At 37.8% G+C, this 144,179-nt stretch overlaps 2 protein-coding genes across 2 annotated transcripts in view; one reads left to right on the top strand and one right to left on the bottom strand.

The window, feature by feature from the left end:
- gabra6b (gamma-aminobutyric acid type A receptor subunit alpha6b) overlaps positions 1-7,954 on the bottom strand; it is a 54,654-nt gene extending 46,700 nt beyond the window's left edge. Inside the window, exons 1-7 of the mRNA XM_036142872.1 lie at positions 7,757-7,954; positions 7,494-7,612; positions 7,102-7,169; positions 5,060-5,280; positions 2,479-2,561; positions 756-899; positions 285-437 (exon numbers count right to left, since the gene is read on the bottom strand). Of these exons, the coding sequence (XP_035998765.1) occupies positions 285-437; positions 756-899; positions 2,479-2,561; positions 5,060-5,280; positions 7,102-7,169; positions 7,494-7,612; positions 7,757-7,815 (847 nt within the window). The 5' untranslated portion in view covers positions 7,816-7,954. The remainder of the gene's footprint in view (positions 1-284; positions 438-755; positions 900-2,478; positions 2,562-5,059; positions 5,281-7,101; positions 7,170-7,493; positions 7,613-7,756) is intronic.
- Positions 7,955-29,090: 21,136 nt separating this feature from the next.
- On the top strand, positions 29,091-91,067 carry LOC105918103 (gamma-aminobutyric acid receptor subunit beta-2). Its single transcript, XM_036142871.1, has 10 exons — positions 29,091-29,546; positions 29,695-29,792; positions 30,427-30,494; positions 63,071-63,291; positions 73,840-73,922; positions 83,624-83,761; positions 85,696-85,848; positions 87,755-87,999; positions 89,745-89,885; positions 90,220-91,067. Exons 1-10 carry the CDS (start codon positions 29,464-29,466, stop codon positions 90,565-90,567), a joined length of 1,578 nt encoding a protein of 525 aa, XP_035998764.1. The 5' UTR covers positions 29,091-29,463; the 3' UTR covers positions 90,568-91,067.
- The last annotated feature ends 53,112 nt before the right edge of the window (positions 91,068-144,179 follow it).

Genomic DNA, 144,179 nt, shown 5'->3' with positions numbered 1-144,179 from the left:
TAAAGTGACCTCAGTGACCTTACAATAGAAGCTAACAAAGAATTAGAATGGGGGATAACATATTGAAAGTGAACAGCCTGTATTATTTGAAAAAAACATTTGGCATTTTTTTTTTTTTGGCAAGCAACACAATATTGTTGTATTTTTCACAGAGCTTGGTTCTAAGGAAAAAAATGTATGACCTTTGTTTTATTCTTGCTTATCTATTTTTACTTTGAAATTAGGCTTGTAAAGTAATTTTCTAAATTAGATAGAATGAGAAAATGGATTTAAAGGCACATTACCAAATACAGTTCTGGCTGGAACTGATTCCTTATTTATCCAGAAGGAAACTTGTGCCAGGATGACAGTCATTATGCAGGGAATGTAGGTCTGAATCAGGAAGAAGCCCATTTTTCTTTGAAGATGGAAGTGGACAGTCATTATGGCATATTCACCTGCAAGACGAAACATTAAAGACGTTTAAATAAAATAAGCATCAGACTTGCTTAATCCATGAGCAGTGCATCTTTTTACAACGTTTTATTGTGTATTGTTTCTGAACAAATAAATCTTAAATGCAAGACAAAAATGCAGAACCGTATAAGGTTACTTACTAAAATGCTTTTTTAAGGGAACATAATTCTCATATTTGTAAAGCCTTTCTTTTTGTACATTAAATAAAAAACGGCCAGTAAAGCACAGCTCTTGTCAATTGTGATCAGAACACTTTCTGATCTATTAAGTGATAGAGTTTAAAAGACAAACTTGATGACCTGTGTTAGACTTCAGCCTCTCGCTTGATACTGTCTGGCCAATAAGGTCATATTGCAACAAGCTGGAAGATTCCTGTGGCACTTCAACAGAAGACAGAGGTCCTTTCTTCCACGTGTACACAATCTCACTGATGGGGTAAGCATCTATAAAGAAGATATATGAGAACTTTATTAACATGTTGTTCCTTCAGAAATGTAGAAAAGCAGTCTATGAATAAATGTTGATCATTAAAAAAGAAAGGATGAAGGAACTCAAAACTTTCACTATGAACCCTAACATTAAAACTTAAAGCTATGTACATTGCTTTGCAGGAAATGTACTCCTTGCATTTTTGTTTTGTATTTTGCCATGTTACAACCACACATTTCAATGTACTTTGTTTGCATTTTATGTGTAGAACAGCACAAATTAGTGCGTAGTTAAAGATAAAACATAATTTTCTAAAGTTTCTAAATTTCAGAGATTTTGTAAACAAGAGTCTGAAAGTTTGGCGAGAAAGAGTATTCAGTTCTCTATTGTGATATCCCTAAATAATATTCAGTGCAACCAAATACCTTCAAAGTCTCCTGAATAAGAGTACCCCTATGTATAATGTAATCTTTTTATAAACAGAGCAGTTCTGTGAAGGTTTTAAAGATTAATCAGGTAACATTTGTGAACAACCAGCATCATAGATGCACAGAAACACAGCAGATAGGTAAGTCATAAAGTGAGGAGAGAAGTTTAAAACAGGGCTAGGTTCTAAAAAAAAAATCTCAATCGTTGAAGTATCATCTGAAAATGTAAATAGTATTGCAGACCTGCAAACCCATAAGACATAGTGTTCCACCTAAACTGACTGGCAAAACAAACACTCAGAGAAATAGCCAAGAGGTCCTCAGTATCTCTGGAGGAGCTACAACTCAGGTGGGAGCATCAACTGGCAGGAAACAAATTGTGTATTAGGAAAGACTGGCAAGCTGAAAACCAGTGCTAAAAGAATTCCTTAGAAGTCACGACTTGCAACTTGCCATGTAGGGGACTTTTTTGTCAACATGCAGAATATTACATTTGATGGTGAACTAACATTGTAAGCCACCCAGAACACAAGAATGCTGGAAGTAGCAGCATAATGTGGAGGGAGGCTTTCCATAAGCAGGAAAACTGTCATAGTGAATTGCAAGATGAGTGGAGCAAATTACAGGGAAAAACGTTTAAAAGCTGAGTTTGACACTGGGATAAATTGAGAATTGTATATATATCTATAGATATCTATATATCTATAGATATATATTCTAATCCGAGAGACGGCTCTAATCGCAACAAAGGGGGATTCTGCAAAGTGACTCAAGGATATTGAACACAAATATGTCACAATTTTTCAAACGTTTATTCATAAAAGAGTTGAAAACAAAACTATACATCTTTCAATTTACTTCAAAATTGTGCACTACTGTTTGTAAATTCCCCCCAAATTACACTGAAGTTTGTAGTTGTGACAAAATGCAAAAAGTTCAGGGGACATTAATACCTTTGCAAAGCGTTGTAAATAAGCTGACAAATAAATAACTCAGCATGCTGAATGGGAAACATATTTCTTAGAGTTCCCACATTTGACATTTCAAACTGCAGTCTTTGAAGACTTCTTGTCAGATGGTCAGTTACTATGTGACAGTGTGATCATTCGAGTGACACCATCTGTCGTACCACAGAGGCTTAATAAAAAAAAAAAGCAACACTCACAGCTCCCAAATTTGAGTGGGCAGGCATGGCCATCCATTGGGAAGTTCATGAGACGCATTGGGCACTCTGCATTTATAGTTAATCTGTTAGAATAAAGAAATATGAAATCAATTTTACATTTAAACTGACACTAACTTAGCAATGGCTGCTGCTTTAAGCTGGATTTTCCAACATGGCACTCTTCTATATATTGATTAATACACTGAAACAAAGCACACAGCTATTGGGGATGTGGGAAAATGTTAAAAGACCTGCATCTCTGAATCACATTGCATAATAGATAGAAGCATTTTATAAGCAAAGAGAAATTATCAAACCGAATTCAGTCAATAAATGTGGAGTAATGTTATCCAGTGACATGATGTATACAAAATTAAAATAGCACAGTATTTCTGGTCTAGGATGACCTTATGTGGCATTATTACCCTTGATAAAGTCTCCATAAGACTTTTTTTTAAGAGCCGTAGGAAAGATTTTGTCATACACCATAGTTCCACACCTAACCTGGCTGAACTTAGCATCTCAGTTGTAGCTTCCCAATTTTATTTCAAAATCTTACAAATGTTTACTCGTCAAAACTAGACTGAAATATTTTACACTGTGACCAGATAATTTAAAGTGCAATTAGTAATGTCTTTGATCTTTGACTCCCAAAATCAGAGAGATTATTTTTCTGAAAGCGAATATGAAGTTGTAAATATCATATCATATCATCTAAAGTGCAATGTAACTGATTTTAACTGTTCAAAATCTAAAAACGTATGACTTTTTTTAAACAAACATGTATTGGGTGATTATTTACTGAGCTGTGACCTAATAAACACAATTTGTGATCTCTGAAGTTATTATTTTGGGGAAAAAAAATAAATTGCACACTTATCCGTGGTACTAAGATGATCTTAGATCCTGTCCTTGAAAGCTGCAGTAGCTACTTACTTAGATTACTCAAACTTTTAATTATTCACACACATTGTGATTTGCTTTGTGATTTTCTTCTGTACTTGTGACATGAACAAAAACTATTAGATTATTTTTTCTCATGAAAACTGTTAAAATCAACCATTTTCTCCTTCTCGTGCATCATCTTGAGCTAAATGCTCTGTTACTCCCTAAACAGCAGATAATAACATCTATATCCTCTGTAAAGAGAAGCACTACCTATTGATTTCAATGTGTAGGAGTCAAGGCCTTTTGTTTCTATCATCTCTTCAGATGTCAGCACTGGTACATTATCTGGTGGTAATTGACCACCAGATAATGTAGTATCATCACTTAAGATTTTAAAACAACAAAATAAACCAAAAAAACATTTTACCTCTTAAGCTCCAACTTCCGTGCAATAGCTTGTTTGGTGACACTTTAATAGCTTATAAAGAAACAGCAAGGCGCTCCTATTTTAGACAAAACACCACCACTGTCACTATAAAAAGTATTGCTCTTTGCTTCCTAACAGCAACATCTGAGTAGTATTTTGAATTTCCTGAAAATAAAATCGTTCAATCACATTTATCATATATATATATATATATATATATATATATATATATATATATATATATATATATATATATATATATATATATATATATTGTTTAAAGTAGACTGACAAGGAAAGGGAACAAATATAATATAATGTTCCTAAAATATCGATGAATGCTGCATAGCTGAATTTTTAATGCATTTGTTTCATAAAATTGTTCTAGTTTACCAAGTGTGCAACAGAGACAAGCATACAGTGCTTCTAAGTAGGTCAAAACTTAGAGAAAATAGTTTAAGCATAAAGATGGAAACAAAACAACTGATGAACAAATGATTTAATAATGCAACCCTTATTGAGAAATGATGTAACTGAAAGTTAATGCACCTCAATAAAGTGCATGTGCTACAAAATTCTTGTGCCTTGCTGAAACTAAAAGGAATCGACATGTAATACCATAGCTACTGTTAATGCACTTTCTGATGCATAAAATGTACTGCTTGGTATTGGTACCAGAGTTTGTTTCCAGACAAATGTCTACCAAAGATGTTATATACAAATTAACTTAAGGAAATGAATTAAGACATTTTAAGAACTAATTTTGACATGAGAATCACTGAATATTTTAGTTTATTTTAATTGTCTTTTGAATGACCTGTACCACTCTGGTCATGTACATAATCTGTACTCATATGGCTCTGAAACATGTCTCATGGTTTATTGAAAGGATTATTAAAGCTTATAAAATGTATCTTAGCATTTAAGTCAAGTTGAGCCACACAGATAATCTGGTTATTTTTTTTTTTAAATCTGTTTCTTTTCTTTTCTTTTCATACTCTCAGTGAGTATAGTGGGGTTGTTTTAATTGTTGTTTTTCCATGCCACACATTTACTTTTGGAACAAAGCTTGAAGTCATGTTTGTTTGAATTGCTTTCAAGGACTGTTTTGAGTATCAGATGGCACATGTCTAATTTTCTGGCACTCTACACCTCTTTTTAATGTTTGTGCATATTCTTGGACGCCTATTCAGTTCAATAGCTTTCCAAGTCTGTGCTCTATTCCGGCTTTGGCTGGGTTTTAATTTTGCCGTCCAGTGCCGTTACCTCATGGTGTAGAGGATGGTTCCGTTTTGCATGATGCGGAACAGCTTGTTTGGAGTGGTCATGTTGTGAGAAATTGACCTCTTGCCATTCCGGAAAAATGTGTCGGGGGTCCAGATTTTGCTGACCATAAGGTTGTTTAGCCGCAGGATCTCGATTGGGCCTTCGAATTTGAGCCGCTCATCAATCCATGTCTGACGAAAGAACACGTCCATGGTGTACTCCTGGAAAGGGGTTCAAGCATGTGTTATTACAGCCTTTACTATCACTAAATTCATGCATATTGCTGATGCTATTTCCACCGTCCACTATCTTGAGTTGTTATTATATGGTACCCCAGAGAGAAAGACAGATGGGGTTGTGAGACATGTTTTTGATGAAAGCAGCTTGATACTATCCAACAGTGCCGCAAATTATTTTTCCACTGACATGAATTTGTTTGAGGGTTGAGGTCTACCGGTATTCTTGAGATGTTGTTTAAACATAATTTTTAAATTTAGAAAGTACTTTTATTGACCACCTTGATATATGTCCCTTTCTAGTACTCGATTTGACACTTTTGGCCTTCAGAACTGTCTGAATTTTTCTTGGCATTGATTTAACTTGAGATATGAACCCTTCCTCAAAGATTTTGATATGATTTAAATGATTCTGCAGATTTGTCGAATGCACATTTACTCTGTGCATCCCAAAGTAGCTTTATCAACTTGCGATCTGGTGAATATGAAACCCATTTGAGTATGGTGAACTCATTGTCTTGTTCAATAAACTAGTTTGAGATGATGTGAACTATGCAACCGAGTCAATTATCGCACTGGAAGTAGCATTCAGAACTTGGATAGACTGAAAAGATGGACATGGTCTACTTAAAAAATGCTCTTTGGAACTGAGGAATGCAAACAATATAATATCTCACGCAATATCACTCCACCAAAAAACACCAGTCTGAACCGCTGATACAGGGCTAGATTCATTATTTCATGATTCTTCTAACCCAACAACCTAAATGTCATATTGCTTGTATTAGCCTGTGCAAATTGCAGCCTAATTTTTTTCTTCTAAGCTGACAGATGTCGCAGCTGTGGTCTGCTGCTGTTGTAGTCCATCTGCTTCAAGGTTTAAGATGTGCTATTATTTGTGTTCCCTATCTATCATCTTGAACTAGGCTGCCCATTCTCTTCTGTCTTCTGACATTAACAAGACATTTATGTCCACTAGATGAGAGCTACTGCGTTTTCTTCTCTTTTACGAACCATTTTCTGCACACCTGAGGGATGGCTGTGCCTGAAAATCAAAGCAGAACGGGTGTTTCTGAAATACTCAGACCAAGCCGTTTGCTATCACCTCCATGTCACTTTCAAAGTCACCTAAATCCCCATTGTTTCATATTTGGATGCCTGGATTGAACTTCAGCAAGTTGTTTTCAGATGTCTAAACTTGAGTCACCGTCATTTGATTGACTGATTTGTTAATTCTGTTTAAACAGCATTGAAAATATGTATTTAATAATGCGGCAAGAAAGCTTTCAACCTTGATGAAAAAAGAGATTTGATTAATACAATAAATGTTATCCATTAAGTCAAAAGAAAAGTTTTCAATGTCTGACATGACATATATTCAAAAGAATGATCGTGTTGAGCATTAAAGCGCTGCTGACATGCTTCACAACACAAATGCCTCTAGCATCTTCCAGGCTATAGATGCCATCACCTACTATGGAAAGCTACAGAGTAGAGCATAAAAGACATACATCAGTCAGCCTATCCCATGGCAGGAGTAGCCAGCCTATCATGTCCCAACATCAGCCACATTGCTCTCTCTCTGGAGGGAGGGAGATGAGGGTGAGTTGGGGGGGGGGGGGGGGGGTTGTCAACCAGATTAAAATCCTAAGCTGTACTAATGACATCCTGCCCAAATGCCTGAATAATGAAGGCTGAGAGAGCCATGAGTTAAGACATATATGCTTAGATTTACTAGAAAAAGCTATATATCGTTGCTACATACAGCAAGTGAAAAGTAGTTAGTATTTTATCAAGTTTACATACCATCTCTACGTCTGAAACAGGTCCAAAGCTGGTGACAAAGATGTCAGTTTTGACCTCTGTGACAGGACCTACAGCAGAAGTATAAATTGTTGTTCTGACTTTGGATCAAACTAGTTAATGTTCTTCAGTATCTAAAAATGTTACAGTCAAACCTGTATTTAATGTACATAAATAACACTTTCAAAAAAAAAAATACAGAATGTCAAAAAGCAAACAAAAACAACAATAATAGAGTTGGAATCTAGGAAAGATCTATCAGCTGTGTCAGCACTAAGTACAAAATGAAGCGCCCATGCACTGAAGTAGAACTTTATTTTCTGAGCAAAACAAAAATCCCAGAACTGATAACTGTAAGCTGATGATATGGAAGTCAATAACATAAATCTGTATACCTCCAAATCCAGGTCGCAGCCTGTTGTCATAACCATCCAGTAATCTATCCAATATACGCGTGATATTATCCAAATAGATATTGGTATCACTGTGCTGGGTCTCGCAAACTCTACTCGCACTGAAAGTAGATGAACAGACACAGAATATTCCATTAGCTATTAAATCGTTTCAAGACTGTAGAGTCTCCATATGCACAAAATGACTGCGCTCCCGTGCGTAAAGAAGTCAGCCAACAATGCAGAGAAAGAGTTGTCACACTTACCAAAACAGAAATAAGCTCGTCAAAACGAAAGCCATGCCTCGCAAATATCCGATCGACATGTTGCATTATTTTAGAAGCATGATTGTTTGAGGGTTTGGTTCCTTTCCTTTTATTTGAAATAAGTGCGAGGAGATCGCGCTAGTCCCGCACGACTTGACTTCCCCCTCTAGTGCGGTTGCGCCCGCCTCATCCTGAATTGCTCAGCTGGAAAAGCCTAAAGAGTTTTCAAGAGAGTAAAGAGGAGGGGGGAGGGAGGGGGGGGGGGGGGGGAAGGGTGGTGCGGGATAATATTAGCGTTATTTTTATGAGATACGGAGGTCTTCTTTGTTAATGGAATAGGAATCGGGAGTGAGTGCGCTTGAAGCAAATGATGGTTATTATGCTGTTTTGATTAAGAAGGTTGGAAAGAACGGAGCGCGGTGAAGAAATTGAGAGAAGGGAGGGCAATGTGAAGGAGAGCGCACACAGATACAGTAGCAACAATTTCAACAGACAGCAGACCTTTTGCATAACAGTATAATTTCTCTACGCACTACTGATCCCTCTCAGCTTTTGTACGTGTTCCATTTACATGAGAGAGGAACCAAAGACAAAGAAAGGGAAAAAAAATAAAATTTAGAAAAGTATGATTCACATGGTGGTAGAGTGGAGTGCGTGGTAGGTAGTGCACTATGAAACTCCATGGACCAGGAGGGGACAGAGCACCCAGCCAAACTACCTCTAAGTAGATTTTGTTTTTTGCTTGTTCGTTTTGTCACCAAATCACAGCTGCATGAATTTCAATGTGTATTCTGCTTCTCTGTGACGTCAGGCGTTCACTAATGATCTGTATTGTGGATCTGTATTGTCAGTTCAGGCTCCAGAGCCGCTCCGTGGCTGTGTGGGGCCCAGAGCTAAATTTGATTTGGTGGCTTTAAAACTACCATCAGCCATCATATCCAGCGGCAGTTCTTGCATGAATGTAATACATAAACACACTTCCCCGTTCAGCGTTGTTCTACAGAACAAGTTTTGTTTTTCAAGAAATCAAAAAAAATGGAGAACTAAAAACATTATACGTTTACTTCCACCTCATTTGCATCAATGTTTTCTTACAGTGTTTATATGCTGAAATAATGGGAGCACTCCCCCCATTGACTGGAGATGTAATTAAGCAAAATATTTTTGTGTGAGGAACAACCGTATAGCTAGTTTGGCAGCAATGTTGCTTGAATCACATTTGCTGTTGTGTATATACAATATATATATATATATATATATATATATATATATATATATATATATATATATATATTCCAGACATAAATCTAATTGAGAGTGTGCGTTAGGTTTTGAAAATTTTATGCAGTATATATATATAAAACCGCTTGTTTTGGGTCCCCCCCTCCACCCCTGTTGTTCACTTAGTTCGGTAAGCCTGTGTGAAATATATCCTGTACTAAACTGATGGTACAGGAATGGCACCCTACGTGGTTTTCTTCTGTAGCAAATCTGGTTTTAAAGGTCTTATTTATCTTATATGCATGCAAAGATGATGTTCCAGTATAGCTTTACTTTAACAAGTGATTATTTAGGTTGCTGTTCCCTTTCCATCATCAGCCAGACTACCAATTCTTCTATGACCTCTTACATCAACAACACTTTTGTTCTTTGTAAACTAGAGAGATGGTTGTGAGTAAAGATCCCTGTGGATCAGCTTTCCCTAAAATAACAAGACCAGCATGTGTGCCACCAATAACCGTGCCATGTTCAAAGTCACTTAAATCTCCCTCCTTCTATATTCCAATGCCTTGCTTAAACGTAAGCAAATTGTAATTTTTTCCAATACAATAAAACTTTAAAGCTAGTCAACAGCAAGTCAAAATAATCACATCTAGTCAAGTTAAAGACAAGATTTTCAGAATGTGTCTCTTTGATGTAACACTTGGCGTGATAAGGTCCATTTTCATGGTGTTGGTCAGAAATTTGACAGCAGCATTTTGGATGAGCTGCAGATGCCGGATTGATTTTTGATGATAAAGGCACCATTACAATAACAGAACAGAAATAGAAGCAATACAGTTTGTTCTGCCTCAGTAGGAAAATCCAGGTGTACCAGCAGAAAAGTGAAAGGCAAATGGAAGCATGCCGATACATACAAGGGCGATTTAAAAAAAACAAAAAAACAAGAGAAAGGAAAAAGGAAAATGCACAACTTAAACTGTCAGACTTTGTTCCATTGTACCAGATTTTAGTTATCAGATAATTCACTTCTGCAATCCCTCACTGTGAGTTAACAACCAATTAAACATGTATACCTGACTGTTAGAACTTGCTGTTAAAACAGTTTTTCTAAAGGTTGAAAAAAATAAGTACGGTGTTGGAGTGATATTTAATGCTCCTCCACGAATAATGAGGAAGAAGATTAATCACGACACCTTCCGTAAGCAAAACTGGAACCTAGAGAGGAATATCGCAGCTTTCCTGAAATAGAGAAAAAGGAAGCATCAAATGTTCTCTGTACAATGTCAGCAAGCTTCTGTAGTTTTATGTCTTGAATGATCAATGACCTAGAATACATTCTGTCTTTTAGCTATGCATTACTTTTTTATTATAAGGGATATCATAGTCATACTATCAATAATTCATAAAAGGGAGAAAAATATAGGATTTTACTCTGGCAGAATGAAAACATGAGGACTGATTGCGCAACGTAATCCCTCAACTCCCCCCTTCTTTTCTCCTTAAAGCACAACTTACATAATGATCTCAAAATATTACTTATATTGTATGCAAAAAAAACAGCAGATCAATTCTGATATGACAGATTAACTATTAGCGTAACTTATCGAATGATCATCCCTGGTGCATCTGGTTTGGTAAATTCAATTCAGAGAGGTGTCTGTTTCCAGTTTAGACAATGTTGTGAAGTTCATACTGTACTTGTAGATGACACATGTTGTGAGTTGGTGCCACATAAACAAATCAAATTCAATTGGATTCATGTCTTCAAAGACATCATTGGCGGTTTATGAATTTCAGTCAGCTGGTTGATAGTGTCCTCTGACCTTGGTGCCGTGATCATCTTGATCTCATTGAGTCATCTGTCCCAGTGCAGTGTGCTGACCACGACAGGCTTCTGGCCTCTTTTTTTTTTTTTTTTTGCCACAAAATGGGATTATGGATGATCCTTGTGCTTTGAGAAAAACTCATTTGGCCCGTTGCTCATGGATTGAATATGTTTAGCGTGTTTTTGAAATGATTTTGATATTGCAGCCAACTGAAGGTTAACATGCATTGTGTAAACAAACAAACACACACAGTGTTGCATGATTCGCGTCATAATCCTGTTATCCATTGCCATAGCTGATCGCTTTATGTTAAATAGACTCACCCATAACAATACATGTTAATTTAGGAATTTAATGGACTTTACACACCAGTGGACTGAATATGGCTATATGAGAGACTAGAACAATATCTTTGCTCTCACATGTAATATACAGTATCTTACATGTGGTTGTGTGTGTGTGTGTGTGTGTGTGTGTGTGTGTGTGTGTGTGTGTGTGTGTGTGTGTATGGGTATGTGTTCAGCCTCTTTTGATCTTGTACTCCAAAATAAAATCCAATGCAATTCCAATTTGAAGTCCCATAACAGGCAAATATAATCCATTGTAATTTTATCTCAGTGTAAATGCAGCTATTCTATGAAGGCCTTACTATTATTATTAATTTTTTATTGAGCACTAGTTAAAAAAAACATAATCAAAAACAAGAAACTCTACTCACAGGTCAAGGGTAAAGCTGTGAAGACGTTTAATATATTCCACAGAGTTTTGTTCAGTCCATCAAAATAAAATCTAAGGCTTTGGCACATCTGCTAACCTACTTCGACTTGGCAGTCCACCTGACAGGCCAGACAGGGGGAGCAATAATTGGTTTAGTTGCAGAGATCTACGCTTATGGTGGGGGAATCTGTTGACGGGACGAATATTAGTCTTGCACTTCATAAATCAGGGCTCTAATCAAGAGTCTGAAGAGGGAAGCCATTGCTGAATGATAGCCGTATGAAATCCAGTTCAGCATCAGCAACATGTAGGGAACCGAGTGAACATGTGGGAGAAAGTGATTTAGTCAGATAATGAAAATTTATATTTATATAACGCTGCATATTTTTCTACACACAATATCTCTGCATCGAGACAGTGGTTGCACCATCATGTGGGGATGTTGTTCTCAAACAGCGACAGGGAAGCTGGTTAGAGTTGATGGAAAGATGGATGGACCAAAATACATGAAGAATTGCAAGAAATAAAAGTATGTTCAGAGGTTGCAAACGACAATGAAGGAGGTTCACCTCCCAGTACAACAAAAACCCTAAACCATAAGAGCTACAATGGAATGGCTAAGTTTAAAGCAGGGGTGTCCAGACAGAAGCCCGAGTGGCATTTGTGGTGCACAGAATTGCTTTGCACCCCTGACTGCAATTCTTCTTGATGAAAACAAGCCTATGACAGTTGACCCCACAATTCTTAGAATTAATTTCCCTTTCCTTTTAATTAGGTGAAAGTCTGAGATCCATTTTATATTTCAAAACTGGTTGCTCACATGCAAAAGAGGACCATCACCCTACCAGTTGATTTGATTGTCACCGTTAAACCTGTTGATCCACTATGCAAAGGTGTTGCTTAATAGGCTGAGTTTACCTAAAACACTTCAATGTTAAGAGGTCTCTTGGAGAAGAGACAAAATGTTCTCAACAAAGAAGTACCTGTCCAGACGAGCAACTCAACTTTGTTTGATTTTTCCACCTGGATTATTGAGTTGCATGAGAGCATGTGGAAAAAAGATTGAACAGTGTTGGTTTTAAACATGTTCATGTGTTAGTTTGGTGTAGTCAAAGTCCAGAGCTAAATCTAATTGAGAGTCTGCGTTAGGTTTGAACATTTTACGCAGTTGTTTTAATGGGCAAAGCTGGTAGAAATGTAACCTAAAACATGTTGGTGTAATTGCAGCAAAAGATGGTTTAAAAGCATGCATTGCATGCTTTGCGATTCTTCAGAGTAAAATAATTTGGAAACAATAAATATTTCCAAGATATTTTTAACTGACATGAAGATCATTGGTTCAAATCCAATCCTAGGGTCTTTTCGCATCGAGTGTGCATGTTCTCCCTGCGCATGCATGGGTTCTCTCCTGGTACTCCGGACTCCCACAGACCAAAAACATTTTACTGTTAGATGCTCTCTCTGAATTGCCCTTAGGTATGAGGTTGTGTATCCCTGTGATGGACTGATGTCCTGGTGTACCCCGCCTCTCGCTCCATGACTGCTGGAGGTAGGCACCTGTTGTCCCTGCATGGATAAGCAGGTATAGACAATGGATGGATAGATGTATAATTCCCTCTCTATTTCAAAATTATGCACTTTGTGTTGATCTACCACATAAAATCGCAATAAAATAAATTGAAGTTTGTTGTTGTAACGTCACAAAATATAGAAAAACTTCAAAGTGCATGACTATTCTGCAAGTCACTATAGTGTGATTATTTGGGTTGACTGGTTTGTTAAGTGGCTGACTTATGGAATCGTTCAGAGACTAGTAAGTGTTTCCTCTGTGGTAATCTAAAGTACACACAACCACGAGAATCCAATTCCTTCCTTCCTGACTGAGTCAATGGCAATCTGGACACTCCATCCTAGAGCATGCTCTGTCAGACATCAAACCTCCACAGTAAGTGGTACAAGGAGTGGAGAAGTAAACGTTTTGACTGGCTACATTGGGAGCCGTGTAAGTGCAGGTTGCTAGACATTAAGTCTAGATCCTAAAAGCTAGTAGCAGTAACACTGAGCCCCAGTTTTATTGATTATCCTGCTACAGCGAACACATTCATGACATTTCACTGTTACTTCCGTTTGGTGCAGTTCAGACTTCCATTGTAAATGGTCATTACGTTTTTAAAGACCACGTCCAGTGAATCATAATACATAATGGGAGGTCATTACCTCTAGTAGACAATATTTCTACCAAATATAAAATGCCTTGACTATTTGTTGGACTGGAGCTTTGAACAGACTCAAGAAAAGCCCAGTGATTATCGTGGATTGCAATTATCTATGCCCCATTCCATGAGAACAATGCACGTCATCTGCCAGGGATGGGGGAAGCAACTCAATTATGTCATCTTAAGAAGTGCAATTACTTGGAAGATAAGGAAACATACTTCGAAATGTTCCGGGTTTGGGGAAAGATAAAAAAAAAAAACATAACAGCAGGAGTTTGTTAATGAGTTCATTCCACAATAAAACAGTTTTAATTAAATAAGTTATGATATGCCTTCTGTGTTTGATTCTCCTTAACACACAAAGCAAGACTGCAAGGCTGCAGAGCTTGCAGATGAACGCAAGAAAGTTTTCAAAACCTGCTGACCTTTTCAAGTTAACAAACTCGGAAATGGCAGAAAACTAAATGTTCTGTTAAGCAGATTGCAAAAGTAGTCGCAAAAGGACAGAAAAATGAAAATGAAGAAAGAGAAAAACGAGAAGCGCATGCCTTGCTCAAGCTGTAATGTTTATTTTTGCACCACTCTGTTGGACGGCTTTAATGTCACGTGTCCTTAAATTAGTGCAAAGTAAATACACAAACACAGCACATAGTCACTGCTGACCTAATATCCATTTTTCATATTGCATACTTAATTCCTGGTTATTACTAAAAAAGAAGAGCATTGTCTAAACTCAATTCTGGCCACACCACAATGCTTCTATAAATACATGATTTCTCCCACATGAGATGGACCCACTGTACTTTATGAGCCTCACCATGTGGTATCTATGGCAACCACTTGAGTGGAAGAAACTCGGCATGCGTAGAGCAATTTGAGTTTGACTCTGCGTTTCAAGACTATTAAGAACCGAATGTGTTCACAACATTGAGAAAGGGAACAAATTTTCCCGTCATAGCCTCTGAAATACTTGAACCCAGTGTCACCATAGATATAGTTAAAATCAAGCTAAAACTTTAGAATGAGTTTCAATCATTGTGTAATATAAACCTGCAACAGTAATTCTGAAATCATTTTGAGAGTTGGTGAGTCAGATGTTAGCATTTAAAAAAATAAACTGTGCATGGGGTTGTGGTTAGGAGACCATTCTCTTGTCTGTGCAATTTGTAGTGCAAGAGATAATGCAAGTAATTTAAATAACTGCCTAGGAACCTTATGAAAGTAGTTGTTGGAAAACTTTGAGACTCGGTCTCCTCATTCAAACATCAACAACACAGTACACAGACAGGCAGTACTGCAGAATCCCTCCTCACTACAAATGAAATGCTGCACCACCACCTGCATCTGACATCAGGAACATTTTTACACTGCTGTTCCTATGGAGACCATGCCATACCATAATAGAAAAATGCTTTGATTTTTAGAAAACAGTTGACCTCTCACCAAAATGCAAACACATGGTTTGTAATAAAATGCTTTTGACAGCTGCCAACTGCCTGCAGAGAAATGGATGAGAACATGTTTGAAACACATATATTTAAATAACTTCTTGAATTCATGAAAACACAAACATGTTCAGAGTAGGTATTTTGGACCGATTGTAAATAAATTGTAATGCTGAACTTCATTATCGTAAAAGAATATAAGAAAAATCCTGGCAAAAAAAAAAGGTATTTCCATCATGTTGGTCTCCTTAATAATTCAATTCAGTTCAGTTCAACATCTCTTTACACAAAAAACAGGTCAAATTCATATAAGTGCAATAACAACAGATTTAAAATAAAATTACAAATCTGTGATACTTGTATTCCAGACATGATGCAAATTTGTGTAAAGTTATTTAAAGGGGTTGTGATATTGCTGTGCAAACTATTTCATGTAGTTGACATTGCTGCAAATGTAAATTCTCCAAAGAATTTCAGAACATAACGTCACTTTTTGGAGGGGGTTATTTCGGGCAGGTCAGACTTTTCTCCTCAGTAAAAGGGTTAGATACAGTAATGAAATGTGGCTCTACGTAGTTGACTAATTTGTGAAACTGGTCAAACACGTCCCCGACACACCTTCGCTTCCTCCATCCACGGCTCTCTTCTCGGCGCAACACTCCATCACAAATCCATAATATGGTATTATAACTAGATGAAGTGTTTGTGTTGCAGGATGTCGGACAGGCGTGGCCCAGCTGACCATAGGCTTTAACCTGGCAACGCGATTCATCATCCACACAGTGGGACCGAAGTCCACGGTCCACAGCAGCAGTGAGGCCGAGGCAGCCGCAGTTGCAACGGAGAGCTCACTGCTCTGCTGCTTCAAACAGTGCTCATACATTTATCCAAAGACACAGCATTTGGAAATGAAATCAACTTATGGGCAATGACAGCATTGTGGTCGCCACCTCCAGTGTTGGCACAGAATTTCTGTTTCAAAATCAGTTTGAAAATGTTTAGGAAAAAGCTTCCGTAGTGTACTGAACATATGAACTTAACAGTCTCACATTGGACCGTGTGGAAGTTAGCTTTAGTTCAGATACTAACTACTCAGCGAGGACACACTCGGACAGCTCTCCTTTTTGATAGCCATTCTCTGCCCAAGTGGAGCAGTCATACATGCTAGTGCGACTCGTCATTAAATTAGCCGACTGACGTATCTGGGGTAAGGTGGGGCGTTAGCATGATGTTGTGCTTTACACTGGAGAATATGAATTACGTAGAAAAATTGAATTTGTTGTCATGGCCCAGTTTAGGAATCCTAGCTGAATGCATCAAGTCATCTTCTTTCCAGCATTCCCTCCTCCCGCTGTGGTGGCAATGGAAATTAAATTAAATTTTTTATATATATATTTATAGATTTTTCACGGCTCTAGTGGCTCGCTTTTATTGACAGTGGACTGACAGGAAGAGGGTGGAAGAGGGGGAGAGACAAGGCGAAAAGGACAACAGGTCGGATTCGACCCCGGGTCGTCTGCGTCAAGAACTAAAGACCTCCAAACATGGGGCGCGCTACCCACTACGCCACGAACGCACCCCATGCAAATGTTTTTTAAACACTTTTTTACTCAGTCTGTATGGCTTTGGAAACACGCCTTTGGAGAAACTATTACACTGCATTTTTTTGAAGTAATGAAATACTTATATACAGAAAAATTCTATTGCTTGAATAAATATAATTTTAAAATAAAGTAGTTTGGGATGCCACATAAGGTTTTGAAACAACACTGAAATCAGTCAATGTAATGTAACTTAATGTAACTTAATGCATGCAATCTATTGAAGTAAAAGAAATGAGATGTTACAGTAAAAGGCAATAATTATATGGGCAGGAGCCCATATAATTATCATAAACTTTATGACTTTATGATAAATTATCATAAAGTGTTTATGATATATATATATATATATATATATATATATATATATATATATATATATATATATATCATAAACACTTTATGATAATTTATCATAAAGTCATAAAGTTTATGATAATTATATGTAATTATATATATATATATATATATATATATATATATATATATATATATATATATATATATATATATATATATATATATATATATATATGTATGTATGTATGTATATATATGTATGTATATATATATATATATGTATATGTATGTATGTATGTATGTATGTATATATATATATATATATATATATATATAAACCACTCATAAACACTGCCTGGCTATTCACAGACGAAAGGACATACAAACAAGCAACAGAGAAAGTTCATTCAGTATGGAACTAACAGGTGTACTCATGGCACACCCGCACACCATGCCACCCTGGGTAGTTAGCTGTATTGTACGTATCAAATCCAGATAATAGCAAAGACAATTATTAACTATATAAAATAAGTAAGTTAAGTCTAACAGCAATTTTGTGTTTCAAGTGCTCGAGTCAGAATACTGTCTAGCACTTAGTTCTACTTCTGATGTTACAGAATCATTTTGTCTCTAAATATGTTCTTGCTGCCTAAAACAGATCCTGAACAAGATAAGTGGAAAAGATAGAATCGTACTTATCTCACTATCTTCTGCATTTGCCTGGTTGCAGCGGTAAAATCTGGGTTTGGTGTGAAGACATAATTGAACCAAACCTTTTGGTCTCCCAAGTAAAAAAAAAAAAAAGAAAAGTTGTAACAGAGAAACAAAGGATTGAACCTGGATTTTGTTTTCTATGGCAGCTGAAGAAGTTAAAAGGTACAGTCCCAGTGACCATCTAACAAAATCTAGGCGTGAAAAGCTAGTGGCAGTGCAGAAATGATGACATTAAGAATGATTGCTTTCCTGCCTAAAAATTCTTCAACCAGTGATAATAAAGTGCTGACATTTTGAAACATTGCAGTGCATTTGAATTGCTTCTTTTAGCCCATATTTAAATAGAACATTAGTATCCAGTCTCTATGGTTACCCTTCTGGAAAAAAATATGTCAACTTAAAGTCAGGGAGCCTGCATAGGTAGTATTTGGCAATTTCCACAGAACTGTATTTTCACACTGATGTGATCTGATTTAGCGGCTGTTTATGGATAGTAGTATTTCTTCATTTGAACTTATTTTACTTGATGACACAAACTTTACATGCATAAATACAGTCTGATTGTCAGGTGATTCTTTTCGTACTGCCAACATAGCATCCAATATACATGGAAATGTCTCCAGTGTTTGTGGAATTGTAATCCCTTATAATCTTTGAATGTCAGCTTCACTGCATCATGGGAGCTCTTGATCTTTGTAATCTGCAGGTGGCTCGGAGGAACAGCAAGACCAGAGGCCAACCACTGCGTTGTCATCGTGTGTCACAGTCTAATCACCGCTTTTGATGCCAAGACACTGAAATAGAGTTTTTTGGCAGGAGTCGTCCAATAATCCTCCTTTTCCTTTCCCTTTTCTATCAGTCCCTCCATCCAACTGTGGCTAAAGCTGACACTCAACCTGGACTCGAGTCAGCAGTTCTGGCAAGGCTGACCAACGTCTGTCAGGGGCAGGAGGAAAAACAGAGAGAGGGAGATGAAAAGGAACACATTTGGCCAGCTATCTACGGTTTTGGTGTTGGTCAGATGGGTAAGGACACTGCAACCTTGAAAGGGAAGCAGGTGGCGCCTCCTCTGGTAGTGGTGAGGTAATGAGGCATAAAGAAGGCAGTTGATGGAACTTGTATGTTTATCCACAAATAAGGGGTCAAAACCACTGCCATGAAAAGTGGTGTGGGATTGATGGAATTAATGCTTGGTGGCAGCTCTCTAATTGTTCCAGAGTTTGTTTTGCTAATTCAAAAGATATCTGAAGTGCAGTTCAGTACCTTAGTGAGATTGGATTGTGATAAATAGGGTTTTAGCAATATATATGATATAGCGATTAGATACAGCATCTTTATGATAAATTAAGATAAATATTACATTTACGTCTATGTCGAAATGTCATATATTAAATATAGGGTTAAAGGGAGGGTATTTGAGTGAACATTGAAGGGAAAAATCATTGATCTAAATTCTAGATCAATCAAGGACTCATTGATCTAAGTCCTTTTTGCAACACTGGTGTGGTTTATTTAGATATTAAACTGTCCCACAAGACACATGAGACTTTATTATACGTGTTTACATAAGTATGTTTCCTATCATTTTCTTAGTGGCAGCATTAAATTCTAAAACTTTTAGAATCTTAAATCATCCATCCAACCATTGTCTTCCGCTGTCCTCGATGGGGTTGCAGGAGTAACAGGTCTAGGAAGAAAGCCCAGACAGTATCCTCCCTGGAAAGAAATTTGTTTGTGTATGCAATTTTTTGTGAACTAACTCAAATTGTGAATTAACAGTTTGTCTAATGGATCATGCCCCTTTTGCTATCCCTGCAGCTTGGAATATTGAAATGAATTTGTACTGGGAAATTTAAAAAGTTTTTTTTTTTTTCAAGACAAAGATCAAAGAGATAGCTATAAATATCTGGTCTTTATTGCATATGCATAGGAAAATGTTTAACATTTAGTGAATGTTTTTGTTACTTGATCAAAGTTTCTAAAAAATATTGTCCAGTTACAACTAATACTGATGACCTATGGTGAAGGGGTGGAACTAAAGGAGACATTTCTTCACATCCCTTTCTTGATTTGTAAAGTAAGCAAGGTTGGTGGTATTTATTGTGTGTTTTTTTTTTGTTTTGTTTTGTTTTTGCTTTATTTGCTGTGATTTATTCTATGAATGTTTTTTTTTTTTACTTTCATTTTACATTGTTACCATTATCAAAATAGCAACCAATTTTGGTTACGTGTTCTAAATAAAATGAAGCTGATTGAAAACTACATCCAACTCAAAGTAACACAAATCCAAACACACCAAGGCGTGCGCATGGTGTCTCCTTCTTTAATATTGCCATAAAACCTGAAGATCTAAAATTAATATTTTAAATGAAGTCTTATTAATGGGTGACCTGGTGCTAATTTGGATTCAGTACCATCATTGTCCCAAACTGGAAGAAAGGTGTGAACAAGTGTCCTACAGAAAACACAAAACACACCAAAAGATGTGACAGAATGACTTGATGACTCAGTTTGCAAAATCCTATCCATACCCCAGAAAGTACTTATTTAATAACCAAAGACTTGGATCAGTGCATTTTAGCTAAATATTTATAAAACACGGGGGTTTGTCGTTTAAAACAAAATCAATATTTGATTTCTTTTTTTAACAAAAGGACACATACAATACATCTGTAAAGCTGTGCAAAAACATCATTGATGATTGCCCGGCAGGAGAACTGTAGCATGACAAAGTCAGTGAAAGCAAGCAAAAAGGAGATACTGCAGGTTAGGAGAGATAAAAATATTCACACACCTGGCTCCAATGATTTTTGTTTTGCTAAAGAACTATCATTAGTCCTCTTTTCCCTGACAAGTTTCAAAAAAGATGCTTGTCCTTTCTGTGTCACTCCTGCAGACACAACCAAGTGTTGTAAAGACTTACATAACTGAAGTAACATAAAAAGGGGTTTATACTTTTGACTAGATGTTTGCTCACAATAGCTCTTTCAAATCTGTCATATTAGCCAGAAACACCATCTGCTGCTTGTGCAACATTCCTACATTCTTGCACATCTGCAGACAAGGAAGGACCAGCAGCAGCAGAAAGTGAGGTGTGTCAACTGTGGCACAGACTCAGACAGGAAAACATGATACACAGGTCTCATGTCTGCTGTTGACCAGTGTGTCCTTATCACTGCTACCCTGACTTTATTGAATGAATATAAGGTCATTTTCAACAAATTTAAATTTGATTGAATGGATGGATGGATGGATGTTTTTTTATCCCTGTAACTCAATGCACAAATTGAAAGGCGTTGTATAGATCAGTTATTTATTGACTGATGTTTTCAAGCCTTTATACATGTTATTTATGCTTTTCCACTTACAATCAATGAAAAAGATAAAAAAAATTATTTTTAAAGATTAGAATATAACAATAACAAAACATGTTTAATTCAGAAATGTAGGCTTAATAAAAAGTATGTTTAATACTTGCTTAAAGGTTGTTATTATTGATAACGATATTTTTAATCAGTCAAACAAGCACTTTAATCAGGGGGAAACAGACTGTGGCTAGATTTGGCCCGAGATTTGGTATGATTTTGTTTAATTAATAAAGGATAAGGGAAGATGGATGAGGGGAGGATGGAGCGGGAGATCGACAGGCGGATTGGTGCAGCGTCTGCTGTGAAGCGGGCGCTGTACCGATCCGTTGTGGTGAAGAGAGAGCTGAGCCAAAAGGCGAAGCTCTCGATTTACCGGTCGATCTACGTTCCTACCCTCATCTATGGTCACGAGCTTTGGGTCGTGACCGAAAGAACGAGATCCCGGATACAAGCGGCTGAAATGAGTTTTCTCCGTAGTGTGTCTGGGCTCTCCCTTAGAGATAGGGTAAGGAGCTCAGTCATCCGGGGAGGACTCAGAGTAGAGCCGCTGCTCCTCCACGTCGAGAGGAGCCAGTTGAGGTGGCTCGGGCATCTGGTCAGGATGCCTCCTGGACGCCTCCCTGGTGAGGTGTTCCGGGCACGTCCCACCGGGAGGAGGCCCAGGGGAAGACCCAGGACACGCTGGAGGGACTATGTCTCCCGGCTGGCCTGGGAACGCCTTGGGATTCCTCCTGAGGAGCTGGCCCAAGTGGCCGGGGAGAGGGACGTCTGGGCCTCCCTACTGAAGCTGCTACCCCCGCGACCCGACCCCGGATAAGCGGAAGAAGACGGACGGACGGACGGACGGAAGATGGATGAATGGATGGAGGGATTATACAACAATAAAACCTCCTATTGTTTAGAATATTTTTAAATAAGACTTTGCAGACAATTTGAACAAGAAAAGTTTCAAGCTGTTTCAGCTGTTTTGATGTTTAGACAATCCAGGGTACAACATGTACTTGAATGCACCGTACAAGTGATGCTGCAGTAAAATCCCCTCTGGTCGGAGGGACTCATCACAACAGTACCAGTGTGTAATCACATCTCATATGCCGTTCAGTGTTTTGGACTGGTTGAACACTGCGGGCAGGTGGCATTGGACATTAGGGGATTTTAATTTTTTTATATAGCACCAGTGGTGTTTACTTTCAGCTTGACTTTGTTTCAGTAAATTCAGTTAATTGCTGACTGCATAATGTACCTGAATGCTGCTGAAAATTGCATACGCTGAAAGTTTTGGTTCGGCCCACCCCTCTTTCTCCAATGAGAAAGTTTAATAGCAGCGTTTATTGATAGCAGGTTGATTTATATAGCTTTCTAAACTTGTGCAACCATTACTCACTTAATTCCACACATAAGCACTCTGCATGTGCCAAGGTGTAAAATGACTCTTTATTTGTTTAGTACACGTGGATATCATTATAACCTTGCCTGCAAGAGGAATTCTCATGGTATTTGTGCATTCACAAACAGACTAGAATCCATCTTGTTCTGCTCCGGCCTTAACCGTTTGTGTCCAACCTAAAAACGTTTCGGGCCAATCACATTGCAATATTGCGGTTTAAGGTGGGACAAACTGGTGCGAGGAAATCAAGAGCTGCTGAGCTCACAGCTGAACCAACATAAACATGGCAACGCAGGAGGACGCACACATAGCTGCTGCTATCACATCTGTTTCATAAGAGTCCACAATTTCATTGTTGAAAGAAGAACAACAAGAACTACCTTGACTCGCTTACCTTCTTATAATTTCTCATAACGCCTGCTGCTTTTAATTTGATGCCGTGTTTGGCTAAAACCAATCTTTGGTAGGCGGGCACTAGGTGTCGCTTTGCCCAATCAGCTCAAAGAGTTCTGCTGAAAGTCCCTCCTTTCCCCAAACGGATTCAAGTGGAGCATGCCCAAATTAATAATTTGCATAATGCAGTGTTACACATTACCAATCTGGCTGTCCAGGTTAGATACCGAACCGACAGAGTTGTACCAGATATTTTTGGTATGAATACATATACCGTTGCATCCACTAGTAAAAGTTAAATTTCCCGTTGTCAATAATTTGGATAGGAATTAATATGATAAGATAAAAATGTTTATAGTTAACTGTCCATTTTTCCCCTCCAAGAAAATGCCAGTTGCTGTTTATCCTTTCCATCAGTGTGAGTGATGCAAGGTGACTGTGCTTTTACTGAACAAACCTCATATGTCCCAGAAGTTGAACTGAACAACAATTTATTTTCTTAATTTTGCCCCCTTAGGAATAATCTGTTATAGGCCCAGTGTGTAAGATTTTCACACTGGCACACCATCTAGAGGTGCACTAAATGAAATACAAATGACTTTGCCGTGATAGATACCACGGAATCCCCGGAGTATAACACGTGTGAGAATGTTAACACGTCCTCTGCGTATTAGGTACTGCTAATAGCTGATAGCTATGATCATTGTGTAAAATGCTTTTTAGCACTGTTGTCAAGTCCTCTAATATTTTTTTCAAAAGTTGCTTGTGAATTCCTTGAGTCGCGTTTTTTTTGCCCTCGTTTCTGAACGGGCAGTTGCTTATTTGGGGTCTAAAATAAACAACTATAGACACCAGTAAAGAGTCCCGGCCAGTCTTGCTGCTGTACTACAGACAATAAATGGGCTGGCAGATATCTCTCTGCATACTGTACATATATACATACCATTTGTTTCTCTCCCTCCCAGGGAGAAAGAGGTGAAAAAAGTACCCGCTTCTGCCAGTAGTAGAGAGTAGTTGCTGGACTACACTACACTGTTTCTAACATAACGGCAAAAATAAACTTCACTGGTTATATTAAATTAACTTACCTGTCCAGCAGAAAGCCTGCGACCTCCGCATTACTTTTGAGTCTGCACTCTCTCAGAATTATCTCCACTCCACCTGGTAATATGACCTATCCGATATAGACTGTTTTTATCTTTTCTTGTTTTTTTTTCTTCCCTCTCACTGGGCAAAGAGTATGGGTGGGACCTCCATTTCAACAGAAAACAGCAAATAGAATGATCTACGGTTGTCTTTGCTTGCTTTCTACTCCTCCTCCTCCAACAGCACGTCTTCATGTAGAAGACAGATAGGGAAAACGCATAAGGCTGACAGTTTGTCCCCTTTTGGCTTGTGAAACCAGAAATAGCAAACCAACAAGGCATCTCTCAGTGGGTGCACCGGCACCTATGTATTTATAAACTACTAGCTTCAAGTAATGAGAACGCATTCATTTTTGATGTGATGTCATTAGACTTTGCCAAAATATGTATTTCTAAAAGCAATTTCTAAAAGCCAAATTACGGTAGTTACACACTGTCCCTTTAATGTTTTACAATGAGTTAAGAAGTTTCTGATAGGATTCCCCTGTGATATATTTGTTCTTGTAATTAGACCACACGTTGCTGAAAATAAAGGTTTCCAATATATTGTACTTTAAGATGTGCATTTTTTGGGGTGTATCTTATTTTTGGTTAAAGATACCCACTGTCAGTGAACCTTGCAATCAAGGTGTATCCCAAAAAGAAACCAATCAGAATTTCATTGTGTAAACGAAGTGGAAATTATGTATTTTTTTTCACACACACCACAAATTCAGATATTATATAAAACTGAACATAATCACAAGGTAGTACCAACTGAAAGCAAGAATATCAGAGCCTAAAGCCATTCCCTCACACATTCACTTTACTTTTTAGAGCCGGAGGCTGTATCCACCTTATTAATGTAGTGTTCGGTCAGTTGCTTTGAATTTTTTTATTTTTTTTAAATCCAGCTATGTCTGGCAGCTAGCTAATGGAATGCAGGACTGTCAATAAGAAAGCTCTCCTGCTGAGTTAGAGAGTTTTAATCAGTAGTGTCAATGCTGTAATTACACTATACATAAAAGAGAAATACACTGAGATGTTTTAATTATAGGCAAGAAAAAAGACAGTCGCCATTACTAGCAGACAAATTCTGTTTGATTACATGGTGTTTATATATATATATATATATATATATATATATATATATATATATATATATATATATATATATATATATATATATATATAAACGATAGGTACAATTAAGAAGAAATAGGTAGAACATGGATTTTATCTAGGCCATGTGCTATGGCTTGCTGCCAGTCTATTTGCACAGACCTGGATGGATATCAGACTGCCAATCCATGGGTGGTGCTACCTGCTGAGAACAGACCAGGTGCAAGCTCCACAGTAAGACAGCATGGAGTAAAGGTTTATCAAGCACTGTATAGCAATTCACCTTCTTTTCTTACTGCTGTCCTTCTCCAACAATATATCAATAAGTAATACGTAATAAGTAATGTGTATTTGCAAGTTGTAGGCTTGCCTATACATAAGTGATATGGTATGGCTGTAACATATATTAAATAAATTATCCAGCTAACCAAACCCATCATTCAGAGAGCTATACAGAGGGTAGCATTAGTACAGCCATTTGACAGTCAGCTTGCATTTGTTGCTAAATTCTGTATTAAAACATTTAATTTAAACAAGACATACTTTGAATACAGATGGGGGTTTTCTTTTGTGAACAACTACATGTGAAGTTGGTAGTTTGGGTCAAACTAGTGGCAGCAGAAAGAAAGGTGTGTGAAATGCCACAGACTCGGATGATAAAATATGACACAAAAGCACTTTTTGCCATCTAATGATGTGTCCTTGCCACTGTTACCCTGGCTTGTCTAATGTATATACAGCCATTACATACATCTCATTTGAAGGCAAAATTTACCTTTCAGCAGGTAAATATTAAAAACATTTAACTTTTAATGGCATGCCTATCGAAACACCTGAACAATTATTATCTGATTTCATCATGACAAAAAAAAGGTCTGAAAATGTTCATATCCATCCATTTTCCATCACGCTTTTACCTTGTGGGGTCGCGAGGGGTGCTGGTGCCTATCTCCAGCATTCGGTGGGTGAGAGGTGGGGTACAACCTGGACAGGTCGCCAGTCTGTCGCAGGGCAATTTCCATATTAGTATAATAACACAAAAAGCAACAAAACATTATTCAGACATCTGTCTTTAAAGTATAGAGTCCGGAAATGTAAGAAATGCCCAAGTCCCTTTTTGAATGTCCGCACAAGACCGTGCTGTTCTGATATGCAGAAAAATCACGTGAAAAAAATCTCCAAAATACACTCTGGTTTTATGTCTTTCTACAGAGGCCTTCCTCTTCTTCTCATAAATTTGTATGCGGTTTGCTTCTTGTGACTCTCATTTTAAAAGTATATGGTGAGAGCAGCTTAGCTACATTGAACTTTTAATGGGATACATAAACACTAGAAGTGTGCATGTGCAGCCAGCAAGAGGAAACTAACAAGGAGCGTGGCACATTGGTGTTACGTGAGCACGTCAGCATGATTGGCATGTGAGACAACCAATGGGTAAGGAGATACCCCTGGAATTTAAGGGACAGAGAGGTGTGTGTGTGGGCAGGACCAATCCTCTGACCAATCCCTGCCATTCAGTCCAATTGACAGGGATTGGTCAGAGATTTTACAGTCCTGCAGCTCTCACAGAGATCTAATTTGAGATCTAATCCCTCCTTTTTCTGAATACATAATTGTCGGGATGGAAGGACCATTTCACTTAGTATAACAAAAAAGTGTTTCTGAACAGGATTACCAACCATAGGTTTAAAGCAGCTATAAGTAAGGCAATGGGAAATTATTTTTCCCAGAGGGGAATTATTAATGTATGGGATTATAACATTATTTCTAATTTTGATTAAGTAAGATATTTACTATAAAATCAACCTAAATCATTGTAATTTCTCACCCAGGATGGAGGTAACATTCCCTATAAACAATGTCAATATTACTTATAGCTCCTTTAAGGTACTGCCTTCTCAATATATGTGCCCATAAGTTCAATACTGATTCAATTTACTGATGCAAACAGCAAAAACGAGATTATTTTCTCTGGGATTGGGGAAATCCATTTTTAATTCAAATCCACATAAAAAGAGACCCTTGGACTGGCAGAAATGCATGGTGTTTTATTACCAGGCTTCAGAGTAATATTCAAAAAGATGACCCTTTGAGTGATGCTCCTTTGATACTCCATAGCAAAACACTTTGTTTCTTCTGTTCTATCTTACCAGATCATGAAGTTTAAATAAGTCGTAATGACATTTATTGTTACACTATTTACATCCTTAGAACATTTACGCAGTCAGTCATCTCACAAAATATAAAGTTCAATATATTTGATTAGGGTTTTATGTGACAAATAAACACAAATCATCATTGTGAAGTGGTAGTGTAAGATGCAAGATTTAAAACCTTCTTAAAAAATAAAATAAAGATGTGTTAAAGATTGCCATCCATTTAGTCCAAACGTTTTGTATTTGTCTGTTATGACATCAGAGTTGTCTTTGTGCATACGGTGTCCCCATGGATTATAATAAATCAAATATTTCCAATGGTTTTCTTTTAATAATGGCTTTTTTCCCTTGTCACTCTTCCATCAAGGCTTACTATTAAGTTGTTTTTAGATGTAGCATTAACCTTTGTAGCTACATTGACGACATACAGCTCTTTATTTCCATGTTTCATGATGACCCGAGACACATTTATGCACCTTTTAACTGTATTTTTAGATATTAAGCCATGGAGTACTCCTTCAGCTGAATAGTTACAGATTTTGGTACTGGCACAGACATTCAAAGAAAGAAACTCAACAGTCCAACTTCAAACCAAAATGTACCTTTTTTTTCTCCTTAACATCAAATATTTGTGTTCTGGAGAATCACGCATGATCAAAAGAAAATATGTTGAGCTTTCTGGTTACACATGACAAAGTGTTCTGAACACAATGTTCACCTTTATAGTTTTATGAAAATAAATCGCACATATATTAATTTATGCACAGCAGATAGATTAAGACGTTAATTTATTTATCCTTTTAACTCGGTATTTAGCAATTACATGTTTTAAATGGAGTGCCCCCTTTAGGTCAAAATAAGTTCAGAATGTGCCTTGATCATATCGGAGGGAAAAATAGTAATAACAAATGTGTTGACTCCATATTTATGAGATGAAGACATCAGCAGACTAGAGATAAATAAAGTCATTAATTATTTACAGTATAAAACACCCTGCAGATTATGGTTCGCTCTTTGACTTTATAATGCGCGCTCTCCTCCAACTTCCACCTCTGATGATACCATATCCATGACGATTTGCGTCCAAGTTCACACAGCGGAGCTCATCCTGCTTACCAGTGCATGGAGCCAGCCAGCGAGGAGCGCGCATGGCTGTGGAAAAAAAAAACAAAAAACACCCGACTATGCAGGAGCCTGCTCATGCTCTGTTCAACCCCTAGGCGCTGCATGGACACTGCGCATCCCAGAGTATTAAGGCGTTTCATCTACCCAAATGAGTTGAGATCGATGCGTGGTGCGCAAATGTTGTTACAAAGAATCATTCAGTAGCAAGACCCGTAAGTTCTCTCCGTCTCCATCTCAAGGAATTCAAGAGGCACGGTTAAGTGTGTTGGGGAGCGAGGTGGTCGGTGACTGTATTTAAAACCATGAACAAACTGGAATGAGCTTAGGGTATTCTGTACGTTTGTGTCAATGCCCTTTTTTTTTTTCATTGTATATAAACATATTTTATTCCCAAAAAAATATTGTAAAAAAAAAATAAAAATAAACAACGGGTATAATTATACAAAGATTTGTGAATAAGTTAAAATTAAAGATTGGCTATTCGTTTCCTCTTCAATAAAAGCTCATTCCTTTAGGATTCGTTGTCCAAAGTTCGGTCGGGAGTCGGGACACCCCCACCCGCAGAGAGCGGCTGTGGTGGAGCAGCAGGGTTAAATGACTCTCGGTGTCAGTTGCGAGTGGGTTGGACGTCGGGTCTGGAAACAGCGAATGAAAAGAGACAATCCCACCCACATTTATTCACTTTACTCCTAAACTTTTCCCCCCTTTTTTTTGGGGGGGGGATAAACACTTTAAACAGGACTTAACAAAATTGGGGAGCCCCCCCTTGTCCTCGTGGGTAACACGGAGTCATGATTCTCCTTTAAATTCATCCTTGTCTGGATCTGCCACTGGCATCAACAGCAGCACCGCTGCTGCTGCTTCTTGATGTTGTGATCGGGAATACGCATGCGCCCGGTATTGGAAAATACTGCACTGGCGAGAACAACTTAGACCTCGGCAAGTCTTCACTAAAATAAACCCCCCAAAAAAACACATTTTATTTTGGAATGGCAGCCCTAAGAGTGAGAGGGACGAGGACGACGTGTGGCTGGTTGATCTTCTTCATGGCAGCTGTTATGCGCTCTCAAAGGTAAGTGAACGGGAGGATGCTCCACTCATTTTACTAAGTGTGACCGTCTCTCAAGCGGGATGCAAAATACTTGGCATGTATTGCACAGCGGTTCTCCGTCTCTGAAGCTCTGCTCTCCGCTTTCTCTTTCTTTTCGCCCCCCCCATAGTGGCAGTGTCAATGACCCCAGCAATATGCCTTTGGTCAAAGAAACGGTGGACAGACTGTTGAAAGGTTATGATATACGACTGAGGCCAGATTTCGGAGGTAAAATAGGTCCTGTGATCTTTTTTTTTTTTTTTTGTCTCTCCAGTTTGAGCGTTGTCAGGCGGTAATAGTCCTGCGTTATTGGTACAACTTGGTTTGCAATTTCCGAAAGCTGGGTCAGTAATCCAGGACTTTTGCAGCCGAAAGATTTATTGACAGTTTACATGATCCAGATTGATAAAATAAGTAGAGACATCCTGGCGCAGTGCTGTGGTAAATGAGTAATGTGGCTCAAGTATGAAAAATCGCTACAAAGAATTACATTTCAATTAAAAAAAGTAAAAAAAAAAAAGTATCAATCTTGTTTATTTCGTTTCAATGTCTTCTAATTTGGCCAATCAGCGCGGAAGAAATATTTAGAGGAGTAATGTTTTGATGTGGAGGAGACACTTTCCCTGCGGGTCAGCTCATATAATCCTAACACTGAAGTGAGCGCTGTGAACTCATCAGCCGCCTGACAGCAGCTAAATTTACAACTGTTAATCTGTGTCCCCATTACATACCCATTTGAAACTGTTTCTATTGATGCCAATCCACTAGAAAATCGTTTATTTGATTTCCTTTTGGTGGCATCTGACATACTGTTTTTTTTTTTCTTTTTCTTCTCTGACCCTTATTTTGGTTTTGATCTCAGGTCCTCCAGTTGGAGTGGGAATGAATATAGACATAGCCAGCATAGACATGGTATCAGAAGTCAATATGGTAAGTAGGCCACCAGCCTGTTTAGTTTCAAGAAACTGGTGCCCATTTTGCTGTAATCACCCACTGAGGGAGACACCCTCCCAAATACGCATTGGGGAACCCCCTCCCTCCCCTTTATGGGGAATTTATGTGGCACTGATCTTAGTTGAGCACATAACGTGCTGCATTGTGGGTGGTTTCATTACTTATTATTTTTTTAATGGTCCTTTAGAATTCATTGATAAAGCAGATGTTTTACTTTATGCTTTGCTCCTTAAAATTGTGAACCAGAGAGTTTCATGTTCCTTTATAAAATCAGTATTTGCAAATAATGCTTTGCCCATATTTAGTTATGTCTGAAGGAAAAAAAAGTCTTGGTCAAGACGTCTCCAATTCTAGTTTATATCTTAATGTCGGTTGTTTGTCATAATTGTTCCTCAAGAAGCGGCTATAGTGGATGAACATGGCTGTTAGGTTTGTGAGCATCGGAGATTAAGTTTCATACAAGTGCGCCTCTCAGTGTTGAGATTGTAGAACTGCACTTAATTTCCTTTTCTGACAAAGGGAAGGCTGCATTTTATCATGGTGGAAGGTCACTCTTGACACTTATGATTCAGCTGACAAAGTGAGCAAAATTGATTTTTATGGTAATATCCATGCTGATTTACTAGGTCCACTGTCATCTGAGTTTTTTTTAATTATTTTCTTTTTGCATCATCTGATAAAATGCATGCTTTTGTGAAGGATTATTTTGGGCAGCAGCACCCAGAATCTGTGTCTTACGTTTCTTTCATAGTTTTGTAGAATTTTGATTACAGAAAAGCTAAAGTCTGTGATGTTATGACTATTCACCTGTATTTACACAGACGACAGTCTTGGCAAAAAATTTACCCTGACAAATATACACATACATACACATTGCAGCTCTTCAGTAACCTCCGTCAATTCATACAGCCCTGAAGTAACTAAAATAAGTATCTGAATTGTTTTGGTTAATTAGTGCAAATGTATGATGTAATATCTGTGAGGTGTAGATTCAGTGGTTAGAGTAGTCATCTTGCAATCAAAAAAGTATGGGTTCAATTCCAGCTTCCTCCTGTCCTGTGTCGATGTGCCCCTGGGCAGGACACTTAACCCCATGTTGCCAACTCATCTGTGTAACAGTGTCTGAATGTGCGCACAATTGGGTCAATGTGGCTTTAGTGTAAAGTGCTTTGAGGGGTCATTATGACTAGAATAGCGCTATATAAATTCAGTCAATTTACCATTTAGATTGTAACATTAGTCATGTTATATAAATACAGCTCACAAGATTTGAATATCATCAAAATAAATTGTCACAAATTTCAAACATTATAACTCATATAGATCCATCATACAGAGTGAAATATTTGAAGCCTTTACTCTTGGTAATTTTAACGATTATGGCTCACACACAATGAAAAACCAAAATTCATTGTCTGAGAAAATAAAAACATTACTAATGCTCAATAAAACATACATTTTAAACAGAGATGTCAGGCTTCTGAAAACCATGTTAATTTCTATGCACTCAAAACTTGGTTGGGGCTCCTTTTTCATCAATAATTTCATTAATGTTGCGTGGCATAGAGACAAACAGCTAGGGGTTCTGAGGTGTAAAGGAAGCCCAGGTTGCTATGATAGCAGCCTTCGGGTCATCTGCATAGTTGGATCAGGTGTCTCTCATCTTCCTTTTGACAATACCCTTAGATTCTCTATGGGGTTTATGTAAGTCCAGTTTGCTGGCCAATTAAGCACAGTAACACTATGGTCCTTGAAACAGCTTTTGGTACCTTTGGTAGTATGGCCAAGGAACAAGTCCTGCTGGAAAATGAAATCAGCACAAATAAATGAAATCTCCATAAAGTTTGTCAGTTGAATGAAGCATGAGGTGCTGTAAAATTTCCTTGTAGATGGCTGTGTGGTGTGTGGACACAAGACACACAGGGGACCAAAAGCATCAGATGGCTTGCTTTCCAGAATTTAAATTGCATTTAGATTTTTGATGCATTATTGCCAATATACTAATAAAATTTAGAATGTGGTATATAACGTTTTGTAAATTAGCGGAATCTAAGTACATTAATTCTCAACTGTACTTGAAGGGTAACTCACCCTTATCATAGCCACATCTAATATATGAACTAAAGTGCCTAAAGGAGTGGTTGCCCGGCAGACTAGACAATGTGTATGGGGTGAGGGCTGGGCATGGTCTAGGCTACTAGAACAATGTAAATAAATGCTAAATAAACTAGGTGAATGCTAAGTTAATAAATTGCTAACCTGAAAAATTGATAGAAAGATCCCAAAGCTCACTATTCCAATTCCAACTTGCAATCCAAAAGACATTTAATTGGTTATTGTGCAGTTATTTACTGAAAACTATTTACATTTGAGAGTGTTTGCAAGTCCATCCATCCATCCATCCATCCATCCATCCATCCATCAATCCATCCATGGTGTTTTTAAACGCTAAAGTATCATGCCTCCTAGCACTTCCCCTATCTGCAGAAACATTTGGCACAAACATTTGACAAGACTAATAGTGTTTTGTTCGGAGGATAAACAATATGCAACTTAAGGAGAATGAGGACTCAAGTTAAGCACTTTCCTTTCTTCTATGCCCTTTTTAACTGCAGCAACTTTAAGATACGCAAAACAATTATTTAAGATTCCTTTAAACCCCCATTTCCTTTCTCACATTAGCAACTTTAAGAAAACCACAGAAACTATGGCTACGTTTGTGTTTAATGGTCGCTTGCTCCTGAACAAGTTAGGGCTGAAGTTTTCTATACACACACACACAAGTCCACAGAAAAAAGTCCAACTCTGCTAACATACAAAGCGAGTGCCGTGCAGCCTCTTTGATCATCCCATTCCTTTGAGAGGTTTGGCTCGCTCAACACCCTCTAATGTGAAAGGGGAGTCATTACCACCTGACCCATCGCAGCCTCGTAAAAAAGAAAAGGCCACGTGTGTGAGTGTAATGGTCTCATCCTCTTTGATCTGCTCTCCCCGCTAATATAAATGTAACCACTTTTCAGAATAGCAGCTGGTGTAGAAGCACTTTCCTTTCTTCTATTTCCTGTACCCCATCTGGCTCTCTATCTGGCACTTATTTTGGTGCATGGGTAGAACCGCCCCATGTTCTGTCTTTTAGTGAAAAGATAGGGAACTGAGTTGAGGGTAATGGAAAGATGTCACAGAGGGATGCTTCCAACAGTGTCCTTTTTGTCATTATGGCAGAGCAGGACATCGGTGCTTTGTTCTGTGTTAATGATGCAGCGGGTTATTTCTTGCCTATACACTCTGTTGGAGATTTCACATTCGAAGCAGACACAAAATGAGACAAAATGTTTGATCCTAAAACCATCTATTTTTATTCAGTTTTTACCATTGTCACAGGGAAGAAAAAGAACAACAGGTCTCTTGTTTACTACAGATGAGTCATCAACCTAAGCGTGCAGGCCTTCAAGCAATCTAAGAATGCAAGTCCAGCCGATGCTGGTTAATCTCTCGTTTTTTGTCGAAACAAGAATAGATCTTCAAATGCACTATCCACACTCAAACCTTCATTACTGGGTTTATTAAAACACCTGAAATATATTTTCTGCACTCAGATTAAATTTAAAGTGTTGCAGAATAAAATGCTTAGATGCAAAGACTAGGTGGCAAAGGAAAACTTTAGATGTTTGGTGGCTTACAAAATATCCATCACCCTTGAATTTTTCACATTCTGTTACTAATTTTGTTTTGGACTTGGGTCAGGGCTTTGACTCGGCTGTTTTCACACATTGATTTGTTTATCCCTAAACTATGCTATGATTTAGGTTCTAATGCTGGAAGTTAAACCTTCATTCTACTCAAGATTTTTGAGGCTTGTAACATATTGCCCCATATTTAGCTCAGTCCATCTTACCCTTTAATTTTGAGCTTCCCTGTCCCTGCTACAAGTAAAGAATTCCAAATGAGTGATGCTCTGCCACTAGGTTTCATCATCAAGAAGCTGTGTTTTCAAGGTGATATGCAGCGGTAGTTTACATATATTTCTGTGCAGTTTTCTGTGCAGTTGTCTGAAGTGCTCTGTGTTTTTTATGCCGTTTTATTAAAAATGATCTTAAACATTTTTGATAAAGAATTAAAATAAAAAAAATATCTCAAACAAACCTGTGCTATATATATATATATATATATATATATATATATATATATATATATATATATATATATATATATATATATATATATATATATATATTGTTGCACTGAATTTAGCCTTTGATTAAAGGGGGCACAATACCCTTTTGCTATCTCATTGTGTGTATATATATATATATATATATATATATATATATATATATATATATATATATATATATATACACAAATATATTGTCTTTTACCTACATAGTTATGCAGTACTTTGTGTTTTTATTACATATATCTAACTAAATATGTCAAAGTTTATTGTTGTAAAGCAGCAACATAGGAAAAAGTTTAAGAGATATGAATACTTCTGCAAGGTTCTGTTGCTTTACAGACTCATGCATTGTGTAGACAAGTGAGGCCAAAATGTCATTTAGGCCTGGAGCCTGACTTGAAATAAGGAGGCTGATGCTAGTGTTTCTTGTGTGTCCGTGAAAGGTCAGTGCTTCCAGAGTATCGCAGCAGACATCCCAGTCCCGCAAGGGTGAAAATGGATAGGGTGTGATTGTGTAGGAACCATGGATCAACATTTTCACCCCTGAGTGTGTGACATAAACAGAAAGAGAAACAGTGAAAGACATGAGAAGGAGCATTAATATTATCAAGTTACAACGTGGAGAAACGCTGTGCTGTTAATGTTGGAGGGAAGGTCATGTACCTAGTGGTGCTGAGGGTTCATTGTGCATGACTCAGAGGTGGACACACAAATAGTTTTACACACACATGACATCCCGATGTCACATAAGATGTTTAGGCCTAGCACTTTGGCTACTAAAGCCTTCAATTTTTTCTCTTTTGAACAAAAGGAGTGGAGAATAAGAGAGCATGTTGTACCATTGCTAGATTTCTCTCTCTTTTATATCTCCAAGCAATTCCCTTCAGTGATCCTCTGCTGCCTTTCTACTCCCAATATTTGCTTTTGGTTGAGCTCCTGAACACTTGAATCATAAGCCAGCAGCTTTTACATCATCCCCATCCTCGCCCAAAAGGCAGAAATACTATTATTGATGCACATAAAGGTTGAGAGGAGCTTATTGATTGTTGGAAGAAGGCTATGAAATTCTTCCCCAACTACCCTCCACCCACCCAACACACACATTTCTCTATCTCAACATGTCTGCTTTAAATGCATAAACACGACACTGCAAAATAAACTTACCGTTTACATTATATAGATGTGATACATTACGATGTACTTTGCAATATTAAAGGGAGGGAAGTTGGATGAAGTACTTATGTTATATTGCGTTATACATCATCCAGGCCTAGGAGCCATTAAACACTATCGTTTCTGTATTAGTAGTTGTGCCTAACTCTGTTTCACAGTCACTTTTAATATTCTGCAGGTTATTTGGGCAGATCTTCTAATTGCTTAGCTGCTGACATCAGCAAAAAAGCCATCTTAAGGCTATAGGATTCTGGAGGATTTTTTAATGCAGGCTTTTAGCAACCAGTATGTCATGACATGTGGCTAGAAAAATCTCACTTTACTTAGCTGATGGTTCTATGATTGATGCTGGTGATATAGTGATTGTAATAAATCATGTTTTGCTACAAAATATATTTTTTGATTCTTGTATTTTTATAGCTGACACAAGAAATACCGTAAATAAAATGTATCTATACTTTTTGAAGTACTTTTTATATAATTTAGTTCTATCATGGTTCCTTTAAAACCATGGTAGAACATGATGGTATTAACATATTTTTTAAAGTGGTTAAAAATATTCTTCAGAAGTAGAAATTTAAAACTTGTAGTTGCATTTGTATTCAGTTCCTTTTAGTCTGATATCCCAAAACCAAACATCTTTAGAAGTCACCTGATCAGTAAATAGAGTCAATCGTGCTTGTCATTTAATCTCTGTTCAAATTAGAGCTGCACAAGATACTGAATCTGAATCATCATTGTAATGTACTGTTAAAATTATTCATATCTCTGGTAGATATAGGTTTAAAATGTTATTTTAATGCTATCAGTATGTTTCCTCCGACTGGAAAAAAAAATATTAACATTTAGCATTTATTAGATTTTTCTGTTGATTCTTAAGATGGGTATAAGTAATTGCCATACCATTCTTTCTTAAATAAAGTCTGAATAAAGATAACTAAATGTTTTTTTTTTTTCAGATTAGGTATTGATTGCATACAATTGTCAGTTATCCGGGTCATCGCAACAGCAAACAGGCTTAAATCGGATGCCTTTAGCTCGGTTCTTTCTGAGATTCTGAAATTGTATTATACTTTGAGAGATGGCTGTCTTGTTTCATCAGAAAGATACTTCCTGATTTAAAATAATTTAAAATCTATATCTATCAGGTGTATGAAAAGTTTGGGCTTAACAGTAACTGTGTGCAATGTTGCAAAGGAATCTTGGATGTGATTGTTAAGCTTTCATATTTCAAGTGTCATGCGTTCAAACTCTGCATGGCAGTAATATATTTGGTAAGATGGATAGATCATTGTAACACTGATGTCCCCAACAAATACAGAATTGAGTCCCCTGGATGCAAAAGCCCACAGCATGATAAGGTTTTCATATTAAAAAGAAAGAGAATATTGGAGATGGTGTGCTATAATTGAAATAGATATCATTACCGGAATATTCAACAATATTATCCCAATTTCATGCTCTCTTAATATCTTGCTGTAAAAATACAATGCTTCTGTGAAAGCCTCAGCGGTCTCTTAGGGCCCTGTCCCCATGAAAATGATATTAGGTGTATCCACAAAGGTATTTTGTCTCTTAGGCTGTACGTCCATCTGGATGCATCGCATCCACATTGATACATTATAGTGACAACATCATGCTGTGGTGCTGCTTTTGTTTGGGCAGAAGGACTATTTTTTAAATATCAAAAGATTTGTCTATCATTTTTTCTTCCACGTCACAAGTTTGCTCTATTTGTGTCTATCTCTTAAATTACCAAATGAAATACAGTGACATTTGTGATTATAGAGTGTGTAAATGTAAAAGAAGTTGATATCTTTGCACGCTGCTGTACCAAGAAAAGAGCAGATAAAACAAACCTACATTAAAAACTCCCCCCTACAGGTTTATGGTCCATCAGGTAGGCACTGGGCATGGTGAGTGCACTATATCATTCTCTAGTTTCCTAGGTTTACCTGCTCTGGAACAGAGATAATGTGGGTTTATCTGGACACTTTAGTCAGAGAGTCTAATTTTCAATGTATCTAGAATATTAAATACTTTCTTAATGGAATGAAATAATCTCTAGAATTACTTATATGATTTGCAGTCACAACATATAATCTTTTTCATAACTAATACATATTTTTCTCCTGGTTTCACTAACCTCTAACCAAATGTTGTTCATAGGATAGACATTACCGAATAACATTTTGAGTTTTTAAAAAGTTTTTTTTTTGTGTGTGTATGTGCGTGTGTGTGTGTGTGTGTGTTTGAAACATCTGACATAGAGTAGCAACCTTTTCCACATTAACATGCTGTGTCTTTTAAAAAGGTTGTTTCAGGCATACGGGCTCCAGTAAGGCTTAAATAAGATGATGGAGAAAACCTATTTATAATGTTAGAACATTTCCAATAGAGAGCTCTTAACACCTTTTTCTGGCAGTGAAAAGTAATTAAGGGTTCGAGAAACAGTAGACAGGGCAACATTTTTGCAAATCCTGAAAAAGATAAGGGGACATGGGATTACATATTTAGAAGAGTGTCACTTAAACCCAAACTGTAGAAAGACAAACTGCGAATTAATTTATGTAATTAAAAGCCTGACATCAGAGAGAACCATCAACAATGGAAAATGACACTTCACAATTGTGTGTTCTCAATTAAAATTTGCCTTCAGCTTTAATTGCATCTTCTTTTCTTTTGTTTTTTTTTCTTTTCTTTTAGTTATGCTTACATTTAATTTTCTTGTTCTTAATCTTAAAAAAACATCTCCTCAATCTCAGTCCTGATTTTCTTTTTCATATCCAGCTGTTGTCATTCAAATATAATCAAAGTACTGCAACTAATGTATTTTAGAGGAGTCAAGCATCTTTTTTGCATTTGTAGTTACACAGAACATTTGTTGAACCAATAATTCTTAGAAAAATCTGATGATCTCTAATTTATAAATGTATTTCCTGCATGTAAACTTACTCAAAAACAATTTGAAAAACATATATTATTTTACTTGTTTTTTTATACAATATGAATTAAATTGTTCACCTAAAAATATATTTCAAACTATATCAGTCTAAATCAGATGATCCACATCATAATTTTAAGATCACCTGAAAGCAAGTCTGTATAAGAATACTTTTGACAACAAATGCATAAAAAGTACTCAATACAAGTATACAATGAATGCATGTTACTGTATTGTGGGGAAAACAGTAAATGACTGAATACAACTAATTTTAGTTTAGTAAAATTTTATTTAATTGTTCTGTAATTTAAACTTCCCTCTTGCAAAAAAGAAAGCCCAGCCTAATTGGTTTGCAACTAAGTTTAGCATCCACCTGATAAATACCACCCCCAAAGAAAAAGAAAATCAAAATTCTAAATTATTGAAGACTCTCTATAAATTACAAACTAAAAAAAAGGGCATACATGTGCTGAGGTAAGAGGGATATTGTAGGGATGAGGGAGAAAAAGATGAATAGTGGGAGCAGAGGGTTGAATCGACCCACACTCAAACTTGCATTATTGATGTTTGAAGGTTTCAATACCCATGCTGCTCTGCAGAGTTTAAGTAATCCATTTGGATCACATTCTGGGGACACTCTAATATAATAAAAAGAACACATATTCAACCAATTTCCTTTGTTAATGAAAGAATAGATATATTTTATAAATGTTTTCATAAAGGAAGGGACAGTAACCATACATGAGGCAATTAATGTCATGTAAATCGTGATCACAAGCTGTTTGCATTGCATTGCATTTTAAATATGATCTGGCTAATTCAAAGCAGAAGGCAAAAAAATAGTTATGTCTAATCCATCGCAGAAGGAGCAGAATAAACATAGAAGACAAAGAGGCGTTCATTTACAGAAAAATAAATAAATAAATAAAAATATAAATAAAAAATCAGGGCTCTTTTTTGTTTTTATAAGTGTGCATCACTGGATTATTGTGAAGACATGCCTCATTGCACTCCTCAGTCATTTAAAACACCATGTTACGTTATCTGAATATTAATGTGATTAAGGCTGCTAAATTGACAATCTACAAAGATGTTATGAAACCTTCTGTTTCAGGCCGTGAGTTTTAGTAATTTTACTGAGTGTTAATGAAAGCATCACAGTCAATTCTTGCTCTTCATGATGGAAAGCTACTGGTTTGCATTTTTTTGACAAAGTTCATATGAGAAAGCTTTAACTACAGAGGTTTCAAGAAATCAAATCAGCTCATGTATTGGAGTTCTGACCTTATCACACAGAAAATGCACAAATACAGTTGGTATTCTTGTTAGAACATGATTTCAAAAGAAAGAAAAAAAGTCCTGTAAAACACAATAAGCTTTAATGCTTTAATGACTTACCATAAAATAACAATGGTCTTTGGCCAAGAAGTTGTCAGATAAGGAAAGGTGGAGGTGGAGAGCATTTTAAGAACAGAAGCAGCTCCAGTTTGACTCAGAGCTATCTTTTCTCCTTCGGACTGGTGAGAAACAGCATGAAGTCAAATGCTGTTTTTTGTTGGTGTTGCATTCTTGATAGACTTGTGTTGCTATGTTGATTTGATTCAATGTAATGCTACAATTCTGGCATGTGGGTTAAATGTTGGAGTTTGATCAGCAGTGGGCCAGGCATTAGTGTTGTGAGGCGAGTAGTGGGTAGCCCACCGTGATCCTCACATACATTCAGGGCTTTCTTTTTTTTTTGACAGGATAATGTAAATTGAAGCTGGTCTGGTGCCTTGATTGTGGATGTAGAGACAGGTGTGGCTTACCACGCATCTTGTTTTGGTCTACAGACAGAGCTCAATAGCCACCTGGTGGTGAAATTTAGCTTATTGCTCCTTTAAAGCCCCAGTGGTGCGCCGAATGAATTACAAACAACCTCTCTGCGGAGTGTCATAATTGTGGCAATGTAAGCAAGTATGTCCTCCATGTATTTGGTATCAAGCTACTGCTAATCGCTGCCATCAGAGTGTGAAATGGTTTTTGGCACTGTTGCCAAGTCCGCTTACTATAAGTGAGTTTGCGCTTGTTTTTTTTTTCTAAAGTCGCTTGTAAATTCAGTTTTAAGCTTGTTTCTGAATGTGCAGTTGCTTATTTGGGCCCTAAAATAAGCAACTATAAAAACAAGTTATAAATAGACCCGCTCCTGCCCTATGGACATGGTGAACTAGCTGATATCACTCATCATTCACATACTCCCTTAGAGAGAGAGGAAGACAAATAAACTAGCCATCTCTGCTGGGAGGACAGAGTAGTTGCTGGACTACACTGCCCTATATCTAAAATAACGGCAAAATAAACTTAAATTACCAGTCCAGCAGACAACCAGCAACTTTCTCATATGTTATAAATCCCCTCTCTCTTCAAGAATAGTCTCCACTCCACCTGATAATAATTGCTGTGCCATTGTAGACTTGTTTTCTCTGGGTTATTACTTCTCTAATTTTTCTTGGTTACTTTCCCTTCCCTCTCACTGGGCAAAGAGTATGAATGGTCCTCCATTTCAACAGCAAACGGCAAATAGAATGATCTATGATTGTTTTTGCTTGTTTTCTACTCCTCCACCAACAGCACGTCTTTATATAGAAGACAGAGGGAAAATTCATATGGCTAACAAGGTTTGTCCCCTTTTTGGCGACTGAAATCAGAAATACCGGCGCAACATGGTAACTCCCAGTGGGTGCACAGCCACGTATGCATTTATAAACTACTAATTCTAAGCTATGTTAGCACTTTCATTTTTGATGTGATGTTACTGTTAATATGTATTTATAAAAGCAATACTTAGTTCTTACCAATCAAAAGCCAAATGTGTTACACCTCCCTTTAAACATTTTTACTAGTCCGGGTCCTAATAAATATTTAGTTTGTGTGGCTCTAAAACAGCCTGTCTTTTGATAATGGTTGGTAGAGCATGGGGAATTGAGAGCATATTGACACTTCACTGTGCACTTCGAATGGAGAATATTTTCACAGCTGTCTCATGTCTTATGTCCCTTGGTTCCATTTCTCCTATATTCCTTTTTATCACCATGGTTTCAGTCTTATCTCTGTATTTTCTTTGCTTGTTTGATCATGACACAGTGCTCGGGCCCTGCTGTAGGGGGATTAGACAGAGTTACCAATCAAAGTGGGTTAATCGGCTAGAGTACCATTTCAGGAGTCATTTCTCAGCTTACTGGCCACACTGCTCCATTTATGCGCGTGCTTCTGTTGTCTTTTACACATGTTTCAGGTTTTCAGTAAAGAGTGTGTTGTAGCATTACGCAGTGTTTTATGTTATTTAATCTGTAATAACTAACTATCTGTCTGTTAAGTATTGTCTATTGAATATCAACCCAAACAGCTGATATCAGGACAATAGTTGAAAGGGTGATTTGAGCACTGGCATTCTTTTAACAGCAAACTCTGTACACATATAGAATAAACAACTTCTCTGCAAGTTCATGAATGTGTTCACAGAAACAAATGAACATACAGGGAACACCACTATAGAATGCTGTTTATCCGAATTAAGACCATTTCAATCAATAAATCCTTTCTACCATGCTAGTGAAACTTAACTGAACTACTAAGCAAAACTAAGATAAACAAAAACTAAAGAACTATGTACTCACAAAAGAAACAAGAAGACAAATAAAATGGTTGAAAACCATTGTCAGAATGATTCAGTGAATCTTGGTTCACTGCCGATCCAAGTTAGAGAACCAAAGTTTATCTTAAAGAATATGGAATGAGGTTAAATGAGCTTTACTTTTGGCTCTGTCTGGGGGCCTGGGACCACAACCCGACCTACTCGGTCCATGCTCCGGTCCAACCCCCCACTCCCCCCCCACACACACACACACACCATGGTGGTGGTATGTTTCCAAAAAAATTTCGAGATTGAGAAGTTCAGGGATTTAAACCAGTCAAATGATGGTTTATTGGGGATCATTGAGAATAAATAATTAATTGTAGTTAAAACCATCATTTCAGCTTGAGGGGTGATCCTAAATATACACAATACACCATTAAATCGTCATCTTCCCCATTAATGATGCACTAACGCTCGTAGCACTATCGAACGATGGCAGCGTGAAAACGAAAACAAATATTATGTAAGTTATCCGGAAGTTAATAGCCCTATGCTAGCGGACATTGGGCACTAATTTTAAAAAAGACTTTTAAGCTCTTGTCTTAATGAACGGATTGGACAACACAAACATTAATATACCATTGATGTATAGAGCCCCTATGGAAATAAAGTTTGTTATAACCATAAGAACTCACTCAAAAGATAGTGGGAGCTATGCCTGTTAGCCCTGGGTCCTTTTACCTTGGCCAAAGCTTAAAACAAACAGTAAAACACATTGAAAATAAACCATTTTAACATTTGCTGACAAACTCTGCCAAACGTCAGCCTTTGCGTCTGTTCGGTTGACTTTGGGTGTCCAGTTGGAAGCAGTTGGACCAGGGTGAAGCTTGTTGTCTGGTTGTGGAGACAAGACAGCCTGGATGAAAGCAGTTAGGGTCGGCTGGTATGTGAATCACAGCCTGGGATCAAAAGGGTCCTACCTGGATCTCCGGTAGTCTGTGTTCTGCCTGTGAAAGGGGGTCGCAGCTTGGGGTCTCTCCACTCCAGCATGGTGCCGGTAGAAGTCTCACATTTCTGTAGCTTTAAACTTAATCAGATTTTTCCTCATCTTCAAACAGAATGATTGGCAGTTTGAGCCCATCTTTGCCCAATTTACATGTTGACATGTCCTTTGGTAAGACATTGATATGTTGATCATAGACAACTAAATCTGTGTTGTGAAAATCTGGTTTGAGGGGTCAACAAAGCAATAGAAAAGCATCAATATTATACCTGTTTTTTATTATTTAAAATGAAAATCTTGCTTTCAGATGTAGATGAGGCGGCATGGAAAACATAAGGTGCGATACACTAGTGTTTCATGTTTTTTTCCCTATCTGTGTTAAACAAGCAGTGACATATAGTGACTGTTAGTTACTCTTACACAGTTGGGCTTAGGCAATTATTCTTTAAACCATCACATAGTTATCTCCCACGCAAGTTCAGAGCTTAAAGCACTGACAAAATGATACCTTAGGTTTATATTTTTCCCCAACATACACCCACGTATTTTATCATCTTAAACATAATCCAACAACTTCTGAAACGTTTTTCATGCATGTACTATATGTACACTGCTGTGGCCATAAGTAACTGAGCAACTGCAAAAGGTGGGCAGATATGCCATCAATCAGCACAAATAAAAGCAAACCGCTCAGCTAAACATTTGCCCATCGTAGCAAATAAAAGGTGGGCAGCTATTCAAGTCAACTGCCAAAAACAGCACACAAATGAGTAATTATTTATTTATAAATGTGGAATTGTGCTTAGAAAACAAAGCACACAATTGATTTATCAGCACAATGACTTTTACATTAAAAGGAAGTGTTGTATACAGTTTAAATCAGCCAGTTTGTTCACTAGTAAAGTACCAGCACGCCAAAGTCAGCGCTAGTTATATACAGATTTCATGACTGATGTTTTTCTAAGTAAATACATTTCTAATGGAGCTTTCAACACAACATTTACACCCGGGCCCCGTTTCAGAAAGAATAGCCGGCCTACCCTGAGTGGAAAGCAGCTATAGTTCTACCCCACACTGTCACACTCAGCATTTTTGGTTTCAGAACAGGAGATATCAATCAGGTAACTAAACTCAGAGTTCAATCAACCCTGAGGTGAGCGCGAGCATGAGCGTGAAAGAAGCAGTAATCAATCAAACGCAGATAATCTGATTCAACATGGCAATGGCAGGAAATAAGAAGCCTCGAAGTGCGCGTTTCCCGCCAGTGGAATTAGAAATCTTTAATGACGGCATATGGAGAATATTAAACCATAATTAACAAAAAGAAACAATGCTTTTGCTTATGAAAAAAGTGAGTTAGCGGGAGAGAAGTGCTGAAAAAGTCAATGCATGAGTGGTATAAGTGTTATTTGATATAGAATTAAATCTGTATTCTCACACTATACTCATTCAATAGCCAAAAAAAGGGAGGGGGGCGTGTTGATTATGTCTAGGTGCAACCCGACAGGCATAAGAAGGACGTGACTTCAAATCAAGATGAAGTATGTAAATACAATTTAATCAGGTGAGGTCCAAGTTATTTTTATGTTTAGCATTGTTGGACAAATTCAACATATGCAATTAATGATGGTGCGGCGTGAGTTATTGAAATAACTTTTATGGTCATTCATCTTTTTGGCAATATTTGGCTTCAACCATCCTTGTTGAGGCTGATTTTGACACACAGAGAGACATAGACACGTTAAATCACAGTGCACTTATAATCAGAATCAGAATCAAGTTTAATCGCCAAGTAAAATCCGGTGCACCTTAGGATGTGAAAAATATCACATAGGCTATAGCCTATGTAGACATTTACAACTACCTCATCAACTTTCCCTCCCAACTTTCCCTATGTATACATATCACATAGGCTATAGCCTATGTGATATGTGTACTCTTTGTCTATAGAGCTCCGGGAAATGACGTCATGCAACCACCAGGCGCCATATTGACAGAATAAGCTTGTACACAAACTAAATGACTAATCAACAGTTTTTCCGTTTCACAATGTTGATTGACTCGTGTTGTGCCCCTGGATGCACAAATGACTGAGGAATGTTAAATGAAAGAGCATTTTATCACATTCCCTAAAGATCCTGTTAGGAGGGAAAAATGGATTTCTGCCATTAAATGGGCTCGGAGCGCAATGAAGAAAACCGAGCACTAGATTGTCTATTGATATGAGAAAGTTGACTGCTCTCACCATTCCTCTCGTTAATTTGTATGCTTCCTGATCCTGCCAATATGGTGGTGTAAACCAAATTGGTCACTGAGCTGGAAATCTCAAAATTTGGTACAAAATAAATTATTGCTTTCATTCTGTGTAGTTCTTTCATTAATCGTGTGGCTCTCTGACTATGGAACACCATGGAACTCTGCTATAGTGCTAGTACTAGAGTGCAACAGTAACATGTAGCATGACATACATTAGCCTCTGAAATATTTTCTGTGTTATTAAGCTGCTGTTGGCATAAAATTAAAGAGCAGCACAAATAAATTGTTCAGAACTGAGAGAGTCCCCTTGTTGTGTCAGAAGAGCAATGTGCGGGCAGAGAATAATAAGATAAATCAATGACAGCGGCAAAAAAAACAATAACGCTAGAAAATATATTAATCTAGAAATGAGATAAGATATTTAATAAGACATTTAATCGTGGTCTGATCAGCTTCTCCCAACCGATATTTCTGTGGCGTATTTGCGCTCCAGCCTCTACAGGCTCGCCCAGAAAAGGACACGCCTTTTCCAACGCTTCCTTGTGCAGATCTCAGATAAAAAATAGGAAAAACTTAGGGTTAGCCCTAACAACCCTGCTATTAAGAGGTTGTCTTTTGATTTTCCATTGCCACTGCTTGGTTCTATGGTGTTAACACGTTTGCCTTACAGCAGAAAGTTTGTGCATTCAAATCCCATGGCCTTTCACATGGGTTATCTCTGTGTAATCCCTTTTTTGTCCACACTTATGACTGCATACTTGCATGTCTGTGTGTGTGTCTCTTAATGTCATGTCTCTACCCTGCCTCTGGCCCATGTGTAGTTAGATACTGTCACCAGCCCCTCTGTGATGCTGTAACAGTTGAGCTGCTGATTATTCACTTTACATGAATTTATATTTTTTTAGGGAGGATATTTTTTGTATGTTTTTAAGCTCCGGTTTTAAACGAATAATTGAAAAACTTGCAATTATTAGACTTCAACTTAGCTATAATGGCTTCTGAGGCATTTGATATACCTCGGGGATTTGGTAATAGCAGCAAAAGGAAAAAGGTGAAAAAATATATGAACACATGTTCCAGGTAATTTGCTGTGTCAGATATATTTATGTGTGCATTTTTTTTTATTTGAATATAGCCTTTCACATTATTCCAGGAGCACTGTTGTTGCAGTCTTATAATTGGACTTGTGGATATCATAATTTGGCTCTTGTTTGGCAGCAACACAGATTTTCACAGTTGGTGTAAACCCTCTACTGTCAGAAGACTGCAGATCTAGTTTCAGCTTTAACTGAGATTGTCAAAAGTCATGCAGTTGATAATATCTGTGCTGGAGAGATGGCAGGTGTGAATTGGTTTTCACAGCAGTTTAAAATTACAGTGAGAGCTGATGATATGGCAGTGTTCAGAGGCAAAGGGCAACATTTGCTTTAGGCTCAAATCATTGCCTTTTGCACCACTCCTTTAGTATTCTATAGAAAGGCATTTTAACCTTGTACAGCATTAAAAGTTCCAAGCTGTCATTTAGAAATGTCCATTCTTTACTGTGCAAAATCAGAAAAACTAAGCACTGAATCTTTGGAACAATAGAAGAGCCGATCATTTATTTTCAATGTGCTAATAACATAAACTAGGAAAAAATTGCAGAGTTATATTGTTGATTTCAGTCCTGTATTTTTCCAATGAGATCATTTAACCATTTGAATAAGGTTTATTGCAGCAAATACGTTTTTAAACATTCATGACACCAGGCCCTAACGACTGAAACTAGCCACCCCTTAGTCCAAACTAAGAGTAGGTTTAGAAGCTATTAATTGGTGTCCCCATTTAGTCCTGCGACCGTCCAATAGCTAATGAGGACCAAGCATATCTTTCAGGTCATAGCTTTTTATGTGAATATAGTTTTCCTGCCATTACATGGTTGTTGGTTTCATCTGACATCCACATCCAATTCCACAAATGGGTTGATATTATGTTACGTACCTAAGGAGTAAGTCTGCGTATGTGTGTGTGTGTGTGTGTGTGTGTGTGAGTCCTGTGAGTCTCTGTGACTGTCAATCTGTCCAGAGTCTACCAGCTTGTCACCCAATGGCTGCTTTATATGCGTTCCCTCACTCCACATCACCAGCACTATGCCTGCATTTCCTTGCCACCCTTCAATGATATGTTGTCATGGACATGGGAAAAAACGTAGCCGCTAATACTATTTCTTGAAAATACTTAAATATTACTCAAATATTCTGATGCAAAAAAAGTGAAATACATTGAACATGCTTTCAGAGTTGTCAATCAATTTACTGATATTTTTTTTGTTCGTTAATAACTATGCTTTTGTGAGTTTGGCAGCTAGTGAAGGAATGAATCAGTCTCCACAGGCTTTTTGTTTGTCTTTCTATCTCTGTATGTCATCACCAAATACACACGCACATGCCCACACGCAAAAGTCTTGACGCCCCCGAAGGCCCCCTGCGTCTCTTATAGGTCACTCCTACTGGGAGGAGATATTGCTTCTTCAAGGGTGTTCTTGCTCAAGGGGATAGTGTATACAAGTTATCAAATCTGAAGGCACGGAACTCTGGACTTTGACAAAAACATAGAAGTTCACTCAGACACATGCATGAAATGGCAGTTGATAACAGCTTTTTGTTCTGTTTCAGGCTCTAAATACTCTATTTTTAGATGTATGTGGGTTGCATTGCATTTCCATACAGATAAAGTCTTCTGTCCTATGGAATTATTTGAATAGTTGCAAATAATTCCATAAAGGACAGAATAATGCTGTATTTGTAGGGTCACTTCAAAGGGGTTTGCTTTCTGCATAGCTGACTGCACAACTAGGAATGCTTTTTGCAGCATTAGAATTTATGAAAAGAATTAGGAAGAAAATACATACAATTACAATGCCTTATACAAATATGCATATCCCTTAAACTTTTTTTTAGGCCCAAAGCAACTCTAGAAGAGCTAAAAAGAGCAAAACTTTGACATGCAGTCAGAAAATCTACCCTTTAGAAGGGTTTTCCAGCCACACCTGCTGTTGTAAAAAAGAATGTCTAGAAATCACATTTAAAACTAATTCTGCACATCACCCTGAAGACACCATCCATCATTGTGGTCACAAATTGTAGTGGCAGTACCATGCTGTGGGTGTTGGTGTGACATATAAGATCCCAATAAAACAAATTAAATGTATGGCTTTACTGTGACAAAATGTAAAAAAAAAAAAGGTTCAAGTGCAGAATCACAATAGCCAAAAAAGACACATTTAAACACCGTGCATCAATCCATGGCTCTACTCTAAAAGACACAATTTATTTCAACAGAAACAGTGTGTGGGACAAATGTCATGTACTAAAACATACCACATTTTTTCCCCTCGTGTTTGCGGCCACTTAATCTTCTGTCTCACATGAATGACAGCTGGAATTAAAACTCCATCCGGCACTCACCTGTCTTCCAGTGAGATGAAGAAGCACCCTAATAATCTGTCTCCTGCTTTGCCGTGTAGTCCCCCGCCGCCATAAGTCCATGACCTCCCGATCTAAATTGCCACTCCCCTCAACGCATCTCCAGAGACACAAAAGCCTGCAGATGCTCCAATCAACTCTAATAAATTCTATGTAGTCAGTGTAGCTGCACAGCTGCCAACTGGCAAAGCTGTGAACTTCTGCTTTGGGAGGACTGAAGGATAGGGACAGGGGAGGGGGTTGTTTTCTAAATTTGATTCAGCTTCAGCGAGTTCTCTTGAAAGCTATGTCCAGGCTAAAGTGAATGAAAAGAGTATGGAGGGGAAAGGCGACGTGTACTGATAGATGAAGGAGATGCTGAAAAAGCATGACAGCCGCCATGTATTGTAAAGGGAGGTTAGACAAAGTACAAGTGAACAAACAAGAGTCCCTCTTGTTTTTGCTGAAATGCATTATCTTGTTTAGGACATGCCTGAGACTAAAGGAAATATCTTTGAGAGGAGAAATACAAATAGTCTACTCAGTCTAAGAGCTTCGGCCAAAGTAATGTCCTCATGGGACCCTAATGTCAAGACCTTAAAGACACACAAAAAGCAAACACATTGCATGGCTGACCAACAGTTATTGCAATGTGAAGACGTGAGAGATGTCCTGTGTTCAGATCTTGGTTTTGTCTGTGTTCAGTTTTATGGTTAGTTTGCAGGTTTTCTCCAGGTTTCCTCACACAGTTCTAAAATAAGGAGGCTATGGTAATTGGGGATTTGTACAGCTTAGTTGTGGGCGTTTTTGTGTCTGGTGCGTTTCTTCGGAAGTCTTGTGATGGCCTAGCAATCTGTGCAGAATACCCTCCAAATTTTTCCCATTGACCGTTAACAATAGGAATAAGCTTCCATAACCTTGAACAGGATTATATCGGTATATAGAAAATAAGTTAATGGATAAGAACCCAACAAAAAAAATAAATACCCATTTATAAGCTGTTCCGATAAATATCTTAAAACAGCATGAAGTCAGTCCTAATTCTGAGTAAACAGCCTGTGATTAGACTACTTTTTCAACTTAAAATAAAGTATCAGTAAGTATATTTTTTCTTTTCTTACAAAGAGTTTCTGGTAAAAAGAAAAATGTTATATTTTCCTAAGAATCATCTTTAAACCTGGCTTTAATTCAGAACAGTAGGATTGGATTCAGTATTAATTTTATCTTTAAACATTTTAATTTCAGTTCAGTTTTATTAGGGTTTATTGTGGTAATTTTTAGTTTTTTATTATGTGCTCACAATTTGAAGAAGTTTTATCTTATCTCTTTTATTTCATTGGATGCACAATTTTTATTTTTTTTTACATTTCCTAACTAATAATTGGATGTTTGTTTTCTGGTGTTTGCTATTTATTGTGCAGTTTTTTTAGAGTTTTTGTTTCACTATAAGTTTCTATTTTAATTTCCAGTGTCTCTATGTCAGTATGTTTCTTCAATTTCTTACAGTCTATAAATGTTAAATTTTTTCAACTGTTTTATTTATTTGTTTACATAGTATGTTTTATTTATGTCTGTCAGTCTTACCTTTTAACCTTTATACAAAGTGTACTTTGTTTTACATCTGTATGTGGGATTCACTTATATAAGTCATCTGCAAATAAACTTTGATATATTGATAATTGAATAAAGTAAAAGGACCAAACAAACCCCTTATATTTTGCTGAGGCTAATTTTCTACATGCAGTGCACAACCTGCTTTACATACCAAGCTGTTTACTGAACACACTGAACACATAACTTGGTTGACTATAAAACATACAAATTTGATACAATCCACCTAGTAATTGACGAGTAGCTTCTTTTGCCACAACTGTGATACGTTAATGAATTACATTCGTGGAGCCTTGTGTGCTGTATGGTGTATTTAAGGGCAACTGATCAGAATAACTGGAAGTGGTAGGGGTGGTTCAGATGGGTTTTCAGAAATTGTAAAATAAATGTGTTGTCTATACCCTAATACTACTTGTATATGTACAACGCTAAGAAGGTATTTAAGGATTGCTACTGAGATGGTTTAGTTGAACAGGTGACTTGGCATTGGAGAGATTAGATTTACTATCAGTAAAGACATTCCAAATACAGGAAGAGATGGACCAGTGGGAAACACATTCTAGATAGTGAGAGTGGTCTTTATAGGCAGGCTCCTTTTTGATTACTTTCCTGTCTGCAAATTTAGACCAACACAGACTAAATTAAATCATATAAATAATCAATATCAACAATGAGGAGGTTTATTGCAAAAGACAATATTGTGTTTCTTTACAATGGGAAAGGAAAATTGGAAAAGAGGAAAATGTATGGCAAGGGCAAAGAACAGAATAGGGTGGAGAGAAAAAAGAGAGACAAATGCACACTAGAAGGTCATTTCTAACTCTGAAAGCAGAGACTTTGAAGGGTAGAGTTGCGAGAATAAAAGCAGTTTGCATCACTGCTCCACTAAGTTTTGCAATGTCTTTCATATACCCTGAACCAAGCCTTCCTGCACCTTCTGTTTCTTCAAGCAAACTCACAATACTTCCCCTATACTCCAATAAATAACAGGCGATAAGGAGAGTGGGAGGGGGATATATAAGCACAATTTACGTTTTAGTTCACTTTTTTCTGATTCTTTGTCTTTTGTGCTTCACCATTTACGTCAGCAATCCTGCCTTTATGCAACCGTGTCCCCTAATATTTTAAACATATCCAAGAGCAACTTGTTTTGTCTCACTTTGCTTCATTATTATCTCAAAAAGCATCTTCTATTTACCTCATTTAATGACAAATACAAATATGTAAGGAACAACACATTGTCTTAGAAGTGTAATCTATGCTTTATATCACAAATCAAAGTTCGTAATTTAGCATTAGTACTCAGTACTGTTCTCAGTCCAAAACCATGGGTAAAGCTAGTGCCATGACATGTAAGAATTTAATTGAAGGATGAGAGGGGTTAACAAGGTCCAATTGGGTAGCTGAAGTAACTTTCCTCCTGTCGACTTCAAATTGGTTTTGTTCTCTTTCACTCTCATTCTCTAATTTCCCATGAGTTAATGAATACTGATTTCACCAAGCTACTGTTCTTAAAAAAAAGATGGATAGAAGATGAGCTATTAGTTTTTTTCATTATATGGAGGAAGAGATGTTAGGCAGCGCAGCAAGCTCTACTTCAACTTTCGGCACAGACTGAACTGACAAACTTTAAAAGCACTCTTGCTGGGTATTTGAGTTGTGCTGACACGTAGTCGTGTGCTGCTAAAATTCAATTACCGTGATTTGATTGCCCAAACAAAAATGATCTGAAAAGAATTTGAAATTGTGGTCTGAAGAGCTAAAATGCCAAGTTTTTATTGCATATGTTGACACATTTGCTTTTTAAAAGGAAAGCTTTTCTGCATCTCAGGTACATGAATCTGATCTTCATATCCCCACTAGCATGCAAAATTACAAAGCAAAATTGTTCTACATGCAAAAAATGATTTTCATACTGTTAACAGCTGGTTTATTTTGAGATACGTGAAAGATGCACCACATTCCATTATAATGCAGTTGTTTTGCAACCATATATCATGGTTGTTTAGGTTCAATAGACAACTTTTAACCAAACGAGCTACATCCTTTCCCTTTAGGCCATGGTCCTGACAACGACATAGAAAACCTCATAGCAACACAAAACCTCTTTGAGACATGCTGTGGATATGTAGCTGTCAAAAAAATGTTCTTCTATGTGGCGCAAAGGAAGCAGAAAGTCGGGAGCTCTGGAGAGTGTCAGACAGAAACATCTGCTTACCTTTTCTGTACACCAGGCTGTTATAGCTTTGTAGCCTTAGTAGCATTCTTTGATGACGGGCTGGCATAACACGAATGGGCTTTTTTAGAATTTTAAATAGGGTAATCAGTCATACCTGGTAATCAGTCCACCAAAGTGGGATTTCTCTAGATATTATTTCTGAATTGTGTGCATCCAAACACAACAGCAAGGAGCTCCTTCCCTACTTGTCTAAGTCTGTCACAATGCATGACGCAAATGCTACTGGTTGGCCATTCAGCATGCATGTTGCTCCAAGCCCAAAACATGATGCATCGTAAGTTAGTATGAAAGGCTCTCATATTGTGATAGACCAATACAGGCGGGCTGATGAGGCATGATGTAAGATGACCAAATGCATCCTGATGCTGCTGGAATATACACCATGTGGTTTCTTTGTGGGTAAGTTGTTTCAGTGGGGCTCCAATATGACTGAATATTTGGAATGTATTTTGCAAGATAGTTAACCATGCCAAGAGAGCAATGTAGCAATGTAACATCCATTGGGACAGGCATGTGAGCGACAGCTGGGGTCCTGGCAGGGTGAGCTTTGAGGCCTTCACTCTTAAAAATGGAACCGATATAGCTTACTTCACAGAGATGAAAATTACATTTCTGTGGATTGAGTCTAAGGTTGACCTGACATGAAGTGCTGGAACACTTCACTGGCAGAGCAGATACAAAAGGGCATTGATAAAAATCTCAAGCATCCAAACATAATGATAAAGTTGCTGCGTTGTGGTTATGTTGTCAAGACATGGATCTGGCAAATGAAAGTCTTTGCATTCAGAATTGAAAATACAGTTTCACCTGACATTGTTACAGCCATCTCTTCAACACCGCACATGGGGTGTTGAGACCTTTTAAGGGCTATGCTGAGGTGTGTTCTATTAATGCACAGTCTAATTTATTACTTGTCTTACCTCTGTGGATCAACCATGGATGAGACCAAGTCAGTAGGCTCTGTGACTTATGTTATAACACCTATGTTTTGTAAGTGTTCAAGTTTAGCTTTGACCCTTTCTTACATTGCATCAGGAATGCGATGGGCTGATCTCACCACAGGCTGAGCATTGCCGTCTAATCTCATGGAATATGTGACGTTTTCACGTTTTCCAAGATCATAAATGATCTTAGGTTCTGGTGCTGTGTGAGGATTTGTTTCCAAAGGTCTGTGTCGCATTCAATAACAATGTGATGCTCTTTGGGGCTTTCTGTTCCAGTTTGTACTCTAAATAACCAGCACAGTCCAACACAAGGCAGTTGAAACTCTAGCAGGTATTACTCACAGACTAGAAGTTTGTTGCATCTTCTGAAACCATGCAGTTCTTGCTGCATGAAAAGTGAATAAATGAACACAAGCGGGTGCATTATTGACAGTTTTCTTTGTGTGAGACACATGAGAAACTGATATACCACATAACATAATAATTCATTTGGAGCACAACTTTAAAGCAGTTTTTAAAGCTCAATAGACTTGGCATTTAACCAAATTAGCTACATCAAAACTGTAACATAACTGTGAAACTTCGGGTGATAATATAATTACACATTTAAATTTTTTTTGCACATATTGCTGATGTTCAGCAGTTATTGCTGGTATGCTCTCTATGCTTGACAGTAAATATAATGCAAATCAGTGTAATACTCTGACTATAAGGAGTTTTGATGATTATAGAAGTAGGGATGTAAGTCACCAGCTTTACCACAATACAATGTTATATTGATTTGTTTGGATGTCAATGCAATATTTACCGATATAACAAAGGCTGTTTCAATCGTTGTGATCGAGATGATTATCATCTGCCCATCCAACACTATTAACTCACAAGAAACCAAAGTACGATTTGACCATTTTATTTCTAATGAGGCAATTGAATCAAAAACAGCATTCTTCTAACTTCAAAATAATAATAATAATAATAGTGATAATAATAATAATAATTATTATTATTGTTGTTGTTGTTGTTGTTGTTGTTATTATTATTATAGATCACCTGTTCACTTTAGTCTCATACCTTGTGAATTTCAAAATAGATCTGTATCTTAAAAATTAGGATTATTGATGTAATTGGATTGTTAATCATTTAATTAATATATTGATGTGGATCGATGTATTGTTACACCCCTACATATAAGGGAATGGACAAAAGGAGATCAAATATCCAGTGGCAGCAGTTGTGTTTATAAAATAATCTGTGTTGATTTCATAGATCAGAGGAGAAGGGGCAGACTGGATCAAAATGAGAAGAACACAACAGTAGCTCATTAAAACCAGCGTTTGCAAAATATCATCCCTAAATAAGCAAGATGTCAACCGTTGAACCAGATAATTTGTAAATTAATTCAGTTTATGTAGCAGTTCTTTAGTCATACAGATTACTCAAGGCACTTTACACATTCAGCTGTTGGCACTAACCACCAGGCAAACCTTCATACGCTGATGAACAGATCGGTAGGCACCTGGAGGCTAAGTCTATTGCCCAAGGCCACTTCGACATGTGACAGGAGGAAGTTGGAATTAAACCCACAAATTTCCCATTGCAAGAAGACTACTCTATACTAGTGGTATAGTGGTTACAATTAGATTAAATTAAATTGGTTACGATAAACATTTTTCATTATAAACAATTCGAATGATAGACATATAACTCATTATTAAGAAACCTATTACCGTGGCAAGATATGTGACTAGGTATTATTACCTTTAGATAATGAATTCTGCAATAGGCTTAATGGTACATTGCGCTGTCTTCCTATGTAGCTGGGTAGCATATTGTCTTTATATCTTCTTTTCCATTTCTTTCCCGCAATCTCTTTTTACATCTCCATAGCCTATGTACTGGTGCTCATTATGACAGTTTTTATGACAGCCTCCCCAACACTTACACACCCACCCACCCACTGCAGTTGTGTTGGAGATGAAGAGTGTCCGTTTTTCCCCACAGGGAGGAAATGTGAAAGACATGGGCGCTGGATGTTCAAAGTAAAATAGCAATACTGGCACACTAGCCACACTGCAGATATAGTGTGTGTTGTATTTATTAATGAACAGCTGCCCGTGTAAAAGAAAACAGGATAAAGGTTGATCAAATGGACTGTGAACGTCTCACTTCTTGGTCATGTACTGATAGTCTGACATAAAACATTCATCGTGTGCGCGCGTGTAAGTGAGGCATTTTTGCAGATTCGCAAATGAAAGCAAACACTAAAAACAGCCGATATGTTTTAATGACTGCAAAGTAGGTAGCTTTAGAGGATGGCATGGCAACAAGCATATCTTCGCTGCACATGCTGTGGAGCACAGCATGCCGCAAAGTAGAGTGTGAGCTGTTACATAACCACCAACCTGGGACAGAAGTGCATGCAGCATGTGGCGTTAGAGATGAACTTGTGTAACCCAAATTTCAAACATCAGCTTTTCTTTAATGTGAAATAAAAACGACAGCAAAGTAGCTTATTCAGTTTTCTTTAGGCCTCCTACATAAGATGCAATGTGCCCTGTGGTTGGAGCAAACCTTTCAATGATGCATAAAGCTCCCCTCTTAGCACCTTAAATAGTTTATTTCTCAAAATGTATTTTACAAAGGCTCTCCAGTGTAAATAATTAAATAGCATCATGCTGAGTTTGAACTCTGATCTGCTCTGATCAGGATTTTCCCCCAAGACCAGTTATGGTATACCATGCGTTCGTTAACACTAATGCATCTGGATAAACTCTGCTCTCAAACTCTCAAACCTGGTTTTCAGCACCATTAGCCGAATATGGTACAAATAACAACAACAGGACAGAACCTATTTAAGTTAAACAAGGCCTTTTATCAGGAGCGCTGCTCCCATTTTCCTAACTCCCCCCAAACAACAACCCATCTTCCAATTCCCAAGGTGCTGTTGGATGTCAGAGCCGTAGCCAACGGGAATATTCAAAAATGCATGTTCAGCCTCTTTGCGGGGAAGTGAATGTGCCAGTCATGTCAAAAAGTTCCCTGAGACAGCAGGTTTTTTTTAACCTAATTTTGATGATCTGTAGAAGTCTTACTTTACTGAAGTACAGGAGCATCTAACTGCTGGCTTGAACGTTTTCAACTTGTCCTAGATTTCCAATGAAGGAATTCTTTCGTAATCCATCTAACTGCATCTATCTGTTTATAAATAGTTAACTTACTGTGAGCGTTTCAGGGCTTATGTAGGCTTGTGTGTGACAGAAAGTTTATCCTCACATGTAGTGGGAATATGTGAATTTAATAATTTCAAACATGTATGAAATTGCTGGATATCAAGAACAAATACATCTGCTTAAATGCAAAGATGTTATTAGTTTCCATCTAACTGCCCCTTACCCAAATCCCTAAACTTGCTTTATAGCCTGAATTTGAACGTTCAAAAAAAGCGATATTCTGTGGTACGTAGCAGTTTGTTCTCCGAAAGCTTTGAGGTGTAATGAGAATAGCTTAAATGCAAATCTACGCACTGAGAATTTGACAATATCCTTACTAGTTGTACTTTTAGTAAAAGATAAAGTTTCTTGCACTCTGGGTTTTAATCGTAACTTTTTTCTATGTTCATATTCTTCTCACCAATGTATGATGATCCTTACCATTGACAAAAAAACTATGCTTCTGCTTCTTCATTTCAATCTTTTGCATTAATGTTTTTAATTAATTTACCTATTTGGTGCAAAAGTAGGCAAAATACAGATACAACAGTATTTAATAGATGATACGTTTGCCTCCCAAAGCCAGTCCAATGTTATAAGAACTGACTTTTATGTGGGGGATCATATAAATTTCCATCATCCACAAGCCAACACCGTTGGTGTTTAAACACATGTATTGTGCTGGTAGGAAATGGGTCCAAAATTAACTGGTTGTCCTTACAAGTAATTACACCAGACTTGCAATACTTTAATGCTACTTGTGTACCCTAGAGAATTCTGATATATAAAAAATCCCTTTGAAGTTTATGCATTCACTGTAGCTTCTATTTTTAACAGTCAATACAGCCACAGGGACGATATGCCTGTAATCAACAATTGAATCTGTAGGGAAAATGCCTCCCAAAAGTATATAACTAACTAGATAGTCTGACCCTATGTTGTGTGTGGGCGTGAGATTCTGCACAACTGGTAGAAACAACAGAACACATTTCCTTGACAGGCTTTGTGCCCTCTTTTTGTTGTAAGATGTCTTCGTGAAACGGAAATAGCAGATATAAACCAGGTGTTCCAATGTGCAAGAAATGTGACCAAAGCACATGGAGAGGATGCAGAAAGGTCTAAAATAAATGCATTAGAATCGGACAATGTTAACATGGTGTAATGACGGTAAATATATGAAGAGTTTTCATCACTGTGCTATAACTGTGATTTTACTTTCTTTGTCTCTTCCAGCATATGCCCTCCCTACATCCACTGAAAATTGTCAGAAGCTGGCTCATGGGTTATGATGAAAACAGGAAAGGAATAAAATAATAGTTAAAATATTTCTCCTGCAAAAATGATACCCAAATTAACTCAGTATGATATATCAGCAATGTCAGTGTGAAACAGGAAAAAATTCTGTTATGAATCTTTGACAAAGCAAACAAACTGCAACCTAGCCCTGGGGGACAGCAGCAGGGAAAATTGGGCCCACCGCACCAAACCCTGATGTATATATTTATTTAAGAGCCGAGGTGAGGGCCAAGGTGTTCTCAGTTTGGCTACTGCACTCTTGCCAGTAGGATCTGTTCCAGTAACAGCTTACACACCATTACCATCAACACAACCAACAAGGTCGACGGAATGTCTCACCATCAAAGAGTGTGCAAGCTCATCTCACCTGACTGTATTTCACTGTAGTTGACTATATATATATATATATATATATATATATATATATATATATATATATATATATATATATATATATATATCAGTGTCTCCCGTAGGAATTTTGTCTTAGCAACGACATTCTCTTTACACTTACTTCTTTTATGTGTGTGTGTGTTTAGTCTAGTTCTACCATGAGCAGTTCTTAATCTCAGAAAAAAAACTCCTGCTTTGTGGTAGCAATGACTGTCACAAAATGTAGGGGATTTGTGAAAATTTGAAATGGGGCAAAACGTGCGTGTCATGATGAGCATCTGCAAAAGTGCAGCTTTTGTGAGGTGTTCCCAGCTATGTAAAGTAAACTAAACAAGGGAAGGACAGCTGCTGAAGAACTTAATGTTGGTTTTCACAGAAAGATGTCAGGATAAACAATGATCATTAGTTTGTTGTGTACGGGGCTGCAAAAGTGCAGACAACTCAGTCCTCCTTAATCTGTCCACCATCAAACGCGCAAACAATAGGGATGTGAAAACACAACCTGGAGCAGTGGAAGAAAGTGGCCAGGTCAGATGAATTACTTTTTCATGTGACTGACCACATGCCCCTAGGTAACATATGGCAGCAGGATGAACCTTGGGAAGAAGGCAAACTAGCAGAGGCTGTGTTATGCTTTGAGTAGTTTTGCTGGAAAACATTGGGTCATTCTATGATCCACCTTAGGATGTTTCTTTGAAAACTACCACTTGCCTAACAATTGTTATAGACCATGAACACCCTTTGATGGAAACTGTATTATCCTGACGGCTGTGGCCTCTTTTGACAGGATAATGCACCCCGTCTTTGAGGTGTGGCCTTTGTTTACAAATTCCCCAGATCTCAATCCAATCAGTAATCAGATGTTGATGTCTGATCTCAAAGTCCTAAAGAATCTGCTTCTTAACATTATAGTGCCAGATAGCAAAGAATACCTTTAGGAATCTAGGGGCGCTCATAGCTCAATGGGTCAGAGCTTTTTTGGCATCAAAATTGAGACCAGCAGACTAATAAGCCAGTGGTCTTGTTTTGACAGATGGGTCTAAGTATGACATGCACAAATAATACTGATCCCACTAAATTATGTGAGTATACTTTGTAGACCTTTGTATATTTGACTTAAGTACGGCAATTTATTGCAAACTAACCAAAACTGTCAAAACTAAAAAGCACAGATGGTACAAAGGGAGCTGTTGATGCTCCTCACTCCCTTAGTACATGTGCTGGTCTTATAATTAGAATGTCATGAGAAAGTAGATTTTCTTTAGTAATTTAATTCAAAAGTGAAAATTGTATATTATTTTCATTCATTACACACAATATGAAATGAAAATGAAATATTGCAAGTGTTTATTTATTTTAATATTGATGATTATAACTGGCAACTAATGAAAATCTCTAATTCAGTATCTGAGAAAATTAGAATATTACTAAAGACCAACACAAAAAAAAAAACGGATTTCCAGAAATGTTAGCCAACTATGAACGTGAAAAATAGGAGCATGTACAGCACTCAATACTTAGTTTGGGCTCCTTTTTCTTGGATTACTGCAGCAATGTGGCGTGGCATGGAGTCCATCAGTCTGTGATACTGCTCAGGTGTTATGAGAGCCCTGGTTGCTCTGATAGTGGCCTTCAGCTATTCTGCATTGTTAGGTCTGACGTATCGCATCTTCTTTTTCACAGTACTCCATAGTACTCCATAGTTTTCTATGGTGTTAAGGTCAGGCAAGTTTGCTGGCCAATTGAGAACATGGATACCATGGTCCTTAACCAAGTACTGATAGCTTTTGCACTGTGTGCAGGGGTCAAGTCTTGTTGGAAAATGAAATCTACGTCTCCATAAAGTTGGTCAGCAGCAGGGAGCATGAAGTGCTCCAAGGTCTGAGGAGCACTTCAGGTCACTTCAGTTATGCTGACCTTGGACCTCAGAAAACCCTGTGGACCGACACCAGCAGATGGCATGGCTCACCAAACCATCACTGACTGTGGAAACTAAATGGACTCTGGAAATAAATACTTGAAATATATCAGTTTGTGTGTAATGAATTATTATAATATATACGTTTCACTTTTTCAATGTCCGTCCGTCCGTCCGTCTTCTTCCGCTTATCCGGGGTCGGGTCGCGGGGGCAGCAGCTTCAGTAGGGAGGCCCAGACGTCCCTCTCCTCAGCCACTTGGGCCAGCTCCTCAGGAGGAATCCCAAGGCGTTCCCAGGCCAGCCGGGAGACATAGTCCCTCCAGCGTGTCCTGGGTCTTCCCCTGGGCCTCCTCCCGGTGGGACGTGCCCGGAACACCTCACCAGGGAGGCGTCCAGGAGGCATCCTGACCAGATGCCCGAGCCACCTCAACTGGCTCCTCTCGACGTGGAGGAGCAGCGGCTCTACTCTGAGTCCTCCCCGGATGACTGAGCTCCTCACCCTATCTCTAAGGGAGAGCCCAGACACACTACGGAGAAAACTCATTTCAGCCGCTTGTATCCGGGATCTCGTTCTTTCGGTCACGACCCAAAGCTCGTGACCATAGATGAGGGTAGGAACGTAGATCGACCGGTAAATCGAGAGCTTCGCCTTTTGGCTCAGCTCTCTCTTCACCACAACGGATCGGTACAGCGCCCGCTTCACAGCAGACGCTGCACCAATCCGCCTGTCGATCTCCCGCTCCATCTTCCCCTCATTCGTGAACAAGACCCCAAGATACTTGAACTCCTCCACTAGGGGCAGCACATTCTCCCCAACCCGGAGAAGGCACTCTACCCTTTTCCGGTTCAAGACCATGGTCTCGGATTTGGAGGCACTGATTTTCATCCCGGCCGCTTCGCACTCGGCTGCGAACCGCTCCAGTGAGAGCTGCAGATCACGCCCTGATGAAGCCAATAGGACCACGTCATCCGCGAATAGCAGAGACGCAATCCTAAGGCCACCAAAACGGATCCCCTCAACACCTTGGCTGCGCCTAGAAATTCTGTCCATAAAAGTTATGAACAGAATCGGTGACAAAGGGCAACCTTGGCGGAGTCCAACTCTCACCGGAAACGAGTCCGACTTACTGCCGGCAATGCGGACCAGACTCTGACACCGGTCGTACAGAGACCTGACAGCCCTTATTAAAGGGTCCGGTACTCCATACTCCCGGAGTACCCCCCACAGGATCCCCCGGGGGACACGGTCGAATGCCTTCTCAAGATCCACAAAGCACATGTAGACTGGTTGGGCAAACTCCCATGCCCCCTCAAGAATCCTGCTGAGGGTATAGAGCTGGTCCAGTGTTCCACGGCCAGGACGAAAACCACACTGCTCTTCCTGAATCCGAGATTCGACTATCCGACGGACCCTCCTTTCCAGAACCCCTGAATAGACCTTACCAGGGAGGCTTAAGAGTGTGATTCCCCTGTAGTTGGAACACACTCTCCGGTCCCCCTTTTTAAATAGGGGGACCACCACCCCAGTCTGCCAATCCAGGGGAACTGCCCCCGATGTCCACGCAATGTTGCAGAGCCGCGTTAACCAACACAGCCCCACAACATCCAGAGCCTTAAGGTACTCAGGGCGAATCTCATCCACCCCCGGGGCCTTGCCACCGAGGAGCTTTTTAACAACCTCGGCAACCTCAGCCCCAGAGATGGGAGAACCCGACCCAGAGTCCTCAGGCTCTTCTTCCTCAATGGAAGACGTGTTGGTGGGATTAAGGAGGTCTTCGAAGTATTCCGCCCACCGACGCACGACGTCCCGAGTCGAGGTCAGCAGCACACCACCCCCACTGTAAACAGTGTTGGTACTGCACTGCTTCCCCCTCCTGAGACGCCGGATAGTGGACCAGAATCGCTTTTTCAATGGAATTACTAAAAGAAAATCTACTTTTCATGATATTCTAATTATATAACCAGCACATATTCCTTTCTCTTCTTGTACATTCAGTCACTTTTTTCACATATTCTGTTTTAACTTCATGTTTCAGAAGGAATTCCCCATTGCCTTGTACCGGGGCCTTTTTTGCCCTGTACATTTACCACTACTTCATTTGCTTGAGCGGAACTTCATTGAATATTAAAGTCTAACCTTATCTGTGCTTAGATCTTTTCCTGAAAAAGGCTGAAGTGACAGAACATTTGTGTAAAATGCTTGCTTTCTGAAGTAACAGTTTCCTCCTTTGTTCCCTAATCTCTTTTGTCTGTCTTCTTCCCTTTGCTACCTTATATCTATCTTTTTCTGTTTCTCTGTCCTCTTTTGTCCTTCTCTGTGCACTCGCAGGACTACACATTGACAATGTACTTTCAGCAGGCCTGGCGAGACAAGCGGCTGTCCTACTCAGAGATCCCACTCAATCTGACCTTAGATAACCGGGTGGCTGACCAACTCTGGGTCCCTGACACATACTTCCTCAATGACAAGAAGTCATTTGTTCATGGTGTCACGGTGAAAAATCGAATGATTCGACTGCATCCAGATGGCACCGTATTGTATGGACTAAGGTCAGATTTTAATCTCTCAAAATAGCATTTATTACTAGATGACAAGACGTTTGCCTTCACTGCACAAAGAAAGCAACAGATAATGACAGATACTTTGAGTAGGTTAGGATAAAGTTGAAACCAAATTCATTCTTCACCTTCGATGTAGCAGTTAGTCAAAGGCTGTTGACAAAATCAGTGCACATTAGAGGCAAATTATGGAAACAAATAAAGTGTAAGGTGAAGTACTAATATTCTTATTTGCTTCATACATGCATATCACCAATTGTTTTTCTATTGGATTGTAGGTTTTGCAAATACTTTGCTCTTTAATTAAAGTAACTGGAAAAAGAAGGCATTCAATATCAAATGGAGAAAAATTACCTTCTTTGGTTTAAAATACCCCAGGGATTAGCACCTCACTGACTAGTTTGCAGGCCAATTATCTGCTCAGGTCTGGCACTAATTTTTTTTTCTTCAAATTTCACTTCAGGAAAAGCTTCTGTTTATTAATTGCCATGTTTTGTGGGTTTTAGATGGACCTAAATGCAGGCTTAAGTAAAGGCAGAAGGATTAAGTTAATAGTCTTTAATAATAAAATAGTTTTAGGATGTTGGCACAAAGGGAAAAGGACACAGGATCTGCATGGTAGAAGCAGACAGGAAAATGGAGCAATACAGTAAATTGCAGTTCACCAGAAAAAAAAGGGGTGAACAAAGAACCAGTGAGCTTATATATTGAGGGAGTCTTGGATAATGACAATGAACCAGAGGGGCTAAACAGATGAAATGTGGAGGCAAAATGAAGGCAGGGTAGCTGAGAGAGTGAGACTAATTAACAAAGAATGTTAAGATAAATCAATGACTGCGGCGAAAAACGGTAACCCTAAAAACATAATTATCCAGACATTATAAGTGGTCTGATCAGCCTCTTCTGACAGATATTTCTGTGGAGTATTTGCACTTCAGCGTCTACATGCTCCTTTAGAAAAGACACACCTTTTCCAACACTTCCTTTTGCTGATCTCAGTTTAGAAGAAGGAAACATTCTGAGTTAGCCCAAAGAACTCTACTTGGTGGCAGGGTAGTTTCATGGAGAAATTTGTTGTCATAATTTGACTCAGGGTAAAGGCTTCTGAGCTTTAAGAAGCAGAAAAGCCAGTGTGTACAGGAATTTACACCAGAAATTACTCTGATTATCTACTAACCCAGCTTTCTATTAACCTGACTCTCGGCAGATGGATGTAGTTCCGCTGAGCTCCACACATCCATCTGGACTCGCTGCCATTGGGAGGGATTGTAATACCACATAAAATGGACGAGCCATTTTATGACAGTAAGAAAAACTGTCCAGGGTGGAGTAAGGAGATGAGTTTGCAAACCTGGGAATCTTCTAACACTTTATCACAAACGTTGTTTTAAGATGATTTTAGGTGAGAAAGTACACCTCCAAACTTCATCTGTGCAGTCAGTTTATAAGAATTATGAGCCAATTTTAATTCTGCCTGTCAGCAGAAACCACTAACAGGCGAGCCTGACCTGCAGTGTTGCGGCCGCTGTGGCGGCGTCATTACTTGGGCAGATAGTCTGTGATTTCCCGATGACTGGATCATGTTCATCGCGGCTGACAAGTCTCCATAAAGGGTTTGCCAAGTTTGTGGGGGATATTTGTGCATAACAGATATCATAAGTTATAATCTTGGCTGGATGTTTTCACACTTTTGAGTTTCCAACAGTTCCAACCACGGCTTATGCATGAGCTAACCACAGGACGTGGTGTCACCGAGGGGCAGCTAACTCTACACAAAGCTAGCTGACCCAATGAACGCTTCAAACAGGATCCGCACCAAAATCCAAAGCAATGAAACGAGGCGATCGGGATTCTAACAATAACGTTCAGCATAAACCTGGCCCTGATGGCTTTCCCATTTAGAATAAGAATGATAGAGTCCACAACAATAGTCAACCATCAGTGCGGTCGCTCTCACAGTAATCAAATAAAAGAAAACACATTAAGCAGCTTATCACCTGAATTCAGTCACAGTGTGTAAAACATTCAAAGACAGTTCAGCAACTCCTTCTGGAGTAAATACATCGGCATTAAACCTTTTCAAAATAAATTCTACCCAGGCAAAGGTACTTATTTCTATATAATAAATTAATGGGGGTCCTCTTCTGGTACTGGTTCCTTGGAGGGAGAAATCTGTCAGGTAGTAACAGCTCGTTACTGCGAATCTCGCCTTCTCCGGCAGCGGGGGAGATGCATCACTCCGGGTGGTGCGGGGACAGATCTTTGTGAACTGCTCGGCCAAAAACAGAAAAGACGGCCTCGTCTGTCGACGGTAAAAGCAGGAAGAAACTCTGTGTTCTTCCTTTGGTTGTGCTCTTCCAACCTGATTAATGTCCTAGGACCTTGTCTGTCAATCCAGCGACCAAAGGAGTAAAGGTGGTTTTCGGCTTTGTCCAGCAAGGAGTCAACCACCGTTTCCAACACATGTTTCAATGTGAGGAATTTTCGGTTGAGATGAGAACTCTTTGATACAGCTAAGACTGTCTGAAGAAGATGAGCCCTGTTTGCACCGTGCTTTTTTTCATCTCAGGGGTGTGGTCTCACAGGTATCAGGAGTTTTAAACTGTGTTTTGCATGCTGTGAGCCATAGTGCGATCAGGCATTTTATGGCACAACATGATTTAGCCTTGTTTGCGGTGTGAGCAGTGAAGCTACAACGAACAGTTAACACCAAAGCCAACTGGTTACATAAAAACCAGAGTTGCACATGCACAGCCTACAAGCAAAAACTAACAAGGATAATGCGCGCACATTGCCGTTATGTGAGCATGTCACAATGATTGGCAGGTGAGGCAACCTATAGATAAGGTGATCTCCCCAGAACTAGAGGCCAAAAAGAATGGCCATCCACCAAGATAGATGTTTGTGGCAAATGCGAAAAAACTCTTTCTGAACTTTGAAAAAAAAAAACAAAGATTTACCCTGAGCAACGAGTGTCATACTCTCAAAGCTAACAAGATGACAGTCTACTTCTCATGCTCCGTTGTTCTTTTATCAATTTATTAGACAAATATGTCTAAAATGATTTAACCTAACTTGAAAATCGTACTTAAAATCACAACATGTCATAGGTGTTAATTGCTGGGGTGTGCACTGCCGCTAGTGGAAAATTTAAATTATATTGAGAAGCGGTTATAAAACACTTGACATTTTCAATTGCTCTCTCTTGTCATCTGTCTTATCTAATTTATGTACTCACACTAATTGTTTTGCAATTCTTAGCATACTATAATTGGCTTAGATATTTTTTCTGCAAAAATTTATTTTTACACTATAATGATCGACAGTATAAAAACATCTCTTTAAGTGAACTGTTTTGATTCACACTGGAAAAGAACATAACACCCTCAAACCCTCTTTTTTTGAAAACTTTACCTTCAATCAATTCTGTTTTTCAGAGGTTCAACTTTCAGCTTTCTTTCTGAAACCCCCCAGCACTGTCATTTAACGGAACATTTTGTACTGTGGTATATTTTCTCTGAGTATGAGAAAACGCTTAACCACAGCGATGTGGCATTCTTTCTTCCTCTCTTTTCGACTTTCATTAAAACTTGTTAAAGGAGATGGATGCTAGTAGCAATGACAGATTGTGCAGTTAAAGGGCATATATAATCATTTTTACAACTTTTCCTTTTCTGATGTATTCAAGCTTGTAGCTCACAATGCTTAAGTTCAGTTTAACATCTAAGAAAAAGAAGCACAAGGCAACCAAGAACACTGCCAAAAGTGAAAAATTCTGTGAGTCTGCCCCAGAGCAGCTTTGGATACAATGTAACTTACCACCATCTGCCTTTAAAGTGTGAGATAATGGGTGAGTAACTGAATGTAGTGTAAAATGCTTTTTAGTTCTTAATACTTGATAAAGTACTATATAAGTAGAGCCCATTTACCATTTTTAGCATTAATAAGACATAAAGATTTATATTGGGATTTGTAAGTGGTAAGCCTGAGAAATTTTTTTCTGAGAGGGAGTTGCTTGTAGACCTTACAGACCAGCATGCCCCCTGGGACTTCAAAGTGAACTTCACCACAGTAGTACACAACAAAATGTATTTAAGGCCTAATGTGAATTTTGCATGACTTGTCCCTTTTATTAATCTGTAATTGGTTTCTGTAATGACAGATAATATCTAAAACATTAGTAAAATAATACATTTTCATAGGTGAGAAACTTGGGCTCTCAAACAACCCCCATTGTTTGTGGTAATGGTCTGGCTGCTGATCCTACTAGATCTGTCATTGTTATGGTAACTATTGAGTTGTGTCTTCATCCTTCAGTCTTTGGCTATTTCTTCATTTGAAGCCAAGACTTGAATAAGACTAAAGTCTGGAATCAAAATAAAATCTGATCCTACCTCTTGGACTAAAATGTATTTTGAACAAAGACTGCTTTGTGTGAATGACCTTTCTAAAATAACGATCTTTGACTCCATTTATTAAGTAGTATTGTTTTGGGGGAAGGAAAAGTCCCTCCTTTTTGTGTTTAACAACAAACAACTTTACACCCATTGGACATAATCCAATTAGAAATATATTTTTTGTCCAGAAATACATTTTGCAGTTTAACTATGTTGCTCACTTTATATCCCCAAGATATGGCAATAAGGAATCAATTTTAGTGTGGCAAGCCTTCAACTATTTGTCTTCTTAATCTGGTCAAAGATGGGTGTTTAATCTTATTTATCTGTTTTTAAAGCTGATTAAAAGTGAAATTGTTCTTTTTTTCCTTTTTTTTTTCTTTACACGATTATTAGTGTTTTCCCTTTTAAAACAGGATTAAATTAGGCCTTTTTAACATAAGTCTAACCGGGGGAAAAAAGCACAAATAATTCATGTGTCAGGTCATGGCATCAAAACAGATAACTCACATTATCATCCCATCAGCTGACCCTAAGACCCATAATCACTTGGAATCAGGGTATGGATATTCCTCATGCTCTGCAGAGCTTTTAACACAAACATTCCAAATATTACTTTGGCTGTAGAAGGATTAGACCAGTTGAAGAAATCCATCACCCTTGACACTCAATACCATTTAAGTAGGATAACCAGAATTTTGCAAATCCTCAAATGGGTCATGCAATCAGTGAGTGCTCAAAAATTCAGCAAGCACACACATACACATGCACACAGGCTCTTCCCTAAAATTCCAAATTAATTTTTAAACTGAATTTATCATCAGTCAATTATATTGGACCAAACAAAATTCAGATTGCGCCAAAGGTCAGGCCCCTCTAGATGAAGATGTGGAAGTTATCAGACTGTACGGTACATGCAAAAAAATAGATAAAATATTAATGATTATGCACCCCTCTCTCTGTATATTTACCCTCCTTTTTATTCCCTTAAACACCATACTTTAATACGTGCATTCCAATATTCATATTTAACACACTGAAATAGGAAACAGAAGCTAAAATTCACAAAAAAACTGGGAAATAACAGATACCCAGAGAGTATGACATTAATTTGTGTTCACAAGCTATGGTTGTTGTAAACAGCATGAAAACAACTTGAAAATATGGATCCATCCTGCCTTCTAGCAACAGTTCACACTGCTGGTGGTATGGTGAGTTGGGGGATATTTTCTTATTTTCCTAATACCAAACAAGACCTTGCTTAAAAGTCAGAGCCTACCTGAGCATTGCTGTTAATCATTTCAATCCCTTTATGACCTACATGTACCCATTTTCAGATGGGTACTTCCAGCAGTATATAACGCACTATGTCACAAATATTCAAACATCTCAAAGTGGTTTCTTGAACGTGGCAATAAGTTTAATGTATTCCAGTAGACTCCACGTGATCTTCAACCAACAGAGCTTGTTTGAGATGGGATGGGAAATGAGATCCGAGTCACTGTCGTGGATCTGCATCAGCTGTGTGATGTCTATCTCAATATGCACCAAAATCATATCTATAAAGAATGTTTCCCACATCTTGTGGAATCTTTGCCACAAAGAATTAAGACAGTTCTGAAAGAAAACGGAGGTCCAACTTGTGTACCTAATAAAGTGGCCAGTGTGCATGCGTGCATTACAAAGCGACTAGCGTTTCTGAACATGTGATATTTTTCTTCTTTTTTTTTTCCTGAATAGACATAGTGGGTAGGGGATTACATAAAGTCACTTGCTGAGCTGAGTGTTTATCATGGCTTATGACGGCAAAGTGAGTGCACATACAGAGGCAACAGCAAGAAATATAAATTGCACAGCTTTGTTGACAATTAAGGATAAAAAATGCAATAATCAGGGATCAACTAATTAGGCATTTGCAGCAAAAATGTCAAACAGCAATATTTTCCCTGAGATCCTCCACCCTTATGTTTTCATGATAGGCTGTGGGTGGGAAGCAGCTGGCAGTGGGGGCTGACTGCGCTCTGAATGCTGTCATTACCTTAAATATCAAATGATGCATCGCTGGTAGTCAGCAAATAGTGTGTTTCTGAATGGAATCTCCATGGTAATGAAGTCTTTAGATCCCACACAGTAAATATAATCTCTGAAAAGACCATTTCAGTATATGAAAAAAGGAAAGCAATTTTGCAGACTTTTTCAAACTGCTGGATTTTCTGATTTGCTCTTTTCTTTTCTTTTGTTAATCATATAGTATAACTAAATTGTGAATGTCCAAGGACTGCATAATTAAGATGATGTCACACACTGGTAAGATGAAATGATTAACCTCATTCCTAGCATTCTATTTATCAGTGATTAAATTTGAACAGTTTTTTTTATTTAGACAGGTTATGAAATTACACATCAAATAGAGCATCCTTGAGTAATTCTAGACATACAAGTATAAACCTTGGAGGAACCACATAACAATTTACAGGATGTAAAAGAGTCCGCTGTTAAAACACGTTGCAGGGCAATTTCTGCAGCAAAAAGACACCATTGATCTTCAAGGTGTCAGAATGTTATGTCTGATTAATGAAAAATAATGATTGACTTGTCTCTAACCTTTCCATTCAATTTGACTCTAAATATTTAGTTAATGTATTGGTATAATGCAATCTTGATATAACTTTATAACATACTGTATATATAAGCAGGTTTTAGACATGCTGTATTTTTTGGACTATAAATTGGTCTGGAATAAAAGTCGCATTGGTCAAGAAATGTGTCTTAAAGAGGAAAAGAAACATATAAGTCGTACCGATCATAAGTATTGTTTATTTAGATATTTATTGCATCAAATTTAAATCTTTAAAAGTTTTAAACGGAAATGTTGTATTTGGAGCCCCGACTGTTTTGCTTCTCCACATATTTCCGCGGAAATACGTCACATTTACGCCAGGTGCACATGCGCACTCAGGTCAGTTTGCTACATTCGAAATAATTTAATCCTGACAAGCGTTTACATGCATGCTGTTTGGATTTTTAATCTGCATAAACGACCCCTGTCCTTTGGATTACAATTTAATTCCGATTGAGCTTAATCCGATCACAATATTTCGATTGACTTGTTTACATGACACATTTTTATTACGATCAGCCCTTTATTCCGATTACTTTTGTCCATATAAACGTAGCTAGTGTTGTGCATCCTGCTGCTATTAAGCATCACTGTGTGACATTAACCCTTTAAAGAAATGTAAATAAATAAACGTAAATAACAATTAGTCATAAATAAAAAAAAAATAATGTTTGTATTCTTTTTTTCTGCAAGATTGTCTTAAATGTGTTTTTTGTCTTTACTTTTTATATTATTTTTCGGGTGTTTTTTACAGCACTTTTTTATAAGATAGGCTGACAGGAAAGGGGGTTTGAGAGACTGGGTAGACATGCAGTAAAGGACCTTAGGTCTAGATGGGACCCAGGTCAGCAGCGTTGAAGACTTAAGGCCGTATATGGGTCGTGCTCTCTACTCTTGCGCCACTGGAGCACGCCGTATGGAGTATTTTCTGAAGATAAAATAATCCAATGGGATAAATGTCTGGATCACAGATCAGGCTTAGCTAATAAAAAAAACACAGCTTCTCTCTGCCTGGACAAGTGTGTGTGTGTGTGTGTGTGTGTGTGTGTGTGTGTGTGTGTGTGTGTGTGTGTGTGTGTGTGTGTGTGTGTGTGTGTGTGTGTGTGTGTGAGGGGAGACGAGACTATCTAATTAAGTTAAAGTTTAGGGCTTTATGAGCAAGTTTCTGCCTCAGCCATGGCGAGAATCACTTTCAAGTGCAGAACCACGGACCTTTGACCGCCGAGAAACAATTTGTATGGCTTGGATAATGGATATTTGCACTGTGCTGATTTGGCCAAGTGTCCTTTGAGTTAGATCTACCCGCTGTAGCAGAGCAAAGCTCCAAAGCAGGCGCCACACTGCTGGGCTCCACAGCGGCTGGCTTCTCTTTGCGAGGGAGAGGAGGCTGCCGCAGCGGAGGCTAGATAAACAAGTTTAATAGGAAAAAACAGCAACAAACTTAAACATTTTTGTTACGCTCATACTCATGATCTTCTGCTTATTTGGGACCAGGTTTCAGGGGCAGCAAAATCAGGAGAAATGCCCAGACTTCCTTTTCCCCACACACCTCCGCCAGCTCCTCTGGGGGAAGTCCAAAATGCGTCCATGTTCATGTTTTTGAGTGTATGTGTGATCTATTATTATTTTATATCAGTCCACACTCTGCCCTGAGGCAAGTTTAATTGAAATAGAAGGAATAATCTACTAATGTTGATCTTTTCTCACCATGCACTGATGAGTAAGATGGTGTTGAAATGTTGCATCTTAGAGGTTAAAGATGAGAGCAAGGTCCTTTGGCTAACCATCTGCATTGTTACTACGAGTTATACCTGCTTTAATCCCTTGAGTTTATGAGAGTTAACTGGCTTAAACTGTGATCGAACCAATAATACTGGACGTGACATATAACATCTTTAGAAAATAATATTTGATCAAATTAAATTAAATGTGCAATTTTATCTCAATGTCTAATTGATATGTCTGGAAGAAATAGACTTAGGCTACGGTCATGTACATGGAGGCATGAAAATGGAAACTGGGTTAGGGGCGAACTGATCTAGAACAATGCTACATCTACAGCTCAGGAATGAGATAAGGAATAAATGTAATGAGTGAGACATACAGGACAAAAGACCAGGCAGACACTTACCCCGTTTACACTACCCTTTCTTAACCGTGCTGAGACCAGTCCGAGCTCGGTAACTGAGATAACTTTCGAGTGTAAATGGATCGCAAACTGAACTGGACCATGCCAGACAGAACCGGGCTACTCTAAATCTAGACCAGTTCGATGGGTGGGCTCGGCACGGTTCTTCAGTGGCTCGGTTCTCAGATAACAAAGAGCGCATAAGCAGACAGAGTCATCTCCTCACAGTCAGCTGACTAGTTCTGCGGTTTCAGACATTCATAAAAATATTAGCTTCCTTACCGTGCCACACGGTTTCCAGAGATGATTCTGCTTAGCAGTGTGATGAACCTCAACGTCTGTCGTTGTTTCCTGTATCTGTAAGCCCTGATTAGACGTTCGTTTTTCCTATCCACGTCCCAAAGGTTGCCTTTTTTGCCAGACTCCCCGCAAAAAGCAATTATAACCAAGCATAACTTCCTGAATGTTACGGGCGCCGCCATTTGGTTTGCTTGAGTCTCTCCTTCAATCCTAGAGAGCAGTAGTACCGTACATCGTCACTAGGAGGTGAGAAACCGAGATAGCGTGATGTGTAAACGGTAAAAAAAAAGTCATTTATTCAGTATCACCACTGAATTAATAGTGTAGTGACAAGGGGCAACTCATAAAACTAAATGTTCTAGTAAAATCAGAATTTAAATTGACCAATAAGTTTCAATTTACAAGTAAAGATATTTTAGTTGTTCTTGAGCCATCATTTTTCATGATATAATATGACAGGCAGTTGTCAGAGTAAAAACACTATCAATGATATTTGTCGCTTACAGCTTTCCTGTAGAGTCTGATCCCCACTGTTGCTCACATCTCAGATGGGGGCAAACAGAGGACCCACAGGATTATCCTGTAAAAACTGGGACAGAGGGATCAGCTATGAACCTCTTATCCCCGGTGGAGTCCCCCACCACCATCAGCTTAGGAGCTCAGAAGCACCTATACCTATAATATTTTTTTTTAAATGTTCGCATTCATGCTGATAAATTCATGTGGATAAAGTCAAAATACAATCCTCTTGACTGAATTAGTGTGAACCTTCTGTAAACATACAAGCTAGACATCACAAATGGAATTTCAAGAAGGGAGAAACCTTGTATGAAGAACTTTTGGCCATTTGTTAAAAAATAACTCTCTAACTTCTAATTTTATGCCAGTATGCCTTGTGTGTTTTATTAATAATGTAATTAAAAACAGTTTTTTATTTTCCTTTGGTTGTAAAAAAAAAAAAAAAACAGCTACTCTGATGCTCTAACAGTTTTGTGCAGTTCACCATAAATGCAGCAAAGATTTACATGGTTGACTAGTTTAAACTGCAGTATCAACAGTTGTTTCAAATCTCTTTTTCCTGTTTTATTTTTCAGGATTACTACAACAGCTGCTTGTATGATGGACCTAAGAAGGTATCCGCTAGATGAGCAAAATTGCACACTTGAGATAGAGAGTTGTAAGTATATATTTCCTATTTTCTAAATCAGTAATATATATGCATTGAATTTAGGTACACAAGTTAGAACAGTAAAGATAAATGCAGATTTTAATCAAACCTTGTTTAACAAATTATTTGACACTGTCTTAGATTCTATTTTGGTAAGTACAGCATGATTGTTGACTTAATTCTTAATATTTCCTATTTTTGTGTGAAGGTACTATGAGGTATTTCTTTATCTCAGTTAACATATTGTGTTAGTTCAAACTAATTCTAGAAAGGATGTGCAATAGATTTTTAACTAGATTTTTGTTTCAGCAACAACAGATTAAAACCTACAGGAACAGCTGAGTCATTTGATTCAGAACTTAACCTAGATTCAGTTATTTCCCTTTAGCACTCATGAACAGGACAATAAAGAGTTTGATGAGTGGGAAGGACCTAAGAGCTACTGCTATCAGGTTCCCCGCAATTTTGCTGGGAACACACAGACTTATTTGCTGACTTGATTGCTAATGCACATGAGTGGAATACTCTAGGTACGTTTGTGTGCTGGATCATGATGCCCTCACTCATAAGTGGGCTCATCCTTTTCCTTCATAGCAAGGACACAATTACAGCTCTTCTTAGGTTGCATTTGCAAGTCAACCTTAAATCACGTTCAGTTGGCATCTGTGGAACTTTATTATTCTTTACAATTCTTGGCTAACGTTTCATCTGATCAATAGCTGGTGCTTGAAAACTGTGTATGCTACAAACTGCTTTAAAGCAGCTCATGTTTACTGCCCAACACTTTACTGCCTTAGCTGCCAAAGGTAGGCCAGCCTGAGACATGCAGAAACTAAGCTACTTTCTTAGAGCCCCATGGCCCTCATGGGACCCCAAGTGGCCTTTGATTCTGGGACAAAGTTTACATATTTATAGTCGAGTTCACTAGGAATAAACTCACTTTTAAAATCACACACTGACATTTTGCTGTGTGATCTTCTTCAAATAATTTGAAATTACAGACTCAACTTGAAACACTGGCACTGTCAGATCATGTAGATAAGTCATAGAGAAACTAGCTCCATTATGTATTTACGTTATTCCGCTATTATCACACAGCATATCAAGCGTTATATATTAATGAACAACGTAAACCTACAGAAGTGATGATAAGCACCATCTTTTTGATGTACTGTGGATCTAAGGAATTCATTGTCGGCGAAGCAAAAATATTTATAGTGGTGCAGATAGCCAGGGCAGGCTCTGGCTAAAGTTCTGAGGTGAATTTAACTCAATAAAGTCAACATTCAGCACTTATGATCAGACCAAAGGACAACTTTGCCAGCAAAGAGTGTATCTGGAACTTCAGAATGAGCTCAGCTGCATAACGATAACGTCAACATCCATGTAATATATAGAAATGACTAAAGGGTAACATAGTTAATTGTCCAAACGAGCTAGAGGGCCTGCAGCTGGGCCTGTTGTACAAAGGGAAATAGAGCACAAAGGACAGCAGGAGGTTTTTGAGGAGTTCTTGTTAAGCAAAGATCATAACACAGAAAATTCAAATCGACGTTTATCAGGAGCTGTGTATTTCAACGATAAGAAAAAAGGATATAGTTAATCACATCAGCTGGAAAGTCGGTGTGATTACATAAGTAATACTTGTTTAGGTTTTTAGATGCTTCTCTGACATTTTAGACCATTTTAGGCTAAAGACCATTAGTGTTAGTGCAGTAGATTAAGCTTCTATCCCTTTCCCTCCACTCCTTTATCAAGACCACCATCAGTACCATCAATATTGGAAGGAAGCAAATGGTCTTTGTAACATGGTTGTTCTTACTTCACTGCTATTTCATTTTTAAATCTGAACTCCCATGCTGTGTGGTGTACTCTGTGGAATGCACTTAAACTACTTGTTTGAACATACCTCATACTATGCCAGTGAGCAACAGTCCGGGCATCGACAACAAGGGTGCCCCATGGACTAATTTTGCCATCTGAGGGCTGGGAATTGGCTGCAAAAATGTTATGGTGGGTGTCAAGTGTAAAACTAACATCTGACTGCATGCCAGAGTGAAGCTTTTTCTGGCCAAACAAGATGAATTTTGTTAAACCTTTTCGCTGTTATAATGTCATGGCAGATTGTTGTATGAAAAGGCAATGTCCCCAAAAGATAAAAAATAAGAACTAAAAAGATTAAAACACACACATATACACACTTTCCACTTGTTTAATCTCAGCGGTGGAGCTTTGGGCAACACAGCAGAGCAAATTGAAAAGGAAAGCAACTATTCTGTGTGGTTTTATATGTAATACTGCCTTTATTGTGTTCAATCGCTTGTTGGAAAATTGATTTGCATGCTGCTCTCTCCAATAATTCCCACGTTCGTTTTTCTCTCACAGTTCTTATTGTTTCTGTTGTCCTACTTTGGTGCTTTTTTTCTCTCTGTAAGCCTCTCCCTTTCTACTTAAGATATGTTCAGACTCACAATTAACTGTTGGTATGCTTCAAATGGTGACCATTAAGCAATGCCTCTATTACATTGACATTTTATATATACGATACAGATATATTTGCAAAATTTGTTTGTGGTCCAATTCTTTACTAAGTTTTTTTTCTGATTGAATTCTCACTTTTCTTGTTTAAACATAAAAAGAAAAAAAAGAAAAAAAATAATGATTAATGGAGATTTACCAGCTTTTATTCACACTCTTCTGGCACAATGATAATTTATCATGTGAATGGAGAATAATATCAACATTTTAATTATGATCTTGCACTATGTTGTGCAAGAGCTCAAACAGGTGTACTTTTTTTCAATAATTCCACCTACTGATATCTGATTAGTCGATTTTAGTAAAATATTGCTCCAAAACAGCTATTTTATTATCAGAAATATATCTTAATTGCTGTTTATTTCTGTTTGAATTACAAAGTGTCTGCATTCTGTACCATTGATTCAACAATATTTAGCTGTCAATTAGAAAACAGAAACGTTTTAACAGCTTGGCACCAGGATACAGGTTTTATGTGAATTTCATTTTAAAACTGTTATACTAACTAAATGTAAACTCTAAATTCTTTTCATTGTAACACTTCACATAATGAATTTATTCCCACTACTCCCTTGTCAAAGCTTGTAATGAAAATGTACTTTTAAATTTTTTTAAAATTTTGGCTGTAATAAATACTGGATCAAATCAATTCCATTCAAGTTAGAAAAATTAATCCAGGAATAATTAATTTTTTGCTTGCTAGGCAATTTTGGCCCTTTTATTGTAACTTTGATATGGCTGGGTACGTCTTGACAACTTTCCCTTAAGCAGTGCATTTCATTTGACTCTTCTCTAATGCCCCCTTTTCACAGGCTTGGCCTAGCTCTACTTGGCTCCACCTGCTTTGCAACATTTCGATTACAGTGCTTTTTCTAACTGGGTTGGCTTTTTTGGTACCTCCTCAGGAGGTAGTACAGCTGGAGCAGAGTAGGGATGAAATTTGAAGTGACTAATTGGCCAAGGAACGTGGAAAAACAAGAAGGTTTGGGAAGAGTTAAGATGAAGAGTGGCAAATTTATATTAAGAACCATCATGAACAGAGTGGGTCAAAACAAAATATAATTTTATCATTTACAAACCATAAACCACTCATGAAGGAAACAAAAACAAAGTACATTTCAGTTTTCTCGATTACAGACAGGCACGCTGTATTTAATAATCTAAATCAGATCCATGAATTTAGGGAGGCTTTCCCTTATTTTACATGCACTAAAAGCTATTAAGATTAGTTTTTAAAGAGTGTTTGGTTCAAAAATGTGATCACGGCCCCTGATCGAACCACTGTGTGTGGGAGGAGAGAGAAGGCAGGGGAGCTGCCCACACTGCAGCTGATCTAATCCAAAGAACACTAAACTGAATCAATGCAGCGCAAACACCCAATATCCAACCTATAAAAATAATTTCATGGAGGTCAAACATCTGCGGTTTTGCCCTTTAAAGTCCTTGTCGTCGTTCTCACCATGGCTGAGTCAAAAACCTCCTCATTAAGCACTAAATTTTAACTGTGTTAGGCAAACTTTGGACCAAACAGTCCAAAATCAGAGATTGTCAATGGAAGAGCAACATATCACACATGAACATATACTGCCACTTCAGCTAAAATGTAGACAACTGCAAAAATGTAACATCTCTGTAACATTTAAATGGATTAAATGTTTTTGTTCTTACTTTTTCATCATTTCCTAATAATTCATATAAAGTTTCAACTTTGATTTGAAGCAGTTGTGTGCTTTATCAATAAATCATACCAAGAACTGGGTTGCCCTGCTGTTAATTATGAATATTACACAGAAATATGTTTTCCTACTGATTAGCTGTTTAGTTTCAATAGTTTTTCAGTGGCTGACAAACATTGCATCCCTGTGAGGTGATCTTGAAAGGCATAGAAATAAAACAGAGGGCACAACAAAGAAAGAAAAAAAAACTTGAGGACTCATTGCATGCTCTCCCATGCATACAACTGCAGGCCAACACAGCTTATTGAGTGGGGGAGGTAAAAGGACATTGCTGGTCATATCTCTCTTAGTTCCTGCAAGCTCACAATGACATTATCATTTCATAACAGCACCTCTTCCAAATAGTAGCCGTATTTTCTGCACCAGTGGTCCAAGTCATATAGATAGATTAGTTTCTTCTCTCTTTATTTATTTATTTTTGATCTGCTAGCTGCGCTCAAACTATTTGTAGAAACTGCAGATATCCTGTGGGGTGTTAATGATTTTCACACCCCGGTTATATGGCTTATTTTATTTATTTTTTCCTACCTTTAAATAATTCCTCTGTGCTCAGACACACGGTGATTAACAGTTTGCTGCATACTGCAAAATCATTTTTAATTACTACACTACGAATCACATTGGAGTCATTTAGCAGTGAATTAGGTCATCCTAGCTCATGGCAATAGATGCAAAGACAAGTTGTCAGCAGGAATAACAATAAGTGTTGTCCTTTGATAATATATAAAATTATTATCAAAGACTAGGGGTGCAATTACAGTCAGCTAATGTGATGAATTAATACATGATTTTAAATTAATAGCAACTGGATAAAGCTTTGTGAGAAAGACTTCTCTTAAGGATGTTGGGAAGTTCTAGATCATGCTTTTTTAAGCCTTACTATAGGCATGATGAATTATTGCCTTTGGGAGTATGAAGTGTGTATTTGTTATGAAATATTAGTTGTTTTCTGGTGCTATTTTTTCAACGCAGAAGAAATACCCTTGCCTTCACTGCAACGCTGCCTCTCCCCATGTGGGGTCGCCCTAGAAATACTGCAGCATAGTATCAAAAAGCAGCTGTTGCTGTGCAGATTAGGCGCTAAAAGAGCCACTTCGTCTCAACTTTGAGCAGAAATGATCTCGCTTTGCCTCACATCACCGCTCGTTGTGTGTGTCGTGTACTGGGCAGAGGCGGCACGGTCAAGTTAGGTACTTCCTGGAGGAGGCCGATAGCAGGCACTCTACGTAGACAACCATGAATCTCTCATTTTCCAAGACAGGGAGAAAAGCAGTGGTAGCTTATGAAAAAAAAAAAAGTATTTTTGGGGTGTAGATGATACCGCTCTCCAGTAGTCATTTGACAAGACATAGCGTACATCCAGCGCAGCTCGGCAGTCCAACCAAAGGCACGACATAGACACAGTACAAACAACCACACACAGACACACTCATACTACGTCAGTTGAATACATAGAATGAGATGATTATAACCGGGGAAGGCTTCAAGTTTCTTGGTTCAAATCCCACAGACGGTCATTCTGGGTCCCTGAGCAAGAACCTTAGCCCCAGATTACTCCTGCGGTGCCTCACAGTGGCAGGCCACTGCTCCATTAGGGGATTGGCTAAAAGTAGAGGGCACATTTATTTCAAATGTACAAATTTGTAATAACAAATAAAGACGATTACTGATAGCAATGGGTGATTGAGAGTAACCAATGACCATAATTGTCATGCTTTTAAACTGTGGAAGGAAGCCAGAGCATCTTGGGAGAATCCAACCTACCTTAGGGAGGACATTCAAATGTGCATGCAGAAATAGTCCAGGCCTGGATTTGCTGCAAGCCAACATTGCACCATATTATGTCACCTTGCAACCCCTGAAAAAAATCTAAAGCTTTTACAGCATAAATGGATATATTTCATAGTTACAGTACTGTTTATCACATATTACCAGCATCACCATTTTGAAAAGTATATGTATTTCACTTATTCCTTGTTCTTTGTGACTTGCTAATAAAAATAACAGCAAAAGCTTTATCTAATATGTTTTACCCTAAGGGATATCAAAGCCAATATTTTATTTTCCTCTAAAATCCTTCTTTTCCCATTAAAACAAATCAGCAGGGACATTATTTCATGAGGTTGATTTTTTTAAAAAAATGCCTGCAGTCAGATTTGGTCGCCAAGATATACTAAGGGTCTTAGTTAAATAGCTTCAGTATTGTACTATTATTTTTTTTATGTTATCATGAACAATTGCATTTATTTTGCTCTGCCAGTCATCTCCAAAAACCTTTTGTCCATATTGTATTAAACGATTTATAAGGAAATGGTGGAAACATAATTGAATTAAAAGAAGTCTTTGCACATCCTTTAAATATAGACAATTTGGAACAAGTACCACTTTAGTTAAAACAATCTAAGCCTTTCTAGTTCTAGAAAGAAGATATAAATGCTCAGATAATTACTAATTGAATAAAAAAATAGGCATCTACTTAAAGTGCATTCAAAAACATGCATGCTTATACAATGCTTAAGCCCTCAATTACTTTACTCTAAAATATTTAGTCTCTATAAATTTGATTTTTATTCAATAAATTTGATAAAATTGTTTTTATTCAATTTAGGTCAATTTACATAGACAAAATAAAATGATGTCTTCTTGTTCTACACGGTAATTATGTGAAAACTCACTGGGACTACATATTTGCTGCTTATTCACTGAACCATTTTCATTTATATATTTTTTTGTTAATTATGATGATGCAAATTCTCATGCAAATTATGATAATAATGATGATGAACATGACAGGGTTGATCATCGTCAAGGCCAACTTTTTTTTTTGAAGCGCCCTAAAAAAGCAGACACTGAACAAAGGCCTGAACATAAGGAATAAACAAACTGAATAAAAAGGAATATGAAGATAGTAACTTTATTAAAATTAGAGATACAATACAAAGCCAACCTTATTTGACAGATTTTTTTGTATTATTTGGATAGATTTTCTGAAAATCAATGCATTAGAGGAAGAAAGATACAGTGTGAATACAAGGTTGCTGAATTCATTCACTAAATCTGAGTTTGCATTAATCATTTAAGGGATTAGGGAAGAAAAGACAAAGTAGAGGTGGGTTAATGTACAGGTAAAATGGACACATTGAACGAGTTCTGGGAGACTTGTAAAATTAAAATAAAAATGAAAAGAACTGCTTTTTGACTGGTATTTTGCATTTTATTTGGTGATAAACTAATCAATGTTGGTTATACTGAATTGTTTTATTTACAACAGCTCAGTTTTTACTGTCCTCCCACACCAACCACAACCTTCTCACTCTATTGAAAAACTAAATGTTCACTTTGATTTTATAAATCCATATATCGTAAGTATCTCATCACGTACTGGTCCTAAATATGATTATGCAAAACATGGCCACGGCTGTGAATCAAATCAATGACAATATTGATGCTTTCTGTGGATGTTAAAGAATTTTTTTTTTTATAATTCCTCTTGTCACCAAAATGGAATACTAAATGTGCACAATGTAAGAGACTAACAAGATTTTAACAGTTTTGCAATGCCAAATTGCTCTATACAGAAAATTACTGTGCACAGAAAGATACATTTACAGTTTTGAGAAACTTTTTCCACATTTTTCATAAGTTTAAGAACCCTTCCCCTCCGAAATAAATAAATAAATGAAAAACAATAAAAAAACAATTCAGATAAAAATATACATGAAAAGATATTCTTATATAAACTTAATTATTTCGACTTATGTGGTCCCAACGATTCCCTGCCTTCCACTCTGAAGACTTTATTTCATTTTACTAGAAATGCAACAATCACATGTATTTTATTTTTACTTTTTGGCAGAGTCTAGGTTTCCTACTTTTATAAGGCTTTGCAGAAATTTCCCTCTAAGAAATATAATACAGAATAGTGAAATATGTGCAAAAGTTTAGATATCTGTGCACTTTCTACACTATAAGACATGTTACTTTCTTTAGTATTGATTTATTCTAGAAAATTGTATTTTAAAGCTATAGTTGATAATCCTGTCCAGAAACACTTTTTGTTATACTGGGTGAAATGGTCCTTCCATCCTGACAATAGTCAATACATAATGTATGCAGAAAGAGGGGGTTGAAAAACTAGATCTCTGTGAGATCTGCAAGAAATTTAAAACTGTAAAAAGTGTGACCAATCACTGCCATTAGGCCAAATGGCATTGATTGGACAGAGGATTGGTCCTGATCATGATCCCCTCTGTCCCTCGAGTTACGGGGTCATCATCTTATCTATTGCTTGCCCCACATGCTAATCATTCTGACGCGCTCACTTAAGGCCAATGTGCATGCTCATTCCTTGTTTGTTTCCACTTGGTAGCTCCACATGCACACTTCTGCTGTTTATGCATCCGGTTAGCTTAGCGGTTCGATTAGAGGTTACGTTAGTTTTAATGTTGCGTATACTTATATGAAGGTATGGTTCAGATGTTTGAAGTGGTGTTTCATATAATTGATTTCAGCTATCGCTTACTTATTGACAAACAACTTTTTGAGCCCTCCTAGTTTGAATAACCAGAAAGAAGGTTTTAGTTTTTTATTTGAACAGAAAACAGCTAAATTTGCTGAATTCTAACAAGGATGTCCGCCATTCTGAAATAACTTTAAGTCTAAATCTTCCACATTATTTTAAGTAGACACTACGAGTCAGTTGAGAGCAAAGCAGTCTTAGCTGTAAATGATCATGACAAAACAATTACAAAATAGAGTTTGCGTAAACTGGTAATACATTTTTGAGACTAGATCTGAATTAAGTTGGCATAAATCCACTTTGATATTGGCCCCCAATAGTTTTTGCAAACTGAGATGACTGTCTTTTACATATCTTCTGCAGCTAAGATACTGAGTTCTAGTAACTTTTACAAACATTTTTAAAACAAAGTCAAAAATAATAACAAACTATATGTATTTTAAATAGTCTTAAGCTTCTTATATTATTGATTAGCAGGTGTAGTGTGGATAGCATTGCAAAAAACAAAGTCTCCTTATAGATGTCCCAAATTAGGCAGACACTTTAACTAACAGATGGAGGTAGAAAGCTCAAGAAGTTAAAACTTAGCAACATTGCTGTACTCCATTAAGCCTTTCTCTTATCTGCTGAAAGTATCACTTTGTCTCTCTTACTCCCTCCCCTGACCTTAGTTTGACTTCATTCTGACTCACTGAATCGGAAACAGTAAACTATGTGTCTTCTTTACACGGTTGAAACATCCGTGACCCCCAATACACTGTATTGCTGTTCTCTTAACATAATTGAACATAATAGTTTCTGACCTAATTGGGCAAAGTGAGTAAGATGAAGCACGAAACAAGTAAAAGATGGACCATAATTTATGAAAACATGCACATTAATTCCCAGGGATGGTTGTCCTCTGTGCTCTCTCTCAGATGGTTACACCACTGATGACATTGAATTCTACTGGCGAGGAGGAAATAATGCTGTGACAGGGGTGGACAGGATTGAACTGCCCCAGTTCTCCATTGTGGATCATAAGCTCATCTCCAAGAACGTTGTCTTCTCGACAGGTAATTTTCACGCACCTACCTCACAATACATACCTTTACAAAAGTAAATGTGTATTTATGTGTAACGGACAACTTTTGGTATGAAAAGAAGCTTGCAGTAATCTCAGGAATTGCAAATTGTCATGCAAATGCAACATACCTCCGAATGCAGCACTATATTGGGGGACAGAAAATAATTAGTTATTTAGCAATGATTTGAAAAAGGACATGAAAAAAATTATGTAATGAAACATTCATCTTTTTTGCATTTACATATATATATATATATATGAATTTTCCTGTGCAGTTTAACATTTTTTGTACAGGACATTAGTTCCTTTGTATGTATTGTCCGGTTTGGGTACAGTGCTATTCTGTGTACATGACTATATTAATAGTAAAATAATGTAGAGAGTGACTGCAGGAGTTGTTGTGTTTGCAAAACTATAGCATTCTGAAAGCCTATAAACTGCTTAACAGCCAGTGAATGATGCAGTGTCTGTGTGTGTTTGTATATTTCCAAAATGCAAAAATATTCAACCAAGTGTCTCTCTGCAGAATATCTGCTGTTTTTTTTTTTACCCTACGACATGGCAGAGGGGAAACTCCCTTTAAACTTCAACCTTCAAGTCTCAGAAATGCGGACATCAGCACATTTAGCCTGGCATATATCCAATATGTTGAATGAGTGTCATGTTTCACTCCAAGGATAAACAATGTCACCGTCGCCCTAATGAATGAGACATATGTCACCTGAACCCCCAAGGCATTGTTTGCCCAAACGTGTCCTTTATTTCAAAAAGTTTAGTGGTGATCTCTGAGCTTCAGGTTATTAGTGACTAACATTACTATTCACAGTGGTGCAATACCTCAAGGTTTCTGTTGGACTTTTGTGTTTCACCAATGTGTTTTAATGTGTATGTTTTCATAAATACGGCCCATCTTTCCCGTGTGAAGTTCTTTAATTCCCAGAATGACTTGCTGCATTTAGGACAGGGTAAATTAAGATATTTTATGAAAAAGAATATTAAGTATTTAAAAAATAAAAGTCATTTAATTGAATTATAGTGGAAACACCTACTCAATATGCAGTATGTAACATGTCCAGATTATATCCCAAATCTTACCAATGAAAATCTAAACTGTGTCATGCATTTGAATTTAGCTTGATCATAAATGTCACAGTTAAAAAACAACAACATTGAAAGCCATGCATACTGAATTTGTTTTTTCCTTTTCACAACGATGTACTCATTTGTGTTGATGTATCACAGAGAAGCATAATACATTGAACATTTGTGGCTGTAATGTGTCAAAATGTTCAAAATAAAGTTTGAGGTTTATAAATACTTTCATAAAGCACTGTATGGCCATCCATCTACCTGTCATATTTCAGGACTCCACCAATAGTACAAAGAAAAAATATGTGCCACAATTTTTAAGCTTTTGTTGGACCACTTTTATCTGTGCTAATCCGACAGATAAGCGTATACAATACAATGTTACAATGCTGCATTCTAGCCAAAGGGGGATTGTGATTTTTGCCAAGGTTTTGTGTTACTAATCGAAGAGTCACAATACTACATCATAGCTTCTGCATCATATCCATAGTCCCTCGGTTACTGTCTGGTCTCATTGGTGGCCAGTCCATGTGGGAGGCTGATAACTGATGCTCCCTGAACCACGTTTTCACAATCTGGCCCTGACAAATTCTGGCATTGTCATCCCATATGATATGATTTTTTTTTTTTAAACAACTATTGTATGTCGCATGGTTTGTTTACGGAATAAGAAGTTGCTTGCTCCTGCAGTTAGTATGACAAACTAGTTGCAAGCTAAAACATCTGTTAATAGTCAGACAGGCACATGTGTAGATGGTGTCATGGAAATTATACAGGTTGTTCCAGTATTCAGAATTTTTTTTAACCTTTCTCCCCCTTTCTCACCTGAACCAGGCTCTTATCCACGCCTTTCCCTCAGTTTCAAGCTGAAGAGGAATATTGGATATTTCATCCTGCAGACATACATGCCCTCCATCCTCATCACCATCCTCTCATGGGTTTCCTTCTGGATCAACTATGATGCCTCTGCAGCCAGGGTGGCTCTAGGTGAGCACATACAGTGAATAGTTTATAGATTGATGAGAACAATAGTTTTAGTAAGCACAAATGTATAAAGGTAAATATTTTTCTGCAGTATCAATCATCTCAGATTCATTTTAGGGGGCTCCAATAGTCACAATTGTAGTGAATTCAAGTTTCCAAAGATTTTGAGCCATCCTCTTTTTTGTAAAATCGGCACAGGCTTGTTTACACGTTTTGGATTTATCAAAAGCTTCCCTTTTTATCAAAAAACTCCATCAAGCTAGCTTCATCCTCAATCCCCTAGTTTAGTCGGCAGGGCAATTTCACTGATTGACGACTGAGCTGCATTTAGTGATCCTGTGGGAAGGCAGGCGTAGGATGGGGAAAAAAATAAAAACAAAAGGTAATACTCTGTAATGGAGGCAGGTCAACAGTGTTGGGAAATATCTCATGCTCGTTTCCATACTGAATTTAGGAACCACTATATTCTGACCTGATGTAGGGCCCTTAAAGTGGAAATGTAAAAGCAGAATCACATGGTTGATGTGTCCAAAAATTATTTTGTTAGTGTTATGAAGACTTTGCAAAAGCTGTGGAGGGACATCATTTCAATCCTTGTTATACACAGATCAATGATGTGACAATTGTAATGGTAAAAATGTTTTGTTTTTTCTGTGACTCTTAATGGACATTGGCTTAATTATTTTTTATAAAATTGTGGCCTCTATGAAGATTTCCATGGTGTTTTAGGAGCTTCTTCTGGGAAAGTAACTTTAGCTTAAGAATTAAACTTCCAATATCATGCATAGTCCACAGTTATTAGCAGCCCTGGTAAAGATGTGTGCAAAAACTTTAGAATAACTGCTATCAAATGTTATAGTATGCTTCTATGACTTGTTTTATGTGGTTTGAAGATAGATCTGGATCCTACTTCAGACACTTTGTTCCTAAATTTGCTAAACTTCATACTGATTGCTCTTACAATAGATATAGGCAGGCTTAGGCAACTAGCTATTGTAGTGCATCCATTTCCTGACTTGTGCCTCACTTCAATGGCAAGCGCTCTTCTATTTTCTATTTTCAAGAATGGCTGCAAGAAACAGGCACCTGTATCCCACAATGCTTTTCACCAAGGAAGCAGGGAGTTATTTATTGCAAATGAAAGGTTCAATGACAAAATTAAAAAGGTCAAGTATGAATTATGAAAATTTGTCAGAAGCCAGGGATTCAACATGAATTTCTAGGGGCTTGAATCAGGAAGACACAGGTGATTTTGGTTGAAATTATTTTAGATATCTAAGTGAAATATTCTCTCATTGAAAATACATATTTGTAAATAAATCATTAGATAACAACAAATCTGATTATGCATGTGCAATTATAAAAAAGTCAGGGTTTTCACACACTCTTACCAGGGCTGACATTGTGTGCAGGGGTTGCAATAATTCTTATATCCAACCATAGTACCTGAACAATAGCATCAATGTAGATGAAAAGACACCTTAAATGAGACAAATATTCAGAGAAACCACTATATATAAAAGTTGGCATGCAAGACACCAGAAGCTTTTTACTAGTAAACAGAATTGAAGTTGACATTTAAATTTCAAATTGCTGCACCACTTCAGGATTGAGCGCTTTATCTTCTCTCTCGAATCTTATGAAAATGACTTTGGTGTGATTGATCTTGGCAGCTTTATTGAACCTGATATTTTATAGTACCTTTGGTGTCAACAGGGAACATTTAGTCAGAACAGAAAGTAACTGTACTATTGCAAGAAAAATTTTTTTTCTTGTCATTCGTCTCAGAGGTACTTTTGTGGAAAGATATTTCCATTTAATTGTGACATGCAGTTTTAAAAGTCACAAAAACGAGGGCTTTAGTGCTAGTTTATGTCCTTTATGCTATGAAATGATTCTTCTTCACCAGGTATTACCACGGTGCTCACCATGACAACTATTAACACCCACCTGAGAGAAACCCTTCCCAAAATCCCTTATGTCAAGGCCATAGACATGTACCTCATGGGCTGCTTTGTGTTTGTCTTCCTGGCACTGCTGGAGTATGCACTGGTGAACTACATCTTCTTTGGCCAGGGTCCTCAGCGTCAGAAAAAGGCTGCTGAGAAGACAGCAACCGCAAACAATGAAAAAATGAGGATGGATCCTAATAAGGTAAAACCTCACTAAGCTGCACTGGTATGTTTTGTTTATTTTGCATGTTGCAGGGTCCAGATTTCAATTCAATTCAATTAAATTCAATATTATTTATATAGTGCCAATTCATGAAACATGTCATCTCGAGGCACTTTTCAAAGTCAGAATCAGTCAGATTATACAGATTGGTCAAACATTTCCTATATAAGGGAACCAGTTGATTGCCGACAAGCAGCATTCACTCCTGAAGAAGTGTAGAGCTACAGGGAGAGTCGTCTGCATTGTCCATAGCTTTGCAGCAATCCCTCATACTGAGCAAGCATGAAGCGACAGTGGAAAGAAAAACCACCCATTAGCGGGAAGGATTTCAGCTTTATTTTTTTATTTTTTATAACAGATGTCCTCACATTTTCCTCATACACTCTGTGATACATGGTGGCATTAATGATAGAGCAAAGCATCAACAAACCCTAACGCTACCACCTCCATGCTTCACAGGTGGTATGAGGGACACTTCCTCTAATGGTGTATGCTAAATACAGCCTCTTCTGGTCAGACAATTCGAGAATATACTTATGTGTCCAAAGAACAATGTTCCAGAAGTCCTAGTACTTTTCTACACGCTCTATGCCAAATTTAAAATCACAAGAGCAATGGTTACTTTCTTGCAAAACTCCCATCAAAGTTAAAGTTGTGTAGTCTCTTTCTGATTATAGACGTATCTTTTTTTTCATCTGTGACAAGCGCTTGTTATGGGTCTTGTAATTACTTTTTTAGGGTCATTGAAGACTTCCTTGAACATCTTGTGGTCTCCCTTCAGGGAAAATTGCTTGCAGCCACATCCAGTCATGTTGGCAGTTAAATGTCATCCACTTGTAGACTGTTTTCCATACAGCTGAATTGTTTACTTGATATTCCTTGGAGACCTCTTTAAATCACTTATTCGACTCAAAAGCTTCTAGGTCATCTTTCTGAAGGCCTCAAAGCTCTTTTGATCTCATCTTGGTCTTCACCCTCTCTTTAATAGCCAGAACCATACCAAACTGTCTATGGTTTAAATTGAGCAACCTGCCGAGTTGTCGAGCTATTTCAGCCATGTCTGGGTGTCCCACTTTATGACTCATCAGAAATCGCAAACTTTTAATTGCATTTTACAAGCAGTTGTGAAAGGTATTTTATTAAGTATTTCTTCTTTGGCTGTAGTAATTTAATCTTTTGTTATTGTTATAGGTTTTAATAACCCATTTTTTTTAAACATGTTAAAAAGATTGTCCTATTTCATTCAAATTATTGTAAAAGGATTGTACCTGAATGAAATGGATTGATTTGAATTGAATTTGGACGAAATTGGCTTCTATAACTATATTTGTTTATTGAACCATTTGTAAAGGGGCTTGAAATGACATTTGTTGTAATTTATCACAATATAAATAAACTGTACAAATGTTATATATTATACTGAACTGATACTAGTCTATTATCTTAAAAAGAAGTATGCCAAGAGTCAGCCAGGTGATATTACACTGTGCTTTTTGTTGTTGTTTAGTTTAGTAAATGTAGTATTGAAGAGCATGCATAAGGCTTACATGAAATGAAGGCACCATTAAAAAGTCCATGGTCTTACGATAGTTTTCAAAATTTCTGAACAACAGAAAACTTTTGCTGCCTGTTCTTCACCATCACCCTGCATTTTGATTTTCCCATGATGAATTTATATATAAATATATATTAATAATAATTTTTTTTTTGGTACTTATGTACAGTGGCTGGTGGGAAATGTAGTTGGCAGAGATGATACTCTGTACGCAAGAATGAAGCAAAGGGACCTAGCTGGCCATGATTCAATGTGGGAGCCAATCTTTATGGACGATGCAGCTATTGGGCTTGGTGACCAAAAGAACAAGGTACGGAAAAATATCCAGTATCACATATATAGCATAAATTATATTGACTATCTTGACACTGATTGCAAAACATGGGATTACTTAAATTATGTACGAGCCTATTTTTGTACACTATATGAATTTCTGTGCATATATATATATATATATAAATATATGTGTGTGTATAGTGTAAAAAATATTTAATAACATACGATAATTATCTACTCAAAAAGCTTAGACATTGCATAGATAGATAGATAGATAGATAGATAGATAGATAGATAGATAGATAGATAGATAAGACTGTTCAGTAATATGTTTGCAGCAGAAAAACTGAACTCTTTTCCCTGTGCAGATGGATGCACATGAAAACATCCTCTTGGGAACACTGGATATCAAGAATGACATGGGTGTTACAGAGTTGGCTCTGGGTCTAAATGACCCACGCAATACCATGTTAACATATGACAGCTCAAATCTGCAATATCGCAAATCAGGGCTGGCAAGGCACAACTTTGGGCGAAATGCACTGGAGCGCCACATGACTCAAAAGAAAAGCCGACTACGGAGGCGCGCCTCACAGTTAAAAATCACTATCCCAGACTTGACTGATGTGAACTCTATTGACAAATGGTCACGGATGATCTTCCCAACTGTTTTTTCCTTCTTTAACATTATTTACTGGCTGTACTATGTCAATTAAAGACAGACAGGACATGAGTGAAAGCAAGAACAGCAAGACAAATAAGAATTTAGGGTCTGTGTTTGACTGACGTCCTATTTATGTTATGTAAAACTAGATGGAGTCGTATTCGGGACTGGGTCTATAATTTGTTGGATGACAATTATTGCTGGTTAACACTCAAAAACCTTATGAAAAAGAGATTACTTACTTATAAGGTGCCTGTTCCTGAATATTTGTTTAAACTGTTACATGCTTTCTTTTGATAGTGTATTTTGATGTTTCTAGGTTTGTCTGCCTTTTTGTTAATTATTTATTTATTTATTTAAGTTATTTCAGATTTAAAGTACATACTTTAGATCTAAACTGAGATAAAAACTATTTCAAAATTGTGTTTACTTCCACTGAGGCTGCTATAAAAGTAATGTGACTAACTTAAGGTCGACAGGGTTATCTCACAGCAATCATGACAAGAACTAAAGGCTAGCACTGATCTATCTAGCTGCATGAAATTGCTTATATATATATATATATATATATATATATATATATATATATATATATATATATATATATATATATATATATATATATATATATATATATATATATAGATTATACTTAAGATTAATAAGGTATTGTTTGATAAAAACACCATTATAGCACAATGAATTTTAAAACTTTTTTCTAGTGTAACACATTGCCAGCACTACACAATTGTATTGTGCAAACATTTTGTCAGTTTGTCTCCTGTAAAATCTTAAAGAAAGAAAACTACCATCACTTCTGTTAAGCTTACTGTATCGAAATCCTGATAGAGTGGAGAACAAAATAAGAAAAGATATCAATGAATTGTAATTGGACAAACTGATTTTAAGCGAACATGGCACTAACCCTACCCACATACAGATCTCAAAAAAGTAGGGCATTGTGAAAAATACTTTGTCTCACTCATTTTAGAATATAATACCAACTTTTCAGTAGACAGTTGCTGACACCCTCCACAAAGAGGGTAAGCCACAAAAGGTCATTGCTAAACAAGCTGGTTGTTCAGAGAATTCTGTACCCAAGCACATTCACAGAGAGTTGAGTGGAAGGGAAAGTGTGGTAGGAAAAGGTGCACCAGCAACAGGGATAACCATAGCTTTGAAGCAGCTGTTCATGTAAATATCATCTTTATATAATTTACTATATAATAACATCATGTAGCAAATTACAAATTTAACTTAGATTTTCTTATATACCTAAGAGTATGCATCACTGTCCAAAGCTAAAAGGCACTTCATTGTGCAGAATGTTAGAAAAAAAGCACACAATTTTACATTTCCTTCAGTATCAGGTAAGGGCCCCTTTTTAATAGTTATCGACTCTGAGATCTATATTTTGCTGGGATTGTAGTAGGTTTATAGACTTAATTTGCATGTAAAAACAATTTTTTATCAGAGATTTAAAAACCATCTAAAAGGGGCTAGTTTAAGTCTAAAGCAAAATAATCTGTCAGAAACAAAAATCTATACCATGCTTTGGAGTGCATGGTTAGAGAGTAATTATATATATATATATATATATATATATATATATATATATATATATATATATATATATTACTAGTCATATAGGCTTTGGCACGTTTTGGGGCTTGTCTTATGAAAAACCTAATTATCAACGCTCTTTGTTTTTGTTATCAAAACAAAAATTGGCTGAAGTGCACAGGACATACTTGGTATACTCAGTTCTCAGCTACTCAGTGTATAACTGAAGTACCATGTTCTAAGATCTAAAACATAAATTGTCAAGATAAATGGCCTGTTCAAGTCTAATTAACATACTAAGGACTTCTAAATTGTAGCTACACAACCGATATTACTCTAGAATATGGAGTGAATAGAAATATCCGATGTGAAAACCTACAGTGCATATGTCAGAATTTTGTAGTGTTTCCTTTCATCTATATATATAATTTTCAGGTTTGAAATTGAGTCCTATGTAAAAACATTCTGATAAACTAATCGAGAACGCAGCAGAATGTTCCCAAAGAATAATACATTACATCCGGAACACCACACTCAGGCATTAATGCGTTGCACAATGGTCACCCAAAAATCAAGTTGTGATGGCAAAATCTTCTGTTCAAATTTAGGTTCATAAAGTGAAGATTTAAAAAGGGATTTGTCCAGCATAAAGGACATGGTCAAAAATGTTTTCTGAGTGCAGTACCTTTACTACTTAACGTGCCAGCACTCTATAGGTGTATTCAAAAGGGCTCTGTGGTACACCCAGTGTGCCTGTTATTCACCACAGTAAAAGGCAACTTGTGACAAAAACTGTAATGTGAAACATTAGGGCGTTGTGATCATCATTTTTAGGCTGCTTTGACAGAGCAGGATGCAGGGCACTGCTTCAAAATCAGTCCTTGTGAATATGTGGTGCAACGGCGAAGCATGTCGCACTGAGGCATGAGCAGAGCAACAACACACTGCAGACCATGCCACCATGTACCTTACACCCAAGTTAAAATATTTTATCTTGTGCGTCATACTTTGTGACAGTATCTCAGCATGACAGAAGTCATGGGTACAAAATCTAAGTCTTTGTATTTGTGGAAGGATCACTGCTACTGATCACGATTACTTAAGGAATCATGAAGTTACTTCAACTGATTGTAATTTAAAAGTGCTGTGAAAGTCTCCCATAGTAGTCTACCCTAAGTCTTCAGTGAACTCTCACGGCTTGACCACTTTGTTCTTTTACTTATGATCAGTGAATGTAGGTGTGCAGGCTTCTCTTTAGCATATAGCCCCATGCTATGTTCCACCTAAAAAAAATATTACTTGTAACAATAGAATGACTGAGCCAAAGTGCAGTTTAAAGGTGTATTCCCTTCTCCCCAGCTCTGAGAATGCAGAGGTAAATGAAATGCATGCAGCTTCCAATGAAAAGGCAGCTTACGGGAAAAGCGTAAATTTACACCAGACGCGGCAAATTACGCTTCACAGCTGCACCTATCAGAAATTAGAACTTCAATCTAATTTAGGTGTCGCTTAACGTGAATATGTGGGTAAATATGTGTGTTTTACATGCATATCATGCTTATAGTGTACATTTATTGACTTATTAAGATGAAAAGCTAACCTAAGCATAGGACGCGCGTATGCAGCTTTGCTGAGCTTATATGCCACTTTATTTCTTCCTTTACTCTGATCTCCACAAATGTCAGCTCTCCCATTTCTTCAGACATCTGTGTCACCAGAATATGTTACATAAGGGTTCAGTAATTGGGAAAATCTATCTTTCTTTACACAGTAGTCACTGTAGCTCTTAAAACATTATCCCGAGGACACCATTGGTCACATCAAAATCTATCAGAGAAGTAATTTTCCTCAGAACATGTTGTTTGGCCTTAAAAGGTCACTTTAAGCTAATGGTACACATGTAGTGGTTGGAAAGCCAGTTAAAATACTTAAATGCATCTGCAGTTTAAACCTATTTCCTTTTTTTCTTTTTTTTTTGTGGCTTAGGCACAGAGAAAAATCATGTTGCTACAGCTAATTATAGGTAAATAGGTAAACATTTTCTTATCTAAATTATTATGCCCACAAACACCCACAGTTGCTTCTCTGCTCTGGCAGTTGACTCTGTTCAAGCAATTGAAGAGTGTATAGTTATGGTGTCAATGGTGATGTATCCTAATTCCTACCATTTGGGCTGTTGTGTCATGTTGAAGCAGGAATTACAACTGTTTCATAAACCAGGGGAAAATGTGTGTTCAACCAAGAATTGTTTTTTTCAGGGACGAAGGAGAAATTCATGTTACTTACATGTGTTTTCTTTCTTTTTTTTTTTTTCTTTTTTTTTTGTTTCTACATAATGCTTCGTTCTGTGATTATCATGAGAAATGTGTTGGCAGTGCCATGAGTGACCCTACATAATTATCAATGGGAAATCAGGATTTAAAAATGCAGCTTTTTCCCCACTGAAAATTGGGTTTTAAAAACTACTTAAGTGAATAAAAGGCTAAATCTAATTTATTAATATCCCCTATTTTCAAGATTTTCACATTGTATTGCTTTACAATAGGATGATATATGTCCTTTTGGTTAAAAAAAAAGTTGCCTTCCTTCCTATTAGGCTCACTTTGAACAAATAACTTTTACCAGAGTGAAGAAAGATGAGTCAATATGAAGAACAATAAATCTGATTAGGAAATTAACGTCTTCTTTAGACGCTGGCAGATATGACAAGCACCATTCTCTGTTTCTTTTTCTTATCTTATCTGCACTTCATATCAATTCATATCCCATAAATAGTAAACACATGCAAATTATTGCAATTTCTTGAAATATGCTTGAAAATGTGCTAAATCAATAAAATGGAATACTAACGTATTTATAAAATGCATGTAATTGACATGTGAAACTTTTTTGGAAAAGCTTAAAATGCATATTTCATTAGCAGTTGCGTTAAATTTACTAACCACTACCTGACCATTGACACTAAACTGCTCAATATTACCACAGGCTATCTCACTGGGGTTTACATTAATATAAAAACTTTTCTGATATGGATTTTCCTTTCATTAAAACTACACAGAATACATTTTTTTCTGTCAAAGTATATGTTTGTTTTTTTAAGAAAAAAATGCTGAAATTGATTTGTTTGTGCTATTTCCTATTGTGCCTTATCAATAAGAAGATTCATATGGGAATCATTTACATTTGAAACACAACTTGAGGGAAGTAGCATAAACAAAAAGAAAACATGTGAAAACAATAACTGGTTTATCTTCAAAATTAATCCAAATATACTTGAGTCACATGTTGAGGCAATATAAGATCAGAAAAGATAGTCTCAGAACAAAATGAAAGCAGAAGCAGATGAACAGAGTGTTCTAAAGATATGAAATAAATGACAGATGAACAAGCAACTGAATGTGATTAGCTGAGGATAACTATATTTTCTTCCATATTTCTGATTGGGGAGGATGTAAGTGTGAACTTAGTTCTATGTTCACAGGTCAGTGAACATAGGACGAACAATACAATCAGAAAGAATTACTAGATTCAAAAGAAAATATAAAAACATGTATATATCAGGAAAGAGCACAAGGCTTGATTTGGAACATATTGCTGTAAATACACAACATTTTGACAAAATGGAATTTTGATTTTGTTCTACTGCTATGTATAGCAAAAGCAGAGGTTGAGTTGAAACAATGTAAATAGTCTACTTTGGAGTCACTTCTAATACTTTGTCAAAGTACATGCCATTGTTTTTACCATATTGTAAAACTGTATTCATGAATGTGGTTATTTTACACCTTTGATTTACTGTTCACATGGTTCGCTAAAACTTGACAAACACACAGACAGACACACATAATTTGAGATTGACTCTCAGCGACATCAGAGCACAATTCATCCTTTACTAACCATAATTATTTCAACTACTACCAGTGGTATTTTTCACATGAATGGCGCCCTGGGTGGGCCCCCACTTTTGCTGCCTCTAACCAATCAAAATCTAGGAAGTCATCCACATTCTGGGGCTAGATAAAATGCAGTGGAGTACAGCACATTTCTCATTTGAGTAGCAAGCACCAAATATTTACAGACTGCACCTGCAAAAAGCAATAGAAACTTGATAAAATGCAACTAGCAGATGAGTCATATTTTTATTTAGTGCTGGTTGCCCCCACGCACCTGCCAGCCTTTCCAGTGCCACCTTGGGAAACCACCCTGATGACCCACATCACTCCCACTGGCTACTATGATTATATATAATGAAATGAATGATTGTTCCCAAGAGAGAGAGGCTTTGTGATCTTGTTTCTGATGGGGTTTATTGTTTGTTTGTTTTTTTGCTTTCTGTGCTCATAAGCCCCACATTACCCTTAATATTATATACACAGAAACCATAAACCACATAGTACTTTTGCTCCACTAAAGACTAATTCTAGCCATTGTAAGTTTTTAAGTGTCTTTTGCATACTAAATCCACCTCAGCTACAGCTATAGCTTTGAAATATCTATGTGGTGCATTTAAATGTAAGTGTGCTAGGAGTGAATGTTTTCCAGATACATTCGTTTTAAATCATAACAGTAAAATTCTACATTTTTGATATGTGTTTGTAAGTCGCACTGCTTTTTTTTTTGTTATTTCGTTTCATATATTTTTATACTTCTATATTCTATGTAAAGAAAATAATACAGTTTTCATATTTATAATATTCAGAATAATGACATTGCCCTGAGGGGCAGAAAATGTTAAGGTATTTATTAGAATTAAATCCTTTCATAAGAAATTGTACAAATTTCAAAACTACAAGGTCCCTAATAGTTTAAAATTCCCTTTTTTGTTCTGACATTTGCTTGAAGGTTTTGGAAATGCAAGGTTTACTGTAAAGAGCTATATCCTCTAGTACTTAAAGGACTGCTATTGTGAATGCCTACACAGCACATGTCGGGAATGGTGTATGTTTGCACACACTCACAGAAGAAGCCTTAGCCTCCTGCTGCCCTGGACCTCTCAACAAACCGTTTCAGCCCCTCTTCACCTTCTCAACACCCACTGCCCTGAAACTATGAGCTCTTCCCTTCTGAAGATAAGCCCTTGTAAAATACAGTTTTTGTCTTTACTATAAAAACAATGGAATTTACTACATTGTCAATAAATATTGTATACAGTTCTGAATCTGAGTGATTATTTTTTTCCATTTGCACTTTATCAAAATAAACTGCAAAGTTTATTTTGCAAAGTAAATGTTTTTATCTCCTGTAATGGGCACAGTTGTGCATGTTCACATTTATAAAAACTAGTTCTAAATTCACCTCACACATCCATACATAGTTCTTGCTTGACATATTTTTAAATCAGAATCAACTTTTAAAAAAAATATATGGATCATTATATGCTGCAGTGAGCATATTGATTACGTCATCCAATAATGGTTGCAATCTGGCATTTGTCATCTTGTTTACATGTGTTTAGCTCCCTATTCTCAATTAAACTTTATTGACATTAGGCTAAATTGCCTACTTGTGACCACATTTTACCATTGAATCGATAAACATCGATATTTAAAAGTGTTGGCAACATGTTGTTGAAGATTCTCAGTCATCCAGGTCATGATCAATCCAAAAAAGGTTAAAAAATACTGGACTTCTATTCTGAAGACCTTTCACTTTAGAACTTGGAACTCCAGACATTTTGAATTGAGAAAGCTTTCTGGATGGGAAGTGAAACGCCTTCAGAATAGAAGTCCAGTTGTTTTATTTTTGTTTAACCTTTTTTGGAAGTGTTGGCAATGGATTTCATCATTGATTAGTTGTGTCGCATGATTAAGGCGTCATGCACACTGTCGCAAAGTGGTTACGTCATCTGCAGTGCTTCGTTTTCACTGCCAGGCTCCCAGGTGACTGAAAAAGGTGCGGGAAAAATCGTCAGAACGAGTTGTACGGACCACGGAGTGAGACAGAGTCATAGCAGAGGGTGAGCCAAAGCTTCTTTCAAAAGGAAATAAAGTCAATAGTACAAATGACCGACGCAGCAAACAAAGTTCGACCGATGCCCCCTAAAGTATACGTTATAATTTGAATCACATGGTATTTTTAATATTAAATAAGTATTTCATCTCGTAGGTACTTGAGCATTTTTTTTCTAGCTACTTTAACTGCTATTGCTTTCTGTCTCAACAGGCAGAGCTCTTTAAATCTATCTATATATATGTGTGTGTGTGTGTGTGTGTATATATATATAAATATATATAAATATATATATATATATATATATTTTTTTTTTTTTTTTTAATAGGGCAAGTATTGAATAGTTATATCTGAGAGTAAGTCAAAATATTTGCACTTAACAGTAATAGAAAAAGAATAAGAAATTAACTGAACAATATTAAAAAGTTAAGGGTGCATCAAAATTATTCTAAGGTGATGATATATTTTTTGTTAATAGATGTATTTAAACAAAAAGCTTTGCTTTAATGTATCTAGGTGGATAAAAAAGGATACAGTTTTACAACATGCCTTGACCTAAAATTCAGTTTCAGAACTCATATTCTATGAGGAAAAAAAATTAAAAATAACTTAAATAACATTCAAAACTCAAATTATGTTGTATGCGATTACCAATTGAACCCTGACTTGGGCTAGTTTTATGTGTTCTGCTGACATGCTGCATTGGTATAATTCAAAGTTGCGCTGTCTTTCTCGTTCCATAATAAAGCAGCAAACGATGAGAAGCTTCATGGTGGGACATCATGCACACCACGGCAAGAGTGTCTTGACTGAGAGCATCCTTCACATGATTGTCACCAACATGAGGCCTCTGTCGATGGTTCAAGTTGAATGCTTCACTACAATGATCCGCACTTTAACCCAGGTTACACTCTCCCCTCAAAGACACACTTCGCAAAACAAATGGAGAAAAAAAATACGAAGACACTTTCAAGGAAGTAAAGACTGCAATTAACACAAATTGCAGCAAGCTTGCTCTCACTGCTGATGTATGGACAAGTATAGCCAATGAAGGCTACCTAGGGGTTACATGCCATAACATCACAAATGATTGGGAAATGCAGTCAAGCTGCCTTACCATCATGCCGCTGCAGGATAAACATACAGCATCTAACATCACGGAGTGGTGGTAGGAGATACTAGTGATGTTAGAAATTCCTCCTAGTAAAATCATTGCAATAATGCCTGACAACGGTGCTAATGTTGTGGCTGCAGCAAACATCCTGGTGGAGAAGCGTCATTGGTCTTCTCTGTGTTGTGCTGCTGGTTATACCTTGCAGCTTGTTATCAAGCATCCAAGCATTGAAAAAGCTATCGGGGCTGCAAGCTGTCTCGTTGAACATTTTAAGAAAAGCGAGCTAGCTTGTACTAAACTGAAAGAGAAACAACAAATGACCACACCTGAGCACAACCTTGTTCAAGACATAAGCACTAGATGGAGTAGTATATTTTATATAAGCCGTCTGGTTGAGAGGCAGCGGCCTGTAACAGCAACCTTGTCTGGCAGTCCTGCCACAAAAAAGGCAAAAGGTATCTTGATTTGAAACCAGAACAGTAGAGCTTGCTGGAGGAGCTTTCCTCAGCTCTCAAGCCTTTTGAATGTGCCAATGTGTTTATGAGTGGACAGTCGTGAAGGGGCTACATAAGTCCACCCAAGTTGCTGCCTTCGAGTCAGTGCCGCTCTGGGGTCTCCAACTTATTGCTGCAGAGCAGCTACAGGAGTGATGGAAAGCGGAGACTGCTTTCTCAGACACAGTAGCTAACGCAGTGATTCTTGCAGCGGCCCTTAACCCAAGGTTTAGGACACTTAAGTTTCTTTCACCTGCTGAAATCCTACAAGTCCAAACAAAACTGTAAACGGTGACACTTGCAGAGACAATGGAGATGGATGTCCAGCAGCATGACGGTTGCAGTAGCACTTCTACCGGGAGACAAGCTGCAGAACCAACGCCTCCTGCCAGCCTGCTGGATTCCCTTCTTGGTTCTGATGATGAAGATGATGCCTGGGCAAACAAAGGGGATAATGTTCAAAACAGAGTAAGAAAAGAGGTCCTCACATATTTTGAAGAAAATAATCTTGCCAAGAAAGAAAATTTGTTGTAGTGGCGGAAGGCTAACGAAGACATATATCCAATTTTGGCTAGGCTAGCCAGGTGCTACTTATTCTTTCCTGGAAGTTCAACACCCTCTGTGCGTCTTTTCTCAGCAGCAAGAGACTTAGCCAGGAGCAAGTTGACGTCCTAACCATTTTGCATTACAATGGCAAGTTCCTGAATAAAGTGAGTGAGTGAGTGAGTGCATCTCTGAGTGACTAAATCACTAAGAGTCACAGCTATTGTGAGCCTGCTACTCCACTTTCAGCTCTCCATGCCCCCCCCCCCCCCGATCCTTAGTGACTTTGGGCTGACTTCTGCAGCTGAGTGTCTCGTGCAGTATAAATAGACAGAGCCGAAACAAACTTTTTTTTCATGTTGTTTCCACCCCGGCTACAAACAAAAACTCATGGTTGTTCTCATGGAGTATATAACAAGCTTTATTGCAAAGTGTCTCTTTAATGCGGTACCGCGCACGTGACGTCACCGTCTCAAGAGCAACGCCCCTTTTGCCGCTTAGGTAGGGCATACAGGAGAGAAAGCACGGATAACCCAGCTATTACAAGCGCAACAGAACCAGCGATCTGACCGACTTTACAGCCGTTAAACTTTCCCAAGACGATGTCCCAGGCGCACGGATTACTGGCCGAACTGTCGAAGAACACACCAACCTTCAGCTCAAACAATGGCTTGAGGTTCGATGGCTTAAAAAGACTGGAAAACTGGCCGAGATGATGAACGGTAAGCTTTGTTGTTTTTTTCCTGCGCGGCGATCATGGCAGCGTCGGCCGTTTTTTTGTTTTTTTGTTTGCAATCACCGTCCAGGAATGGGTATATGTTTAATGTTTGTCTCATTTGAAATGTTTTTGAGTAAGCTATCCTGGTAGCAGGCTACCATGTTAGCGCCTGCTACCATGATAGCCTATATGCTGTCATGGTAGCCGGCGCTTCTTTATTAACATGTCGGCCACCAAAATACTCTTACCTTGACTTGATGTCGCTGGAATTGGGTCAGGATGTTCTTCGGTTGTGCCCTTTCCTCCGACAAAATGCTTGCTACATATGTACTTGAATTTGGTAACTTTTTCCGGGTTGAACTGTTGTGTAGGCCGACCGCCCCGGTGTTCCAAGCGTACACATTTCTCCTTGGCAGTCTTGAAGAAAACATCCTTCATATGCGGCCGATCAGCGTACCTCGAGTCGCTGTTGCACGTTCCATAGCAACAATGTTTAAAAACCATGGTCTTAGATTTGGAAAAAGCAGTCGTTTACCGAGTAAAACCTAGGCTAACGCATGTCTCTTTTAAAGCAAAGCAGTGGCAGATTTTCAGGAGTTTGCCCCACTGCGTACCACGTGATGTGACGTCATTGTGACGTTGTGTTTCTAAAAATAGCTCGCGCGCGGTACCGCATTGTAACATGTCCAGAGCTGCACCTTCTATCATTTACAAACACAGCAAGACCCCTTCTCTCTTCTTACCGCTTCTCTTTGTTGTCGGCCCTAAGCAGATAAAACTCATCCATGTTTACAATGTACTCTGGAATTTGCTTTGTTAGGGTTAGGGTTAAGATGCTCTCTCTGTATACATGTGGATGCTAGGTTAGCACTGCTAATTCCTCCACTTTGTGATGGATTTAGCATTTTCCATGATGATGGATGGAAGGCCGGGTGTGTACCTTCTTCTCCAGCTCGGTTCCTTCTCCTTATTTTACATAGTATTGCAGCTGTTCTGTTGCAGTATCAGCTTGCTTATTAGCCAGTGCTGCTCCGGTCTCTGAATACAAACGGCATATAAAAAAGTATTGACCACAACAGTGATAGTTCCATGTTGTGAGTAGAAAGGTGAAAAATACAGGGATGCACACACACTACTACTTTTTGATAAAACATAGGGTTGCCAGCTTTCCCGAATTAGTCGGGAATTAGTCGGGATGTCCTCATGCCCACCTTCTTATGTGGGAGCCTAGAGACATAAATAGCTTAGGGTATGATCTGGCGCTATTTAGAAAGGGTAATCTTACATATGTATAATCATTTACTACATGTCCTGACCTTCTTGGCAATTTTGTTGGTGGGGCAGGGCCCTTGTTAAATGGTACGGGAAAAGCTGGAGTAGGTAATATCGAAAGGTGGGCACTACATTACCTGCTTACAGTGGGTAATAACTATATGATAGAATATAGTACCTCCAGTGGCAATATATACTGTTTACCGTATTTTTAGTTGACCTCCTATCGGCACAGCAAGTTCACCAGATAGAAAATATATTTAAAACAACATCATCTGTATTCAGTTTCCTTCCCTTAGTCTCCCTGTTTGTTCTCTTTAACAGCTGTTCACAATTTCCCCCTGACTTTGCTCCCCTGGTCTCAATGTCATTCCCTAGCCTTTCCTCAATGTTTAAGTTCCTTGGTTTTCATTGTTCCCTGGTGGGTTCTTCCGTTGAATCCTGTCCGATTATTTGTCCTGTTCTCCTTGTGCACTGTATGTTATTCTATATTATTGCTGCCAAACTACACAATTGTATTCCCCATTTTTTACCTAAAAGCATTTATCTCCTTTCAGAATCAGATTCGGAAACATTTCACTAACCAGATTTTCTGCTTAATATTAAATATAAAAAAATTCCAAAGCTTGCATTTGCTGTCTTCAGCTGGATCTTATGTGTATCTAAATATGCCACGTATGCCTGATAAAAACACTATAGTGGTGAAGAGATCCACAATAAAGCATTTACCTGAGCTTGACCCATGATCTAATGTGATGATTTCAGAGGGTCTCATAAATTCCTAGTGCTAATGTAGCCCCCTACTCAAAGGTTTCCAAATAAATAAGTTTAGCTGGAATACCAGCAAAGTTCACAGTCTGTCAAGAGAGCAGATAGACACAGTTGACATAGGATTACTATAGACAGCGAGGAAATCTTACAACAAAAGAGGATTTAGCAGGGAATGAAGAAAGAATCTGAGGAAATTTGATGGTTATGGATTGATTAGCTGCAGGTGCATTAGGGAGACTGCCTAAGATTCAGGAAACAGCACCCACATAGACATGAAGCAGACTGTGAAAGTTGTTTCCTTTTTTTAGCAATTGATGGTGAAAACTAAATTTCTGTCATTGGGATTATTCAAATTTACTTCCATCTGAACTTATCTCTAAATTAATCAAAAATGTTATGCACTTTCCATTTGTTTGTTTTGTTGTATAGTAGTAGTAAGTATAGTAGCTAATTGCGAAAACATTGGTGTAGCCTTGCAACAAGGATCTATTCAAATTTGAAAAGCTTTCAGAACAAATAGTCTAAGATTGAGATTTGAAACATTGTCACTTAAGTGTAGGAATAGAGCTTTGCTGTCTCTGGATAGGAAAACATGAGTCATGACACGGAACTGTAGGCAGGCCTGGCATTCCAACAAAGACATTAGAGTTTAATACAAAATGTTCCTTTTCATCTTTCACCCACGGCTCTGTGTTTTGGCCGTCACCCTCCGGCTTTAGATTCGCATTACACTGACAAAGGGAAGCAGTGTTTATTCAGCCAAAGATATCATCCCATTATCATTGTAAATCATGAATCACAGATGATGTGTAACTGTAATAAAAATATGAGACAAATTTTAAAAAGTGATGACACTGTGTGTGTGCTCATTTGATATATTTCCCCTTTTGCATGATTCATATTTGTCAAGACCATGCTGTTCCATCCCTCTGTTAGACACAGCACAGTACAGTTTGCTCTTAATGACTCAATAAATAACTTATATGAACAATACGTTAGTATGACAGTAATTCCTTTAATGCCAGATTAACATCCAGAGCTCCTAATGGCTACAATGTGCCAATCTTTTTTTAACCACAGTTTATTCATCTATATTTTGTATATGTATTTGCTTATCAAGGATGCAAGGGGCAGTCTTTCCCAGCATTGATTTGGTGAGAAGAACACTCTAACCCTCAACAAAGTGCCAATACCGAGACCCAGAAGACAAGCAACCACAGATTTATACACTCACTCCTCACAATTAATTGGGGTCACCAATAGATGTAAGTCCCATGTTTTTGGATTGTGGAAGAAAGCCAGAATAACCAGAGAAAATCCATGCACCCACAGGAAAATTTTAAGCACTGCTCCTTTCATTGATTCTCAGGCATACAATTACCATATAAAACAAAACAATTTGCACAAAGTGCGATCTCAAACTACTGTCAATAAAACACAATATGCAGGTAAAAAGAAATCAGCAACATTTTAGAATCATCTATATCTCTTGATTACAACATTTGTGTTCATGACCAAAACGTAAAATGTAACAAAAATGGAAAAACTTTACATGAGTAGTTCCAATTTAGTTTTACTAGTGCTATGTCGGTAAAGCTGCCATGATAATAAGTGAAGGACAACTTTCCACAGTAATTTTTTTTTCTTTCTTCAGAATAACCACAATAGACCTGAGCAGTGCCTGCATTACTGCAGAAGACGCCCCAATCCATCTGTCCATCTCTTGTTCCACCCTAACATCTCCCATTAACAAGACACCATAATACCTAAACTTCCATGACTCCCTCAGCAATTCTGTGAAGGTAAAGATCTGGTCCACCATTCTATGACCAGATTAAAAGCCACATTGCTCCTGCTAGATCCCAGATTCAACAATCTGTCGGAATCTTCTCTTCAACAACCCAAAGCAAATTTTCCCAGGGAGGCTGAGAAGTGTGATCCCTAAATTACTGGAACACACTCATCTCCTCAAAGGAGCACTTTGAGGAGATCCTCAAAGCATACACAGCTTGCCTTGAAGTGGTCTTTTTTCCCTTTTCAGAGTCACCAAATGGTTTCCCAGAACTTCCATGAGGCCAACAGAAAGCATCCCTCCATGATCTCTCCAAATTCCTCCCATCCTTGAGATTTAGCTTCCACAACTCCAGTCCTTCTGGCTGCCCAGTACCTGTCAGCTACTAAGGCCAAGTTCCTCAGCTTGATGGCTTCCATTATCAGGGGCTGCCAGCCCCTGCAAGCCATATCAGCAATGGAGGTCCTGAACATGGTCCATTCCTTTTCCATGTCTCAAACAGGTTCTTCAGCCAGACATTCCCAATTTCCAATGTCTACTCTTGGTCATACCAGGTCTTTCCAGCAGCCTCCTCTGCCATCGGATCCAACTCACTACCAGGTGGTGACAAATTGACAACTCTGCCTCTCTATTCATCTGAGGGTTCAAGATGTAATGCTGTAGGTCTGAGGATATAATAAAATTCATCCTTGATTTGGCTCAAGGTGGCCTGGTATCAAGTAAACTTATGGTCAACCTTGTGCTTGAACATAGTGTTTGTTACTGAAAATATCATGCCTTGCACAGAAGTCCAACAGCAAAACTAATCGGTTCTGTCAGATGAGGGAGGCCGTTGTTCCTGATCACACTACTTACCCACATTGGTGTGCCCACATAGAGGGGAATCCTGTAGCTTCTTTGAGCTGGGCCCAGCAGAGCCCCAGGTACTCGCCGAATACCCCACCCCCTAGGCCTGGCTCCAAGGGGAGGAACCTCACACAGAATAGGATGAGGTTCATTTAATGTTGTGGTCAGCCACATCATTGGAAACATTAGCCCCATTTACACTACCCTTGTTAAACCGATCCACGCTGAGCTCGGTCCGAGCTTGGATCAGTTAACTAAGCCGAGCTTGGTTCTGACGACCGTTTACATGTCACACTATCTCGGTTCCTTGGTTTCCTCGCCTCCTAGTGACAATCTGCGATATTACTGCTCTCTGGGATTGAAGGAGGAAATCAAGCAAATAAAAATGGCTGCGCCCGTAACATTCAGGAAGTTATGCTTGGTTATATTTCGCTGTTTGCAGAGAGTCAGGCAAAGACGGCAACTTTTGGTGAATTTACTTGATAGAGTCGGCTTTTGGGAAGTGGATAAGACAAACAAACTTCTAATCAGGATTTACAGATGCAGGAAACAATGACAGACGCCAAGCTTCATCAGACTGCTAAGCAGAATCATCACTGGAAATCGTGTTTCACGGTAGGGAAGCTAGTATTTTTATGAATGTCTGAAATGTCAGCTGACCGCACGGAGATGGCGCGGTCTGCTCATGCGCTCTTTGTCATCTGAGAACCGGGCTACTGAAAAACCGACCCGAGCAAACATATGGAACTGGTCTGCATTTAGCACGGTCCGGTTGTGTCTGGCTCAGTTCAGTTCAGTTATGTTCCTTTTACACTCGATAGTTATCTCAGTTATCGAGCTCAGACTGGTCTCGGCACGGTTAAAAAGGGGGAGTGTAAATGGGGTAATTGAATCACTCTTAGTCTCTTAGTGAGACCCTACCAGATGATAATGTTCCATACCTCACAACCCGCAGGGTCATTGGGGTATACAAATCCTTCAGCATGTTAAGGTGGCAATTCAACATAGGGGTAGTGAGACCCATTGTCCACAAATAAAGAAAACATGAATCATTGGGGAACCTACCCAAGAATGGCTGGATTGAAGAAAATCTAAAACACTAAAGCCCAAACTTGCTAAGTTAAGTTGAGGTTAGTGTACACAATTCAACAATTAGAAAACAAACTGTATATAAATGGCTTTATGACCACCAAATTTATGAAATTGACCTGATCCATTCCTACTAGTGAGCAAGGATAAGGCTGACTGATTGAAGCTTTGCATTTTGCTTGGTAATTTTTTTTTTCTCATCTCATAAAACTTGAAAATATCTTTGATTCTTTTGTCACTTCCTTTCCTTCCTAGTTTGTGTGTCCCTATGTTAATGCAAATAGAAATATATATGTTAATGAAATGCTTTGAGCAGAGTAATTAAGATTCTGATTAGGGGGAAGCTATTGTCAGCTAGTTCCAAATGTGTGCATGCATTTGCTTGTGCATGTAATTTGCCAATGGTTCACTTGCCGACAAAGTCCTACTGTCCTTAACGCGTGCTGGAGCAGATTACAGATAGTATTGGCCACCCATGTTTTATCTCACTTGCAAATAACATTATTAGCTGTTGTTTAGTAAGACAGTACAGTGCCAGTATGTGATGCCCCAGATTCTGTGCCCACCAGCAGCAACAATAAAATCCCTAATAAATAGTATAGCAAAACATACATCCCATAAAGAAATATGATAATCAGATAATAAGCTTAAGATGTACAACAGTAATAATGGTTGGTTTTAACAAATAGAATGTGGAGATGTCAGCTTGTTTTCTTTCTTTCTCTTTTGTAAAAAAATATCTCTCATGGATACCAAGGTCACAGACTCCATTGACATTATGCAAACACATCACTTTATACTTTATATTTTGATTTATTCCTCTTGCTCCTTTTTAAGTAGATAGCTGATAAACCTGCACACAATGCTGTTAAAACGTATTCACCTGCTTCTGGATTCTACTTTTAACCCCCTGGGGTCATTTTTGACTAACCATAGAAGCCATTAATATTGCGTTGTTTAGTATTTTTTTTCCCAGCACAGCCTAAACTGTGAGAATTTACAGTTATGTTTTTTTTCATTTGGACATACTGCAAATGCATAATATATACCTTAAGTCATATAAAGTCATAAAAAAAATTTCACTTTAAAAACCACAAATATAACAAATTGTTTTTCTAATGTAATGCGACAATGTATACTGTAAATGTACACACACCCACACACACATACATATATATATATATATATATATATATATATATATATATATATATATATATATATATATATATATATATATATATATATATATATATAAAATGCCATAAATTGACCAGGACCGGTGTTGCCTAATAGTCAGGTGAGACATGGTGAAATACCTGCAAGAAGGCCCTCTTGAAGTAAGCACACGCAGGAGATGCCTTGCTCCCCTCCGCTGTAATGCATGCTTTTGCATGGCCTGCGAGATGGGAGATAAACAGGCAAGCTGGGCACGGTCCATTTGAAATGAGAAAACATAGAGTTCAAAATGAAGGCGAAATTGGGTGAGGAAAGCCTGGGTGTCTCCAGAGTCTCCACAGAAACAAATAGACAGTGATAGGCATGGTGAATTCTGTCTGAGCGCAGGCTTCTCAGCCGAAGGGATTCCAGCAGGTGTGAGAGTAGACTTACACTCCGCTGGCACACAGAGAAAGGAGTCAAATGAACTGGCAAAGAATAGGATGGAGTGAAGGTAATAAGTGGCACAGGTGGACAATTATACATGTGAATCCCATTTGGGGGGGGGGGGGGGGATAAGCACACACAGGAGGAGAGGCAAACTTTTGAAAATAACGAGCTTTAAGCTGGAAATTACCGTTTTATCAGGCCCAAATATTTAAAATATAAATTGCTTATATTTTGGTCTGATGTAAAATTCTAATCATAAATTTCATTAGCAGTATTGCCATGTGACCCAGTATAGGTCTAGTGCCTCTACTGTGCGGGTCCACTTCAATGTAAAGCGCACTATAATTGTAAAAAAAAAAAAAGGCATAATAACATTAGACTTTATATATATGAAATTCAGTAACTGAAATAAATTAACTTTTCCACAACATGCTAATTTATTGAATGGGTTTGTATGTTGCTAACAAGAATTAAAACTTCCTCACTCTTCTTCATTCATTAAAGTAGCTTCTTCATTCATTTAAGTAGCTCAAATTTACAAAAGAGATGATCCCAATCATCTGTTCAAAAAAAAAATAGATTAAATTCATAGCCATTTATAAAAAATTAAAATATAAACAAATTATAAAAAATCCATCCCATTCACTACTATGAAGTTCAGCATAATATGGTCACATTCAGATATCAATTAAATTACAAACCACACAATTTTAATGAAACGGGAATTCACAGATTAAAAGAGATTTTCATCGGAACCAATGTGGCCCCTTAGACTATCTTCATAAATTGATGCTAACTACTTAAAAAACCTGTACATCAACAAAACCACAGAATGACAAGATAACTAAAAATATAAAGAACATTTACATTCACTTACCAAATATATATGATGAGCTTTTTGGTTTAGCCTTTTCTTGTATGATTGGATCCCTGTGATCATATATAGCCACTTGCCCTTTGTTGTTAAACATTTATAGAACAAGCATGACCATACCAGCTTGTTTAGTTTGATATATGAGCTGCCATCCATGCACGTCAGATTACTTCATTCAGTGTATGTAAATAGGTCATTCCTATTGAAGCAAAGGCACTCGGGGTGCTACATAAAGAAAAAAAAAAGAAAGTGTGTCCCCATTAGTAGAATTAAAGGTATAGTGGAATATTTTTTTCAGAAATGCCCAGGTCACTTTCTGAATTACTGTGCATGCACAAGACCATCTTCCACTCCTCAGGGGGATCGCATGATAGAATCTCCTAAATACACTTTTTTTTCCTTCTGAGGCTTTCCTCTTCTTCTCATAAATATGCGAGAGTTTTGCATTGCAGCATCTTGGTAGACCAATCTAAATTGGCATATCTAAAGATTAAGCTTGTAATGTCACCAGTATTAGACTACATCGGTGAGGTAAAGATTTGTTCCTGTGATGTCACTGCGATCCACTGATCTAGGGTTTAATATTCTAAACATGGTTTATGAGTGCCACAATGTGGTGAAAACATTAGCTAAATAAATTAAAAGGTAGGTCAGATTGATATCAGTTTAAGGCACCTTTATTATTTTGCAAGATGAGGTGGGGTGTAATTTTAATCAGTCTGGTAGGATCTGCATAGTGTAGCATGAGATTAAGTAATATTATTGGGTCAGTGTGCTGTGACATTTGAGTCACATTTATGAAAAATAAATTTGCATGTTGCATATGTGCAGTGTATATATAGAGTTGTGAGATTTGTGTGTCTGAATTTCTTAACTTGTTCAAAAATGAGACTGTGTAAGCTACAGTATCAGATGCAAAGAGGAAATATTGCTGTGCTATATAACTTAAACAATATACCTTCCCACACATTTGAAACACATACACAATAGTGTGATGAGTATTTCAGAGGAGGGGGAAAAGGAATACAAAAAGGAATACAAAAAAAATATTCAATTAAACTGTGACAAACAATTTTAATATACAGATAAAATGTGCTTCATAAAATGCAACAGAATGCAGCAAGGAAATCTATAAGACATTAAAATTTGAGAAAACATTTACACCAAACCTACTGCTGGAAAATACTAGGGAAGTTAATTCTGCAGGAACACAACAGGACAGATTAATTTAGTTTCTCAGATAAAAAAAAATCATACAAAAGATTACAAAACTTTTCAGATATATTACAAAAATGCATCACATTAAGTTGTTTTGTTCATGTAATGTGCTTATGCAGCTTTTCTCTTCATGATATTGCTTTAAGGGTGATGCCAACACGGATTCTGCAAATATTTGTGGTTGCCAGACGATTTTGGATGCAGACATTTGCATTTCACTTTAGAAGAGATAGTTATGAGCGGCCCCATACTCACATGGAAATGTGCACTATTCACATGTTCTCATTAAAGACATTTCCACAAAGACAGTGATGGCAGTCTGGAATTGCTACTTGGAAAATGTCCATGCCCATTCAGAATAGATTTAAGTCAGAAAACAACCTTCCACCCTGTGGTGCAGCTTTCTAAAATAGACACCATTGATGTTATCACCACTTGTATGCAATGTGCAATATAAAGGCATAAGGAGCATTTGGAGAATGAGGTCATCATTTAACATGACCACCACATCCTGGGGATAGCATTAGCTGGGAAAGAGAGATGCTGTGAACCCAACACCATGGGTCTCTCTTGCCAGGTGGGTCCTGCAGAGTGATCTGGCAGTGCACAAATGTTGTATAATTACATGTTACTTTGCCTGTGTGAATTGTAAGGACAAGTGAATGAAAAATAAGGAGAACCTAAATAACTAAGCTGACTGTAAAGTCAAGAAGCTGACTCAAAGTCAAGAAGATGGCACATTAGCCAAATTACACTAAATTATGTTGCTTAAAATGTCCAAAATAGCTCCATTTAGAGATACCACCCCAAACATCCTTAATCACTCAAAGACTTGATGAGAAACTTATGTTTTGTAAGTTTAAGCTTTTGTTTCCTTATGAGTGACATCATTTATGCAATAACATATTTTGAAGTAGAAAAACGGTATTTTAAACACGACATTGTAAAATAATGTGTGGAGGAACTATTGGACAGGTATATTGCAAAAATTAACATGCAATTGAAATGTTAATTTAAGTCAGCATTTGAAATTAAAAAGTGAAAGGGACACTAGGTGATATATTTTAAGTGTTTATTTATGTTAATTTAGCTGATTATGACTTTCAACTAATAGAACTCAAATTTCAGTTTCTTGGAAAATTGGGGCTGATCTTTAAAGTTTTTCAGTCAATGGAAGGAAAACGACTGCACATTTTACACAGCCAATTTATTGTTGTTTAACGTAAGATATATCTTATCACAATGTACGCGGAGGCCTTGATAGTCTGAAAAACTCTACACAACCAATGAAAAAAAGCACAACCCTCGAGATGTGAAATCATTCAATTGCGGGTTGTGATGGTGCCCAACCATACCCGGATCTTGATTTTAGGGTTCGCCTACGGGGGCTGGGGGCTGGGCACCCCTTTGGGGTGCGGGAGCCTGGACCTGGGAATATAGGATGTGTGTGGGAATATAGAAGTGCGAGTGTGTGTACTGCGTCTCCTTTTTTTTTTTTTTTTTTTTTTTTTTTTTGTAGGAGTGTTTACATGTGGGGCACTAGGGTGGGAATAAGTGAATGAGACTGTGTATGTAGTTTCTGTTTTCTGTTTGTTTGCCAGGATGGGTGTACTGCCCCCTCTCTCAGGACATCTCATGTGTCCACTAAGTGTGGAGCCCATCCTCCCCATCCTGGTCACCTCCACTGGCTGGCACCTTGGCCCGCTGGTGCAGTGGTGGTGCTTGGTGTCCGGGGATGGGGGCTCACTCCTGGCGGCTGCTTCACGGGGCCTGGGCCCCCGGGGCTCGGCCATGGCCCCTGCCTGGGGATGGGATGCCCCTGGGGCCTCGGTCCCAGAGGGCCCATGGCCCGATCCGCTCTAGCGTAGCTGGCTATTGTCAAGACAATGTGAGGCTAACTGACCAAATAATGCCATCTTTACTCTTCCACACTACCCTAATTATTCATCTAAGGGTTTTTTTAAATTGATAATCACTTTAATGGATGAAAATAATTGGAATTAGCAAGATAACATTATTGTAATTGAAAAAGGATATTTAAGCCAAAATATCTTGGTTTTTATAGCATGCACAAGGTTAAAAAGTAATTTGAAGAAAGAATTACCCTTATCAATTAATCAAACAAAGATTTTCTTTATTTCCAGAAATTATATTTATACAGAAAATGAGATAAAAAGACCCAAGGACTTAAGAACAGTTTGGTATGGTTCAAGTGATAAAGGAGTTTTGAATATATTTTAACATGATAAACTATGTTGAGAGAAAAAACAACTTTAAAGTAAGTTAAACCAATGAACATTAATGGTGAAGTTAAGCCATAAGCCTATAATAGAACTGTAAGACTTGACAAAGAATATTGTTCTCTTCTACAACACCTTCAACTTTATGATGACGATGATAATGGGTTTACAAATGTCAACCCTCTAGGATGCTTCTGGGCAAATATGTCAATGAAAAATACTAGCTGAATTGGAGAAACTAAGGGAACAAAACCGGGACGTACACAAGCAGACCAGACAGTCGCTGACTAAACTTGAATCCTCCATACAAGAACCCAAAGGAGAAATTATCAAACTTGAAATGAGAACCACAGAGGTAGATAAACGTATTAGCACTTCAGAGGACACCAGGATGCAATAGTTTTAAGCCTAGTATGTTTTCATAAAGGAGACCATTCTTCTCTTTTTTTGTTTCATTATCAAAAATGGATGAGGAACATTTAACTTTTAGTATTATTTTTCCTCAAGTTAACATGCGAAAACAACAAAATCTTTGCCTCGGAAAAGCACCTTTTTTCATATTTTAAGACAGGCTAGACTCCTAATTCTTGACTAACCGTACTGTGCATTGTTACTCTAGAATGCACTGATCCTTGTGCATACCTCTCAAACAGTACAGAAAACAGCTTTGTGAACATGTGGTCTATTTATTTTTATTTAAACTATTATTTAGAACCAAATGCAATTGTAGTCTAAACAAATGTCACTGCATATTCTCGCACAGTATTGACCAGGTTCTGCCAAAAAGGGGAACCCATTAGTTTAGTAGTGTGTCTGATGAACATGAGTCAAAAAGAAGAGATAGTCTTTCTAATCGGGTAGCTGTGATTAAAATGTATTAAAATATTAAATGAATTTGAAATATTAACCACTGTGTCATTTCCCTTATCAACAACAACCTGGCTGAGGGAACTGTTGACAGTCTACAGAGCTACATTGTGTTGAGTGTTTTCAGAGGGTCATAAATGGGAAAACCACAGAAGCGGGCATCCACTCCAACATCAAAGCACACACAGCCTGAATGGTCCACCAGTACCGCCATTTCACCAGACGAGAGCTACACATATATTTTAAACTCTATCGACCAGAAGCTTATCAGCCTCAATGCCAGACTGGCCCCAGTAGAAGTTCTGCAGAAGCAATTTTAGGTCCTAAGCTAATTGCTAGAGTCCAGACTGGAACAGGTGGTGACGCTAGCAGCTGAGAACAAGACTCTGAAGGAAAGTGTACATAAACTCACTGAAGAGATGACACAGCTCTCCAGCAACAACATGAAAATGAAGGCGATATCCAATTGGATATTCAAGTGAAGAGTATAAGAGATAACCTAGTTTTCTCTGGCAGACCTGAGTTTACAGAAGAAGACTCAGAGGCTACTGTGCAAGATTTCTCAGACAGCTGAGAAGCCTGAACGATGCAGTAAAGACCATCCTATTTCACCATGTGCATTGGCTGGGAGCGAACCAGCCTGAATCCCCCGGCTGAGACCAATTGTAGCAAAATTCAAACTTTTCAAATGGATAGAGCAAATCAAAAGATGAAAACAGTACAGTTTGATCGACCAATATCCACAAGGGAGCCTTGACCACTGACACACTTTTTCTTGTGTGGAAGAATGTCATTGAGTAGGGAACACATGCTGTCGTCACACTTGAAAGGCTAAATGAAATAGACAGCTGTTCTGGGACCAGGAGATCACTCTGTGGCTTTACTGAAAATAACCGAAGGTAGGATTAAACGGTAAACGCTGATGAGATGATAGGTGAAGTTTATTGGCATTGTATACCTTTAAAGTTCACGCACAACTCATTGTGTTTGGGATCTTTATGTGTGTGTCTCTCCAGTCCTGCTTTTTTCCTTTCTTTCACTTCCACACAGACAAACACACTCCCTCTCTCTTTCTCTGTCACACACACACACACACACACACACACATGCATATATATATATATATATATATATTCACATTTAGTAAATCAGTTTATCACAAAATATCAACAAGGGATTTTAACTAATGTTTAAAAAATATATAATTTTATACCTAGAAAAACTTCAAGCAGACATTCCCTTACTTCAAAAAAAAAATTCATATCCAAATCTGGACCATGTGCACCACATATACCATAATTTCCTCATGTTTATTTAGATTTATATGTTTCCTAACAAAGAGGGGTAGCTGCCTTAATTAATAGAATGATACAGTCTACATGTAAAAACAAGATATTTGATCCTAAAGGGAGATTATTTATATAAACATGACATAAGGCAGGGAAGATTTTAGTCTGTGAAACCCATGTTTGTGTTGGATTTGCTTTGAAAAATCTGAGTAGGAAAAAAAACATTAATTGATGCAGACTAAGTAATTGCACATTGACTAACTACATTCATCCATTTATTTGTTTTCTTACTCCCATGCTTCAAGCCAGTTGCTGAGAGACACAAGGTCATTTACATTATCAGATGATAAAGAGAATGTTTCACAAGATTCAGAAGTTGCAAGGATGGCCAAGTACTTCTGTACAATGGAGGCGAGCCTGTTGTGTGTGCCGGCATGTTTGGACCACCAATCAATGGGAAAAACCTTGTATTAATGGTGGGCTCTGCTTTGCATTGACAAACTGTTCTCAACCGAGTCTTCTGCTTGTTCACAATCAGAAAAGGAAAAAGCAGATAGTAGGGCTAACCTTTTCATTGGTGGCTATTGGATTTTTGCCAAATGTTTATCTGCAGCATCACTCTTTTCTTTGAGTAAATTGGTGATTGAGGGACCACACCTCACCCCTCGGTTCTCTGGTATGCATTTGAGGTTTTCAATCTTGGCCCCAATGGGGTAGCTATCTTCAGCTATACAATGTTGGTATTTCTGTTGTCTCTCTCCAGGCCTGCTGTGAATGTAGACTTAAATTTGACCACAAAGGCAGGGTCAACATCCGAGGTCTTCATCACCTGACAGGGACAGCAATAAACAGGCAATACAACAGTGCATTAAACGTAAGCATACCTGCAACAACAACAAAAAGGAAATAAGAAAATACATGAAGTGAAATATACCAGCAGGGCTCCAGAAGCCTTTCCAACCTCTGAAGTTTGTCCATTTCAGCTGTAGTTGGCATGGTAATATTGGACCCGTATATGATGAGGATGTTTCTCAGCAGCTGTTCCTTTCTGTGGATGCTCTTTATCACATCCTGAATCAAATTCATTCAGGCTTGACTGTCTTGTATAATTGATTACTTCTTGTCTTTAATTTATTCAATTGAATAAATTGTTAAATTTATTGTTGCTCTATTTCTGCAGCATTTGCTGGGCTGTGTCTAAAATGGCCCACAACTTTTCTGCATTTGGCCAGGACACTGTCAGATGCACTGCTCTGCAAAGACACTGTGACAGAATGCTAGGGACTGTTTGCAACGCGGGGGGTGTTCAAAAAGTAGACGTCTCGCAGCAGCCACCTTTTTTCTTGCACCATCTGTGCTTGCACCAACATTTCAGCAGAGTATCTTTCTTCTGTTTTCATTTGAGTCAGAGCATGTGACTACCAATTCCACCATTCATCAATATAATGCATTGTAGCTCTGAGGTAATTATGTTTACCCAGCGGTGTCCAATGGGTGTGTTGTAACCTTTTCTAGCTTTCTCCTTTTTATTACATTCATGTATTCTTCATGTGATGGTCTCTCTTGAAGGCGGCTCATACGTGCCGTCATTTGTTGCAATCCTAATAAAGCCCGATATCTTTCCCAAGTTGTTGCTGTCCACTTCACCATGGCATTAGTCTACCTGTCTTGCCTTTGTTTATGTATTCTTATGATTCGCTAGCATTCAACACTGTGTTTTGAATTTAGCCGATATTTCCTACTCAAACTATTCCGATGAGAGGACACTTCAACGTTTCAATGCTTACAATTATCTTTGCTTTTATCCGGTCCGGATCGGGAAGAGTTAAAAAATGAGTGCCCATATAAAATTCAGGTACTGTTGCCTATTTGTTTGTTCTCTCATTGTTATTATTCTGTTTTAGACAATAGATTCAGCTCATCATTGCACTACTGTGGGCGACCGAGGCACAGGAGTTAGGGAGTTTTTCCTGGAACTGGCAGGTTGCCGGTTCAATCCTCTGTTCTGACCATCTCAGTCACCTGTATTTCCACCTGATGGCGGTCAGAGGGCCCCATGGTGCATATGGCAGCCTCGCCAGAGCAGCTGTGGCTACTTGATTAAGCGCTATATAGCTGAAACACACATCCTTTAGACCAGGGCTCACCACCATTGTGCCCATGGATGGAGCCCTCGAGGACCACATGTGGTGCCCTCAAGCCTGTTCAAAAATAGCACAACCCTCCAGTGAGCTACATCTAAAATGTTATTTTATTTAGTTGCTCTTCCTGTTTAATCATACTTTACATAGATTTAAAATGATAAATGCTAAAAAAAAAAACGTGTTTATATTACATAAAGTTAAAGCTCTGACTCTTCTAGTTCAAAGGTCAGTACAGGTAGCCCTTTGTATGACACAGTATCAATGAAGTAGCTCTCAACTTCTAAAAGTTTGGTGACTCCCGCTTTAGACTGTCACAGTGGGTAAGATATCTTTTTTAGGTGTTACTTGCCATGTTTTTGGACACATCATGAAGATAATTGTTACATGTGGGGCCTGTGTAGTAATATAAAAAACAAAAATGGTAATAAGACAGGGATTTAGTGTTATATTTTAAATATAAAAATATTGGAAATAAAAGAAGAAGGAAACAAAATGTAGAAAATTCTTCCAACATGTAATATGGCTCAAATTTAAATTTTACATTTTAATTAGTTTTATTTTTGTGGCACTAGTGGCCTTTATTCGAATGTAGGCTGACAGGAAATGGGATAGAGATAGAGGGAGAAGACATCTGGCAAAGGTCCACGGGCCGGGACTCAAACCGGGGACGGCCGCGTCTAGAACTGAGGCCTTCTTACAAGAGTTTTGCTCCACCACTGTGCCTTTTTTAACCCTCCTATCGTCCTCAAATATAGTAACAAATTTGGTCCTTGGGGTCAATTTGACCCCAGGGATATTTACCTCCAGAAAATGATTTACAGAATATTGTTGACCAAGTTTTTGTGACAGGCACTTTGTTTATTTGTTGAATACATAAATAACCCCTTGAAAATCAGTGAGTTGACCTTACCTCTAGCGCCACCATCAGGCCAAACCTTTAAATGAAAATGAGTTTATTTTGATTTTTTTATACAAATCTTCTCAAATTTACAGGTTTTGAGCACATTCATGACTCTCACCAAATGAACCATATTGATTAATGTTGGTGACTCCCCCTTTCCTCTCATAAACATATTTATTTACTTATTTTTATCTATTTTGTTGTAATATATTTGTTGCTAGTTACTGTAGGATCTTACTCACCCCTCCTCTTTTGTTATCTGGGCTTGGGACCGGCAGTGGCAGAGTTATAGAGTTTTTTTTTGTTTGTTTTTGTTTTTTTATGATTTTTTGGGTTGTTTTTTTCTGGGGGGTTTTTTGTTTTTTGTTTTGTTTTTTTTTCATTTGTGTGACAGAAAATGGATAATGAGAACATGTCATGTAGTAGTTAGAACATGGAACAGTTTTTAGAGAGAAACAATTTGAAAATCCACCCATTTTGAACAGTGTGATAATGTCAGTAGCTAAAACGTGGAACAGTTCATGCCACAGTAGCCAAGCTTTTAGTCTTTTAGTGCAAGCTTATGTTTGCTCCTCCCTGATTTGGCATGAACTACCAATGGCGTTGTAGGAATAACCCGCCCTTCACAAGGCGGGAAAAATCAGTTCTACTTTGGCAGGTGTGAGTTCAGAAGGTCACACATATCCCCAGATGTCTCAGTTCAAATGTATCAACTAAAATGTATCAACTCTGTGCCTGCAGGTGTGGTCATGTTAGGTCACTGACAAGTTTTAGCAGCTAAAACAGCTTGGGGTCAAATTGACCCCAGAGGACAACCAATGCGTGTAATATGTGTTCAGCACATTCAAAAAATAACATCACAAAAGTTTTATGCTTTACCAGTTGTCCCCATCAAATTAGGAAAAGTCATGAAATATGAAGCAAAAAAAAAAAAGTTAACTACTATTTTTTGAATGATAAACATTGAATGGGGTCAAATTGACCCCAAGGACGATAGGAGGGTTAAAAAAAAAAAAAAAAAATCAAATAATTGCTTGAATTTTGTTTTCAATCTTTAGTTTATACACAGTAAAATGTTTAAACTTTTCAACTGAAATATCATCTTTGTGCCGCTAGACTATTTCACTGAGGAGAATACAACGTAAATAATCATTCAACTGAAAAACATATGTGGATGAAAATTATGGATTTTTCATGCTGTATAGTTAGTTTATCAGAATATGTGTACATGTCCTGATTAAAAAAAATATTAAATCATAAAGTTAAAGTTATATTAACTACAAGAAACCAGTTAATCAACATAACACTAACATAACTGTTTTAAACAACTACCTTTGACCTCTGAGGATAACATCATAGGCTCTGTAACTGAAGACTGAAAACGAACCAAGCAATGTAAAACAGATTTGGAGTTGTACTGTTGTGTTGCTGACTGCTCACTAAAGTGTACAGTTCTATTAGAGTTTTTTTTTGTGTAAGGAATGTAAGAAAGGGGGATAAAAATTAAGTTGTGTTGCCAGTTGCTACAGATCCCCCACCTAACCTATACTGATGTCATAATTCTTATTTATTTTATTTTATTTTAACACACATTTGAAAGAAATAGCACATGTGCTCCTTAAAAGAACAAGTGTTGAAAAAAAATCCCTGCCAGGTGCTTAAAATAAACCAGAAGCCACAGCCAATGAGCAACATATGGTACAACAGACATGTTGAAAGGCGATAATAGCACAAAAGCATAGTATAATGAACAAAACAGGAATATTTATGGTGTCCTCAAAGAAACATTTTTTAGGACAGCTACTCTTTTTTTTTTGTCCTGTTTATGCAATAAGAAAGCCTCTCTTTTCTTTTCAGGTATGACTTCAAACTGAAATCTATAAACAGAAATGTTCTGTTACGATCTTCCTCTCGCACAATGAGAGCATTTAATGCATTGTATAGAACGCTCAGAAACTATGCACGTTCTCAAATGAGGATGGAGAAACACTACAGGAATTCAGAGCATTGTAAATCCTTCCATAGGCCTAAAAATAGAAGAAATAATAGGAAATAGTCATGTTGACTAATCCTTACATTATAGAGTATTGTGTGAATTTTAATATCATGATGGCAAGATTATGTGTGTGTTCTTTGGAGAGTCAGAGGGGACTGAAATGAGAAGTCAGGAGAAAAGCTTTCAATAAGACATCTTAAACAGAGTAAATCCCTTATGTCGACTGTCAGAAAATTGAATTGGAGCCCACATTTGTGGGTTACCACAACTGAAAAGTTTCCAAAGCATTACATATCTGCAGCAGCATTTAAAATGCAAGGACTTCATAGTTGCTGTTAGGGGATGCATATATTGTAATTGGGTATGACAGATCCATCTAATGCATTTTTTTGTCTGTAGGAATAATACAAATGTACTCACAATGACCTCTGGGTTTATCAGCACACATCTCACTATAAGCACGCTTATACACAAGAAGAGCTAGGATACTATGAAAAGCCGTTTTTATATGCCTCTATAACTAGCTTGTAATAACAAAGGTAAATATGTTTTAAAGTATACTTTTACTAGTTGTTAAAACCCACTGCTTAAGATATCTACTAGAGTTAGGGGTACATTTCATCTTTCATACTGCTGTCGTATCGGTGAGATAAGTAAAAGATGCAACATAACATCAAAATTGCATCATATAACATTATGATTAACTCCTAAGCCAAAATGCAGCTAAGTTTTAAGGCTTCTAATACAAAATTAACTGGCTCATAGATTTTATTAACAATTGTGAGCATTTTGTATTACGAGTATATCTGTCATATTTCATGAAAATTTCCTGGCTCACCTGCAGAATCATACACGGGAAGCAGAATGCTAAATGCAAAGGGATTTATTTGCAAACAACAACAATAAATGTGCACACTGAGGCAGGTTTCTGAGTCCAAGTTTCTGTGGCGCCTGCAAGAGGAGAGGAGCTGTTAGATGGGGTGAGGGATAGCCAAAACAATGAATTTTAAATAGAGGATGCAGGATTTGATTCTGCCGAGACTTGAGCGCTGGAGATGGTGAGGTAATGGGATCCTGGTGCTTGGCTGTTGATAGTGAGGTCCCAGTGTGGACATGTGTTACAGGAGTGAAGCCGGTGGTGGTTTCAGACCCAGATGGAGCATGAACAAAATGTTGGAAAGCGGGCAGGCAGATAATGGCAGGCGATGTTGGAGCCACAGTGGACCACCATGGAGAGAGCGAGTTCACAGAGACTGCCGTGGTGAAGAGGGTTGTGGGTTAGATCCAGAGTTTGAATTGGAAGCCAATGGTAACTTCAACCTTGGAAGCACAGAGAGTATACAATATCATACATTACGATATCATTGTTGCTCTAAAAAATAGCTTTTTGGCTGTGAAACAAGCATTCCACATTGTGGGTTCTACATTGTTATTGTTTGCTTTCTGTCTTAAATTTATATTTGTATTTTCACCTGTACCTATTTATTGTTATTTCCCTCCATTTAAAAACATGGTTTGAACTGAAAGTCAAGCTTTATCAATATTTTTTTCTGGAAAAAACATAAACATACAAGGTATTTTTTGTATGTGTTATGCAGGAATATTAACAGAGTATATGCATTCCTAAGAATTCTCCTTTAGAATTCATAATAAACACTTTTTTGTAAAAAAAAAACAAATACATCATATGATAGCATCTTGTGTGCAGTCAGAGATGAAACCCATTATGCAGCAAACACAATGTCATAAGTAGTGTTACTATTCAGGAGTTCAAAAAACTAATTCCACATCAGTATCAACAAGATTACTGAAATGTTCTAGCTTCCATGTTTTCTTTCTCCTTTGCTGCACTGTGGAAACTGGACAATAAGTAGCCTATGCTCTGTTTTTTAACATGAGTAGCAGTAAATGCTCCAACTTGTTTTCAAGATCCATCTTGGTTCTGGTTGGCACTTTACTTAGATTTGGCTCCAGCTTTGGGCTGAGTTACTGTCACACATGATTGGGGCGAGTAAGAACCAATGAAGAGCTAGCACAGAGCACACTCTTGAACTTGACACATCTTCCCCAAACAATCAACAATGAACCCATGCAAAATTAATTGCAGGGCAGGCTACATGTGTGGCAGTGCATTCCCACTGACAAGTCCCATATATTGCAATATCAACATATGGCTCTCTGCAGCATTTTCTGCTACATTGTATTATGGGCTATGCACTTTGATCACCGAATAATGTAATTTACTGGCGCAGGAATTACATCAATGCTGTAAAAAGAAAAGGTTGATGGAAGGAGAAATGAACAAATGAGCAAACTTGTTTAAGACCTGAGTAAATGCAGTTTAACACTAATTATGGGCAAACTGGATATTTTATAGCTTTTTAATGCTTTAAATTTTAATTTTATTCTTGCCTTGGCCTATGACTTTATATGACCTGATAAAGGTATTCAATATATTTTGTACAGCAGCTGCCTAAGTCATGGTTGACTTTATTGAGTCTTAGAGGAGAGGCACCGAGAAGTCGGACCGTGAAGCCTATTGTTGGAGCAAGATGGTTAAAAGGGTAATGTTTTCCTTTTTTTGATTAGAACAGATGCAGACCACTTTTTGACACGTTTTGTACTTTAACCTGTTCTCCCTTCTTGCAATAATTAATAAATGAATGAAGATCACTGATCTCCTTCTTGGTAAATCAGGAAAGTGAGGTTTTCTTCTATAACAAAAACCTGACATTACTCCTTCTGAATATAAAGTTCTCTTTCCAAAACCATTTCCTTTCCAACATCCTTGGTGAAGCGTTTTCATGGAGGATCTTAGGTGTGATTATTTGATAGTTTGAACACTTTCTCTGGTCCTTTTTCTTAAAGGTTGAGAGCATTGTAAACCCAAAGAAAGCATTGTAAACCCAAAGAAAACAGGTCTCGAAACAACACGTAATTTTGCAATGCATTGTGGGATGCAGTCGACATTTTCCAGGTCAACAGCTTTTGTTTATATTGCAGAGTCGGATACTGTGCTGTGAGAGACAGAGACACAAATTGATCGAAAAATCAGCTAGAAGGCTGCTGAAAGCTCCATGTAAAACAGCACAGTAAGCTTTACTGGAAGTGATCGCATGAACAAGTGTGACAGTTAATGACACAGGACATATGCACCATGTTTTTAACTTTTTAAAAACAAAAGAACAGAAAATAAAGACACATTGTGGATAACGGCTGTGTAAACAACGAGAAGCTGGTTTCCAGATGCCCAGATATCCCACAATGCAGTGCGGTTTTTACGTCACCTTTTCAAGACCCATAGAGAAAAACTTTCATAATTGATGGTTTAATTCACTGTTTAAATTTGAATCATCATGAATTCTGCCCACTTATCAAACCAATTAGTGACCTTTGCTCACTGACACGCACCAGCGAGTCCACCTCCGCATGCCTCAAAAAAAAAAAAAAAAAAAAGGTTCTGGAGTGGTGTAGCCAAAGTTTGGATTTAAGTTTTTTGATATGCTATGGCATGACTTCAAACAGGCAAATTACGAGAAAAAATCCTCCAAAGTACCTGAATTAAAATTGGCACATAATTATAGTTATAGATAATTTTTTAATCGCTGATTTTTTTTTTAACCTGCTTTACTGACATCAGTTGAATGCCAGCTTTGTGTTATTGAGGTAAACTTGAACACAGCAAACACAACAATGCAAGTTTCCTTCCTTTTACATGTGTACGGGCATTTAATATCTGGAGTAGATACAAACACAAGTTGGAGTAACTTCTGCTCTTGTACTTACAATAATTACAATTCAATACTATTAAAAAGCCTACATGAAAAACATCATTTATTAAAAACACCTAACCAAAAATCCAGTTTTAAGCCACTGTCAAATGCTCAATGTAAGAGTTTATTTACTATCTCCATAATACTGTGCCTGAATCCAGTTAGATATACTGGTGGTGCTCGGAGCTAACAGTCATCCATCCAGATATAAACAAGCTTAATCTGCAGTGAAACTCTGATATTGAGGTGTCTACTGAGATGACTACTGAGAATTTTTTCTACTTGAATTAGTTTTATAAAAAGTACTTGGAAATGTCATTTGTACCTCAAATCTTTCATGTAAGTGGATTGACAAAACACATTTTTGAGCAGAACATTATACTAGCATGTAAAGTTTATTCTTGTCATTTAATACCATGCTGCCACTGTTGAGAATGTGTGAACATTTAGCTTCACTACTTACTCGCCCAGTGGTCCCACAGTCCCTCAAGCAATTTTCAGATACATACCCTGGTCTTGGTAGCAAAGTAATGCACCAAACTAAAATGCCCCTGTTTTGCTCTTGTTTTGGATACCATTTTCCAAACACCAGCAAATCTATATTTTGGATGTTTTCTGCAGTGTATATATGTTCTCACCAAACATACAGAGATGTACATGTAGTATTAAAAAAAAATCCTCAGCTTGACATTGTTTTTCAAAGGAAAACTACCTCAGTTAAATACAATAGCACATACAATTCTAATGTGCAGTGCCACAATAGAGGCATATCCTGTTAACCGAAAAAAGCAAAATTTTCATTTTAGTGTAGAGAATCTCACCTCAAAAAATGTATCGGAGGCACAGTAACTATGTTTTACTTTCTCTATTTCAGAAGATACTTCTAATATTATTAAACTGTTCAATGTACTCATGTAATGCTTGTGTTGGTTTTCCATATAAATGAATGACAGCATGAAGATTCACATACAACCCACAAGAGAAAAGCTTGCACTATTTCTTTGCATTACTGACATAAAGACATTCAAATTCCTAGTTGAAATATTAAAGTAAATGCAAAAATAAGCCGTATTAAACTTACAAATCTCAAAACAGCTTAGTTTATTGTTTGACATGTATTGCATTACTTTTGTTGAAATTTCCATTGATTTCAGTTTTAAAACAATATTACTTCTGAGTATTTATGCTTTCTATGACACATTTGATAGATACGATGATGAGAAGAGCCTGTGACTCCATCTAAATTACTTAAAACATATCCTTCAACACTAGTTAGAATAACAAAATAACTATTTAAGAATGCACAATGCAGATTTCTGATATTAAAATTCATATGTATTTAATTCTGCAACAAATAGCACTTGGATTTAGTTAACAATCCTTGGTCATGAGATCTGGAATGGATTGTAAAAATCCTCTTCTGGTTTGAGATTCAGTCCCTTGCAGAAATATTCATGACCCTTGAAATGGCTTTTGTTTTGCTACAAGAGACTTGAAGGTATTCTATCAGAATTTGATGTGCACGACCAGAACAGAGTAGTGCATTTGGAGGGAAAGGAAAATAGTTTATAGTTTTAATTTTTTTTCACAAATAAAAAAGTGAAAATTGCAGCATTAATCTATATTCAACCTCCTTTACCATTAACACTGCTAAATAAAATAAAATCCAATGGAATTGATTTTATTCAGATTTCACACAATTAGTAAATAGTATACTTGTGTGTAATTTACACTCTTATAAAATCAGCTGTTCATTGAAGACTGCAGTGTCATATCCACAGGGCTGTGTGCAGGTATATACACACACACACAGCTGGGAGAAACATTAACCTTTACTGTTATGTCAATAAACTTTTTTTTCTTTTTTTTTTACATTAAAGCTCATGTCTTGACAAGACAACCTGTGAAAAGGTTTAATAATACTAAAACTTATAATAATAAAACATTTCTTAGTTGTTGCCTTAATAGGGGGCTCACTTACAACCATTATGACAGGCAGAGTTTTGTTCAAGAACATTAGTGAAATAACAGGATCAACAAGGCCAAGGAAAAATACCCGACAGGCAACGGATAAAGCTGTGTTTACAGTTTAAAGCAGGGTTAGGTTATAAGGTTAAATCCCAAACTCTTAACATCTCATGGAGCACTATTCAATGCATCATCCAAAAATAGAAAGACTACGGCAAAACTGCAAAATCGGTCCCTCCAAACTGCCCGAGCAATGACTGCATTAATCATGGAACCGGCAAAAAGTTTTACGGTAACCTTGGAGAAGGAGAAATCCCATTTGCAGTTTACCACAAGCACTGTGGAGGACACACAATAATGTGGAAGAAGGAGCTCTGGCTGGTTGAGACTGTGACTAACATTTTTGGCTTGCATATTAAATGCCATGTGTGGAGGATCACTCACAGATCCATGTGTGGAGGAAAACTAACGCTGCACATCACTCTGAACACATCATTTACATCTGCAAACATAGTTGGGTCAACATATTGCTATGTGAACACTTTTTTTCAGCAAGGACAGGGGAGTTGGTGAGACTTGATGGAAAGATAATTTGATTAAATTTGCAAATCCCCTATTGTTCATCTATAACATTTGAACAGGAATTCAGAGAGTGACATCATTCTGACTTACACTAAAGAATGCAGGCACATCAAATTAAAACATTGATATGCCATTTAGGCTTGACAACTCTATCAATTAATCAAATGTATCTTTTATATAATATCATGACCTAACAGCAATGTTTCACAATCATCCATTGACAAGACAAGAAGAATGAGGCAGTACTTATGAGGGATTTGCATTAATTATATGATATTTATATAAAAGCGCAAACACGAGATGACCATAACCCTAACCCTTCACTCACAGATCCAACCAGGAGAATACACAGAAGGATGGATTTCAGCTTGAGCTACTATCATTTCACACCTGAACAGTGTTTGAAAAGATGGCTGGATGGCTGTCAGCAAAATAAATGCTTCACTTGTTTGAATTCTGCTCTTCCCTCTTCTCTTTTTGCTTCAAATGTCAGTGGCATGATATGCTGTGCATCTAGGAAAAATGTAGGAGTGTGGGTGAAAGGTTGGGTTTTTTTTGTCTTCAGTGAAACGAAGTCTATATGATATATTTGCCATTTGTTCCCCTTTATTCAGTTCAAGGCCAGTTTTACTCGCTTTGTTGTTTTGTTTCATGTTCTAATATTTGATTACTTGGTTTGGCTCCAAATCTGCTTGTTTAAGAGTAGACACCACAGTATAAGTTCACATCGAATGCGAATGGCGCCACAATGTAGCCACAATGTAGCCACAATGTAGCCTCTTTTGCTTGCCTGACACTACCGCCGGCCATTAGCACAACAGGCGAAAACAATTGCACAGTGGGAAACAAGTCAGAAAGGCAGTAGTACAATGGCGTTATCTAGTGATGCTTTCACTTAACTACCACTCCAACCTCCTCAATCACCTGTCTCCAGGCTTGGTCCATTCTGCACTTCTCTCAAGTAATTATCGGTTGAGTCATACAGCTCAGGGTGGCGGCAGACCACTATTTTCAGCTTTTATTACATGTTGAATAAAATCTGCTTCTTCTCCACTGCAGTCCTTCACCCCTCGTCACAGCCACATTCACTTCTTTATTGGCTGTCGTGGCACAACAAGACACAAATGTTCAGCTTTTTCAGCTCCAACAGCTGTCGCTTCACATCCCTTGCAGGTTTCGTGTCGCTCTGGCTTCTCTTTCATTGGCAAAATTGCGTGTTGGGAAAGCGACTACTTTTCAATGGGTGCCTGTTGCTATTTTCATGAAAAACACATGCAACTATTGAGAACTAAGTTTTAAAACGCAAATTCACTTTAGCGGATAATCTTTTCACTAAAACGTTTTAACTGATATTTCAGTATAAGACAACTCTTTCACTTCAGTTTTTAATTGTATAGTCTAACTGGAAAAAAGTGCAATTTGAAATGATTCAAACTCACAACTTTAGTTAGACACAGGCAAGAGACTAGATTTGACATGTTTGGTCGGGGGGACATGGAAGATGGGAGGAGACACAAAGATGAGGAGGAAGTCTGAGGCGGATGTTAGAAGAACTGATGATAAAGTATAATAATTCAAATGGATCAAGTAACAGAATGAGACATTTTGTGAGTACCGGATTAAAGTTTAAATTCTTTAGCTGAAATCAAAATTCTGTTCAGGTGAGTAAGCAGGGGCTGGAATGCATTTTTGCAGTCAATGTAAAGTATACATCTTAAACAGGGAGCTACAGAAATTATTAAGAACTAAGCACTTTCTTTTTTTTTACTCAAGATATGAATTCTCTTCAACTAGTGTTAGACTGTAGACTTTTCTTTTTCTGTGTTTTGGCTTCAGCTGAACCAGAGATGAGAAGTCAACCCCAAAGAGATGGATAGTGCTGGTTGAGATAAATATTGTACTACTCCAGTGGCAAAAGGTTGTTCACTCATCACAGTGCAGCACCAGTACTGAAAAAAGTTTAGCTGTCTGAATTTCAACGTGCGGTCACGTTTGGTGACCGCATGCGGGCTTGGTTCATACACAATTGGCAGAAGGCAAACAGAAGGCTTCAGAGGGAACAGGCAAGCAGGGTTGGTCACAAGACAGGCCCGATAATCGATGAAGAGTCCAATAGAAGAGTCCGACAGGGGCAAGGCAAACAGGCAAAAATCCACAAGGTAAGACAGATCGGTAACAGAGAACACTGGATGGTCCACTCACTCTATGGCTTTCGAGAATCTGGCACAAAGAGAAACAGACACAAAGACTGAGGCAGGAATATACAGTCAGCGTAGTTCACATACAAAACAACAGCAGAAGTGCTGATCATTACAAAACAGGCTCAAATAACCAAATCCACTTCATCCACTCTTCATTAAACAAAATGGTGAGAAGGTTTATTTGGGGGATTGTGATAGGTGAGCCTGTTAAAAGACCTTTGGAAATCTCCTCAACTATAACTCCACAAACATTCTTATTTTTGTCATTATTCAGCCTTTTTTGGAAAGAAACTCATCCTTAGTCCTTGTTCTTGTTTTAAAATAAACACAAGATCTGAACAACAAAGCACAGCTGAAGCTTACAAAGTCATACTCTTGGGATAGAGGAAGGTGAAGAAGATGAAATATGGATGGGCAGAAGTAGCAAGCAACCAAGAAACCCTGGGACTGTAAAGGGGTCAGACATGAGAAGAAAAGTTTTATAGGAACATAGAGCTAAAGATCCAAGCTGTGAGGTAACACGATGGATGCGTATTATTGGGAAAGCAGCTGGAAGAAGAGAGGAGGTTTGGTTGTCTCAAGCTGTGCCAGATGGTGCACCTGTTTCGACTCATAGCTGGATACCACTTGAAAGTCAGGAAGATGCATTTATGTTAAGTGAACTTTTGTCTTGCCAAGCAAATTACTATGCAAAACAGAGTCAGTGTGTCCAGTGTGCCTCTGAAGATGTGACCATAGTAGAAAAGAATGACTCATCTCTGAATGCCAGACCAAGCAAAAAAAAAAAAGAAAAAAGAAGACAAAAGCATAGTTTTACAATGATATTTAAAGAGTAAAATACTGTGATTTCAGTGTGTTGTGACCAATGTTATTACACCTTATATCAGGTTGTCTATATTATATATAAATATTTCTCCAGCTTCTCGCGTTCTTTTTTTCCTGATGTTTACATCAGTCGGGATGGCCACATCAATCACAACGGCTGTCGTCTGCTGCTTATCAATGATCACAATGTCCAATTGGTTGTCCATTACCATTTTCTTTGTTTGTATCTGGAAGTCCCACAGGATCTTAGCTCTATCATTCTCCACCACCTTGGAAGGTGACTCCCATTTTGCCAGTTGGTATTCTAAACAGATGTTTCTGTACACTATACCAGCCACTTGGTTATGGCGTTCCACGTATTTCTTCCCTGCTAGTATCTTGCAACCTGCTGTAAGATGCTGGATGGTTTACGGTGCATAGCCTGCACCTGGGGTGTTGCCTGATATGGGCCTCTATTGGTCTGTGATCAGTGCTTCTGTGCTGTCCTTCAATCCAACCATCTAGCCATTGTAAGAATTTGGTCATATCAGCCACTTCAACTATATGTCTTTGGTACATCCCATGCAGGGGATTTTCCTCACACGATGGTTCCTTCAGTTACTTCTCCTCCAGCTTTCATTTTATGAGTGCTTCATCCCTTCAGGCCATCTTCCTGACATATTCTTGGAGCTTGAATGTTTCATCTTCAGTGGTGACTCTGATGCTCACTAGGCATGTATAGCCTGTGGATACAGGATTTGGGGTGGAATCCACCATACATGTTTAGTAGGTTTCAGTGGTCTGGATTTCTTCCTTTGACCAACTTATTACCCCAGCAAGGTATGTGATTATTGGCAAGGCCTAGCTGTTGATTGCCTGGACCTTGTTCTTGCCATTGAGCTGACTTCTGAGAACTTGCCATACTCGTTGCAGGTATTTGGCTGTTACTGCTTTAATTGTGACCTCTTTGTGGTTGCCATTTGCTTGTGGGATTCCATGATACTCATAGCCTCTATCATGTGTTGATCCATCAGCCCATAGTAGTTGGCAGGGGACGTCCCCTTCTGAGGGTCTTTCGTTATCAGGACCGTTCTGCTCTCCTTTAGCCATTCAGGATGGGTCCCATTCGCTATATATATATATATATATATATATATATATATATATATATATATATGTGTGTGTGTGTGTGTGTGTGTGTGTGTGTGCAATCATGGTGAGATAGATAGCAGTTGCAGCATGAGGTGCATACAATGCTATGTTTTTTTAACACAAATGTCTACGTGTTCAAACTTAAACCGTGCAGTTGATGAGCTAAAAATTTGCCACTTTGGGTTTCCTCTTTTTACATCTTTTCCAAGGAATTCCACCTCCCCCCAGTGTGGTACTGGGACCCGGGAGAGTGGTTAAAGTCATTCTCACTTACCTAAAGATTTAAGGCCTACATTTATACTTAGAAGCCTGATATGTTCCCCAGTTGTAATTATTCTTCAAGGAGCCACATGACATCCCACTTATTGTTTTACAAGCCATGTGGAGGACTGACAGTGACAAATGTTTTGCTCCTAATTTTGTTGTCAAATTCTGAGCAAAATGCCAACGCGGTAAATGTTACAGTGGCTTGGGGTTTGGCTTACATGAACTGCTTTTACTGCAGTTCTTACTGCTTTTTCGAGACCAGAAATTCAGTGTTTTTAACACATTATTATCATCTGATTTTACTTCTTAGTCCTTGTAATTATTTACATAACTTTCAAATGACGTATCCTATTTATCTGCCACTCTTTGATATGTTAGAGTAAATGATATTCAGTGTGTCTTTCTCCCCAACACATTAGAAACAAACATGTTATTGTTCACACAGTATATTTTTTTCTCTCCCATCATCAATCACTTAATGTTAAAGTGCTTGCATGGAAACTAATATGGTACATAAGTGTTAGCAAAGCTGGAAAATCTCACGACAACACCAATGCTTAGCACTGTAGTTTCAGTTTGGATTATCCTCCATACACAATAAATGCTAAGATGTTGTAGATCATAGCACAGCTTTTCAGCTTTGGCACCTTTTATGTTATATTCTTGCTTAAAGTCATTCATTAACCTTCGGGAGATGACACTAATTCAGAAATATTTTCAACGTAAAGTGAAGACTGTTGACATGACTTTCATTTTAAACTGTGATACACTGTAGAACCATTCAGTGTTCCAGTGTGAAGAGATGGCCTCTGTGTTTTATAAAGACTAATACAGTTATATACATAATTCTTTCCAGGAATGGAAAGCAGCAGAAAATGTTTATATAAATCGTCACTTACAATAGATTTAATTTTTTTACTCATGTTTTCCAGAGCATGGTCTATTAATTGTGGTTTAAATTCTTTTGTTTTGGAGCAATGGGTTAGCCTTAAGCGAAAATTCTAACAACAGTATTCCGATTAATGTAATAAATTAGGCGTGTTCATAATAAAATATAAACTGTTTTGCAGTTTCATGCTCTTAACTAAAAATTATTGAGATTATTTCATATTTTTCATGTCACTGTAACGTTTCTGGCACTGGAGCTGATCTAATTTCTACTCAGCAACAACCGTTTGGTAAGAGCATTCCAGCCTCTGTTATTTTATGTCTAACCTGCCTGTCTGCCAGTCTGTGCCCGAACTGTTTTGTGCCCTCCTGTTTTTGAGTTTGTTTAGTTCCAGCCTGGTTCTGTTTACCTGCCTGAAGACCGCCTTTTTGCCTCTTGAATTCTGTTAATAAAACCCCTTTCAGCATCAGCTCCGTGTCTAGTTTACATTGGATTCAGCCACAGCAAATCATTACAGTCACACCATCAAATTCATAATAAATAATTTTCCCCTCTTTGTCAAAATGTTTTAATCTGTTTGCCTCTCCATAGGCAAGCCTAAAAGTAGATACATTGTCCAAAGAAATAACTGCAATATAGTTAGGCAGGAAAAAAACAAGGCAATTAACACTTTTGTGATACATTAAAATTACTTTATTTGACTTCATTGGCCCTATTGTTGTGAAACTGATGAACTCGTTCTTCTGGGTTTGTACATAGTCTTTTAAAAAAATTGTTGTCTGTCCACCACTCAAAAAGCCACACTTGGATCCTTCTGTACCTTAAAGCTACAGGCCAATCTCCAAGCTACCATTTGTATCGAAGATCCTTCAAAAGGCTGCAAGTAGAAAAACTAAACTGTTGTTTGGATGAAAAGGGCATTATGGATACTTTCCAATCTGGTTTTAGAAAAATTCATTCTGCAGAGTCGGCATTATTAAAAATTACCTGTGACATACTGATAGCGGCAGACTCTAGACACTACTCTTTGCTTGTTTTATTCGACTTGACATCAGCTTTTGACACCATGGATCATACTGTTCTTGTTCACAGACTGAGTTGTTAGGTTTTGTTGGCAGAGTGTTAAACTGGTTCTCTTCCTCCTTATCAGACAGGTCTCTTACTGTTTTTATGTACCAAGTTTACTCAGAACGTGCACCACTGTCTTGTGGAGTACCTCAAGGTTCAGTTTTAGGTCAGATTCTCTTTTTGTTGTGTTTGTATCCTTTGGGGAACATCCTAAAAGCCATAAAAATGTTTCTTACCATCTATATGCTGACAATATCCAGCTGTATTGCTCCTGCTGAGATGCACAAGCTGTCTGAACGTAATATATATTTGTCAGAATTCAAAATGTGGCTGTACAACAACTATCTCCAGTTAAATGAAAACAAAATTAAAACCTTTATTAATTCCCCTGATGATAAAGTTCCTGTAATCAGGCAGCATCTTGCTTCTTTAACTCCAACTGTGAAAAGTAGTCTCCAAAACATGGGTGTCATTTTTGACAGTTCCGTATCCTTTGACAATCATTGTAAATCACTAGTTCATAACTGCTTTTATCATTTAAAGAATATTTCAAAATCAAGAGCATTCACATCACTGACTGAACTAAAGTATATGATAAACATACTTTGTAAAGGATACAAAATCCAGTGTTTTTGCCAAGCTTTTTCAATAAATGTTGCTAAAACAAAAGTTTCTTCATTAAATAGCTTAAGAACTTAATGCATCTACTTTAATCAACCTCAGAAAAAAAAAATCTAGATTTTTTATTGTATCTTCCTAAATAAATAATTTATTAGGTCATAATTCAGAGAGCAGTGAAATATAAAATGTAATTTATCCCCAACCACATTAAGTTCACATAACAGTCAAGTTCAGCCTATTAAGAAAAAATAAACGGGGTACATCATAGTAATATGTTGTCTGATTTAATGTATTTGAACTTTCTATTAGCAATAATTTGTAACATTTACCAAATGGTTAGATGAATTATACATGATCTTCAGTTGTAGTCTCCATCAGGGGAGTTACATGCTCATTTTGAGTGGAGTTAAAAAACAAAAAATCTACCAGCTGATCTTTACAGGGAAATTTCACACAGTAGAGTGGCTGTCTTTAAGACATGCAGCACAAAGCAAACATGCTATAAATATCATGATAGCTGCTTAACCTCTTTAAAAGTATTATCAAAAGATAAGTACGTTAGCTGTTTTTAAATACTTAACCATAAAATGACAATAATATGAAGATTCAGATATATACGAGAGACCTCAAAAGATATTTGGAAACAAACTGTAATATGTGGACACAACCCACTAAATGAAATTTAGAATATGTTGACTTGTAGAGCAATAGATACAATTGTTCATAATCAACGGTATTGCTATAAAAAAATATAATCCCTAGTTAATGTAAAGATTTTATTGGGCACAAATTTTCACTGCTTTTATATTGGGTATAGTTTAAATTAGACCACATAAATGTATCCTTTGTTGAAGAACTGGTATTCTCCACATGTGGGCAACTGTGATTAAGAAGCTAATGAGTGAAGCGGTCAGTGAGACTCAGAGAAGGACAGATGGAGTGACTGTGTGAGAGAATGGCAGATGGAATTAGATGGAATGACTCGATGTTGGGAAAATGAAAGGAGATGAATGATCACCACTGAATGAGCTCTGTGTGTGATATGTGTGTAAATGTGTCACTAGTGGGGGTGTCCTGTCACAGCATAATTGTCTTTGTCTGAAAATACAATTCCAGTCGTCTCCCATAGACCCATTCATGATGACCTTCATATATTAATGGAGGGGGAATGGGAAAAATGTAACCTGCAGATAAGAGGCAGGAAACAGCTCTAGGGTATGTATTTGTATGTAAGAGGGTTATTAAGAGAAAGAAAGGCATTAAATATATGTATGCGGGGAAACTGTATAAAAGGGGACATACAATGTTTCTAAATCTTCATTTAAACATTTAAATCATTTGTTTGTGGTCTGTATAAAGGGGAACTGCAATGCTTAGGTCTGAATTCCTCAATATTGTAGCTCCACAAGCTCTCATTCACCCCTGTTCTGAGGCGCGTCTGAGAGCAACTTGCTCTGGTGTGGTCTCTTTAAATGCAAATGAGCTCTTCACACCCCACCCCCCTCAGTTTGCAGAGTGTTCTACTCCACCCTGTCCGGCCATTTTTGTAGTATGCTGGGGACAGTGTAATGAATTGTGTGGGTTATAGTGTGTAAACTATCTATTAAACAATAATTGGTAACCTTTACCAAATGGAAAGATGAATTGTTACGGATTATGAGATAACAGGGGCTGTGGCTGCGAAAGGCAGTAACCAGGGAAACAAACAGATCACCCACAAACCCAAGGACTTCACAGCTGTGGCATGCATAGACAAATGGACAGTTATCTTGGGCAAGTCTCCATCAGGTGAGTATATACTAATTTTGAGTTATAGTGAAAAAGTATGGTAGCTGTTATTAAATACATGACCATAAAATGACAATAATATAAAGATTAAAATATACAAGAGACTTCAAAAGATATTTGGAAACATTCAATAACAAGTGTTCTACTCCCCGTTTTGCCATTTTTGAATTATGCTGGGGGACAGTGTAATGAATTGTGTGGGTTATAGTGCATTCCAATTGTCCTCGGTAGTCGGGTTTCATGACCTCCGGGTTGGAAAATTTAACTGGAACGGCCCCTAAAGTCGGTACTACGTGTCGGAGAGTCAGTGCAACAGGATAGTACCCGACATCGACATTCATGATGGCTGCTACTTGCAGCAATATTGAGTAAAACCTCATACTCTTACTGTTTGTAGCAGCTCTCTATTATTTATGTAACATTTAGCCAGTCTTGCAAGTGCTACCTTTCTGTGTTCATCAAACAAGATGTTTCAGCTCAGTTTATTTGCACTAAATACCACATAGAACAGCTTTATTGTCATTGTTATCGTTTTAAAAACATTGCCAGTGTCCATGTTTTTTTCCTACTGTCTGACGGGGGGAAACTGGAATGCAAACAGGCGTAGATGAAGTAATCTGTGTCTTGTGCGTTCCGATCTCCGAGGTAAAAGAAACACATAAAAATACACCCCACAACTGAACATCTGTAATGCACCATGGGAAATGTAGGAACAAGTCAGAAGAGCACAAATGGAGGAAACAAAGGAAAACCTATAATTTCAGAGAAAATGTGACGCACCACGGCAAAATTAGGAATAAGCTGGCAGAGCACAAAATGATAAAAGCGAGAAAGATCTTAAATTTTTAGCAAAATTGTGATTTTTTTTTTTTATTGGGTAATATGCTAGTTGAAGTTATGAAGAAACCCCTCAATGCTTTAAATTACCATTTAAAGGTTTTAAAACCTTGCATTTAAAATCTGGATATTTTCAACTTAAAATCCTCTATGAGCGGTATCTGCATGTCGGGGTGGGGAAACTCTCAGCTAACTCTCTCGCTTTTGTGTGCCTACACAAAAGCTTTTCTTATATGTGTCGGCCAATAAGCTGCTTGCTTGAAGAAAGCAGACAGCTACTTAAGCATGACGTATCAGTGAGTTCTGCACACCCACATTACGTCATTTTGGCTTCCACGCCCCTCTGCACGGCCAAGAGTTTCTGCACCACACACCAGGGAAAATTTGTAATTACATGAACTGTCCCGTGCAGTAAAACATGGCAGATGAGCAAGCGCTCCGTCTGGCAGAGGTTCATAAATGCAGGCATCTTGATGATTTAGCCCATAAAGATCACCATGAGTGATCTTTATGGGCTAAATCTCTCAGATGAAAAATTCTTGCAGATTCAGCCACAGGTAAATTAATCAGAGATACACTATACTGGCAAAAATATTCGCTCACATGCCTTTACTCACATATGAGTTTAGGTGATATCCTATTTCTAATCCATAGGGGTTAAATATTACTTTGGTCCACCCTTTGCAGCTAGAACAGCTTCAACTCTTTTGGCAAGGCTGTCCACAAGGTTTAGGGATTTGTTTATAGGCATTTTTCACCATTGTTCCACAAGCATGAGGTCACATACTGATGTTGGACAAGAAAGCCTGGCTCTCGGGCTCTGCTATAATTAATCCCAAAGGTGTTCTATTGGGTTGAGGTCAGGAATCAGTGGAGGCCAGCCAGGTTCATCCTCACCAAACGCCATCCATGTCTTTATAGACCTTGCTTTGTGCACTGGTGCACAGTCATGTTGGAAGAGGAAGGGAATTATCCAAAATGTGTTGGTATGCTTCAGAGTTCCTTTCATTGGAACTGAGGGGCCAAGCCCAGCTCCTGAAAAACAACCCCACACCATAACCCCCGCTCCACCAATCTCTTGGCACAATGCAGTGATACAAGTAACGTTCTCCTGGCAACCGCCAAACACAGACTTGTCCATCAGATTTCCAGATGGAGAGGCACTCCAGAGAATGTGATTTGGCACTCCAGAGAATGCGTCTCCACTGCTCTGGAGTCCAGTGGCGGCGTACTTTACACCACTTCATCCGACTCCTTGCATTGCACTTGGTGATTTATGGCTTGGATGCAGTTCCTTGACCATGGAAACCCATTCCTGAAGCTCTCTGCGCTGCTCTTGAGCTAATCTGAAGGTCACATGAAGTTTGGCGGTGTGTAGTGATTGACTCTGCGGAGAGTTGGCAACCTCTACGCACTATGTGCTTCAGCATCCACTGACCCCGCTCCGTCAGTTTACATGGCCCACCACTTAATGGCTGAGGTGCTGTCATTCCCAAACACTTGTATTTTCTTACAATACATCTGAAAGTTGACTGTGGAATATTTAGGAGCGAGGAAATTTCACAACTGGATTTGATGCACAGGTGGCATCCTATCACAGTTCCACTCTGGAATTCACTGAACTCCTGGGACCGACCCATTCTTTCACAAATGTTTGTAAAAACAGTCTGCATGCCCGGGTGCTTGATTTTATACACCTGTGGCCATGGAAGCGATTGGAACACCTGATCCCAACAATGTAGATGAGCAAGCAAATACTTATGGCAATCCAGTGTAAATGAGTTCAGTCAATGACAAAATTAAGTGCATAAGTAGTGTACATATATTTGTCAAAATACAACCTGCACAGTGCTGAACAGTCTACAGAGAATATGGCTCTATTTAGAACAGGTCCCTCAATCCTTGCAAAAAACACAAAGAGCCCTGTTTTTGAAGGACATCCATGGTAAACTAATTGTCTACTAACAATCGAGATATATTATTCTCATTGTTTTTGACTTATGGGTATGACAGGTACGGCGGTATTGTGAACCTTTGCAAACCATAACTAAATTGAATCAAGCTGAGTAGTGTCAGTGTGCATTATACAAAAAAAGCAAACACACAGATGCACATGTCCTTGTAGGGATGCAACCATTGCATTACTTTTGGAGTTATTGGGCTCGCATTGTCCTTAACAAAGAAATACTATTGTCAAATCATTTTAAAAGACAATTAGTGGCCTGTTAGACACCTTTGTTTTTTGTAACCCCTATCCCTTCTTCAGTCCGTGGCTCCCTGTCACTACCTCTACATTTGTGGAATATCTTAGAAGACAAAAAACACAGTAAAAGTCATGATACAAGGGCAAAGAGCTTTACAAGGAGCTATGCTGCCTAATGGTCTACTGTGAAGTTATTAATGACAAAAATGGGAAAAAAAAACATTTGGTAGAGTATGAAAAAAAAACTTGCAGCTCTGGCAACCTACTTAACACCCATGAGACAAAAAAAATGAATCAGCTTCAACAAACTGCTAATTATAAAAACAAACATGTTTATCTCAAACAGCAGTAAAGTAGGCTACCTTTAATACCTTTTAAAACAAGATGCTTGGCTGGGGTTCTAAGCACTGTGTAATGAAATCTAGTGAAAATCTGGCATTTGGGGACCTGATTTAAAGAGATATTTCTATCAACTCCCTATCTGTAAGACACCTTAACAGATTGTTGTACTCTTTCTTTTTTATTTCATCATTGCAAGTCCCTTGTGGAATTGTTCTTTACATAACAATATTTCAGAATTGTGGGTGTGTAAAGAGTTTGTCTATTATTGTTTATTGTCCTGAGCCTATGAATTGGATTTCTTAGGATCTCACAGATGTGCTTTATTTGAGCAAAACAATTCAGAAGACATAATGAGCTAATGATGAAGGGACTTCTTATTTAACTCAGGAAAACAACAAATTAATACCGTATAACACAGCACTGTCAACTTGGCTGTCAATGTTAGTCTGAATTTCAGAGCTTTCAGTAATATAAAGATTGAGCTTATTGAGCCCCAATATGGTAATATTGCCACTTTACGTCAGTCCGAGCTCCCCTTAAACACAAGCACTAACCTTACATGCTTCAACTTTTCTCATCCTCGAGTCAACATTTGTTGTGGCAGAGGGAAGCAAGAAGAGGACAACTATGTCTGAAGAGGCCAAAAAATAGAAAGCAAGACAGGGGTCGCTCCGGAGGAAAACCAAGAGTGGATCTTGCAAAATAATTTGCTCGGTGGGCTTTGATGGAAGAGCAATCATGAAGCAAGACCCATTCTGTTTTTGCATTGTTAATATTAGACTTTTAAATGCTAAGCTACTAGGCTAAAAGCCGTTGTTAGGCAACAAAAACAGATTCACATGAAAGTAACATAAAAGACCAGGGCAATGAGTTTGGGAGTTTGTCCTGCAACTGGCGCGGTTCCCGGCTCAATCCCCCACTCTGACCGTCTCAGTCGTTGTGTCCTTGGGCAAGACACTTCACACGAATTGCCTGGCGGTGGTCAGTTTGCCCTGTGGTAAGTATGTTTTTGTTTTTCTTTTTTCTTTTGCATTTTTTTCTTTTACTTTATTGTTATTTAAGTGTCACTTTCTTTAATTTTCATTCCAGCATTTATCATTGTTTGGAGTTTTCCTTATTAGGTTATGCTTTTAATCTCCTATTTTATTCTGATGTTCCTCATATTGTGCAAATTATTCCTGATAGGTCTCTGTTTGTGTTTCCCCTATGTTTATTTAGTTTTTTTACCCTCAGCCAAATCCACCATCCAATTAAGCTCATTCACTACACCAGTTGCCTAGTTGTCACAATCAGGCCTCCCACCTGTTTCCTCTGCTATTTAAGATCCCATTTCTCACTGGCTCTTCTCTGGATTGATACTGTTCTGCTCACACTAACCAACCTGTCTATGCCTGTTTGTTGCCACGTTGTTAAGGTGCTGCTCTCAAGTCAAGCAGTATGTTTTTTTTTGTGCTTTTATTTATTAAACTCCTTTTAAGTCACCCACTGCTTCTTGCCTTCCTGTTTGCATTTGGATCAGTCTCCAATAACCTTGGCTTGACTGGTTTCCATGGTCGATCAGCTGCATCCAAGCCTTACATAACTAAGTGAGATGCAAATCACCGGATGCAGTGACATAAAGCTCCCCACCATTGAACTCCAGAGCAACGTTAAAAACATGCTCTCTGAAGTTTCACATCATACATTGATGTGGCAATCCAATAGATTTGTCTGGGTTTGGCACATATGAGAGTAACGGTCGGTGCAGAGAGGATTATAATCTGGGGGTGTATTTCAACAGCTGGCCTCAGACATTAGATCCAGTGAAAGGCAGCTGTTATGCTTCAGCATGCTAAGACATTTTGGAGCATTTGACTTTGTGAAAAGATCTTGGGGATGGCTCCTTCTTGATCCAATGAGAATGTGCCAGTGCACAAAGAATGCTCCATGAAGAAATGGATACGTGAGTTCAGTGTAGAACTTGTGTGGCATTCACAGAGTCTTACGTCAATCCAGAAAAAACACATTGGGGATCAATAAGAGCAGAGTGCAAATCCGTTCCGGTACCTTAACTTAAGTGTTTAACCTCCCAAATACATCTCTATAAGAATTGTCAAAGATTCCCATAAACATACTATTAAACCTGATAAACTCATTTACTGTTACTTTATAACTATAGATTAGATAAATTAGCTTTTTTCATTACTATAAATGGTATCTGTTTGTGTCTTTGCCGCTATCATGCCCACATTTCCCCATTGTGGGACAGGGAAGGGGAAAGGATGGGGAGGAATTTCTTATCTTAAACCTCGGGAACAGCTTTCATAGAAGAGTTGAAGCTGCTATGGGTAGATCAACATCATATTAAACCCTAGGAATTGGGTATGGGGTGCCACTCAAGTCCATGTGTGTAAGGACAAGGAGGGCAATTATTTTCTGTAATATAGTTTAACCAGAATAAAAATAAGAACTATTGATTTAAAGAAGATTTACATTTGATTGTTGAACAACTACATCAAATCACTATTTACGTTTTATTTCCTTCATCCTTTGTTTTTATTCTGTTATTCCTTCATTTACATTTGCTTTGATCAAAATGGCATTTTAATTATTATTAAATCTATTCAAAAAAGATTTAGGCATTTTTATTTCTTTGTGGCTCATATCTTAATCAGAATCAACTTTATAGGCATACATTTTTTTTGCATAGCATTGACATTAAATATATATAAATATATATATATATATATATATATATATATATATATATATATATATATATATATATATATATATATATATACTTTACAGGAAATAAAATCCATGGATAGGATCATTCGTCACTGTCATATTTGTTTCTTTAAACTAAGTTATATCCTTAGAAAATGTAATGCACATAGAAATGTTAAAACTTGATACGATTTAGCTTTGGTTCCCTCTTTTGTGCCATCCAGGAAAAATTTGAACATAATATGGAACATTAGCATCAGAGCAACTATTATGACTCAGAGAGGAGAGCGAGTGAAGTAACAGACAGTATCGGAGCTTTGCACTACATCATTTACAGAAGACGGCCACATTTCTGTTCATATTTCTCTGCTTTGTATGCACTGATTTATTTTTTATTGTTCAATGAGCACATCCAGTGTGAACACCCACAGTTTTCAGATAACCAAAGATACCATTCACAGTTGTACACGATATGAAATGGCATTTTTGAATGGTTTGCTTTCTTTTTCGCTACTATTGAGCATGTCTCACCCTTTTCATTATTGTGCACTATCTACCTAATAAATTAACACAAAATATGTTGTTTATACAGTTACATAAAATAGTTTTCCATTCGTTTAACAGTAGGCCTTGCATCATCGAGTACTGGAGGTGGGTAGCCTATCCGCAGCAGAGTAGAAGGCTGGGAGGCGTTATTCCCAAAGGTCAGATGTCCTGTGCATCAACGGACATGAACCACTGGCCCAAATATTTTTAGCAGCATGTGAGGCTGTTCACAGCTAGATAAGAACAAATCAGATGCAGTGCCAGTCAGAACTGTTTAAGCGCTTCAGCACCATCTGGCTTCGAACTTATCCAAGAGTGGAAAATCTCACCAGGTTAGGAAGAAGATGATGATTAACATTAAGAAATTGAGGAGCAAAGGGAGTTACCCTTTTTACTTTTCCAATGGATAACTGAAAAAAAAGACAATTAACAAAAAGAGGATTTTGTGATGCATGAGCAAAGTTTAGAAAATAAATATAATTTTACTGTAGAAGCATAGGCTGCATCATGATGCAAATCCCAGCTAGAGGTCTTTCTGAATGGCGTTTCCATGTCCTCATCAAACATGTGTGGGTTCATTGGGGTGTGCCAGCTTCCTAACCCCAGCCCAAAACTTTGTGTCTCTCTAAATTCTCCTTAGGTCTGGCTGTATCTGTGTCCATTACTTGTCCTGTTTTTGTCTTGGGGTAGCCCTGTGAAGAACTTGCAATCACAGGAAAACAAGTCAGTCAGAGGAAACATTACAGCTGCAAAGGGTTCAACCTTAAATGTTTAAGTCAGAAGGACATTGATTATCCACAAGCCCTAAGCGCTAATGTGGATGCTGAGGTTTCTGACTAATTTGACTGAATGCTTTACATTGCCGGTTTCACCCCAAGTAGTTCTATGATATGTCATCACAGAAGGGATACAAATGACATACAAATCAGATGTATATGTTAAACACTCAACAAAGTGCATAAACAGAGTGGAGAACTTAATTTCATGAAAATCAGCATGCCCAGGCCTTGTCGTCTCACCTGCCACCCTGCTGATACTGCAACCAGCCTTGATTCCTCCTCCTCTCAACAACTGACGGGTCCATATCGAGGGGGCCTTTCTTGGCCCTTCATGCAGTGACCTTTCTCAGCAGCAGAAAAAAGGTAAGGACCTCAGTAATCCAAAGGGACTTTGGAATAGACTGCCTTTTTCTCCACATTGATTTGACCTAGTGGAGATGGTTTGAACACCTAATCATGATGTCTACCCCTGTAACCGGATCTCAGATAAGGACAAGACGATGCCCTTCACTCGTTACAGTGCACCTCGCTCTTTATGTTGCAAATAACAATGTACGCTGCATCACGTTTCATGTGGAGAAATTGTGGGGCTAACTGGTTAAACTTCGAGGTGTTAGAAGGGATTTAGTGCAGTAGTGTTTTCCTGTACTTTCATAGGTCATATATTCATTCTGTTAATATCTTTTGTGTTTAACGTAAGTTTTCATCCAGTAAAGTTTGATTTCTTTTGTCACTTCTATAATATCAAGGTTCTGGTTGGATGCCTGTTTCATTAGCAATGAGTGTCCCATATACTGTTGTTTCAACAACTTATGTCATGGACAAAAAAACTAGACTCATTTGATCTTTATTGTCCTCATGTATGAGTAGCCCAGGAATACAGTGGTATTAACTGGTCCATCCTGAATGTTATCTGCAGTCATTATGTCATATTAGCGTTAAGCTCCTAATGATGCATTTGAAGGGTTCTTTCTCCATGGTACTGTTCAGCCTGCACATCTTAGAAATGGTAGTCATTTCCAAATAAATAGAAGAATTAGGTGTGCATTTTTTCGATTTGTGCATTTTATATATTTTCCTTTTGTGCTGGTAAATCTTAACCTAGTTGTAAGTAGAGTATTAAATTTTACAAGGAAGAAACAGTAAGTAGATATTTAAGGTAGATTATGCAAATTATTATTATTTGCAATTAAACTAGAGATCAGTTGGTCAGTTTGAGACCATAAAACTAAAAAAAATTAAAAATCTCTGCATACAGATTTATTTTGTTTGTCTGTGAAGCATTCATTTTGCCACACACACCCCACCCCGACAGAAAGGCAAGAAGGCTTTCTGTCGCTAGTCATAGCAGGATTGTTGTACTGAACAAACAAGGCCTTCTGCAAGGTGCCTGTATTGCCAATGCTTGATGCATTAAGCTGTCTGTAAAAATGTAATTCCTTAAAAATTTGTGGAAGTAATATGACTAAGGATTCAAGTAGTAGAGCCAAAACAAACTGCCCTGTGTTGCCAGAGGATTCAACAAGCACTTTCTAGACCAAAATTAGGACCCTTCCACGCTGACTGCAATCCAATAACCACAAGACAGCATTTGCAAGAAAGGGTTTAATTAACAAAAAAAAAAGAAAAACTTCAAAGACAGCATTTTGTCCTACTCCACCAACCTACTCATTTGTACTTTTTCAAGGGAGAACAAATATTGGAAAGGTAAAGTCTTTTTCTTAGATGAAAAACAAAACTTATGTGGACGGTCCTGATGGTTTTACTGACATTATTGGCATGCCAAGGAGATCCACCTGGAAATCATTCAGTCTGACACAGAGAAGAAGGCTTCATCATGAAACCCA

This window comes from Fundulus heteroclitus, chromosome 11 (genome assembly GCF_011125445.2).
Source record: "Fundulus heteroclitus isolate FHET01 chromosome 11, MU-UCD_Fhet_4.1, whole genome shotgun sequence".
Taxonomy (NCBI): Eukaryota; Metazoa; Chordata; class Actinopteri; order Cyprinodontiformes; family Fundulidae; genus Fundulus; species Fundulus heteroclitus.
This window is presented reverse-complemented; position numbering and strand designations above follow the sequence as displayed.

Coding starts and splice junctions, on each gene's coding strand:
- LOC105918103 (XM_036142871.1), top strand. CDS start 29,464: ATGGCAGCCCTAAGAGTGAGAGGGACGAGGACGACGTGTGGCTGGTTG. Junction 29,547..29,694: donor GCTGTTATGCGCTCTCAAAG/GTAAGTGAACGG, acceptor CCCCCCCCATAG/TGGCAGTGTCAATGACCCCA. Junction 30,495..63,070: donor TGGTATCAGAAGTCAATATG/GTAAGTAGGCCA, acceptor GTGCACTCGCAG/GACTACACATTGACAATGTA.